Below are 112,337 nucleotides of genomic sequence, written 5' to 3'. Positions count from 1 at the left end.
ACGCTTCGGCTTGGGCAATGTCTGTGAGTTTGTTTTTTTGCACCGAGAGGAAGAAGTAGCTTTGCAGTAGATTCCTCAAGTAAACAGATTGAACCAACTCTGTATCGAACAGTACAGTTTTTTGTAATTAAGCAGATCATCTAAGTACTTTACTTGCTAACAATGTAATGTGACAGGCTCTTTGGGTGCGATATGTAAATCAATTATTCAGTATTGGTTTGCTCATAGATTTGGTTATGAGTACCACAAAATGCATTGCCTAACCTTTTTCAGTTTGTTACGTTCAGAAGTCTGTATTTAAGTCCACGGCTTTTTGTTTATTTAGGCATTTGAACAAACACCCAAGGCACCGCTCTTCTTGCAAAATTCCAAATCCTGAGTTTCTGATCTGCAGTGGTTCAAAGTTGCCTTATCAAAGGTGAATGGACTGTTATTAACATCGATTCTACTGTAGCTGTGGTTTTACGCAAGTAGGTGGGTTTTCTTTGATTTTTAAAAGCACATATATAGAAGCTATAGCCTGTGTTGTGAAGTTTGAGGGATAGTTTTTTTTTCTTTTCTTGTCTGTTTATGAGCATTTTTGTTTAATAATCTGCTTTAATTAACTTGACTTGTGACGTTGAAATGGTAGTTTTTCAGTCACAAAACAGTGCTGAATCATTGCGCACACAGACTAGTACTCGTATAAAAACGTACCGTTTTAAAGAAACCACATTGTTTTCGATAAGGATATATATAGGGTGTATTTTATGTATACATACTGCAGTTGAGATGAAGTGTCAACATTCTCCCGGACATGTATGCGCATATCATTTTGTTGGTATAACTTTGTACCAAGTTGCAATATGATGTATTTTCTTTTTGTTCTTTTGTTCTCTTTATATATATATATATCCTTTCAAATGAACTGAAGCTCATTGCTAGGCGTTGTCTTTGTGAATTCCAGAATAAGTCAAAAAAAATGTTGCTTCATAAAAACATGTTGTGCCTGTTCTTCCAGGAATGTTTCTATATCTTATTGGCTTGGTTGCACTTTTCGCCCTGTATCGCTGGTACAGGGAGACAAAAAGAGTTCCAAGCATATCTGACAAATACGTGTTCATCACTGGTTGCGATTCCGGCTTTGGAAACCTATTGGCCAAACGCTTAGATGAACTAGGCTACCACGTGATTGCTGCCTGCTTTACAGAGAAGGGTGAAGATGATCTGAAAAAAACCTCATCTAAAAAGCTCACGACAATTCATGTTGATGTGGCAAAGTCTGAAAGCATTCAGAAAGCTGCTGCGTTTATAAAGTCCAAAGTTGGAGAAGCAGGTAAGTTGTTTGTTTGTAATAAAAAAAAAGCCATTTACTGTATTTTTTTAAATTATATTTTTATGATGTTTGCAATTTCTTTTTTTTAATAGGTGAGTCCATCAGAGCTGAAATGTCATATTGTCACATGGTTTTGATGGAATGCACAGAAATTACACTTGATGTACTAACATGAAATAATACATTCAAGATGCTCAACTCCAGATCGATATGGTATCTTAAGTCCAATACCAATCTTAATCTTAAAAAATAATAAAAAAAAGTAATTCATCACACATCTAAAATTGTTTTGTTTTTTCAAAAAGGGCCATCATACAGGCCAACAATAAAGATCAACACTAATTGTTTTCTTTGACAAATGATTAGCTAAATTATTACAAAAAGGATATTTTTTGTACTGAATCACTTTCTTTCTCGCATTCTAACCCATAATGTTTTTACTCATTCAAGGGGGAGGGGTTAAGTTTTTCCAGACTGGCAGCTCATGCTAAACCTTGTATCTACCAATCTGTTCAGGTAGCTCTTGTGCTGTTTTGTTTTCTAGGTCTGTGGGGTCTTGTCAACAATGCTGGCGTATCTGTGCCTGCTGGTCCATGTGACTGGCTCACAATACAGGACTACAAACAGATGCTGGATGTGAATTTGATGGGAGTTATAGAGGTGACGCTGAGTGTTATCCCGCTGATTAAGAAATCCCAAGGAAGAATAGTAAATGTTGCTAGTGTCTTTGGAAGAATAAGCCCAGTTGGTGGAGCTTACTGTATTTCTAAATATGCTGTTGAGGCCTTTAATGACAGTCTGAGGTAGGCTTTTTTTTGGTTACATTTTTTATAACCTTGCAGTGCACTTAATTTGTGTGTGTCTTTGACTCTGTTCACACTACTGTGCTGGCCCAGGGCTGCCTCGAGCTATCTCAGGGCCGCTGCATATTTAGGTCTGCAACCCCATTCACATTTCGGTTTAAGGCACCTTTGCACATTCACATATGTGACTGAAAAGCAGGCCTAAAATGTGGTGAATTGCTTGTTTTTTTTTTTATGGAATGATAGCCTGCACTCAGAATGGAAGAGCTACTGGAATATACAGTAATCCTTGATTTGTAGCAGATGTTTCTTCTTATATATTTTTTCAATGCAGCACAGTAGCAATTTTATGGTATATAAATAAAAATAAACTATATATATATATATATATATATATATATATACAGTGCCTTGCAAAAGTATTCTCTCCATAATACTGAATTACAAATGGTACATTGAAATTTCGTTCTGTTTTGATATTTTATTTTAAAGCACTGAAACTCAAAATCAGTTATTGTAAGGTGACATTGGTTTTATGTTGGGAAATATTTTTAAGAAAAAAAAAAAAAAAAACTGAAATATCTTGCTTGCATAAGTATTCAACCCCTGTGCTGTGGAAGCTCCCAGTTTACACCGATGAAAAAAATTGCCCTAATGAGGACACAATTACCTTACCATTGGCCTCCACCTGTGAACCATTAAAGTTGCTGTCACATTTTCTGGATAAAAACCCCACTGTTGAAGGATCATTGGTCAGGCTGTGAATCTGAAGGAAAATGAAGACCAAAGAGCATTCTACAGAAGTTAGAGATAAAGTAATACAAATGCATAGATTAGGGAAAGGGTACAAAATAATATCCAAGTGTTTGGATATCCCAGTGAGCACAGTTGGATCAATAATCAGGAAGTGGAAGCTGCATCACACCACCCAGGCACTGCCAAGAAAAGGCCGTCCCTCAAAACTCAGCGCTCAAACAAGAAGAAGGAGACTTGTGAGAGAAGCCACAGAGAGGCCAACAATCACTTTGAAGGAGCTACAGAGTTCAGTGGCTGGGAGTGGAGTAATGGTGCACCAGACAACCATATCAAGAGCTCTGCATAACACTGGCCTGTATGGGAGGGTGGCCAGAAAGAAGCCGTTACTCAAAAAGTACCATCTGAAAGCACGTCTGGAGTTTGCCAGAAAGCATGAGAGTGACCCAGCTGCGATGTGGGAAAAGGTTTTGTGGTTAGATGAGACCAAGATAGAGCTTTTTGGCCAAATCTCAAAGTGCTATGTGTGGCGCAAACCTAACACTGCCCATGCCTCAAGACACACTATCCCTACAGTGAAGTATGGTGGTGGCAGCATCATGCTGTGGGGATGCTTCTCATCAGCAGGTACTGGGCATCTTGTTAAAATTGAAAGAAGAATGGATGGAGCAAAATACAGGGAAATACTGCAAGAGAACCTGCTTCAGTCCGCTAAAAAACTGAAGCTTGGGAGGAAATTCACCTTTCAGCAGGACAATGATCCCAAGCAGAAGGCCAAAGCAACATTGGAGTGGCTCAAGAACAAAAAGGTGAATGTCCTACAGTGGCCCAGTCAAAGTCCTGATCTCAATCCCATTGAGAATCTGTGGCACTATTTGAAAATTGCGGTCTACAAGCGTCGTCCAACCAACCTGAACAACCTGGAGCAAATCTGCCAAGAAGAATGGGCCAAAATCACTCTGACACTGTGTGCAAAGCCGGTACATACTTACCCCAAAAGACTTAAAGCTGTTATTGCAGCGAAAGGTGGCTCTACCAAATATTAATGTGTGGGGGTTGAATACTTATGCAAGCAAGATATTTCAGTTTTTTATTTTTCTTAAAAATATTTCCCAACATAAAACCAATGTCACCTTACAATAATTGATTTTGAGTTTGAGTGTTTTAAAATAAAATATCAAACAGAACGAAATTTCAATGTACCATTTGTAATTCAGTAATATGAGAGAATTGGTCAGGGGTCTGAATACTTTTGTAAGGCACTGTATGTAATATATATATATATAATGTGTGTGTGTGTGTGTGTGTATGTATGTGTATATATATATATATATATATATATATATATATATATATATATATATATATATATATATATATTATTGACTATTTTGACTTAATGTTATGGTGCATCAACGATCTTAATATTTGTGGATGAGAACAGTGTTTTATGTGTGTGTAAAAGCAAGCGGCTAAAAGAAATGATCGTCATTTTAATGTAAAGACACACACTTCTGTAGCTATGTATATCGTTGCGTGCAAAATAAACAATGGTGGCTGACTATGCCAAGTCGCTGCATTATTGATCATTACTGAAGTCCACAGTCCTGCAGTTTTTATATTTATTGTTTAGTTACTAAATAACAGGAAGGTAATTGTGACAAATTAAGCTTAATTATGAATGCACTGCAGCTTCTATATTATGTGAAAGAAACAACCTGAACGTTAACCCGCTAGATTTTTAAAAAATTAATATTTTTCTAATTAAAGTTGTATGATGTAGAAATAATTACCATCCAATACTGATCCACTGCCGTCTTGGCTAGCAGAGCATTCAGCTTTCTATTTATGTTATGTGCGCGTGGGAGTACTGAGCGATGTAACCAAAGTGGTCATTTGATATGAAAAGGCAGCCATAAGTCTGCTTTGCATTCATATATATCTTCTTTGGAGCGTTCACATATGAGAAAAGGCGGCCCTGGGCCACCTTAAATTGTAAGTGAATGGGGTCTTTTTGACCTGCTGTTTGTTATAAAGTCCTTTATATCCATGGTGTCTTTTTAGGTAAGATGGTACCAGTTTTGGTGATGAAGCACAAACAGTAAAACTATTGTATTTTGCACCATACAATAGCTGGACATTGCTAAACTAGCTAAATTAATGACACACCATTTAAAAGAGATGAACAGTAAATAATGAAGCACTTTTTTTTTTTTTTTTTTTTTGATTGATGAATTGTCTTTACACATTTGATTAAATAATTGTTGAATGTGAGTATTATTCCATATACTGTTTGTGAACACAACATCTGTGTAATCATATTTGTAAGTATACAGTACATAGTGAGAATCTGTCAATGTAATATTTTTCATTTCCTAATATGCATTTGGAGAACATTGCACATTTCAATTAATTGTTTTTGGCTAAGAGATGTTCTGGCCAAAGTGTTTTAAATGTTTCCATGACCTTTATTTGACAGGAGAAACCTGAGGGATTTTGGAATTAAGGTTCTGTGCATTGAACCTGGATTTTTCAAAACAACACTTACTAATACTGAGGTTATAGAAAAAAACGTTCACAATCTCTGGGATAAGTTGCCACAGGAGGTCAGAGATGATTACGGAAGTGATTATGTGGAAAAAGGTATATTTTTTTTTTGTGACTACACATTTGCATTACATATATGTGTATTTTGACATGTATTGTGCCTCTCTATCATTGATAAATCAAATAAATGTCTGTATAACAGACAAGTTGCTTCAGGAACATCTGCAGCACCTGGAGTATCTACAAACACACTGAACAATGGACCTTAAGCAACTTTCTACACATACACTGATCACACCATGTCAGCTCCAGTATCACAATAACTGTTTCCTCTGGATGTGCCTTGAATGTCTTCCATTTGAATTATTGTTAATATATCTTCCAGTTTCCCTTTTTCTAAAATATACTCAAATATATTTGCTGTGTTTGTCATTGCAGCGGTAAAATTAATGAAGACAACAATGGCCAAACTGCCTGACCCAGACCTGATGAAGGTGGTGAGCTGTATGGAGCACGCTCTCTCAGCTGTCTACCCACGAACACGATACTCTCCTGGATGGGATGCCAAACTCTTCTGGCTCCCTCTTTCTTACATGCCGACGCTAATCGCTGATTACGTGCTTGCCAGGGATAGTGTTAAACCTGCAAAAGCTGTTGTCTAATATCCAAGTCATGAATTGTAACCAGATATATACTGTGTTACAACTAAATGTTTTCTTATGCAGTTCTGGGAATGTGGGGATTTTAGGGACGAGTAACACAAATGCAGGGATTGAGGATGAGCGTACACTGTCATCCAAACCTGTCACTGTTTCATACTATAATACTGGGAAGATACAAATGCTAGGTGACGGTATATAACTATTCTTTAAATGATTTTATATGCCATAAATACTCAAGTGTGAAATATATTTTTAAAGGTGGGAATACCATTTGTAACTAGTTTGTACTATATAAAATTACTACTCAAAGAGTAAGTAATGGGGTTCCGAAAAATATAGCGTTACATGTCCCCACACGTTGCTAAAACTGTTTAAATAACGTACCTATATTTTTTTCTTTTCATTGTTTGACATCCTGACAACTTTTTACACTTAGAACTTTAGTCTGTTTCAAAGCTGTTTTTTCAAAATGTCTGCTCTAGTGCACTGATAGTGTAAGCATTATCGCCCACATTGTCAAACAGGTAACACAGCAATAACGATCTATGATGTGGTATGGAACAGAAAAGCCAGAGCACTACTTTTTTTTTTTTTTTTTTAAATGCTCTTCCTGCAGTGATTCAGAGAACAGATCCTAAACCCCAGTATGCTAAAATAGCCATTTTGAAAAGATCTTTGAAATAAACTTAAGTTATAAGTGTAAAAAGTTGTCAGGATATTAAAATGAAAATAAAAATGACAGGTATGTTATTTAAACAGTTGTAGTAACATGGGGACATGTAACCCCATTACTTACTCTTTGATATCAATTGTTTTATAATCATTTTCGCTTTAAGAATATGGAAAATACTGTATATTAAATGCACTACAGCAAAACATTATGCTGTATAGAATACACAGTGGGACAAATAAATGTGAAATTATATTAGTGAAGTCTGATTTCATGTATCATGCTTTGGATCTATTTCTTTAATTCCTTAATTCCTTGCAACTTAGATGTTTGAATATATATTTAGTACTTACATGAGTCCATTTAATGCTAACATACATTAACCATTGCCTTTGGGAAGCATAACTGGGTCAGGAAAATGAATGCCCTCATGAAACTCATTCACCATGTGCCTTAAAGCCTATGTGAAAGCATTTGGTACAGGTTTCAAATGTGTGTAATTACAACTCCAAAATAAAACATTTTCCAATATGATTGTATTTGTTTTCTGAAATTGCATTTTTGTTAACAACTTTAAGCAGTACCACAGAAAGCTTACACTTAATGCAAAATACAAACAAGGAAAACTGCTCGCTGTGAAAAAATGCCAAACAGCAACTGAGGGATGGGTACATGATTGATTTGAAGGCTTTTAGGACCAACCCAAATCAAAAATCCCAGCTGTGGAATATCTGCATCAGCCTGCAGCTGCCTTTTTGGTAAGATTATACATTTTGATACAAAGTTTAAAAAAAAAAAATGAGTGCAGCCTGAAAGCAAAAAACAAACTTAACTGAATGAAATACTGCTGTCCCGTGATATCTTAAACAACAGAGTGATTGTGCTGTGATATTGCAGAATATGATTCTTAGGTGAGTCAGCAGTAACAGACACCATTCCACATGGAATCATTTGTCAATTTCCTGAGAGGTTATTGCTCCAGTACTGTTTTTGTTGCTTAAAAAGGAAATAGGTTGGTTTTAAAGCATCGCAGTGAAACCTCAGGAAGTTATTTCCAACTTTTTATATATTTTTTTCTGTCTGTACAAACATTATTCCCTTTTCACTACAAGTTGCTTTTACAAGTACAGTACATTAAACGTCCAAGACCACAGTGTCCTGTGTATTTCTGAATTTATTACAAGTTTGCTCATACAATGGGTTAGCAGTGCTAAGCTTTTCAGTCTTGTGAAAAGTTTGCACCATGTTTGTCATGATAGAAACTTTTTAACCTCAATAGTGCCTCTGAGTTAGCTGCTAGAGAGCTAAAAGTGCAGAAATTATTTATTTTATTTTATTTTATTTATTTATTTATTTATTTGGCAGACACCTTTATTCAAGGTGACTAACAGGTGTTACAGGGCAGAAAATGGTTACAATGCAAGTTTAATATTTAAATACAGCGTAGTTAACAGTGTGTGCAAATAAATACATACAATATGAACTAGGATGCAACAAGTTAAGATTTGTCAAGAATTTTTCGCAATGTACTCTTTTTATTTATGTATATGCTCTGAGCACACTCTTAAACTCAGGGGAGACGTTCAGGAGCACATTAAACTCCTGTAGTGGATTGTTCGTGCACTGGGCTTGCAACGTATCCAGATGACTTTTTAATAATAAAGAAAATCACAAAGACTCATTTAATTTGAAGTTTTAACGAATCAGAGCAGTAGTAGTGCTCTTTTTGGTTTATTAAATGCTTATGTTAAAAATTGGATTGGTTGGTTGCGCAGACCACCATAAATCCCAAGTAAAAAGCAGTCTGGGCGATCCAGTGCTTTACTTGCTAGCACTTTACATGTTACATGCAGGCAGGCAGAGGTAAGTGAGAGAGACTTCTGTTTGATAAGGTGACTGCAAATGGAACAGATTAAGAATTGTACCAGGAAATGTTTTATTTAAAATATTTTCATGAATGAAGTGACTGTTTTTAAGAATCACAAACAAATATTTGGATTATAGATTGCATGAAAAATCAAAGACATATTATTAATTTGGTTTAAATGATTTAGGAAAATAAAGTATACATTACACTATTTAAAATGATTTCCATTACACGAGAGTAGATGTTAAAACTTCATGCTGATTTGAACTCGGCTCTCGTCAAGATAAGCATCAACTAAGACGTAGCTTTACAGTAAACTAATGTGATCCATATGTGTCTCCATCCATTTACATTTCCTTCCATATGATGATGTAGATATCCTTCTGTCTGGTGTTAATGGCTGAAGTGTAATGCTGGCTCCAGGGATCAGCTTATTTTGCCTCCCTAGCGCATAACATAACAATAGAGTATACATTAAATAAATGAAATTCTGTTAATAACAAGTTTTTAAAAATATATTGTTTTTGCAGTTTACTGGTAATTCTGTAATGGTTATAAGTAAAGCCTGACATGGTTTTATTTTATTAGATGAATTGAGAAAAAAAAAAACACAATTAAGGGCCAACTGAACGCCACCCCCTGGGAGCTCCCGTCCACGGTCGGCTGTGGAATAGCCTGGACTCGAACCAGCGACTATAGAGCGTATTATTATTATTATTATTATTATTATTTATTTCTTAGCAGACGCCCTTATCCAGGGCGACTTACAATCGTAAGCAAAAACATTTCAAGCGTTACAATACAAGTAATACAATAAGAGCAAGAAATACAATAACTTTTGTTCAAGTAAAGTACAAGTTTGACAAACCACAATTCAATAATACAGCAGGTAATAGTGATAGTTACATCAGGATATGATTAAATAGTGATAGTTACATCAGGATGTGATTAAATACAAAGTACTACAGGTTAAACACTTGGCAGATTACAGTATTCTGAAGTACAGGATTAAATGCAGTAAAATAGGGGCTGATAAGAGCAAAATAAAGCACATTTACATGAAGGGTGATAGTGTCCCAGGATACAAACAGAGGAGTTCTACAGGTGCTCTTTGAAGAGGTGAGTCTTAAGGAGGCGCCGGAATGTGGTCAGGGACTGGGCAGTCCTGACATCTATCCTCCACTCTAGCGAGTGCTTTTGCTGGATGCGGCACTCGGGAGTCCTATTAAAAGCATGTTTTGATGGGTTTTCTGAAGAACCGGCTAGTCCATTCAACAAGGCCCGAGGAGAACGAAATGGTGTGCTGCAGGTCTGATGAGGGAGAATCTTAGTTTTACTAAACAGAAAGAAAAAGGGGACCACATAAGATAAACTGAGATGCAACAGAAGACGGTGAGTACAATCTTGTGTGTATTTAGGGGGTGTGTCTTTTTCTCTGAAACGTCACTAATCTCTTCTCCAACTTTGGAATTCAGTTTCTGCTTCAGTTATGAAAAGCCACAGAATAATGCAGGTATTTTGCAAACTACTTATTTGACTTTGCCTTGACAGGTAATGTTTTTATCAGTATGAACCTAATGACCAGTCAGCCTCTCTAGTAATTTCTCATGCACTGAAGGTTGTAAACCAGACCTTTCAACTGCACTGGGGTTTGTTGCCTAACTGGCACAGCAATTATTTTAAAGAAAATATGTGTTTTGAATGGGGCAAAATGTCAGAAGAATTTCATAGTACCACAATTAATATGGTAGGTATCCAAATAATGCTATGTGTTTATTATTATTATTATTATTATTATTATTATTATTATTATTATTATTATTATTATTATTATAGTCTTATTTGTGTCATGGATACTTATATTTTTATTAATGTGTGTGTGGGGGGAGAAAATGTCACCACATGATAGTAACTCCTGAAAAAAACGACTTTGTGGGGATGTCCCCACTTTGTAAAACACATTTTTAAGAACTAAATATGCCTTTAAAAAAAAAAAGTGTCAAAATAATGTGCGTCTAAAATGTTGCGTCTGTCGCAATGGTTGCAAACCACAAACCAGTCGGAAGTGTAGCGTGAAATGTTCTACACACAACGCAACGCTGTTTAGCATGGCTATGTAATTCTGGGCGTTCCTGCAGAAATTCGCAGAAACAGGGTGGAGATGAGGGATCAAAAATATTGCATTGTATTGTAATGAGATGTACTAAAGCTGCGGGCAATTGCGACACTACAATTATCCATTTGTTAAGAACTTGTGAAAACATGTTTTAAACAGTCGCAATTGTTGCTGGCATTTCCCAGTTCGTTTTTTTTTCGTCTATTGCCAGTTGAGCTCAATGTATTTTTGTGACGCACACCGAAGTACCTATTTTTCACTAGTCAGGGTGTACTTAGAAGCCTTGAAAACTAATTTCTATGACATTTCCGGTTTTCCCAACGTGTTGGGAGCAATAGACTAGGAGGCTGTGAGGTCCAGTGGTTAAAGAAATCGGCTTGTAATTAGGAGGTTCCCGGTTCAAATCCCGCCTCAGCCACTGTCTCATTGTGTGACCCTGAGCAAGTCACTTAACCTCCTTGTGCTCTGTCTTTCGGGTGAGACGTAGTTGTAAGTGTCTCTGCTGCTGATGCATAGTTCACACACCCTCGTCTCTGTAAGTCGCCTTGGATAAAGGCGTCTGCTAAATAAACAAATAATTATAGACTGCAGACATGTGCCACTAACCGATCCCGCTTATTCTGAGCATCTGTATAGGACCATGATCTATTGTGTGTTAATTGTCTAGACACTAAGTAGTTAAAAATAATAGTAATTACAATAACATAAAAAACCCTAAAATCATTTAGTTTCAATTTAAAATAATCTTTTATTTGCATTGTACACCAAAAAAAAAAAGTGTGTGTACAATGCAGCAGCATGATTTAGGCTAAAGTACTAGAACTGAAGTCATTGTATTTGATCTTGCTCTTAACTCTATTAATACTTGTACTGTGATTCTTGAAATGTATTTTTTGTTTACGACTGTAAGTCTCCCTGGATAAGGGCGTCTGCTAAGAAATAAATAATAATAAATAAATAATAATAAATAAAAGTGCGCTAGGTGTTCTTTTGATTTTATTACTGTACACTGTATAGGCCTACTGTACAGATTTATATTTTTACATAATGTAATGTGTAGCCTACCCAAAACACATTAGTGTTATTTCAGTGCAATGATTTATATTTAAAATACATCGAGAACTGTAAATGTATGTGTGTGCAATTTTAATGTATTGTTTTTAAACCCGACATCTTCCTTGTCGGACAAACATGTCCGGTTTAGCGAGGGTCTACTGTATGATTGTGAAAAGCTTTTTGGAGGTGACGGTTGGGGCCCCCACTATAGAATCTGGTGGGATTAAATTGCCTTTCATGTTTTATATAACAGTACTAAAATAGGTGAAATGAAGACGGAACAGAATGCATTGTACAGGTGACGTTTACATTTAACAAAAACAACGTTATTTTGATTCTTGCACCCATGCATGTGTAATGTCTGGCATCTGTTTTGTATTAATTGTCCTGTCAAATTAACAGATTAAGTAAATTAACTACTTGTTGGTAGAGGAAATAAAGGCACGGGAAAATGGGAGAAAGGGACTGGTGTTGCAGAAACAAGAGCGTTGTGTTGAGCGCTCCGTGTAGAGAAAAGGAGCTGTGAGACCCGTGTTACTGTGCGCGGCATATTGGAAGTTTGGAGCGCCCAGAGGACCAAAAGCGAATTCTGATTCCATCGACCGTTCAATCACACCTCAAACTAGTCGCTGAATTGAGGTTGCGTGATTTTTTTCCCTCAGGCAGTCATCTGGACGCCTTTCAAATGAAGCCTCAGGGCCTCGTATTTTAAAGATGACCCAAATAATATTTCAATTAGTATATTGTGGCTCTTTTCATTAACATATTTTTCCTTAGTACATACGTTTGCGCTGCGACTGGCCCATCTTAGTACATCTACCCCTTAGTTTGTTGTTGACTTTCACCCAGTGTGGAGTTTTGTCTGACTGGAGTTAGAAGTAGTAAATAAAAATATAATGAGATTCAATGAGAAGTCTCCACAAATATAGGAATGCAAACGTGTTTGTGCGTGTGATGTGTTTGTTAAAACTATTTATGCTTTTAAACATAGTTTACATTAGTCTATATTTTTTTAAAATATTTAAAATTCCAAATATTTAAATGTGTTTGTTTTATTTGAGAAACCAAAGTTGGTATAATATTCTGGAGTAGTTCCAATTTGATATGTCCAATATAAATAGTATTAAATATAAAAAAGGGTGCTACATTGTATTTTACATTTATTTCGAGGTATTCAAATAATAATTGTAAATGTTACATCAGAATGTTGGTTTCAAGTTATGTCATGCATTATATAAGGCCAATAACAAAGAATATGGCAGTTTCAAGGTTTCACGGTTTTCCCAAGGTATATGTTCGCCATCTACTGGTTATATTTTAAAACACAGTTAATATGTTTTTCAGTGACTGCAGCTAAGTTTTGAGTTTTGCCTACAGCTAAAGAGCTATTTGCACAATTGTGCAACTTACCAATTACTTTCTTTAGCACTAATTAGTAAATGTGTCATAATCTGGGCCTACACACAGGTGTCTGTATGTTTTTTATGTATCTTGAGAAACTTGGTTTGGAAATTCTTAAGCATAGTCATTGTGAGTATCAGAACACGGGGGTATATGCAATCATCTGTCCACCTGTCTGTATGTCAAACCTATATTTGCATAAAGAGGACGTAGGTCATGGTGAGCAGCCTTCTCTTGTTAAGGAGAGCTGAGGTTTTTGTGACGGGGGCCGGATGCCCTGCTTGTATGTCCTTGTATAGCCAAAGAGTGCAAGGAAGTGTGAAGCAGCACTTTGTTAGCTATGGTAGTATCTTTCCACCATCAATATTTAAGGCTGGTCCATATTCTTACTAATTGACCTCACTGCCTAATAACCTGCCACTTCAAAGGGGACTATCGTGGAATATGTTGTTTTTTTTTTGTTTGTTTGTTTTTTACTGTGATCTTAATTCAAAGACTTTCCTGAAGTACAATTAATTAACAGTTTTATACCATCTTAAAAAACTAACATGTTGGCCTTGAAAACAGAACATGTACACCTCACCGTATGATGTGTAAAATTGTGTAAACCAACCAAATCAATTAACCATTAATTCTAGCATACCTCCAGTACAATGTACTCTTCATGCTACTAATCAATTATAATAGAAACTGGTGCCATTAAAGTAATATTATAACATGAATGTAACAGTAAAGAAAAACTAGTGGTTTCCTACTGCTGTAGTTCACATTGTAATAACAACAATAATGCCTATTGTGTCTTAGCCACTGATCTTGCTAACAGCAAACTGACAACTGTGTTCCTGTTCTGGTCCTGTTCCAGAAGACTAGTTTCTTTTGTTATGACATTTTAATTACTGTCTAACTTCACTCTCTATGAGCTTTGTAATGCTGTCACTTCTCCCTCTTCCCCTGAAAACCAGCACCCACAGCTGACAGCAAAATCTGGCCATCTGGTAAAACATAAAGGACGGGGGGCCTCTTGATGGACATTGGTGTGTTCAGAGGAGCTGTGAAGCATCCTGTGAAAGTGTTTCTGTTCTTTATTACTGAATCACTGAATGGTTTCCCAAATTCATTCACATATTGCAGTTAATTGCAAAGGAACCCAATTTTACCATTGTCTTTCACTGTGATGCTAACACAGACAATGGACAAATAAACCCAGTGGCTGCTATTCCTTCTCCACAGCTGCCCCTCTGTACTGCCCCTCTGCCATTACTGGACAGGGGAGTCACACAAGCACTCTGCTTAATTATTCCTGATGTGTCAACACTGTTGTTAGCTACATCCAGTTCAGTTTGTAAGCAGTACATCAGAAATGTTTATCACAGTTTCTTCATGATCATTTTGAGCAGTGCCCCACAATGACAGAGTAAATAAATAACTAACATATACTTTGTATTACTTTGGGTCTGATTACTCATGAGTACAGTTGTGCTCTGTGCAGAAGAGCTTGCATTCAACCAGGTTCCCATCTTATGACAACACCCCCAAATTCAGAGAAAAATGCTTGAAGAGACGTTGGGTGGATGGTGATGGCCTTTCTACAGGAAAGTATTTTTAAGCATCCAATACAGCTTTTCTCTGGGTTACCGTAGGTGAGGCCACCTTGGAAAGCTGCAAAACACACGTGGATTAGCTGTCACTAATCCTGACCCTTTGTATCATAGGGATTAGACTATTAACACAAGGATTTATTTGTTCTGTAGGCAAGTAAGATATTGGGAAGGATTGCTACAGTTTAACCAAAGGCAGTTTTCACTCAACATAGAACTCTAAACAAATTAGACATTCTTGGAAATCCTGTTTGAATTCGCAGGTTGGGCAAATAATGAAAGCATTGGAATATTTAACATATTCCTGAGCACAGGATTTTTAACAATTCAAACCTGCCAGCCTTATTACAGCAATGGATGGAGAAACGTATTCCAGTTATCATGTAAGTAATGTTAGATAGATTTTAAAAACACAGTACTGCTGTACTATTAGATAAACTGTTACATAATATGTATGTATGTGTTGTGTTACTCAGATGTTATCATGCCTGCTGTATTGTCCAAAAAATCCAAGTTTGTTCAGAATTCCAATTCTATTTTAAAACAAGACCAACAAAAATAAATGAAAAGTTCTGAACAAGTACCATATTTATCAAGCTGCTTGGCGTAACTAATATAAATTGATCAACAGTTTAGCTGGTGCAACATTTTAATTTCGTCTTTCTATCTTTTTGTTATAAATTATTACAGAAGTTGTAATTGTACATTAATCTTATTTTGTTTGCTATGTTTTTAGTTGACATCATTTAGAGTATAACGTTTCCCATTCCATAATTCACTATTTGGTTAATTCACAGCTATGCCATGTTGACAGTGACTTTGTATAAGGGCCCTTCATTTTTTGTTTGCTTTGATATTTGTAGAAACCTTGGTTCATAGAAATGTGTTTACTCAAATACCAACCATCAACTGGTTTTATACCTCTGTACAAAGTCTTTGAATCATGAGTATTATTCCCAGGAATACATTTAAATTCGCTAATATTACTGTACAGAGGACTAAAGATTATTTCTCTCCTTTTAATTTTTTTTTTTTTAGCCATTTGTATCACACCCAGTAGAGACAGTCATTTTGGGAACCATTTTTTCCTGCATTCTTTTGTGGTTCATTAGAGATGGTCTGAGAGTCGAAGGCATTGAGCAGAAGCATGTCTTTGTCACGGGATGTGATACCGGTTTTGGAAACCTGCTGGCAAGGCAGCTTGACCAGAGAGGGTTCAATGTCATAGCCTCGTGTCTGACAGACAAGGGAGGACAAGATCTACAAGCAGCGAGCTCCCCCAAACTGAAGACTGTCCTGCTCAATGTTACAGACAGTCAAAGCATTGAGAAAGCTGTGCAGTTTGTACAGACTGAAGTTGGAGATAAAGGTAGGAGGGCTTGCATTCTGATTCTTGTCACTGTTGGCGTGTTCTGTTTGTCAGCCAAGCATAAAGTAAAAAGTATGGAACTTTATATATATATATATATATAATCACCTTTTTTCAGGTATAAAGTCATTTTGTCTTTCTGATAAAACAGAAAAACATGACCATGTAGGAAAAAAAATGTGTGTCTTCTCTTACAGAAGTGTTACCTAATATAATATTTATATAGGATTAGAGAGAACCACACACTCAATATCGCTCCAAAAGTGTATATCTTTAATTGATAAAAACATATCACCAACACTTCGACACAGAACTGCCTTCACACCCTGACAAAGGCATTTCAGTGACGAAATGTTAGTGATATGTTTTTATCAATTAAAGATCTGCATTTTTGGAGTGCAAGTGAGTGCGCGGTTCTCTCTATTTCTATATTGATATATGGCTTCAGCCTTGTGAACTTGCACCTTGTCTACTTCGGTGTGCGGACCGTTTTTTCACCTGATATAATATTAACTTATAACAGGTATCAAAATGTTGTTCACAACTACATTTCGAGGTAATTACACAGTAGTCAGAGCAGGACTGACTTGGGAATGACCAGTTATTACAGTAATTACAATTCTATTAGTAAATGCATGGCTATTTATGCTCAGTAATTAAAAATGATGAAGATATTAGCCATTTAGATTTCCTGATTAAGTGTTATTTATTAAACTAATATTGATCTTTATACTGTTTTAGGTCTCTGGGGCCTGGTGAACAATGCTGGAAGAGCAACACCAATTGGACCAACAGAATGGATGCAAAAGGAAGATTTTAATAAAGTTCTTGACGTTAATCTCATAGGACTGATTGAGATCACCCTGAAGTTCCTTCCACTGATAAAGAAAGCCAGAGGCCGGGTTGTGAATGTTGCCAGTGTAATGGGCAGGTTGGCCTTTGCCGGTGGAGGATACTGTTTATCCAAGTGGGGAGTGGAGTCTTTCTCAGACAGCTTGAGGTAATGTGGATCATTAAATGTATCGTATTGTAGCTGTGTCAGTAACAGTGTCCTAAAATGTTCAAATTTAAATTGGCCATCTTTCTGCACCAGGTAAAGAGCGTAGTCCTGTCTGCACGTATGCCCAATACTTTTAAGTGAAATGTAAAAGTCTCAGGAAATAGAGAGTGCTGTTTTTAAACACCTACTTTGTTTTTTTTATTTCCCAGGAGGGACATGCAGTATTTTGGTATCAAAGTCAGTATAATAGAGCCTGGCTTCTTCAAGACTGGTGTTACAAGTTTAGCAGTAATAGAGAAGGACCTGCAAAGACTTTGGGACCGCCTCTCTCCTGAGGTCAGGGACTCCTATGGAGTACAATATTTTGACAAGTGTAAGTAAAAATTGTTTAATTTGTCTTCTAATAGAAATTTAACCTCCAGGAGGCAATTATGTGTAGTGTATTATACAAGCTGCTTAATATAGTTATAATGTTGTCTTGTTTATTATTACTAAATAACCAGTCATATACACACGTATTACAATTAAATAATATAAAGTAGTGCCATATTTTTTTCTCTATTCACTACACAATCGACAACTATTAATCTACTTGCAACTAAAAGTTGTACTGGCTAATGAGGCTGAATCCTCACAAACACACTGTGGTTTATTTGTCTTGCAGCACCAGCTGTTTTCCCACTATTTAGGTAATTTAACTTCTGGAGTTAACATAACCATTCTGGAATAGTTCCTGGCATGAGCTGGACCTTTCCAATCTTCTCTTCCAGATCTGAAAGCTCAGAGTCTCTCGATGAACACTTTTTGCAGCTCTGATATCTCGAAGGTCACAAACTGCATGGAGCACGCCTTGATAGCAAAGTACCCCAGGACTCGCTATGGAGCAGGATGGGATGCAAAGTTCTTCTGGCTGCCTCTCTCCTATGTGCCATCATTCATAGCAGATTTCATGTTACGTGCACTGCTGCCAACTCCTGACGCCAGCAGGCAACAGATAAAGTTGGCATTTAATAGCACTGATAATTTACAAAAAATACAAGTTAATCCCCATTAAAGAGTCTTTACTTCATAAGGGGTGTCAATGCCAATGGGTGGACACAACTGGGACAGCTCACTTACCCATATTGAGTCTGCAGCAACTAGATTTTGCTGGTGTGCAACTATGGACATTTATGATGCTGTAGCGTTTGCAGTGTTCTACAATCTACTGTTTATTTATTATTGTGATGTCTTCTATCAATTAAAGTTTGAAATACCGCATGAACATGGTTACAAAGTACATTAATGCTATATTGTATTTAAACTTTAACCCTTTGTTTAGTACTTTATAGTGTTTTATTTTTACAGTTTTAGCTTTTTAGAAAGAAAACCAGATTTGAATATGTTGCACCTCACTAACTTCCAAGGATATAGTCTCTTAAGCTTAATTTTATGTGGGTTGAAACTACATCACACTGTGTACATCGCTGTCATTTTCAGTACTGCAAAGCTTTTAACTATGTAAATTCAATATTGTTTTACATGGGACCTTTCACAAGAGAAGAGTTTTGTGTTGTGTAAAAAAAAGTATATACATATACATTGTTAAAGACAGTTAATCCTAAAAAACAATCTGTATTTATAATCTGTATTGTTACATACCATTTATTGTTGTAAACAATGTCTAAAAGAACACATTGTGTAATAAATATTATACTGTATTTAAATGTAGTGTGTCTGACTTGTTTAAACATTATGGGGTGGATGTACTAAAGTGTTGCATCTGTCACAATCATTGCAAACCACATGCAAACCAGTCGGAAGTCTAGCGTGAAATGTATTAAAGAAATTTAATTGCCTTAAATGAATATGTAATTCTGGGCGTTCATGCAGAAATTCACAAAAACAGGGTGGAGATGCAACCGAGTGCAAATGAGGGATCAAAAATATTGTAATGAGATGTACGAAAGCTGCGGCAATTGCGACATGATTTCCATTACATGAGAGTAGATGTTAAAACTTCATGCTGATTTGAACTCGGCTCTCGCCAAGATAAGCACCAACTAAGACGTAGCTTTACAGTAAACTAATGAGATCCATCTGCATGTCCATCCATTTGCGTTTCCTTCCATCTGAAGATGTAGCTATCCTTCTGCCTGGTGTTGATAGCTGAAGTGTACTGCTGTCTCCAGGGATCAGCTTATTTTGCCTCCCCAGCGCATCAGCACACACAAACGGCTGTGATGCTGGCTCCGGGGATCAAGCACAGTGCGGTCTCCCCAGCGCATCAGCATGACAACTGTCTGGATTGAGCTAAGTAGAGTACATCTCTGTGGTCTTCAAGTGGGCACCTTCCATCCTCTGAGTTTTGTCGACTAGCCCACAACATTTCGAGGGGAGAACATGTTGACCTGATGAGGAAACTGATCCTGCTCTGTTCCATTGTCCATAGGTCTTGCCAGCCGATCTTGCGATGCTCCACACTCTTCCATCTCATCCATTCTCCCTGCTTAGCCTGGGAAACTGCCTTTACGCACCTCATCCTCTCCTCTTGCTTTTGCACCTCATTGACTACCTGCTTCCTCTGTTGAGCTGGGGCTGCTTTGTGCCATATAGGAGGAGCTAAACTGAGACCAAGACCCCCTCTTTCATACTGAACTTGATATCACCAATTCGAAGGGCAGCCTTTGCATCTTCCTCGGCTTTCTTTGCCGCCCACTTTCTTTCAGTTTTCAGCACAGGTGCTGCCTCCCTTACGCATTTGTCGCGTGACTACCTTGGTGCACTTAAACTCCTCGGTTAGAGCGGAGACTGGTAGCTGCAATATTCCTTTACCATAAAGTCCCACTCTAATGAGGCAGCGTGGAACTCCCAGCCATTTCCTGATGTATGAACTGATTACAATTGACACTTCAAATTGCATCAATTTGTTAAGAACTTTTGAAAGCATGTTTTAAGCAGTCACAATTGTTGCTGGCATTTCCCAGTCCGCTTTTTCCCGTGTGTTGCCAGTTGTGCTCAATGTATTTGAGACAAACTAATTTTCACTAAAGTCAGGGTGTACTTACAAGCCTTCAAAACAAGTTTCTATGACATTTCTGGTTTTCCCAGCGTGTTGGGAGCAATAGACTGCACACATGTGCCACTAACCCCTCCAGCTCATTCTGAGCAACTGTATAGAACCATGATCTATTGTGTGTTAATTGTCTAGGCTACTAAGTAGAAGTTAAAAATAATAATTAAAATAAAAACAAAACCCTAAAATCATTTAGTTTCAATTTAAAATAATGTTTTATTGCATTGTACACCAATGTGTACAATGCAGCAGCATGATTTATTTTGTGTTACCAGTAAGCTAAAGTACAAAAAAAGTGCACTAGGTATTCATTTGATTTTACTACTGTACTGTGTACTGTATAGGCCTACTGTACAGATTTATATTTTTACATAATGTAATGTGTAGCCTACCCAAAACACATTAGTGTTATTTCAGCAGCAATGATTTATATTTAACATACATCGAGAACTGTAAATGTATGTGTGTGCGATTTTATCGTATTTTTTTTAAACCCGACACCTCTTTATGGTCGGACAAACATGTCCGGTTTAGTGAGGGGCTACTGTATGATTATGAAAAGCTTTTTGGGGGTGAAGTTTGGGGCCCCACTATAGAATCTGATGGGATTAAACTGCCTTTCATTTTTTATATATATAACAGTATTAAAATAGGTAAAATGAAGATGGAACAGAATGCATTGTACAGATGACGTTTACATTTAACAAAGACATTATCCTTTGGGGACGCTCTGCTGCAGCAAACCACAGCTCAACTGCCGCTATTTTATTTGAAAAAATGTTGCACAACTCTCACTAGAGATCTCGCTAAAATGACGCAAATAATATTTAAATTAGTATATTGCGGCTCTCTTCATTAACAAAATGTGCACTTTGCGAACTGTCATAATGAAAATGAAAATTGCGGTATGTTTGCGCTACGACTGGCGCATCTTAGTACATCTACCCCTATAACTTTAAAAAACATAAAAATAACACACACAAAAGGAACTATGATAAAATAACAGATTTATTAGATTATTTTTCAGCAGCATCAATTTGTTCCAGTTCTTGTTTTCTACTTAGAGTACATTGTAGGAATTTTAAATGTGTCCTGCATAATTATCACAAGTGTTCTACATATTTGTTTCGTATAAAGTTTTTTTTTTTTTTTTTTATTAAAGTAATAAAGTAAAAAAAAAAAAAAAATCATTATAACAGACTATAACTGTGCCAGTGTGTTTTAAAATGTTGGCAAGTGGCCTTAACGTTTAGGGTCACAACACATTATTGGCATAGGTAACTGAAAAGAGCTTAGTGTTTCAGTGTTCAGTTTAACTACACCAGACACCTTTCATATCCAAATAAAAAAAGGAAATTAAAACAAAAATAAGGTATAACATAATGGACTTGTTCAAGAATCCAGCATAGTTTGTTACTGCTTCTTCTACCTTTCAAAAAAAGAACAGGTTGACTTCACTGGACCACTCTTTCAAAGCGATAATACATTCAAATAAAATAATGACTGTTTAAAAACCAAAAGGTGAATCAAAGATTTCAGCAAATATCCATGAAAAATCACTAAGATTCATTTTTTGTTTTTCAGTGTTTACTATCAGCTTACCACTTCCGCCACTGAACATGTGGGCCTAAATTTCTGTTACTGAAAAATAACTTAGATTTATATGCAAATATACATTTTTAGTGAAGATTGAATATGGATGAGTATAATGTTCCACAGATATTCAAAGAATAGTCATTTCTGAAACATGTTTGTTTGGCATGCCACTAAAATGGATGTTTACTTTAATGTGAAGTAATCTAGGATACAATTTCCAAATAGCTACTGTATTCCTGCAAGAGAAAAAAAAATGAAATCCCAGTTTTTATGGTTTTCTGTTTCTCAAGCTAAAAATGAGGTATATAAACATGTACGAAGAAATGCATACAACTTCAGTAAGACTGCTGTGTCTTACAGAGCAGTGTGCACCAAAACCACACCTATTAGTTCCAATACCTCCCATCCAATTTGATCCTGCAGTTTATTCTTCATATTTGTAACTTTATACAGGTACCCCTATAGCAAAAAGAGTCTCTTTCCAGTAGCAACATCATTGACAGATAATCTTTAACAAATTTACAAATGTACAACATATTTATAATATTACTTTTAGCAGGTTCAGTGCAAAGATATACATTTAGTACATCAAAATTAAAAAAAAATGATTCATAAAAAATATGAGAATTGGCATAAGAAATATAACAAGGCATAGTTCAGCCAGACCTTCCAATCTGTATTCTATAAGGTTTTTCAACTATATAGGTATTCTATAAGGTTTTTTTTTGACAGTATTATTCTAGTTTTGCCCAGCCTGCATATAAAAATATATTATGTGCAAAGGAAAGTCTGTCTTTGATTCCCAAGTGCGAGACCTGGCTACATGTCACTGTCCTCTTTGACTAGGTTTGCTGTGTCTCTGAAAGTGTCCTCTGTTGGCGTGAATCCTGACGGCCGCTCTTTCTTTTGCGGCTTTGCCGGTGTTGAAAACGGAGAGGGTTCAGGAGCAGAGGCTTCTTCCTCAGGACCTCCCACGTTCTGATCATTATGCATCTAGCACAAAAGAGAGAAGAGGTAAGTTTAACCTCTAGGGACTGATGTCAACATATTTCATACCAGTCCCTAATGGGTTCTACTAGAAAAGTGAATTGTGATACAACTCTTTTATTATCTAAAATAATTAATATTAATTTCATCTGTGGCAGGGTAATGCATTCTCCCTTGTTCAGGGGTGAAGTGTGGCCAGGGGCGGAGCGATGCACGCAACTCCACCCTCTCCAAGGTGGCGTGGACCACTGTTTTTATTTTTATTTTGGCCCTTCCCTGTCAAGACGCCTTGTTTAAGTGGTCACAGACCAAGAATCAATAAACACTGCTTAAACCCGCATTTCTTCCCATCTGGACGTCCAGTTTGTGTACGTTGTCTTCGTCACCCACAGACGCTAACTCCCACACCATCCTTTGTTATATTTTAACTGACAGAATATAGTTAAAATATATGTATAATTGAGCTTTAACTATATACATATCATCTATATCTTCTCAAATTAAAATGTTTTTTTCTTCAAAGCATTGTATGCACATTAAAAATACTTACCTCGGCGTACAGTGGATTTTCAAAAGTTGTGCCTGGTTTCAGCTTTCTTTTAAAGAAACTCCACTTGGACTCCTAGAAAAAAGGTTTAAAACAGTAATGGCAAAACCTAATGCTTACTGCTAACGTATGCACTTGTATCTCTAATTAGACTAGAAGGTAAAACTAGCAGCATAATATACTATCAGCGTTTTAAAAAAAATACATCAGTGCTTGAAAGCAAGTGGCTTAACTGTAGGTACAGAACTGAAGTCCCATTTTCCAAAAAATCTTTAGACCTGGCTTTAATAGTAATGATCAGTAATGGTTTTGTGAGAATGTTTCCAATACCGCAATTCTGTAGCTTACCTGCGTTTCTATACTTGCCAGGGTTTTTTCCACTTCCACTGCAGGTTGCTTTGAAGAATAGGTGGGGTTCTCATAGTTTTCATTCTGCTCAGAATTCACATTTACTGTAACCTAATTTTTTTTAAATAGGTTAATTGAGACCCACTACAAAACATACAAAAGTACAACATAATTTTGTATCACTGTTCAAAGTATTACAAAGTAACATCCTCCAAAATCAGTCCTACCTGTGAAGCATAAATGACAGCTGGGTCACTGGCTGCATTTCCTGTGGTTGTGTACATGGGGTTCTCAAATGTGACTGGCTGTTTCCCTGCTTCCACAGCAAAGTCTTCATTCTATGATTGAAATTAGTAACAATGCATGAGGCATATAATAATAGGACCACGTATTTGGTATTTAACAAGATATTAGTACTCAAAACACAAGCACTGCATGGAATGCCCTTGAAACAGATAATTATGTGTCAGCATTCTGGTAGTGGTTCTCTTAAAGAAGTGGTTTTCAACCCTGGTCCTGGGAACCCCCTGTGTCTGCTGGTTTTCACTCCAACTGAGCTCTCAATTACTTAATTACACAGTTAAACTGCCGATTGTGTTTTTATATGAAAAAAGCAACATTATTGGGAACTAGAAAAATACAATAAACAGTAGACTCATATTTACCATCTGCATTGCTCTGTCTATAACAGAAACTCCACTAACTCCTGGTGGTCCCAGATCCATAGTAACATCATCTCCAGATCTGAATGTCACTCCATTACCATTTTCACTGGATTTTACCAAGATACCCAAACTGTAGACAAAAAGAAGCAATCTGTCAATACTTAAACTGTTTCAGATACAATTATTTAAAATAATCAGTACTAACTTATGTAATTAATTATCAAATACAGTAATGTTACTTAAAAAAAAGGATTTGCTTCAGCATGGTTGCTGTGGTTTGTGGCTCTCACTAATACAGTTTTGGTAACCAAATTGGTCAAGTTTTTAGTTTTTATGAGTGATGGAAAACCAAGAAAGCCTTTAGAAAATAAATATGTACTTTGTGTGTGATAATGGGAAATATATTCTACCTGGGCAGTTTAGGCAGGGTGGGAATAAGTGAACCAGTGCGTTTGTAATGCAGGAATCCTCCTACTGCCAGGGCCCCAATGATGAGGATGATAATCACTGCCAGCAACACAGCAAGAGCTAGAAAAAAACAAACAAGCAGATGACACATTGGGCTTTAATTTAGCGGTTTTAACTCAAATTGATTTATAATATATAGATGAGCCCTTTTATTGAGTCTTATACCATATAAAAAAAGTCAAATCCTTGATGTGTGAAATTCCCCCTTGTCCTCGAATGTGCCACAACAGCAATAGCATTGACAATATCTCAAGTGCTGGTGTAGTTTGCAGTGTAAATAAATAATATGTATTTTTTCTTTGTCCCACACTGGTCGTGGTTATAAACACCAAGCTGCTTCCTGCTTTGAAAAGTGTTAGGAACCATTGTCTGGTCAGTTTAAAAGGGTGACGTTTCCTTGCTGGCATGAGAGGATTTGTGTGTGCAGTTATAGTATGTGCTGTACCTGTTTCTTGAGGTGCGCTTCTTGATTTTCCAATTTCACAGAAACTTCCAGTATAGCTGTGAGGACACCTGTAAAACAGTGTACAATAATTCAGGGCCTGCAGTTTCACAGTCTGCAAGCAGCCGTTTTTTTTGTTGTTTTTTTTTCTTGTCATTTCAAAATTGTCTTCTTCAGACCTTCTTCAAAATCCCTTTAATAATCAAGTCCTTTCATCTTCTTAACATTATGAGATATTAATGTACTCTTAAAAAACATCTATACATGTGTATTTTACTAAGGCAAGGGCATCTAATCTAAAAACACCTGAACAGGTCATTACAATTACAGCTGCTGTAAAAACGCATTTTCAAAGTAGCCATGAATCCAGTACAAATCTGAAATGGAGATAAACACATGAAACTCTTCTTGCAGTGCCTTATGGACTTTGTTTTGCGCTATCATTGTTTTAACGATTCAGCACAAGTACAGTAAGATCGACCTTTGTCTGTTGACAGAGTAATTGTAATAATGTACTGTTAACAAGATTAAGTAATGGCAGCATCAGACGAGTTTACATGAACATGCTGTTTAAATAGTTATGAAAGGAAGCATCAGTTAAGCATCAACTGATAACATGTACTGTAACATGACAGCTGAACTTACTTGCACTTCGGCAGGCCCCCTTCATCTGTGTAGCACGTTCCGCCATGCATGCATCTGCATGCTGGCGGCATTGACAGTGGAGCTTCAATAGCTGCAGGAAATTAAAGCCATGCAAAAAATTAGGAAAATGTTATTAGCTGCAAATCATTTCATGCTTATATTAGTATGTTTGGTTGAGGAAGAACCAAAGCTACCGTAAAAAAGGCAATTCAGAACTTTACAGTTGAAATACAGGGAAATCGGAGATAAGTGGTTCACACGTACCTGCATCACATTCTGTGGTGCTTCCGCCCAATAACTGTGCACCCTGAGGGCAGGCACATGTATAGCCACCTGGTCTCAGCAAACAGAGATGACTGCAGACAGCCTTGCAGGGGTTAGGCACTGGAAAGCAGATGGAGTTAATTATATTCAAGTTTTTTTTATGCCACTATTTAATATAATATGTATTGGTTGGCTTGTCCAGTACATAAATACTGAAAGTCTGGGTCACAGGCATTTAGCATGCAGTGTTTGGGCCATGTCAGGTTAGGTTAAAATGAAGGGTACAATATATATCAAATGCTTCAGTGGTGGGACATTAATTCATTATGAACAGGCACTTGTATTGATGACCAAAACACTTCACTATGAAATAGTAGCTGTACGTGCTATAGCAGCACGATTACCACCAATTGCTAGAAATAACCATCAACACAGATAGTATTATAAAATATAAAGAAGCAGTAATGTCTAGCTTTTCTTAGTCTACTGTCTCACCTGAGTTGTTGTATCTATGTTCCTGGTAGATGCGAACTTGAGTCAGCCAAGGATTTATTGTTAGCACCTTCACCTTTTCTCCATTTCCAAATTTACTTGTTTTCCACACTTCACCCTTTTCCTTTGTTGTCCAATATATATGTCCTTCAAAAACATCCAGACTGTACGGATTTCCAATATCTAGGTTTATTAAAGAATGTGCAAAAAGAATAATTATGAAATGCTTGTAGTATAACATTCTATGTCGTTTTGAAAATAATTAGTTTATCATTAGAAAATAAATGTGCTCTTCTTGCATTATACATTTTACCACACAAATTATGTTTTGCATTGCATCTTCATGCTAAAGTCTCAAAAGTGTGATATCAGCATAATGCATGCAACATGTAAACCTTGTCAGACTTCACAGTAACAATTAAAGGCAGTTAATTATTTTCTTCGTGTTACCTCCAAAAATAACGATTTTCCTGTCAGTTCCATCGGTTTTCATAGATTCTATAATATTCTCTTTGGAGTCACTCCAGTAGATCCTGTCTCCATTTAGATAGTCAATAGTGAGGCCTGTAGGCCACCCAAGGCCATCCTTAACCAGGACCTGTCTGTTATTCCCATCCATCCAGGCAGACTCAATCTTGGGCTCTCTGCCCCAGTCAGTCCAGAAAATGGTTCTAAAGCAGACAAAAAAAAGTTTTATATATTGCACCAAAATGTAAATGAATAATATAAAAATCATCCAATGTGCTTACCCAAGTTTTGGATTGACAACAATAGCAGCAGGCTGGTCTAGCTCTGTGTGGATCAGCCACTTTCTGTACCGTCCATCCAGCTTGGCTACCTCAATTCTATTTGTCCCCGAGTCGGTCCAGTAAATGTGTCTGCAACACAACAATATGGCGTTAGGGTAAATGATGAAAAGAAAAGATTATGAAGCTGAACTGATAATAGTGTTTCACTCTCATACAAGGCATGGCGTAGCTCAGGGTAATAGTAGTGAATGAAGTAGTTCTAACTTGTATCATATAAGCTAGCATGTATAAGGTTTATTTTAGTCAACATACTAAAAAGATTTGGAATGCTGTGGATGACTGCTGAATTCTTCAAAACATTCCAGGATATTGGCATAGTATACACTTATGTACACTTATCCTCAATGTATAGAAAATAAAACATGAATCAATGATTTATACCTCGCAGAAAGTACTGCAGCCTACCTCCCAATCCAGTCGACTGCAATCCCATCAGGGTTTGCAATATACCGCAGATTCAAATCCACTTCCTTCACTGGGTTGTTACCACCATCATCAAAAGTGGTCATATAGGCCCGTTTGATAGCCCCAAACTGTGCGCCGCGTCCTAGTACAGTCCAGTACACCACACCTGAAAACAGGAGAAGCATTCAATCATGTAAATAAATTCTGTGGTGAGTCGTCAAGTGTTTTCTCTGAAATATCTATAAAATAGACTTCTGTTATCACTTGTGGCTTCAGCTTTTCATGGTAATAAATTCAAGTATTAATTCTTACTGAGGCCTATTCCTTCAGGATCCCAGTCATAGTCCAGGGCCTGGATGTGTTCCGCCTCGTCAACGTAGTCCGAGTACTGCTCCAAGGAGAGGTTGAACCTGCGGATGCGCACGTTGTCGGGCAACAGCAGCACTGGAGGGTTTCCTACAAGGGGTTAGAGAATGTGGTGAGAATCCATAGCCGTGTTACAAACCCGGTCACTGACGTATGTGTCAATATCAATGTGTAATTCTGTATCAAAATCTGTAACTCTTCATTTTTGTTTCTAATTATACTGTACTACTGGTATTAGGTTTTATTTATTTATTTATTTATTTCTTTATTTATTTAAACTGCTGATCATCAATCTCATTGTATTGTATCCTGATTACCAGACATGTAAATAATGTGCGTACATGGGTGCAATACACATGCACACTATAATAATTCCAAGGAAACTGTGATACTACATAGTTATATTTTAGTATTGTAGTAATCTCTTCAATGCAGTATTGCCAACCCCACTTCTGCAGAAATCATGAGACAGACTCTTAGAAATCAAGTGATTTGGCGTCTGATTAGCAAGATATTATTTTCCAAAACATAAACCAATATTTCAATGCTAAGAAACAACCAATATTTTGAATTAGTTTTTAAACCTCATTAACAACAGCTTATATTGTGTCTATAACACTTCAAATCTCTTACAAACCTCTATTAGTGCTTCTCAAAATGCATAACAAAATCAGACAATCCAGATCACCATTCAGCATTACAAACAACGTTATCTATTATCATACCTGTTACTGCTGCGCAGACAGCTGCTGCGAGGACACCTACTGGATTATTCACACTTACCAGGGGCTGCACATTCAATTCCATGCTGTTCACCAACAGATCTGAATCCCTCTGCACAGAAACACTCGTAATTGCCTTTGGAGTTTTGACAGTCCTGCGGGCATGTTCCATAGATAGCACACTCATCGATATCTGGCATTACAAAACAAATACACAATCTATGAATACAATGTCAACCTACCTGTATAAATTTGAGATACGGTTCACAGGGTACCCTCAATATCCGACTGATTTGCAGGATATATTACTTTTTAAAATGGGAGTCACTTAAAATGATTATCCGGAGGTCTGGGTTTAGATACCCAGTGAGGACATTGTGTATTCAAAAATACTCTTTTCACAGAAAAATAAAAACTGAATTTGAATATAATATTTCCTTAAAACATCCATTCCACATCTACATTGTCTTAATGTTAGATTCAGATCCCTACTCTGTACAAACTATTATTAATTCAAAACCCAAACCAAAGTGTAATGTTTGGGAGTCAGGTTTGCTATTAATTACCACCTTGACTTACCAGCGCAGGAGTTTCTGTCTGTTTCACTGGGTCCGTATCCAGGCCTGCAGGAGCAGATGAAGCCTCCCTCGGTGAGGTCGGTGCAGTTGTGCTCACAGATGTTCTCATTACATGTGCGATCTGCTCCACGGTCTGGGTGGAGAGGAAACATACAGAGCTTTGTTTGTTGTTTTATATGTTGCTATACTGTCTGTGAATTTTGTTAGACCAGAGTAAGAAGAGAAGACTGCCACAATCTGGTAATTATGCACATTATTGCTTGCTGATATTGAAGTTTAATAAAACATTAGTATTAAACTGACTAATTGTTGTATTGAGCTAATTACTCAGGTTAATCCACAAAATAAGACTCACACCAGTGAACCACTTAACAGACATGCAAGTACAGTTCTCACAGTTAATTGCAAATTGATTCCAGACATGTGGAAAAAACTAAGCTCCCTCAGGGACAGAAGATGTGTCACTATGCTGTATGCAATATATCTGGACTACTCACTGCAGCCTAGTTCATCAGAGTGGTCTCCACAGTCATCATAGTTGTCACAGGCATACTGCAGTGGAATGCAATGGCTGTTACTGCATTTGTACTCTTCTGGTGTGCAAGGTCCATGGGTTGGTGCTAAACCTGCAACAATAACAAAAAATAAAAATAAAAAAATATATATATATATATTAAATATGTACACACATTGGGATTTCAACTCTTAGAGGACAACGAGACTGGGGGAGCACAGGACTAAGTATACCTGTCACACAAGCTCTTAAAATGTCCCCCTATATACAACATACAAAACGCATCCATGACGGCACTGAGCACACTTTAATACTCCACTATCTAACGGCACTCACAGTGCTCTTGCTTCTCATCGCTGCCATCCCCACAGTCATCCACCGTGTTGCACAGCTCATGGCTGTAGATACAGCGGTTGTTGTTACAGCGGAAACGGAAAGGCGGGTCACAGGGAACATCCACTGAAATGGAAAAAACAACAAGGATAAATCAACTAATTAACGTACTTAACATTCCCCAAGTAAAAAAAAAAAACGAAACTTCATATCCTGAGTATTGTGACGGTAAAGTGAAAGATTCCCTACAGCAGAGATGCAGCTCCTCGTCTGAATTATCCCCGCAGTCGTCATCTCCATCACATTTCCAGTAGGGCTGGATGCACACGTGGTTCCTACATTCAAACATGAGTGGTGGGCAATAGGTGCCACCGGGATAACGTGTAGCTGTGGGAAACAAAGAACAAACCCTCCTGTAATATTAACCGTGCCCTCATATAGCTTGGGAATTATTTCAATGCATCTTTGTGTGGACAGAAATTAGTTAAAAAAAAGGATACATTTTATAATTTATTTCTTAGCAGATGCCCTTATCCAGGGCGACTTACAATTGTTACAAGATATCATTATTTTTACATACAATTACAATATTTTTTACATATTATTTTTACATACAATTACCCATTTATACAGTTGGGTTTTTACTGGAGCAATCTAGGTAAAGTAGCTTGCTCAAGGGTACAGCAGCAGTGTCCGCCACCTGGGATTGAACCCACCACCCTCCGGTCAAGAGTCCAGAGCCCTGACCACTACTCCACACTGCTGCCCTAATGCCTGAAGCATTATTGCACTAGTGAAGGTTGTGATTCTTAATGAATACTGCCAAGCAATTACCTTTCAAGGATTTGCTTCAGTGGTCTGCACCATATTTTTTGGGTGTATTTTATTTGTTGCAATGTAATACATGGAAAGTGTAGGTAAATTGTTGAACTAAGGTTTTCAGTCAGAAACCTGAATGGTTAAAGTCTCAATAATAATAATAATAATAATAATAATAATAATAATAATAATAATAATAATAAAGTGTAATCTCTTTTTAGATAATAGGTCAGACTTACGGCATGTTAACTCGTCTGAGTAATCAAGGCAGTCGGCACTCCCATCACATTTGAACCTCTCTGCAATGCAATGGCCACTGTTGCACTGAAAGTAACCAGGATGACAGGTCCGCAGGTCTGCAGAATGCACGTCATGATTTTATTTAACAATAATTATAATCTACATTATTAACTTATAACAAAATGTACTTTTATATATATAAATTGCTATCCATGCAAGCTTAAGTGTTGTCCAATATCAAACCCACCACAGTCTCTTTCGTCTGAATTGTCTTCACAGTCATTGTCGTGGTCACACACCCAGCGGTCAGGAATACAGTGCAGATTGTCACAGCGATATTCACTCTCTGTACAGGCGCGAGGACCTGAGATCAAACAAAACAGGGGGTTACACATGCATGTGCATATTATTATTATTATTATTTATTTCTTAGCAGACGCCCTTATCCAGGGCGACTTACAATTGTTACAAGATATCACATTATACAGATATCACATTATTTTACATACAATTACCCATTTCTACAGTTGGGTTTTTACTGGAGCAATCTAGGTAAAGTACCTTGCTCAAGGGTACAACAGCAGTGTCCCCCACTGGGGATTGAACCCACAACCCTCTGGTCAAGAGTCCAGAGTCCTAACCACTACTCCACACTGCTGCCCTTAACTGCTTTAACTGCTGCAAAGTTCTCCAACCAGACTACTTATGTCCCTAAAATGGAATTGTAACGAGTTCACCTTTCCAAAACAGACACATCTATGTTCTATCCTGTGAAAATACTTCATATAAATAAAATAAACTACAAGCTTACTTATTATTAGAAGTCACCAAACAACTTGTCTACAAAAAGAGGCATAAAACCAAAAGAGCAGCCCATTTTCAGACTTGAATCTAGTATCAATGTGTTCAGTCTCAGGTCTATGCAAGGTATTAGGAGTTAATAATATTATATTTACAAAGCTGCTTAAGAAGCTTTAAAAGCAGCATTGTTTCTGTGTGGAAGTTAATCCCTAACAATGCGTTGGCAGTGTTGCGTTGAGACTTACTACAGCCTCGCTCATCAGACCCGTCTCCACAGTCATTGTCTCCATCACACTTCCAGCGCAGGGGGACACACTGGTGATTGTCACAGCGGAAATCTCCCAACGGATCACAGGTTAGCTCCTCTGGAAATTAAACCACACAAAAACACTCATATTGATGAACACTTCTTAAAGAGTCCCAGCCAGATCACACCCACTACAGCAACTGGGTGTCACCAGTAGAGGCAACAGAGCTTTTCCTTTATAGAGAAAAATTGAACATACAGTAGTAGGACCTCTTGTTTACAGTGCCTTGCCACTGCTGTGTCTTTAAATCAAAGAGATGTGTCCAGTTTTTCTATTCAGCGGTACAAAGCGGTGCTAAGAAAGGGTGAGGAGGTGATAAGTAAGGGGAGTGCAGTCGTCAGCATAATGAATACAGTGTTGTGTTTCCCCCACACTCTACTAAATCAAAGTGTCCGAGTCAGATCCTTCTACAGGGGAGGGAGTGTTCCTGTGAATACCTCGCTCTCCTGAACTATCTGTGCATTGTCTTAAATAGAAAGAACTTCACTAAGTGCAGTACATCAACTATGATTGATAGAACTGCATAAGCGGGCTTAAAGTATCACTGCGCATCTTAGTCTCTGTGTTTTAAATTGAGGACATACCACAGCCTTGCTCATCGCTGTTGTCTCTGCAGTCATTATACCCATTGCAGACCGACCAAAGAGGAACGCAGCGATAGTTTGTTTTGCAGTCAAACTCAGTGTGATTGTCACAACGATAGGCAGGACCCACTAGAAAAACAAAAACAGTAAATATTTTGGTTCACAAAGACAATGGCAGTCAAAAATAAGTGCGTGCTATAATACTTTATAAAAAGTTAATCAATTTCCAGGTCCCATCTCATAATGTACATTCATTTCTCAGATATTAACAAAAAGCCTACAAGCAGCATTATAGATATATAATGCTATAGCTATAGCAACACTCCAAATTTCTGTACAGCTTCCACAACGAAAGGTGTCACTCTGAGGTGCGACAGATAAGAAATAGCATGATGTGAGTGCAGAAGTTCAGTTATTATTCCAAATAATCTTCAGTGCATGTGCTGTACTCACTGCATTCATCATGAGGCTCATCAGAGCTGTCTCCACAGTCATCGTCCACATCGCACTTCCAGGTCTGTGGAACACAGCGGCCGTTGTTACATTTGAACTGGCCTGGGGGGCAGGTCCTGGTGGAACAGTGAGTGGTGTCCTCGTCCGAGTTATCACCACAGTCATTGTCCCCGTCACACTGCCACGCCTCGGGGATGCACTTCCTGTTGCTGCACTGCCACTGGTGAATTTCACACTGGTGATTGGCTGAAAAGAGGGGAGTTGAGGGATTAGGATTGGAGGTGACTTTCAGGAAACATTTCTTAACCACTTTTTTAAACATTTAAATTGCATTCCCTGCCTCAAGATGGCTTCCCATGCACCGGCATGGACCTCTCAGAACTACATTTCCCATCATCCTCCTGCTCACATATGTAACTGAGATGGATTTACCAGTGAGGATGATATGAAATGTAGTTCTGAGCGGTCCATGCAGGTACATGGGAACATGTAACACAATAAAATAAAAAGGTCCTTATGTGTCCTTTAAGGTGATATTATCAAACTTGACTTGAACAAACTTCTTGGTTAAAATTGTTAAACTGAACTTCTGGTTTAATGAGTGAATGTCAGAATAACAGGACAAAAAACACAAAATCACTGAATATCATTTCTTTAACTATAGAATGAAATTTAGATTGAAATTTGATGGGCAATATTGCTTACTTGTAGGCTAGTTTAGAATAAAGCAACAGCAACATGCTGACCGCTGCACCCCTTTCCTTTCTAAATAGTTAGCACTGAACATACATGAGTGGGTTCCTCTTATATCTAACCTAGTTGTACAGATTTGATTCTGAAGTACGATACAATAAATGTGATTTCAAATGTAACCCATCATACCGCACAGAACAGGCTCCTCATCCGAGCCATCTCTGCACTCCTGCATAGTGTTACACAGGAAGTGAGGGCTGGTGCAGTTTCCATCGTTACACTGGAACTGGCCAACAGGGCAGTATCTGGGAGGGCATGTGGAAGGTTCATCAGATCCATCCCTACAGTCACGCTGTCCATCACATTTCCACCAGATAGGGACACACCTGCAAGACAGAGAAAATCAGTGGATGATACACAAACATTACTCCTGTGCAATTTAAAGAATGTTTAGTTAAAGCTTTGCCAATAGGTCTCAGCCACTAAACTCCTAAAATGTGTTTAATTTTAACTCAATTTACCTTTCATTGTCTGCACATCTGTACTGGGTGCTGGAGCACATAGGAAGACAGCGAGCAATTCCACCCAGCTGGACTGTCACAAAGTTATTTGGGCACTCACAGCTATAACCCTGCCCGCCGTTTTTTATCAGACATAAGTGAGAGCATCCTCCATTGTTTACACTGCATGGGTTAGTCACTAGAGGGAAAAAAAGAGGAGAGTTATCAATCATATTAGCTAACTACCTTTCTATGTGAGCGGTGCCCTTTTGTTTTACAATTCGATAAATTCACAAAGCTGTTACCTATTTAACTGCAATAAACAAATTAAACCTAATTTAATGAATTAGGATGTTTGATGACTGAAAGTAATTCAATGGAAATAGTGGCAATGACAACATTGCCATTTCATCACAGTTTAAATTGTAGTTTGGAAAATTTGCTTACATATCGGTTGTCTGTAGGGATGGTAAACATGAATATCGAATGGGCGGTGTGTAGTGTTCACCAAAGCTGTCCTGCCTGACCCGTCATACTTGTTTCCTTTCTCCACAGTTCTGGTATTCCAGTCAGTCCAGTAAAGGGTGTCTTCAAACACAGTGATAGAAAATGGGTGAGGCAATGTTCCGTCATAGACTGTATGGCGGTGGTGTCCATTTAAATCTGAATACCTGAATACAAAGCAGAAGTGTGATAGAGAAATTAAAGGGAGCGAAACTTAAACTGGCCACAGAAACACTGGTACATATGAAGGGTTACTTACTCAATGTAATTTAGATGTGCATCTGCCCAGTACAGCTTATCATTGGTGTAGTCAATCGTGAGACCATTAGGCCATTCAATCTTAGAGGTGATTACAGCTGTCTTGTTGGTTCCATCCATTCCCACTCGACCAATAAACGCCTTGTATCCCCAGTCAGACCAATAAACATAGCTGGAATAAAGGACAGATAATGTTTTCACTTTTTTGCTGCCTGTCCTTTGTATCTGCTGCTGCTGTCTGTCTGCCCTGGAACACGACTGTGAATAATATCTTTGGTCTCAATGATCTGGATCATGGATAAATAAATTGAACTTGAAATTAAAATTTCACGAAACATAAAAAAAAAACGGCACTCAACCAAACTATTGTACACTACATACAAACTACTGTACACTGCATACATAACTTGAATTGCCTTTGATCTCACTTGCCTTTCATCCCACTGGTTGGACAGTATAAGAACTCTGATTTATTACTACATCCTTGACCTTTTAAAGCCATTAAAAAGTCATAAAGAGAACGTACCCATATTTCGGATGAACTGCTACAGCCCTTGGATTTTCAAAGCAGTAGCTATTGTTGGAGTCCACACAGTGTTCAGCCAGCTTTTTAACAAAACGTCCATCTAGCTCAGCCACGTTTAGACAGTCAAGGAATGCGTCAACCCAGTATAGTTTTCTGCAAAGAAAATTATGAACAATTTATTGCAAGCTATTTTATTAATATACGGTTTATGCTAAGTTCATGCTGTACATTTCCTAAAGTACTAGTTTGATGACTTTTTAGGAAATATATAAAAGGAAGATTGCATTTGATGCACAGCAGTTCTTGTTCCATTATTATCAACAGCAATTAGAGAAATTGAACATATGTTATGCAGTTTGGCTGTCATTACATAGATCACATGTACTGTATTTGGTTACTTTACAGTGCATGGTATATTGATCAAGGTATATATTTTTGATCCAATAATTTCAACTTTAAATGTACCCTCTCATGCCTGAATTTACCTAGGCTTCTAAATAAAATACACGTAAAAACAAATTATGTATTTGTAGACATTCCTTTTAATTCCACATCGGAAGTAAATTGCAATACAATATCCCACTCCCTGAATCAGACTATATATACACACAGACACACACACATACACACTCACACACACACACACACACACGTGGTAGACTGGCTATCAGGGATTGATAAGCAAAGCTGTAATTTATACACTGCTTCAATGATTTGAATTCCACACGGTTCTGTAAAAACAACAAATCTAAAGACTGGGAGATATGAATAAAATGCTTGCTAAAGTATAAAACTAACAAGAAATGAGCAGTTATATCATACTACTCTGTAGTTTCTTGTAAAGGAAATAGGAGGCTGTGTGGTCCAGTGGTTAAAGAAAAGGGCTTGTAACCAGGAGGTCCCCGGTTCAAATCCCACCTCAGCCACTGACTCATTGTGTGACCCTGAGCAAGTCACTTAACCTCCTTGTGCTCTGTCTTTCGGGTGAGACGTAGTTGTAAGTGACTCTGCAGCTGATGCATAGTTCACACACCCTAGTCTCTGTAAGTCGCCATGGATAAAGGCGTCCGCTAAATAAACAAAATAATAGAAATTGAAAATGTGCAACAAAATAGGACCTTAATTATTGAACAGCTTGTATGTCTCATGAAGAAAGCTTCATTTTACCTGCCGACCCAGTCTACTGCAAGTCCTTCACCATGTTGCACTCCAGTGAGAACCGACTCTCTGTTTGTTCCGTTAAGAAACATTCGCTCAACAACTCTTCTTCCCACATCGATCCAGTAGAGCCTTCTATCTGCCCTGTCAAAGTCCATGGCCACTACGCTTGTCAAGCCTTGGAGGATGAGGGAGTAGGACTGACCGTCGGCAGACAGATTGCGGAGATAGTAGCGGTTACTGAAAATAAGGTAGGGCGCTATGTTGCTGTTCTGCCGGCAGGTTTTTCCGTCAGGTTCCCGAATATACCCAGGAGCACACTTACAAATGTAGGAGCCCACCGTGTTCTCACAGAGCTGACTGCACACGCTTGGTGTTTCGTTGCACTCATTGATGTCATCGCAAGTCCGATTGTCAGACATGAGCCGATATCCAGGGCGGCATGAGCAGAAGAAGCTTGTTATTGTGTTCGTGCAATCCTGATCACATCGGTGCATTGAGGGATCAGTGCATTCGTTGATGCCTAGAATAAGTGAAAGAAAACAGGAAATGAGCTTTGTTGGCACATTCTAAATAATGGAAATGAAAGGAAACACAGAGTCCAAATTTGGTCCCTTGGCCAATATTGCAGAGCAGTCTTTAATATTCTTAAATACAAAAGGTTAATATAGGAATATCAGTTAAATAATTCCAGCCTCACTATTGAAAAAGTTATTAAAGTGTTGGAAATTCAAAAAAATATCCCAATTCAGGAGGAGATTATGTCGCAGAGACCCAGTATGAGGGTTGTACAAACAATAACTGAATTTAATAACTTCCCAGATTCAGATTCATAGCTATATATTAAGAACTATGCTCACCGCATCCTTTCTCATCACTGTTGTCTGAGCAATCATCCGACCTGTCACAGACTTTGACATTTTCAATGCAATTTCCATTGTCACACTTAAACTGATCTGGGGCACAGGATGGTTGTGGGACGTGACAGAGATGATCTAGTTCATCAGATTCATCTCCACAGTCATTGTCACCATCACAGACGAAAGCCTTAGAAATGCAGCGCCCATTTTGGCAAGTGAACTGCTGCTGTTGACATTCTAGGTAGGTGCACTCCTGTTCATCGCTGCCGTCACCACAGTCATTCCGTCGGTCACACCTGATAGCAAAAATAGAGCAAACCATTACATAGATTTGCATATCAATAGTGGCTTAAATAAATAACCTTTTGAAAAGTCATTGGCACAGCTGTCATTTTATTAACAGCCCATTGAAGCAACACATTTTAAACTACAAACCTGTAGGAACCACTGACACATAGGCCATTGCTGCACGTGTATTCGTTCTCCGAGCAGGATTTCCTGGTGCAGTTTTGATGTTCATCGTATGCGTCAGAGCAGTCAGCATCTCCATCGCAAACCCAGGCTCGAGGGATGCACCTTCTCTGAGGAGGCTGGTTGTTAACACAGATGAACTCAGAAGCTGTGCAGTTGCGGTTTGCTGAAACGAAAGGAGAAATCAATGTGGGGGAAAACAGCTAAATGAGTTACACCTTTGATACCCAGTGCAGAAGACATCCTGTTAGGCTAATCAATACTGGGAACAAAGTCTTTAGTCTTTACTAAGCACACATTACATTCATAAGCTTATGAAAGATTGTAGGTAAAAAGTTGTTGCTTCTGCCAGTTTGTTTTGTTTGGCCTAAAGCTAGTGTTTTTTTCAGCGTGGTATATTACTTCACATAAAATAAACTGCAGAGCTCATAAAAGAAAAAAAACAAATGCAGCTAATTGTGACTTGATTTTACACTTATCTTAAGCAACTGTTTCAGAAGGAAATACTGTTTCAGCCAGGATTCACAAATAAATCAGCTGGGGATCTGGAATTCCTCAGTCTTAGACCCTTGTTTTAAACACTAAATCACTGCTGCCCCAGGGTGCAAACATCCTATTCTATTATACCAGAATGCCAGCCATTCTAATACAGTATAAATGGAAATCCCACCACAGTTGTGTCTTCCATCCTCATCACTCATGTCTCCGCAATCATTGTCCCCATCACAGATCCACGAATAGGGAATACACCTGGAGTCATCGCACCGGAACTGCTCACTGGAACACGTCCTCACTTGGGTGGCTAGCAGCAAAAACAGGTCATTTAAATTAGCATTCAGCCAGGGCCTCTTTCTTTTACAAGGAAGCATCCTAGTGCCAATTAAAAAATAATCTCCAATGTAGGACTTTATCTACTATGTAGGACTTTCTAACTCCTATGTAGGAGTTTTAAAAACATGAATAATACCTTACAACAGCGATCTTAAGAGTGAATAGCAGGCAGTGCTGCTGTGGAATGTGGCACACAATGACTAGCTGTAAAGGCATCTGCCGCTATGTTAGTCAGCCCTCCAGGGGGTTCCACCAGTTTCATAGTCCTTTTGTCAAAGTTCACCTCAAACTCACTTTAATAATGTCACATACATGGCAGATACTGGACACATATGATTTGCTGCTGTAATATAAATTATAAATTTCTTCAAAAAATACTAATGAAAAAAACTCTTCTGTATTTAATATAGTTCTCATTCCAACAGAACTCTTGTTCTCTGCTTAGTATTCTGTGCCTTCTTTGAAGTGACTTGAGTCTGGCGTGCAAAAAAGAAAGCCATTGCCAATATATCATTGCAATACATTTAGAGAAAGACTTTTACAATACAAACGGGAAATATATTTTGTTATGTTAAATCTGATATAATCTCCTACACTGACCAAACGACCTGCTTCATTGCACTGTAGAGATTTATGTATGAGTGTCTCTCTGTCTCCCTTTTCAAAGACAGCAATAATTGACCCACATGATCGAGCACAAAGTATTTGATTTAATAATGGGTGATCTGATCGCACAGGCCAGCCTGTGAGTTCTCTGTTTGACTGAGCAGGTATAAAAAAAAAAAAAAAATGATATAACAAATACTCTGCGACCACCCCAAGAGGGTCGCAACCCGCAGTTTGAGAATCTGCTCAAAGGATAGGAGCACATTGTTATGCCAGCTCATGTCAAGGGGAACTAGGTGAACCACCTCATACAGAATAATTTTACATAGTCACCACATGTGGCAGGTTCATCCGAGCCATCAGCACAGTCAATTCCTTCATCGCAATACCAGTGAGCCGGGATACAGCGCCCACTAGAACAGCGGAATTCATTGTCTGTACAAGTCACAGTAGCTGGAAAGGGAAAAAAAAGAGGGTGCCATAGTATAAACTGGATTATAATAGTAACTTGGAAGATTAACGGCCAAAATGTCTGTATTGGGATCTGTACAAATCAGTGAATGAATAACTTTGAAGGTATGTTTTATTCTACATGTTGTGGAGTTAGAGAAGATGTCCATTAATTGAAAGACGTTCTGTTATGCTACACAATTTGCAATAGGGAAATTTCATCAGATATATACAGCATTTTACTTGTATGGTACAGAATGACTGAAGTTCTAAAGAATGGTAAATTTGTCTGCAACATACTGCAGTGAGTCAGGCCCTCGTCACTCATATCTCCACAGTCGTTGTCTCCATCACACAGGTACGAGCGAGGAATGCAAATATTTGTAGTCTGACACTTTGTAAATCCAGGCTGGCACGTACGTTCAGCTAAAGAAAAAGACAAAACAAACAAATTGCAACCTTTAGGAAATCTACCCCTGTAGAGGCACTGGAGTTCATCTAAAAAAACAAAGGAGCTACAACAGTAAGACAGCTCAACAGTCCTATTTGTACATATGAAGAAGAATAAGAAAATGAAATGGAAATTGTACAATTGCACCAACAGTTTTAAAATGAATACAATTAGACTGATTCATACGAGATGCGCTCAGCTATAATCTTCTTATCTAAGGATGCAGTCTTTTTCGTGTCTGTGCCTGGGCACAGAGCCAAGAACCTCTCAATTATGGCAGTACTGGAGGTCATAACCTTATCACAAAAGTTATTCTTGGTAGCTTTATAGGAGGGAAGATATAGAGTCAAATATTCATCCTGCCTGCAAGACCGATATTTCTTTGTTGCCTCTTTGTTTAACCCTACAGTGCCCAATGTAAAACTATTTAACCTAAGCTATTTAACCAAATACAGTATAACGCCACGTAACTATACACAGAACCATATCATTAAATTAATAGTAGACAAAATAAAATCAAATGTCACCTTTTAACATTCCCCCCAAAAATATGGATAATCACCTCTGGTGTATGCATTACTAGGGGTATTAAAACTTCTAAACTCACGGCAGTTTCTCTCATCGGTAGTGCCATTGTCGTAGCAGTTGTTGATCCCGTTGCAAACGTATTCTAGGGAAATACACCTTCCGTTGCTGCAGGTGAACTCTGTGTTCTGGTCACAAGAACGGAACAAGCAGCCAGCCTCATCACTATTATCCCCGCAATCGTTATAATGGTCGCAGCGGTAATGATAAGGAACACAGCGTCCGTTTCCACAGGTGAATAACGTTGGGTCACACGTGTGGAATGCTGTAGTAAAGGTCAATAGAGATGTTAGTAATTAAGAGTGGCAACACCTTAAAGTACAATGTAGAAAGAAATTATAAAAAATGACGTATTTATTACCTGTCAAAGCAATAAATGCTGCCATATGATGGACTGCATGCAAAATACAATTATATAATTATGTTTATTTGCCTTTCAAAGTTAAAACACTGGATTGATTCAGGGTTGGTTAATACAAATGCAGAACTGAAAATAACTTACAGTATAAATCCAGTGTAAATACAAACAGTGTTACATCTTGGTATATACAAAAGCTTCTATATTGGTGCGCTACACAAACAAACCTGAATTATAGGCAGATCACAGCTATTGGTTACGTTAACATTTTCTTCCTGTCTTTGAACAAAAAAAGATCAAAGGTCTTACCACAAACTATTTCCAGTTCGTCACTCCCGTCTCCACAGTCATTATCGTTGTCACATTTCCACTGAGCACGAACACAACGTCCATTCATACAGGTGAACTGATCCGGTGGGCATCTTGTCCCATTGTCCTGAATGCAGTACTTGTTATCAGCCAAGTACCAACGGCCCCCAGATGGGCACTGACACTCCGCACCATTCGGACCTGCAAGGAAAAAATAAAACTGCTCATTGTGCCAGAAAAACTGCCCTACACAGTCACAACCACGTGTGAATATATCTCCACTTAAATTGTATTTCCACTTGCCACAGTCCATGTGTATGCTACTGTATGTAAAACAGATGACAGTAAAAGTGTGGCGCTGTAAGAAATGGATGTTTATACCTGGTGTACAAATGTGGCTGCAGCCTCCATTAAACTGATCACAAGGGTTACTGCACTGTTGCTGCTTGTTGCTGGATAAGACGTGAATGTCCATCGGCCGGTGAGGCAGGTTTTGGATCATAACGATCTGGTCTGATCCATCGTGCTTGTTGGCCCTGTAAATGCTCTTGGTGTTCCAGTCAGTCCAGTAGATGTGCTGGTCATAGACGGTCATGGCAAAGGGGTAAATAGCTGTACTGACAATCACTTCTCGGTTTGAGCCGGTCAGAGAACAGCGTTCAATCTTCTGTCTGAAAAAAATGACATTCACCAAATTTAAACATGACTAGCTGAAGATATTACAATGTTATTACTTACTTTAAATATCTGTAACAATCCAAGCTATAACCGTAAACCATAAACATTCACAAATATAGGGTTAAAAAGAAGGCGTGTACATTTCAGCCTGGAAATATTAGGGTTCCCCACTGTTTAAATTATTAAAATAGACTCCAACATCTTAAAACATGGGTAGATATTTTTCTGCTTTAAATAGTGAAGCTATAGGATGAAGGATGTAAGGTTATATAATCATGGTAAAACACTGGTTTCTGATCAAAAAGTACCTAGCATTGAAAGGTTATATAGAAAACTCTTACAAATTAGCATCAGCCCAGTAGAGTCTCTCCTCTTCATAGTCGAGAGTCAGTCCATTGGGCCACACAAGACTGGTGTTCACTATTTCAGTCCTGAAATTCCCACCCAGTGTGGCCCGCTCTATCTTGGCATTGGTACCCCAGTCAGTCCAGTACATGTATCTAATCAAATACAGGCAACATATATATTGGCACCACAGCAGCAAGTTTTGTACAACTTAATAACACAACACAGCTGTCTAAAGCTGATTACTTTAAATGGTGGTAACTAACATTAAATTAAAAGGTCATAAAGCAAATGATGAATTTAGTAAATCTGACATCGAATACATTGCTACTCACTATAATTGTCTCAAATTCTTGTTTATCCCACTCAATGAAAAAAATGGAATCTCCTTTTTTAAAAGGATCTTGCAAATAAAATAAGAAACAATGCTACTGTAAATACAGTGTTAGGTTAAATGTGCTCTATTATTGGTCAAAGTTACCCTCTGCATGGATCAAGCATGATGGCTCTAGGCCTTGGCACTCGGGCAATGGTTGTCCGCTGAGAACCATCAATGGCCATGGAATTGATAGTCTGGTTGATATAATCACTGTAATATATCCTTTTACTGATCCAGTCATAAGCGATACCATCAGGAGCACCCAAATCTTAGAAACAAAAAGATAAATGAAAGCATTACAACGTGCCCACTTTCAGCATTCCTATATTACATACAATTTGTCAGGATTTGTATACTGTAGCAAAACATGATTCCATACACAGTATACATTACAGCAGAACCTGTCATATCTTGATCCTGTAAGATATGATGCCCTGTATTAACCGATGGACCACTGGCATGTAGCAATTAAACATGTTGCTACTAACTAAACGACACAGATAGAAACTGATCACTGCACATTTTATTATGGGTCTAACACAGTACATTGAGCTCTCAGAATATTTTCAGTTGCAGGTAAAAAAATAATAATTCAGTTTCACTTTTTACTTGCTGTGACTTCACATAAAAATAAACTGCCCAGTTTATCCATGTTTAATAAAGGAAAACAAGCGTTTAATATCAGTATTGTACCGTAAAAAAGCTGATAAGTAAATAAGGTTTTTCACCAACCTCCAAAACAGTTTGTGTTTGTGTGTATGCTTTTGTTGTTGTTGTTATTGTTGTTTTTAAATGTCAAATTACTTTGGCATGGACAGAGAAAGCACGGTAAGAACTGATTTTGGAATTCTGTTTTGTAAATTGCCAAATACTGTATTGCAGTGCTTTTTTTTCAATCATTTTCACAGATTTTCTTTGTATAGTATACATGCAAGTACCGTACTGTGGTGTCAAATTGAAAATATATAAAATAATAATAATAATAATCTTGTGTAGGGTGTCTCTTATTGTATAAGAGAGAGCACTGCAAAGTGAAGCTGATTGCTTTTGGCTGCTTAAACTGGGAAAAAATATGTCTCTTCTAATAGAAGACACCCTAAATATGATGTTTTACCTTATTATAAATCATAAAAACAAAGATTGTACTTAGGAACTACGATTAAAAAAAAAAAATAACTTGCACAATATCACTGCATGAAATGACGTCGGTACACAAAAGATAATGTTGGCAAATCTCTAACAGTGTTTGGTCGATTTTTTTTTTATATGCAGTTCATTTACATAAATAAAAACTGCCTACCTGATGCTACAACTGTAGGAGCAGTAGTTGGAGAGGACAGGCTTATGTAGTTGATTCTACTGCGCCCTTCTCCTGAGCTCTGAGTGTAGTACAGCCTGTTGTCATCCCTGTCGTAATCCAGGGCCACGGTCGTGCGCAGTACATTGACTACAGGGAATGGCAGGATGTGGTCTTCTGGGTCCAGCCGGAGACTGCGGATGGAGTCCTCGGTTGTATAGATCAAATAATCATCTCGGGAAACTACACAGCTAGTGTCGTCTCTTGCCAGGTTTCCAAACGCACACCCACATTTCCGTGTCTGAGAGCCAGGGAGGGCATAACAAAAGTGAGAACAACCGCCATTGCTCACCAAGCAGGGGTTATTATTCACTTGCTGTGCTGACAGTGGCTGAGTGCGGCTGTCAAAAACAGTGACGTCTCTCAGCAAGTTTATATTGTCACGAACAACTGTGGGCTGCTCGGTGTTGCCAGGTTCTTTCCTGGCTTGGAAGACCTTTTTTAGGTTCCTGTCCACCCAAAGCATAGTGTTTTCAAAGATAGTTATTCCATATGGAGTTGGGTAACGGCTGCCAAACCTGACAATCTCTGTCTCTCCGCCTTCAGGTCGAATCCTGGCAATCATGTCCAAGGAGTCATCAACCCAATAAATATATCCATTTTGGTAGTCCACAGCCAAACCTCTAGGTGTGAGGATACCAGAAGACACAAGTACCGTCCTATTGGTGCCGTCTAGACAAGCACGTTCAATCTTGGGGTTTTGACCATAGTCTGCCCAGAAGAGGTATCTGTTCTTTGGATCCACCACTATGTGCCTCGGCATATCCACTGTGGTCTTTAGCAGGACCCGGCGATAAGTGGTGTTCAACCGCACAACTTCAATGTAGGTCTCAGTGATGAAAGCATTTGTGAAATAGAGATTACCTGTGACACAAAATATGAAATTAGTTTAAAAATCATGCAATGCTAACATTAAATATTTCTTAATAAGTAAGTTACTAAACCCTAGAGGCAAGCATGCAGCATGAGCACCTGACAGGACCCTGAGGCAAACTTGTTCCAGTCGACTAAAACGTAAAGCACGCTGTAGTGCCACTGGAGGCTTTGGTTTACTTAAAATCTTGCAGGTTAAAGCTCACAAATGCAAACTTTGAACATTAATACAAAAAAAGTACAGAGAATTAGGGTAGCTACACTGTAGTGTAATTTGTGGTAGACTTTTCCAAAGAGTACAAGGACTACATTGCTTACCTGCTACCCAATCAATGGCGATTCCTCGGATTCCGTTCTGCCCAATTCCTGATGTTACAATGTTCCTGAAGTAGGAGCCGTCTGGTTTGATTCTCCGAATGCCATTTTGTTCCGGCACATTGTTGCTGAAGTCACACCAGTAAATGAATCCAGATGGCATGTGAACATCTACGTGTAGTACATTGCGACCTTAATGATACAAAAAAAAAAAAAAAAAAAAATTATAAATTATAAAATTATAAATTCTTCAGTGAGTCATTTAAATACAATGTCAAAACAAAACCTTAAAAATCCAGTTGGAAACTTTATGTACTTTTGTTCATGTAATTTTACTACTATCATTAAGACTCATGCTGTGTGATGATAAATCTCAAAGTCCTATACTATATCTCAAATACATTCATAAATAAGCTGTGGCTTTGCACATACCTCTTCCAGCCACAGGTACCATGGCCTCCGAGTGGTCACCACCTTCGAGGCTGAATCCTTTTAGTGCCAATAGCATGGAGATGATAACGTAGGACTGATATGGTGAGCATGTCCTGCTGTCGGGGTTCAGTTTGAAACCAGTAGCACAGGCACACGAATACTGCCCTGCTGGTCTGGGAAGACAGAGCTGCTGACACACTCCCACATTGTTAGTGCAGCCATTTGAAGAGCCAGCAGAGGCTGAAATAAATGACATTAACATAAAAACACTACACTTACAAATGGGCTGTAGATTTGCAAAAGATAAGACAGGTAATCATTTTTTTGCTATTTGGTACTTTTTAAAATCTTCCATAAGGATAGTGGTGACATAAATAAAAATGAAGCTCAGGAAAAGTGTCTTTTTCAATGTTTACACACTTTGAAATGTTGAAATGTTTGTCAATGTATTTGTTAATTTAAATTGAATATGTACGGGTTCAAATACTTATACAGTACTCACTCTCTCTATGGTGAACTTTTAGCACTCTGAGTCCTGAAACGTTGTCTCTCAACACTTTTCTGTTAGCCCCAGTGGCCTTGTCTACGCGCTCAATGACTTCATAATCCCGGTCAGTGAAGTACAGGTACTGATCGTACACAGCAATCCCCCAAGGGTGTGAAAGGCCAGTTACCACGGTAATACGATTGGTTCCATCTGGATCTCCTCTCTCAATCTAGGGGAGTTTGATTAAGAAAAGATTACTGAAAAAGACTTAAACTTGTACTCATAGTCTAAAACGGAGTTCATTACACTCATCCCAATGCAAATATCCTTTAGATAGGATGAGTCTCAATGAGCAAATTAAAGAATATCCAATTCAGAATTGAAATGGCAGCGCGAATATTTTAATCCTTATTGCTTTATCTAGTAAATATCAATTTAGGGTAGAATGTATATTTAAAAGGTCTTACTACTCCGCTTGCAGTAACAGCCCAGTACAGCTTATTCTCCCTGATGTCGATGGTAATAAACTCTATGTGATCCAGGTTATTAGTGAAGAGGTTGACAGCATTAGAACCGTCCATGTCAGCTGCAGCAACCTTTGCAGGCACTCCACTCTCAGTGCCCTGGTCTGTCCAGTACATCCTCCTACAACACATTTCACATTATTAGCACTGAACTTCAGCCAATTAAAATAGGATCCTTAAGCAAGATGCAGAAATTTCATTATTCCAGTATTGCAAAAAGACTTTTAATTTGCCTTATATAGAATGGTTTGCCACTGATAGGGCCAAAGGTTAAAACAAGGATATGAGGAAATGACAGTACTGAGGTAAATGACGTCCTCCCGCAAGAAACATTGTGCTATAACAAAATAAAGGTTGTAAAACGGATACTATTAGACTACGGAGTGTCGTTTAAATCAGCTTTACCCGCGTGCCGGATCAACAGCGATGCCAATTGGGGTTCCAGCGCCGGTGGGGGTGCCATTGTTAGTAATCACAGTTTTCCTGTATTTCATTTCCCCATGGAGATTCATAACCTGTTGTACAGACAGAGGAACAAAATAAAAATTATAGAAATATGCGTATTACTATCGGTACTGTTATTATTATTATTATTAGTAGTAGTATATTGTAATATATGAATTCTAACAAATATAAAACAACTCTCAGATATTACCTCAATGGACTGAGTAGAAGGGTTAGTATAGTACAGATTCTGGGTCATCCAGTCCAGTGCTAATCCTACAGGGGAACCAAGAATAGCGGCTGGAGCAAACTCTGTCCTGTTAGTCCCATCTGATTTTACTCGGTGAATTTCACCCTGAAAAAAATAACCAATGTAATAAATTATTTTTGACACCATTATTACTGACTTGGGGGGTCAGTGGTTCTCCATCACCCATCCTTGGCTGGCCTCTGACTGCCACTGGCCGTCGCACCTCAACTGAGGACAGCTCCTGCTGGTCCAGAAGGCAAGGTCCTGAACCGAACAGTTTAATCATTCCACGCAACACTTTATACATCTAGCAATGCAATTAACTTACAGGATGTTCCACCCAGTAGATCATCTGCTCAGCATCATCAAAATCAACATCATATCCATTGTGTAACCCAGCAATAGAGACCATGGCATCGTTGCTTTTGTCTTCAGGATTCAAAGGGATGCCAAAAACAAGACTGTCTCTCACAACAATGAGGAAAGGATCTTCAACTAAAAAACAAACAAATGGGTTTTGCACTTCAGAGTCAAGTAAATGATTGATTTAATCGGGAATTCATCATGTGAAACGTGCAGCTTCTCTGGAGAAATGTAAAACATTTTCAGTGATTTAATCTTAATCCTGAAGTAACTCCAAATATTGTTCTTGCAGTTTTTAAACTAAAGATTATTATTGTACAGATTGTGGGTGATCCAGTCGAGTTCGAAAATGACACAGACATTGGTCATGTTTCTTTACTCTATATGTAATATGAGGTGGTGTACGTAACAAGATCAGTATTACGCTGAAATAGAAATGAAAAACTGAGGCTTCAATTCAATTATCCTGATGAAAGGTTATGTTTGCATGCCGATTAGCTATGTCATCGGAGATTAGAATCAGTGGATACCTCCAGGCAAACAGTGCATTTTCATTCTCAAGTAATCATTTGTCTTTCAGCGGAAAAATAAAGCTGCGATATTTTATGATGTTCCCAGAAGTTGCAATTTGAGCTGGGTTGGATTGACCTAAGAGGACCCGTTGAAGTTTGGATTAAAGATCCTTTGTCAATTCTTAATGAAATACTGGGCAAAAAAGGACAAGTTTTATGATTTGCAATATTTACTACCGAAAACTGAGGTTACAAACAGGCCTCCAAAAGGAAGGCTGTTGACAAGTCCCTTCCACCATCTATATTCACCTCCAAGTCACCATACAGAATAAAGATTTGTTTTAGTTGGTGGAAGGTTCTGGGTGAAGGGGTAGTTCAAATTCTTGCATTTCTTTAAAGCAGAATTTACCAATCTGCAATGTGAGATGCTTCTCAATTCAAAGGAGCTCACTTCAGACAGTGGGAATAATTTTTCTTTTTGTGTGTCGAATTTATTCGTGATTCACAGAATCTGTACAGGGGTTTAAAATACTTGAAAAAATAAGCCATTAGTCCAACTTGTAGGTAAAATAAGTCCAAGAGGATTGTTGTTGTGTTTATTTGGTTAATTTAATATTGTATAACAAGCCCTAGTTAGTACGTTGGTTTTCATACCTCGCACACAGGTCACAAGATCTGCAGCCAGGGTCCAGCCAGATGGACAAGCGCACGAGTAAAACCGTGGTGCCAGTGCAGATAGCAAACATATATGAGTACAAGGACTCATGGAGCAAAAATTTGAACCTGTATTAAAAAAAATAAGTACACCACAACAGGTTACATATCTGTACATGGTATATATTTTTTTTATGTATTTCATACAATGCATGTAATCTGTACAATGTATGTCTGATTTTCCTAAATGTTTTTTTCCTCCTTACCTGCAGGTTGTCTGGCAGGATGTACTGCAACTACCCCCATTGGCTGTGGCACATTATACATCATCACAGTCTGGTTTTCTCCATGCCATTTGTTGGCACGAATAACACGACTGATATATCGGTCTGTCCAGTACACATAATCCTCAAAAATCGTTAAAGCATGTGGATGCTGAAGCACCTAATTTAGGGAAGATATGATGAGTTTTAGATATATAGCAACCAAAGCATACAGGACATTGTAAGAGAATCAGAATGCTTTAATTCTATTTTCTTACCAGGTCGCTGGCTAAAACCTGCTTCCTGTTTTTTCCATTATAATCACAGTAATCAATGAAATCCAGATAGGCGTCTGCGAAGTAGAGCAGCTTATTGGGATAATCAATAGTCAAACCATTGGGCCAGTACAGTTTACTGCTTATAATAGCAGTCCTCATTTTACCATCCATGCTGGCCTTTTCAATTCGAGGGTTCCTGCCCCAGTCAGTCCAGAACATGACATGAGCACTGTGCAACAGAAACAGGAGTCAGTCCATTAGGGCTAATATAGTGAGGATGCAGTCACGACTCATTGTATGACATACACACCCCAGCAAACAAACAGTTCTGCTATTATGCTATTTTCTGGTGTATATTAGAGTAAAGAACAAAGACTGAAAAGGTAGATAAAACTCATTTTTTATGAATAAGTATTGAGTGAAGAATTTCAACCAGAACTTGTCACGTTCAAGACAGATTTTTATACATGTTGTAAGAAAACTAAAATGATGCATGTAAGTGATGTAAAACAGAAGAGAACGCTAGATTCTTTAAACTTCACAAACTTGCAGTCACTTTAAGTCACTGTCTTCCTGGCAGAGATACTGTAACGGCTATTCAGCCTTGTAAAGTACTGTTTAAAACATGCTTCTTACTCATTTCTTGGGTCCAGTACCAGCCCTCTGGGATTTGTTACATTCTCACTGACGAGCACAGTCCTGTGACTGCCATCTAATCGGGAGACCTCGACTGTTTCCAGAACATAGTCTGTCCAGTACAGGTTGCGTGCTACCCAGTCCACAGCTATGCTTTCTGTCACTGTTACACCACTGTCAAATATCTGTTGGGGGAAAAAAAGTCGTCTTCTTATCGAAAACTAACATGATTTATATTCATTATTATCTGTTACAACTGGAACATTGGAATTTTTTTGATCAGACTTTTTAGCAACTTAGGGGTTTACATGAGCATGGTTAAACAATGTGCACTAATATAACAGTACTTACGATTGTCCGGTCAGTTCCATTTTTGTAAGCACTCCATATTTTATCTTGAGTAGTATCTGACCAGTAAACACGGTCGGTTACTGAATCAAAATCAATTGCTACGATGTTCCTTCCATCTCGTACCAGTGACTGGATAACATTTGGCTGGGCCGCAATGTTGTCTGAAACTATCTGACTGCGGCTTGCAACCAGCAACAGGGCCTCCCTTGAACCTGCAAAAGAAAAAAAAAAAATCTGTTAAAAGCAGTAAAGCCTGAAATCTAAATGTATTTACTTTGTGAAATTCCTTCAAAAATAAAATAATTTAGAAACTTAAGAATGATTCATGTGGTTATTAAGGTACTCGTTTTGTAAAGCCAAGCCCATTTATGATAGGCATTCATGCGTTACGACTGTCGATCTGTTTAAAAAAGAAAAGTATTCTCTGTTCTGATATCTGGTCACACACGAGAAGCACAAAAACACTGTCCTTTGTTGTATATTATAGTTTAATGACAGCATATAAAAAATATCTGAGTGGCACATAGGTTAATTTGACTTATCTGCAGTAATCAGATCTTGACATACATGGGAAGTTGGAAACAATAATCTCTTTGCTGTTTGAGACGAGTATGACTCACTTTGGACAACTCTTTTCCTGCAATTACAGGGCAGTCCATTCTTTTGGTATTAACTAATTTATATTTACCAAGTGAGGTATAATATTTGCCAAGTTGGGTATCTTAATAGAGAAAGGTGTAAGGTACTGCATGCAGGCAATAAAAATGTGCATTATAAATATCATATGGGAGATACTGAAATTGAAGAAGGACTCTGAAAAAGACCTAGGAGTTTATGTTGACTCAGAAATGTCTTCATCTAGACAATGTGGGGAAGCTATAAAAAAGGTCAACAAGATGCTGGTATATATTGTCAAAAGTGTTGAATTTAAATAAAAGGAAGTAATGTTAAAACTTTACAATGCATTAGTAAGACCGCATCTAGAATATTGTGATCAGTTCTGGTCACCTCGCTACAAAAAGGATATTGCTGCTCTAAAATCTATTCAGTCTTGAACAAAAGAAGATTACGCGGCGATCTGATTCAAGCATTCAAAATTCTAAAAGGTACTGACAATGTCGACCCAGGGGACTTTTTCGACCTGAAAAAAGAAACAAGGACCAGGGGTCAAAAATGGAGATTAGATAAAGGGGCATTCAGAACAGAAAATATGAGGCACTTTTTTACACAGAGAATTGTGAGGGTCTGGAACCAACTCCCCAGTAATGTTGTTGAAGCTGACACCCTGGGATCCTTCAAGAAGCTGCCTGATGAGATTCTGGGATCAATAAGCTACAAACAAAAAAATGAGTAAGATGGACGGAATGGCCTCCTCTCATTTGTAAACTTTCTTATGTTCTTATGTTCTTATAAATAGGACACTGGCATATGTATGTGTTTTACCTGTGACTTTACATGTCCTCATATCGGCTTCTAGGTTATAGCCATCCTCACAGTGACACCTGAAAGATCCCCTCTCATTAAAGCAATGCTGGCTGCACAGACTTGGTGGGTCACACTCATCAATGTCTGCACAGGTCTTGGAGTCATTGGTTAGCTGGTATCCCATAGGGCATGTGCACTGTGCACCAAATGGTCCCTGGATACATCCATGGGTGCATCCTGCATTGTTGTCTGTACAGCTCTCCTGATCTACAGAGGGATATGTGAAAACAGAGATCAGCACCTATATATAAGTTTGGTGTGATAAACTGTTAAAAACATAGAAAAGCAGTTTAAGTAAAGCATGGCAAGGCACTGGTAACTAAAGTATGGTAAAAACCATGATCTGCCATGTAAATGCATAGTATAAGCACAGGAAAGACCTGGGAGATTGCAAAACTATAGTAGTGCACTACAACAGTCATCTTGAAGTTCATTTCTCAATTGAGTCTTAAGGGTGCAGATAACATGCAACATATGGTAATTTTTATATATATATATATATATATATATATATATATATATATATATATATATATATATATATATATATGCGCGTTACAAACATTATAATTCAATAGTACACTTGCACAATTGCTCACAAATGAGCCAAAAATATCATGCCCATCACATTCAGCATGAAGAGCATAAAGTTGTTGAACTAAATCCAAAAGATAGTGGATTATTAGTTCACTAGTTCTACAGATAACTAAGGATACTGGTAAAAAAAACTAATCTTTTCAAGCATGCATTTAAAAAAGAAAAATACTTCTTCTCATTCTCTTAAACTCAAAACATATTTGAAGGCAAAGTCATACCTGGTAATGGATCATCTGAGAGCACAGTGAAAAAGCAAGAAAGGAAGATGATAGATCAGTTTCAAAACATGCACAATTTGAATAGAGATATTTATTCAAACAAGAATTGATTTGCTGATTATATTGAGGATAGCAGATTCTGATTGTCACTTTTTTTCAAAATTAGAAATGATTTATGGTAAGTTTAAAGTTAAAAAAAATAAATAAATAAATAATAATAATAATAATAATAATAATTCCTGAGGGGGATTTTCATTTTTGTGATTTGCAATAAATGAATAAGTTGTGTCTCTTATTACACAGTAGGTCACAATTTGATTTCTCATACACAGTAGTGAGACACCACACACACACACACACACACACACACACACACATCATATCCATTTATAAAGGAGGGAGCACTGTATCAATAGTGCAACACAATATAATGATTATATTTGATCTGTTTTCATTTTAGAAAAGGATCTAGTCTGGCATGCAACTGTAGTCAACTGGATTTAGATGACTTACTACAGAGAGGTGACTCATCAGCTCCATTGGGACAGTCTGCGGTGTTGTCACACACTTTGCTCATGTTGATACAGATGCTATGTCCTGGGCACTGCCATTGCCAGCTCGGGCAGCGAAATGGTGCAGTAGGGCAGTCTTTCTCATCACTATTGTCCCTGCAGTCATTGTCACCATCACACACCCAGCCCTGGTAGACACAGTTCCCATTGTCACAGTGGAACGTGGAGGAAGGGCAGGTCCTGACTGGACAGCCGTGATGTTCATCTGATCCGTCTTCACAGTCCGGATGTCCGTCACATTCCCAGCTGGAAGGGATGCAGCTGCCATCTGACTGGCACTGGAACTCGCTGTCATGGTGGCACATTCCAGGTAGTCTAGTGGCTGAAGAATCCAGATACAGACAGATGCACTTTCATTTAAAATATGCCGTTTCTTATAAATAACTATAGAAGAAACAGATAAAATAAAAATCATTTAAAGTACATGTAAAAATCAGTTTTAGTGTCTATTGTTTTGCTTACTAGTCCTCTTACTGGTTGATCACCCCCAAGTATGAACCTAACTTCTCAGCTGGAACAAACGTATATTTTTAAAGGGAGACATTAATAAACGATTAATCATTTAGTCATGCCACACACTGAAACCCTACCCACAGTTCTTACCTCCAGGTGCAAATATTAAGACAAAGTTTATATACATTATTTTGGTGTAAAAAAACGATTGATACTTACGACAGCCAGCCTCGTCAGAATGATCATTGCAGTCAAAAACACCATCACAGAGGTAATAGGTGTTGATACATTGGTGTCCACTGGCGCACTTAAACTCATAGGCAGTGCAGTTGTACGCTAAAAAAAAATAATGGTTATATTCTTAACACATGAAAAACCTTCCTAGGGGATGTTGTCTTTCTGTTTTGCCTGCTATACTTACTGCAGCCTTGCTCATCAGATCCATCCACACAGTCCTGGTCCCCATCGCAGGCATAGCTGGAATCAATACAGCGATGGTCTGGGCACTGGAACTGTTCAGGGTGGCATGTGCTGGTAAGATCTTAATAAGAAAAAAAAAAATATTACATGGATTAGTCTTGAGATTGGCTCTCCAAAAATGGAGTAACCTATCAACCTCAATAATTTAAAATAACCACAAAGAAAGTGACAGAAAAAAGCAGTCTAGCATGTATATTTTCCAAATTCTATATTTTGCTTTGTAGCCAAGCATCAATGTATGTGAAAGTAATAAGATCTGCCTGTATTTATTTTCTTACTGCAGTTCATTTCATCGGACCCGTCCCCGCAGTCATTGTCTGTGTCACAGAGCCAGTTTGTTGGGACGCAGTGGCTATTGGCACAGGTGTACTGGTTGGATGGGCAGGTGGTGGGCCCATGGGTGGGACAGTTCTGTTCATCACTCCCATCGAAACAGTCGCTGTGCCCGTCACAATGCCAGCTACTGGGGATACACTGCCGACTAGTACAGGTAAAGGCAGCCGAGGAGCAGGTAGTGTCTGGAAAGGGGAGATAAACTAGCCTTTAGTTTCTGTAACAATACAAAGTGTAACTTTAGTCAACAGCTTTAAAATAGATTAAATAGTAAATTAAACTAAAAGCAATTTCATTCAATTTTTTTTAGCTAACAAGTTATTCAATTGTGACTCTTTCAGTCTATTCCATGATCTACAGTAGTTCCAATAAGGTTCAATTAAACAATAAAAGTTCTGGTTTAAACAAGATTAAATAATTCAACAATAATTTGAGGACATCATTAGAAAAGGTCCTGGACTGGAATGGAGTTATTTTATTAATTCGTTATTTTATTAAATTGTATTCTTTACTGGTGCTCTACAGCTTATACATAGTCAGTCTGCATCATGTCATTAAATTTGCAATCAATATATGACAAGGTTGAAACAGTATAAACTTTGTCAATACTGTAGGTCAACGTACTGTGAGTTCCGCAGTGGACCTCGTCACTGTTATCATGACAGTCATCAACTCCATCACATCTGAAGTATTGTGGCACACATTTCCCATTGGCACAGGAGAAGGAGTTGGAGCCACACTGCAGGGTTGGGGGTTCACTTGATGGATCCTCCACACAGATTTGCTGATTAGGGGCCAGTTTCATTCCATACGGGCAGCCGCAGACCCTCTGAAAATTAGGCACTGGGAAGCAAAAATGGCTGCAGTCTCCATTCGGATTCATGGGTCTGTTACAATAGTTTGATCCTATGTAAAACAAAATAAATAAGTTACTAATATATCGTGAATGTGAATTCATTTTTATTGGATTAACACATGACAGGTGCACCTTGCACAATGTTTTTGTGAATTATAATCTTTTTTTTTTTTTAAATGAACTTACCTGTCTGAGAATTCGCATTAAAAGATTTGACATGCATTATGTGACTAATGCCTCGTCTTATAACTGTCATTTCCCCTCCATCTGTTTTTCTCACACGAACTATCCCACCAAGCCTCCAATCAGTAAAATATGCATAAGCTGTAGGACGGAAATATATTTCAGCCATAGAAAATAAGTTATTCCAATTATATTTAACAGAAAAAAGTGGCGAGACTACAGTAAGTCAAATCTTACTCACCGCCAAAGATGGTAAGGCCAAACGGATGTGACATCTGTGTGACGCGATCAAGTGTCAGTCTGTTTAGACCATCAAACGTGCTGTGCTCAATTTTATCAAAGAAAGCATCCACCCAATACAAGCGTAGGGCACTAAAAGCAGGTAGGTTTTAGTTAGTATTAAATAATACAACACTATCATATGTTCTTAATAATCATGCCTAGTTGTAGTTTATAGAACAGTGCACATAAATAGAGAAAACTAAATACAGTAGTTCATAGTGTGATTTTCACCATATGTAAATCACAGATCTTGCCTCACCTCCAGTCAATTGCCAGGCCATTAGGCCAGCCAAGCGTCGTGTTGGCAATTGACAGTGCATGTGACCCATCACACCAAGCTCTCATTATTTTCGCAGGACGGTACCAATCTGTCCAGAATATATACCTATGAGAAAAAAAGTGACTTTAAAAATAGAATACTGTTTTTTTTTTCCTTTTTACAAGCTTTTAAATACTTGTTGCTCCTATGCAATGGTTCTGGTTGTAAGCAGAAAAAAAACTGGTCATTTTGCAATGTAGACCTAATTTACATGAAAGAAATGTAAAGCCGACTTTAATTGCAAAAGTTCACTACAAAAACAGCTTTCATCAAGCAGCACTAATCTAGCATCTGCAGCCCAGAAGCCATAAGGGAAACCATCTGAGGAAGGATGGGCAGCACTTACAGCTCAGTAGGTGTGAAAGGATGAGTGTCCAGTTTTCAAACACTATTTTATTTTATGAAGTACAAAGCAAGGGTCAGAATGGATCTATACTGAACTGCCATCAATGCAAGTTTATTATAGTTTTAAAAGTGGAGATCCACACCTGGGGTTGAATTAGAATACAAAATTTAACACCTTATCAAAGATGTATTATTTTGAAATTAACAGGAAAAAATGTACATTGCACAAATCTGGTCGACCTGGAAGGAGGCTAAATTGGTTCAATTAAGTGATCTGGGTCCAGGTGATACAAATACAAGGACAGTAATAGAGACAAACAATTAGGTATATTTTTAAATACAAATATCAAACATTATAGTTACCCCATAACAGGATGCACCACTATTGATCTGGGATTGTTCAAGTTCTGCACAATGGCTCTTCTTGATTTATCTGCTAGTTTCATTACTGTTATGCTTCTGTAACGAGGGTCAGTCCAGTACAGGTTCTTTGAAATCCAGTCAAACGCCAAATCTTCAACCCCATCAACCCTATTAGCTGCAAGAATTTCTCGACCTGGTTTTCCACAAAAATAAGATAAAAAGGTTTGATGTCAGCATTTCCGTAGTTTACTAAAGGCATGAGTGTAGAATTCAATTCATAACTATTTAACTGAAATCATACAGAGTAAATAAGCAATATGACAAACAAATATTATTATTATGAGGTCTTCAACAGTAGCAATCCTAAAATACTGGTTATCCACAATATCCTCCTGTGACCCACCACACACACAACAGTGTGCAACACAAAACGGATTCTATACACGCCTGGGGGAACAGAACTATTTGTTGAATTTGACAAAAAATTAATACAACCAAATGTTTTAATGATTTCATTTGAATTACCAGTTCCATCTACTTTCTGTCTGTAAATTATGTCTTTGACTGTGTCTGAAAAAAATATGGTTTCATCTTCTGCACTGAAATCCACTCCGATGAAGTATGAAGGGCTCCCAGTCACTGGCAGTATGATATCCTCCTGGGAGGACAGGTTGAAGGGGATTCCACGCACTGCCAGCTGAGAGGAAAAGAGCAGAAACTGCCTCAGAGCTGGGGGGGAAACGACAAGAAACAATTATTATCGCACCTATACTCCTTTACAAGGGGCTTTACATTAAAGTAGGTTCCACCTGTCAGATTTATGCATGGGTTAATTCACCCTACACTTACAACATTATCTAGGGCCACCACAATCACTTCTGTGACTCAGCTTACAGATCTGTCAACAGCCTGATTGCTTTTTCCACATGGATGTTTTCAACATGTGTGGCATTGCAAATTCCACTGGCATACCTGCATCCGATCTCTAAGCACTCTTGTTGAACTACATGGTTGAATTCCTATATAGATTAAAAAAAAATGTTGTTTTTTATAGGGCTTTCCCTGTTGATATGTTGGGTCACATGAAAACTGAAAACTGTCCAATACAAATGTTTCCTAAAATGTCAAATCCAACCAGATAAACTGAGAGTCACATCTAAAAGTTCTATAGGAAAGTCTATTGGAGGGTAGAATTCTTATAAGGGGCTTTGCTCTTTTTGATCTGTAACACATCACTGTGTTTACTCTCACTTACCCACGCAGCGTCTCCCATCCGGATTCAAGTCGAACCCCATTCTGCACTTGCAGCGATATCCAAGGCCATCATTGTCTGTTCTGTGGCTCAGTACACAGATCTGCTCACATCCGCCATTGTTATTTCCACACGGACTTCTCACTTTTCACAATAAAAAGAAAGATTAGACACTTAAAACAAGTCATAAATGTGCACAGTCATTTTGGTGCTTTAATTGCTGCTAGTCCAGTGCACCATACATGATCATATCTATGTGCTGTTAACCATGCTTTCACTATGCTTTAGTCCAATTGGCTATGATTTTTGTCATGGTTTACGACACCAAAACACATACATATCAAACAAACATTATTATCATGTCTTCAACAATAGCAATCCTAAAATATTGTTTATCCACAATATCCTCCTGCGACCCACCATACACAATAGTGTACAACATAAAATGGGTTGTAGATGTATCCAGGGGAACACCCACAGTAGAATCTTGCAACATTCGAAAAAGAATCTTGAATGTTGTTATAATTCGTCAAAAATCTCACCATAAGGTTGCCTGAGGGAATGATAAACTGTTACTCCATATGGTCTCAGTGAAGATGGGAAGACAACCTGGGGATTGTTGTCAGTGAACTTGTCTGCCCTCATCACTGCCATTTTGGTCCAATCAGTAAAATACACATAGTGCTCAAACAGGCTTACACCAAAGGGGTGAGGAATAAGGGAACCTCCGTGCACAACAGTTTTCCTTGTGAAAGAGAAAACAAACAGATATCAAATTAATTAATGAAAAACAGAAGCATAGGCCTACATTTTTATGTTTTAACCTTAAAGACATAACATATTAAATACCTACAATACATTGGTAACATACTTGTTCTAAACTATAAAGGTATTTAAATCAGTTTTTTCTTTCTTACAAAACAGTTTAGAACATGTTTATCCCATTATATTTGGCATCCTCGGTACCATAGTCTATGTTCATTTGTGTTTTTTTTTCTTATAAACAGTACCCTCCAATAACTATTTAAACACAAGAATTTGGAGGAGGAGTGGTTTCAGATATTCTAAAATATAATAAAATACAAATACTTTGTATTGTTTACCTATGCAGGCCATCATAAGTTATCGTCTCGACATAGTCATAACGACTGTCAACCCAGTACACTCTCTTGGAAATGATGTCCAGTGTTATTCCAGCAGGCCAGCCCAGCTTAGTCTTGACTATTTCATAACGGTTTGTTCCGTCCATGTAGGCTCTCTCGAGCCCCGGCTCCCCAGTAAGACTGTCCCAGTCCGAGAAAAACAAGTAGCTAAGTGGAGAAAGAAAACATGGTCAAGAAAAGCTAATTACATTGTGTACTGTAGGCTACACAATAAAGGCAATTATAAATATGATATGTATGCATACTTATAGCATCTATTTGCATGGATTCTGTCACACAAATATTTGTGGACCATAAAGGGGAAATGTCATGAGATGTGTGATAATATAAAATAGTATAAAATAGAAATAATAAAATAGTAAAATCACTCAATTAATAAACAGTATCTTGCGTATTTTAGCTTGCTAAAATATCATTTTTTTTATACACTGATCATGTCTGTTTGTCTGTTTGTCACACTGTACAAAGTGAATGTGATACCTGCTTTTTATCACCTTCAGATTTGTATCAGTGACTTCTAGCCTTCTATAAACCTTTCGGATTGTATTTGGCTATAGTCAGATAAACAAATATTTGCAATATGATTATGGGGGCCATCTGTATGTGGGCGCATGGGTTGGTCTTGGAAGACAATGACACACTGCTGGGTCTAGCAACAAAACTTACTTCACAGCCCCTTACCCCTTCTAACAATACAGCCACAAAAAAGGAGTTACAAGGAAACAGCAATATATTATATATATATATATATATATATATATATATATATATATATATATACATACACACACACACACACACACACACACACATATACACACAGTGATTTTCAATTAATAAACCAATTACATTCAACACAGGCAATGCACCAAGCAGCTAAAGGAAATACAAATATTTACAATGCTTACTCAGTTGGAGGGATGAGCTTGTTTCAATGAACAACAACTTTAATTTATCTTGCTTTATTATCATTGCACCTTTAAAACCAGAGACAGAGGCTTACCCCACTGTGGGATCGACTGCAATTCCTCTTGGGTTCCCAAGGTTTTCAGCAATCAGTGTCACACGGTTCTTTCCGTCTAAATCCACCATGTCTATTCTGTTCACACTTCCTTCCACAACATACAGCTTATTGTTTACCCAGTCCACAGCCAGGTTTTCAGGATAGTCAACTGATACATTTAAAACCACCTGAACATTGGAGCCGTCAATATCCACAGAGAACACCTGCAAATCAAATAAAGCATCCTTGTTTAAAGATTAGCGTTTGCTGTCTGATTAAAAGGGTAGGAAAAAATATATATCTTTATTGCATTCGAACTAGAATGTAAAATGTTGACTTTTCTATCATTGGCCCTATTCAGACACTTTCATACAAAGTATTATTATTATTATTCATTTCGTAGCCGACACCTTTATCCAGGGCGACTTACAATTGTTACAAGAGATCACATTATTTTTACATACCACTGTCCATTTATACAGTTGGGTTTTTACTGGAGAAATCTAGGTAAAGTACCTTGCTCAAGGGTACAGCAGCAGTGTCCCCCACCTGGGATTGAACCCACGACCCTCCCGTCAAGAGTCCAGAGCCCTAACCACTACATGTGAGCCAGTTTGAAATATTTATATTTACCTCCAGACTGACACATGTATGTGTACACCTCTAAGGGAGGAGCGTTAGTTTAGTTCTTGAGGTTCAATATAGCTTTTTTCTAGTGGGCATGATACTCGACCTGTGCAGTATAGTCCATTATACAACACATCACACAGCTGAGTTAACATGCCCTAACATTTTAGGGGTGTCTCCTTGGCAATGCTTTGGAAAGTCTACCACTCAGATGGCACCAGTCTGGAAGTCTTTATCACTTGGCACACAGTGGGAATGCATGCTGCACTTTGAAACAAGCCATTATGAAGTCAGATCCAGGAAACTGAAAAGCAGATTAAGTGGATTGCAGCTGAACTTTACTTGGTTTAAATTAATCATACTAATGCATTTTACAAGATAATGATTTATCTGCTTGTAGTCATCAAGTTAGCCATGTTGACATCCTGTAGTAAGGGGAGCTGATTCACAAAGGTAATCATTGTACTGCTGATATGTCCAAGCCTTTCACTTCTGTAGCTTGTGTTCAAACCATGCACAGCTAGACCTCAAAGAGAGTGCCCCACGAGTTAGCCAAAGAAAGCATATAACTGATGGCCACGAGTGAAAACAAATACGGCAGGTTACTTTATACACGGTAAGGTTACATAAAATTACTGACAAAAATGTGAACATTTTTATCGGAGCATCTGAAAGTTTTCTTGACTAAACATTTGGACTCAGTTCCATATTTTATTATTATTATTATTTGTTTATTTAGCAGACGCCTTTATCCAAGGCGACTTACAGAGACTAGGGTGTGTGAACTATGCATCAGCTGCAGAGTCACTTACAATTACGTCTCACCCGAAAGACGGAGCACAAGGAGGTTAAGTGACTTGCTCACGGTCACACAATGAGTCAGTGGCTGAGGTGGGATTTGAACCGGGGACCTCCTGGTTATTAACCCTTTTCTTTAACCACTGGACCACACATATACAGCCATATACACTTCTCCCCATTATAACACCGTTGCTGGGAGCCAAGCAGTGTGATCATTATTACAAGGTAAGAAGTAAAATAGGGACCCATCAAAGCACTGCATTTCCTTTATAGTAAGTCAGATTTCAGCACAATAAAGGCACCATCAGAAACAACAAGGAGGAGTGTCTCTTAAAAAGGTTTGGTTGGCATAAAACACTTTTTTTTATGTCCCACAGAATATGTCACTAAACATGGAAGCAATTAAACGTAATTGAAATCTAAATATGACAGTTATACTTACACATGTATATTCAATGGTTATATTTTCCAACTTCTATAAAATAAATGAAATCCTTTCCTATTTTCTCAAACAGACTGGCTTTACTTGGGAGCTCAGCCAAATGTGCCTTATAATCAAGATAGCGTTATACATAATAGAATGCTTTGTTAGAAAGAACAAATGTAATAGAATAGCCCAGCGGTTTTGCAGGATTAACAGAAAAATATCTGCAATACAGTATTTGCTGGGGAAAAAAAGGCAAAGATAAGGACTCCGTGTAGCAAATGCAATTCGAAGAGCCATCAACACAACTTCATCTTGCTGAGAATATTTAATTCCAGATCTTGTTTTGAAAATCAATCTATACATTACAGGAACCTCACTAGTAATCTGAAAGTGTGTTTGTCGTGGATGGAGAGGGGGAGGGTGCAGGTTTAAGTATCAATGGGTGTCATGCCTGGCCGAAGCTTTCAGCATTTTTGCAGCAATGGAAATAAAGCAGAGAAGGAATCTAGGGCTTGGATCGCGGCGCTATAGTTTTTACTGTTTACTGGATTGTTTTATGCAGCTCACTAGAGTTTCAGTTCAATAAAATATAAAAAAATAAACTTGAAACACTGAAATTAATGCAGCTGGAAACAAAATGGAAAAGGCTCAGAAATACGGTCGCTTGGTTACTTACCTTATTCTGAATGGTGTCTGTCCAAAAGACCCTGTGCAGGTAATAATGATAATCTAACCCAACAGCAATCCCACGGTTCTGGGACTGCATCAGCGTCCGAAGACTGTGCCCGTGGATATCACCGATCAGCAGATCCCGCCCATTGGAGAATATCAGTGACGGTGCCCCGGCTAAAAGAGAAGACATGAGGCTGCATTAAAAACCAGATTTAGTGGAAGGCAGTGTATATCTTAAAGACTTAGACTGTTGATGGGTTCCTTAACAACAACCTAGAAAATGTTTATTAATCAATCAAAATAGAATTTTAAAATTGTGAATACAAACGTTTTTAGATAACTCTTCACAGTTCTTTAATGCCCCTTGCCACAAAAAAAGCCCTCATAGGGTCGTAAGCAGAAAATGGTTGTCACATGGTCATTAGTGTATTTATTTTCTTTCTTGCATAGATAAAGTGACAAAAAAAAAAAAAAAACATTTCTCCAGGCAACAATGCAACAGAAAGCAGCATACAAGGTCAAAAACCCATTGGCATCAAAAATTGGCTGACATTTAAGGGTTAGCTGTTTTTGAAGTGTAGTTAGGCTGCATGCCCAGACTGAACTCATGGTTACTTACATGAAGTGTTAGCTCTGCAATGTCTGTGTTGTTCCAGGACATATCCATCCTGACAACTGCATCTGTGACTGCCAATTCTGTCTTCACACAAGTGGTCACAAACTCCCCACATCTTACAGTCATCAAAATCTTAATACAAAATCAAAAGTGTAACTATCATATACTCATTGATCACTCACACCAGGCTATAGTCACACTTTATTTTTACCAATTTGTAAATGTCTTGTTTATCATTTTAATGATCCCACTAAGCCACCTAATATTTTGCATTCCTCCTCCAGGTTAGGTGGGCAGAGACATAGATGTTCTCATTCTCTCGTGCAAGGCCATGCTATTATCTGCTAAACAATGTTTAAGCAGGGGGGGGTGATAATAAAGAAAATTAGAATGTGCTCCAACCTATGCAATGGCATGCAACTCTCTAAGAAAAGTGATTATGGAGCTGAGGTCGCTGCCAACAGTTTTGGAAACTGGCAGAGTTCCTAAGTTCCTATTGTTATCCCTAAAACAAGATCTTCTTTATTTGTCCTGATGTGACCAGGCTTGTAATCGCTCCTGTGATCCTTTAAACTATGAACTATCTGTATCAGAACTGACTTCATGAGTCGAATCAAGTGGGACATGTTTGTTAAGAAGTATGGTACACCGAAAATTCATGATTTGAATTAATATCTTTAAACTGTTTAAAATATACATACACATATATGTAATACTATTCATTATACACATAAGAACATAAGAAAGTTTACAAACGAGAGGAGGCCATTCGGCCCATCTTGCTCGTTTGGTTGTTAGTAGCTTATTGATCCCAGAATCTCATCAAGAAGCTTCTTGAAGGATCCCAGGGTGTCAGCTTCAACATCATTACTGGGGAGTTGGTTCCAGACCCTCACAATTCTCTGTGTAAAAAAGTGCCTCCTATTTTCTGTTCTGAATGCCCCTTTATCTAATTTCCATTTCTGACCCCTGGTTTCTTTTTTCAGGTCGAAAAAGTCCTTGCTTTAAATTAAATGATACATAAGGAACACTGTTTTATGCTGTCAAGGTATTTTGGAAAACAATTTGTGTTAAGAACAAAACTTGTTGTTATATTTCTTCTGTGTTTGAGCACATACCTGCACAAGAGCGGCTGTCGTTGTTGTTAACTACATAGCCCAAGGGACAATAGCACGTTCCACCAGATGGGGATGGGTGACAACGATGCTGGCAGCTTAGAGATGCACAGTTTACAATACCTGTAATTCAGAATACATGTCTTAATTCGGCCATTTGTATCTGAAATTTGACAACAACTTTTTATTCGTGCTGATATTGCTTGTTTATATAGTTTTTAAAGTTATAAGAAAACAAGTGGAGGAATCAAGTTTGTTTGGGGAGGAAAGAGGCTTGACAAATCATTTTCTCTGTCTCTTTGCACTACAGATTTTTAAGATCCACCAAACAAAATTTATTCAGATAATATGAATTAAAAAGAGCAAAAGGTATTTAGTTTTTTACATAGTACATGTTTAAACTAAATATATATGAGGCTGTGTGGTCCAGTGGTTAAAGAAAAGGGCTTGTAACCAGGAGGTTCCCGGTTCAAATCCCACCTCACCCACTGACTCATTGTGTGACCCTGAGCAAGTCACTTAACCTCCTTGTGCTCCGTCTTTCAGGTGAGACGTAATTGTAAGTGACTCTGCAGCTGATGCATAGTTCACACACCCTAGTCTCTGTAAGTTGCCTTGGGTAAAGGCGTCTGCTAAATAAACAAATAATAATAATAATAATCTCAAAAGAAGTTGAGGCAGTGTGGCAGAGTGAAAGCCCTGCCAGTGCACAGGCGTTGGGAGTACTGGACAGCAGGGAGAGGATTAAATCCCTCCCTGCAAAAACACGGGGGATGTGGCTGGAGCCATGAATTGAATACGTGATTAAATGATTAATTAGGCTCTAGCCACAGGTGTATACATGATCACAGGTGTTAGTTTAGAATTGTGATGGTGAAGGTGCTGTGCTGTGCTGTGTGGTTTTTGTTGTTTTGTGTATTGAGTGAAATGTAAATAAATGCATGTGAGTGCTTGAACTGTAGCGTTTCTAGTCTCTGAGTCTCCGTGCCGACGTGCTCCGTCACAGGAGTATTTATTTATTTATTTTTGTTAAAAAAATAAGTACGTTTTTACACTTAGGATCACAAATACCCTACATATTTATTTATTTATTTTTAATCAAGAGGAAATTCCAGTTGGCATAGAATACTTGTATACTGTTCAAACTAGATTTTAATATTTTTCAATATATTTTATATATAAAACTGATTTACTCATTCATAGTATAATCTTACAAAATGCATAGATTCATAAACCATTCATTTGTTATACTCACTGCAGTTTCTGCCTGCTGTAGTGTTGGATTCATCGTCACCTGAAGGACAGTCTGCAGTTCCATCACACAATTTTTCAACAGGGATACATAGCCCAGAGGAAGGACAAGCCCATTCTCCTGGATAGCACTCCCGATCTGATGATTCTAACATGAAAAGACATCGCCAAGCTTTTCCTTAGCATATGATATATCAGTTCCAAGCACACAGAAAAAGAACGCATAAATACACCACAACAGAACAGAACACCAGGAGGACTGCACTGTGAAACTGGCTTTTCATTCTGATTTCTATTTGTCATGATTGTATAAATAAAGAGACTTAAGTGAGTCATTAGGGTGCCTTACCATATAAACTTAAGCAACCAACAACAAATTTGTTAGATTTAATCGTAATCACCATGAAAGAGGGGCAAGTCAGAGAGAGTATGGAGTTATTCACTTTCCCACTCATGAGGCAAGTCTGTTATTTGGGAGGAGAATATTTGTACTTTGCTTTGTTAATGTCTTTCTGTCTATGATGTTCCAAAAGAAAAGCTGTCCTATCTTGATATTGCCCCTAATCTCCCGATTCTTAAGGGGGTGGATATGCCCCACTTTCCCCTATAGAGTGAGCAGCTTCCTGAAACAAAGGATCGTACCACATCCTCTCTCATCCGCATTGTCTTCACAGTCATCATCTCCATCACAAAGCCAGCTCTGGTGAATGCAGCGCCCACTTGGACAAGTGAAGAAATTCCCTCTGCATGTTGGATAGGCTAAATGAAAGAGAACATGAATAGAACATGAGTTAGGCATTCCATAATGAGCCTAGAAATAACAGTTTAGTCTTATTTTGCACTCTGCAGGCAGTCATAAAACCCAATAGCATATTTTCTGAAGGATTAAGTAGATCAAACAAACAACTGTAATTTTCTTTTCCTTTTTAAATATTCTTGAAAAAAAGGATTTAATAATTAGAAAAAGTACTATACCAAGTAATAACGATTATAAAGGTTACCATACATAGTATTATGGGCAATAGTATTTTTGGACACGCTGCCAGGTTAATACAAGTGACTGACACCTATCTTTTATATGTTTAGGCACATTCTTGTGGAACCGAAGGCTACGGTACATACCACAGTTCTGCTCGTCACTCTCATCTCCACAGTCATCGTCATGGTCGCAAGTATAGGCTTGTGGGATACATTCCCCATTGGCACACTGAAACTCATTACTGTTACATCTCTGAGCTGGAAAATGAACATGAAAAATAAACAGGTGCAAGGTATCAATTAAAAAGTAATGAGACCCAACAGCAGAAATTAAGTGAGTACCAATACAAGACACAATGGTAATCCTAACCAGTAAAAGAAAACAAAGCTAATTCATTACATCTGAAAATCTTACGCTGACTGCAGTATTATTCACTATGTTTTTTTTCAAACTATTTAGATCCACCATGGTTAAGAATAAGATTATTCATTATCATTTAGAGAGGAACTCAGAGTACACCTACTGCAATTGGTTTCATCTGATCTATCTCTGCAGTCGGCGAAAGCATCACAATGCTGGGTCCGGTTGTAACAGGCTCCATTTGCACATGTCAATTCTGCACACACAGGGTAGTCTGGAAAAGGGAATGTCAGATTTTATTTATTTGTTTATTTCTCACTTGCAACTTGCTCATTAAAACCCCTCTTTGTGGTGAAAAATCACAAACAAAAGCTGTTAAGCTCCAAAGCTCTCAGCTGTTTTACAGAAAAAAATGATTTTACAATACTGAAACAAGCGCAGTGACAGGAAGAAATTCACTAACATAATTCTACCGATGTTAATTTTAAAACAACACATTACTATTACAATCACTGTGTAATAATAACTGGTATGAGTGAGGCAGCTACACCAATACATTACTTTCTAACTACTGGTTTTGTTTAAAGAGTTAATGTACAGTATGACTACTGTGTGTAAGAAACAAAGTTGGAATACTGTATGAAATCACATTCTAAAAAAAGTGATATGATCAAGTAAAGTATCTACATTTTTCATCAATAAAACAATCATAAATTCTGCGGTAATGCTAGAAGAAAGTCATCGGACAAATAAAGTGTTTTTTTTTTATAAATTTAGTCGTTGCCAATTATTTTGTATTATTATTTTATTATTAGAATGGCCAAATATTTTTTAAGCTCAGCTCGTCGCTACCACCCCTGCGCTGACTCAGGAGGGTGAAGACAAACACACACTGTCCTCTGAAGCGTGTGCCGTCAGCCGATTGCTTTTTTTCACACTGCGGACTCACCATGCAGCCACACAAGAGCTAAGAGGACACCCTGGCCGACCTAACCCTCCCTCCCCCGGGTGACACTCGGCCAATTGTGCGCCGCCCCCTGGGAGCTCCCATCCACGGTCAGCTGTGGAATAGCCTGGACTCGAACTCGCGACGTCGTGACTATAGAGCGCATTCTGCACTCCACGCGGAGCGCCTTTACTGGATGCGCCACTCGCGAGCCCGGACAAATAAAGTCTTAATGATGTGCCTTTGTTGTTGTTGGCCATTTTTATATTTCTCATGTTTGCATGGTGCCTAGTGACTACTGAAAACAATGAAAACTATAAGAGACTAATGTCATCAAAACACTGGCAAAGACCTAGCTGCACTGTGTGTATGTTTAATTAAGTTTATTATTACTATAATTTACATTATAAGTGCAGTACGCTTTGTAAGTGCAGATTTTCAACATATGTGTTAAGATGTACTTTACTACACTGACAGTGCTACTCATTTAATAGCTCACTGACTCAACTTTGTACAGATTGTTATCTTAGCACTGGCACGGGCAGCTTTTATAAGACTCTAATCTCATTAACAATAAAGGGTCCGGAATGTTTGATCCATTGCATTACATGTTTAATTGTTGAGTTATTTAATACAGGTGGCACTTTGTACTTGACTGCTCTTTTAAGCCCCTTCGCCTCAAATGGGTTGATTCCTTATCTCTCCTGCAATATAAAGCTGTCTGTTGAAACATACAGGAGCTGAAGGACACTCAAAGTAGGCATTACAAATTTACAGCTGTCTGCTTTACAGGTTTTGAATGAGATAAAGAAACTAAACAAAAGATGCAGTGGCGATAAAATATAGTGGTACCAGGGAACCCAGAGAGAAGCAATGCAGAACAACTCAAATGTTCCAGTGGATTGAAATTGGGTTCAGGTAGCCCCTTAAAACAGTTTGTATAGTGAGTAACAACAGTAAGAGGATTAGGTGAGGAAAACATTTTCACATCAGCAAATGTGTTTGTTCTCAACATACTGAAATTGTATTATATTAACGTTAACATTACATTTGTTTCTGTAGGCATTAACATGCAGCAAATGCACAGATAACATGTTAATCAATTAATAAAAATGTTAATTCAAATAATACAAAATGTCGATAGGGCCTGCTGGGATAGCAATGTAAAAATCTAAATATATGAATACCTACAGTATTCATATATTTACATCATATCCTTTACCTGGAAACACAGGTTTAACAAACACAAACACATGGGAAGCCTGCAACCCAGTAAGCCACTACAATAACGGAATTGCAGCTAAACATCAGCTCACTAATCCATGAAAGAATCTGCAATTCTTTTCTGACAACAAGAAGCATATTGTGGCCACTTCTGTCAATCAGCAAGCCCCTTAATCTTACAAATTGATTAAAATGCCAAAGAAGCACGGGCCGAAAGGAAATCCAGAGTTAAGGACTGAAAGACTTACGGCAGCCCCTCTCATCCGCTCCATCCGAGCAGTCAGTGACTCGATCACACCGGTATTCCCCTGGGATGCAAGCTCCTTCTGGACAGGTAAAGTGCTGGCTAGAACATGTCCTACCAGCTGCACAGAAATCGAGACAGAGAAGAGACTTGTGTAGGTAACTTAGTCACTCCCATTATTATGTGTCTTATTAAGATACTCTTTAGATACTGTTATTTAATTGATCTAAACAACAGCTGATCTAACTACTGCTGTCATTAAAAGCATTTAGATGTTAACCTTCCTGAGTTTGGGATGTTTTGCCTTTTTGTCAAGTAAAATGTACAGAAAAGGTATAAGTTAAGGATAATGTTTTGAAGTCTACAAATTACAGCCGAATGCACTCGCCTCTGACTAATAATTACAAGCAGGGAATACATACGACAGTGCTGTGTCTCATCTGACCCATCTTCACAATCCTCCTCATCGTCACAGACCCAGTTTTGTGGGATGCATTCCCCATCGATCACACACTGAAACTGGCTGGTATCGCAGGTTAGCCGAGCTTAGAAAACACAAGAAAATGATGTTCAGGCACAGTTAGTATTGATGAATACTACTCTTCAAACACATGCAATATTCTCGTGTTTGGGTGATCAATAATGTTGTACTTACGACAGCCACTTTCGTCTGAATTATCTGAACAGTCAGCCGTTCCATCACATCTCCAATCAGCAGGAATACAGCGGCCATTTCCACAGCGGAACTCTCCAGTCCTGCACCCTGCAGCCAGGTAATATGTTGCTTTATTACACCAAAATATGATCAAGGTCAAGATGCAGCACCATTAACTCAAGAGAGACTGTCCTTCATTTTGATCTGCTTTCAGCAATAAAAATGTAACACAATGGGAATATAAATGTCCAATATTTTCTTATGATGTAGTGATTGGCAAACAATCTTAACAACCAAAATCCAATTTTTATGAAACTTGCCAGCTCTCAGCATAATAAACTCTATACATGTAACCCATGATATATAAAACTAGGATGTGACATCATGGGTTTCATAAAACATAAAAATTATTAATAAACAAATAGAGAATAAAGACACAGATAAATACAGTATTGCATGATTAAAACAGCATGAATTTATAAATATACAAATTTGCAGGCACTATTTGAGATGTTGGTTTCATAGCCTTGCTACTTAAAGAGCCATATATGAATGAATTAGTCATATGGATCCATAGATCAATTCAGTTATTTATTTATTTATTTATTTATTTATTTATTTATTTATTTATTTATAACTGTCCAAACACAAAATCACACCAAACGTTAGGTGTTAAATATTTTTTTTAAATATAATAAAAGCAACACCAAATAAAAGCAGCCAATAATATGTGGGCTAAATTAAATAACTGTAATAAGTAATGTTACTTGTTAAGAGTCAGTCTAGTGTATCTGAATTCATCTCACAACATAGAGAACTGAATGAGCAGCATAAGCCTGATAGGGTTATATTGATTTACCTTCCTGAATGTTTTAAAAGTCATTACAACTGGGAACAACTAATCAATATGAACAGGCTAGCAGATCTACGGATGGAATGCACCCCGTTGATTGTCTTGTGTGGTGACACCCTGATTTATTATGTATGCTGTCAGAAACCTAATTTGTATAAATGGTGGTACCAAGTGGTACTGGAGCACTTACACCCAAATTCTTTGTGCAATGAAATGCAAGTTGGTGGTTGGTGGTGCAGGTCTAGGGTTGGTGGTCTAGGTCTCTTATCAACTACCTTTAAACACACTGACTCCCTTGCAAAATATGCACAAGAAGAAATAGCTGCGTGATGTGAACAGCAACCACATGAAACAGCTCTACGAACATTCCTTCATTGATCTGAACGTTACATAGTAGGATCACCAGTTGAGTGCATTCAAAGAACATTTCCAGGCATTCATTTATTTTGAATGCATTCAACTGTGCAGCTATTTTAGATACCTAGCAAATAAAGAGGAATGCAAATAGAACTTGTGCATATCCCCTTCAGTCACTATGTGCACAATTGTACCATGTTAAGTTTCCTATCTATGTATCTATTTTATAATGCAGGGCAACTTCTCGAACTCCACAGAGTTCACACAAACTGTTCTAAAATTAAAAAATTGTGACCGAAGGGGATATAAAATTCATACCATTACTTTACCATAAACTTCAAGAAAAAGAATACATTAACTATAAGAATGCATTTTATAATATATCCAAGTGCATCCAAGTCCACATATTTTGGATAGTAACTCATCATGCAAGTCATTCAGGCTTTCATTCCAATTGATAGCTGTGGCATGACTTTTCAGCATGCCTATTAGGTTTCCTTTAAATGAGACACTAATCTTTGTAAATTTAAACCCCTAAACATTATTTTAGCCTCCAAAGCCTTATGAACTTTTGAGCAAAAAAGAACATACATGAAATAGTAAAAGAGGCATTGTAGACTAGTGATCCAGAGGGATAATGACTTCAAATAAAAAAGGGGGAATAATTCTCAAACACATTGGTTAAGACAATGAATTGTACAACTAACATGAGAAGACTTGCATTATCTGTTAGAACAGTAAATAGTTAATACTTATAGACATGTTTTATACTGTATATAACACATTCCTTGTCTAATGCTAAGTGGCCAAATGTATTGAAAAATAAACTTCATGGGCAACTCATTTTAAATTAAAGATGTAATTAATTGACTTGAATGCATTGCTAAAACAATTTCAATTTCAGAAGCCAGTAAACAAAGTAAAACTAAACTTCTTAGTCAAACTCCTGCATTGAATAACAATTAGCTCTATTCAGTACTTCAAACTGACCTTTGGAGAATTGCTCTGATTTCCAAACTAATCTACACACCTGTAGTGTATCGTCAAAACAACCTGAAAACAGGTTAAAAAAAGAGAGTACCAAACGGGTGCCACACCAAACATACTTTAAGCCTGTGTGAAAAAAAAGATCAGCAACCTCCACTGTTTAACATCTGTGTTTAACTGTGAATTGCAGTACACTGCAGGAGGATGCATTATGGCATTTTGCTGTATTACTGCAAAGTAGTGTGAACATTCCTTTTTGCACAACAATACCGTACCAGCTGCAATGCTAACAGATTTATATTACAATCCTTAAAGAGTGAGTGGTGGGGTTCTGAAAAAAATAGCGTTACACATGTTGCTACAGCTGTTTAAATAATGTACATTTTTCTTTTCATTGTTAACATCCGGACTACTTTTTACACTTACAACTTTAAATTCTCTTTCAAAGCTATTTTTAAAATTGCAGCTTTAGTGCACTCATAGTGTAAGGATTATTGCCCGCATTGTCAAACAGGTAGTAACACAGCAATAGATCTATGATGTGGTATGGAAAAGAAAAGCCAGAGCACTTGTTATGTTTATTTTTTCTATTTTTTCCAATCGTTCCTGCAGTGATTTAGAGGACAGAGCTCAAACCCCAGTGTATTAGAGAAGCCATTGTGCACTAGAGAAGCCATTTGAAACAGACTTTAAAGTTATAAGTGCAAAAAGTTGTCAGGATGTTAACAATGACAAGAAAAATTACAGGTTATGCAAACAGTTGTAGCAACATGTGGGGAAGTATAACGCTATATTTCAGGAACCCCGCTACTTAAAGAAGCTTTAAATTAATGGGTTTTCTCTCAAATTCATTAACTGACACATTTCTTCATAAGTATTTAACGATTTAACTGCTGTTCACTTATTGTACTCCCTTAACTAATGATTAAATTGCCATCAGTCATCTGAATGTTGTGAACCCGAAGGCTGCAGTAGCAGATGTAATACAGCGGCAAGACAAAAGAGCTACACAGTACTCAAGAAACAGAACAGACGAGGTATGTAACAAGATCACAGCAATCACTTAGATCATCACAGCTTACCATTTAGTGAAAAAAAAGCATATCGGGGACTAGATTTCAGTGAATGAAGATTCAGAAGTATCAAGACACAACTTACACAGTACTGTAGTTCATTTATGGTTCTCTGTTGTCATCTGCGAGTTTTTTTTAAGTTTCTACTGTTTTCTTTTTTGGCTCTGTCATCAACTGTAGTTAAATTTGGATAAATTAACCATATTAAATTGGTTTGATATGGCAATAAACAATGAGAAATTAAGGGTCTGTTTTTGTTCCTCCACTTGAGAGCTAACTTTGCCCTTAATGCCTATTCTTGACTGATGCTGGGAAGCTGACTCATGCTTTTGTCTCATCTAGCATAGTTTATTGTAATGCTCTGTTAACTGGCATTCCTGTAAAAGTTTTCTTTCAAGTTGTGTAAAATGCTGCTGTTGGGATTTTAACAGAGACAAAGGAACATCCCTTTAGTCCTGGCCTCTCCACAGTGGCTCTCAGTACCATTTGAAACAGATTTTCAGGTTTTGCTTTTAACTCGTAAGACTATGAATTGTTTTGCCCCCCACATATTTAGCATTTGGAAGATGCAGGATTGCTGAGGCTCCCCATGATTAAAATGCACACTAAGGGTGTAAGGGTGAAAGGGCATTTTGTTATTATGCCCAAGTCTCTGGAATTCCCTGCTGCAATCTGTCAGATTCTCTGGGTCTGTCTCAGTTTCAATCCAGCCCGAAGGCATATCGTTTAAATGGGATTTCTAAAATTCATTTTTGTATTTGCTAAATTGGCAATTGAATTATTGTGTCAACTGATTGTTAAAGACTTTTGACAATTGACAACATCATGTAGTAAATTACGAGTGAAACGACTCAGGGTTATGTATTATCTCATCTCACAATATAACATCTTTGGTAATTTCCTTCATAAATAGCTGCTATTTGTTTTTCAATACAATACATGAGTTTGAATTGTATAGCACAGTGTATAGGACCTGTGGACTGTGCTTTAAAATCACTTAATGTAAGTATGTACACTTGTTTTTTGTATCTTATTTGTAAAGGCATTTTTTTATATAATAATAAATTTGCATATCCAATAAAAAAAACATTGTTACAGTGCAAGAGATTAGAAATATCTTAAAGCATCATTGGACTGCAGTTCAAAGGAAGGACACCCTAAAGGCCTCCTAGCAACATTGGAGATATTCATAATCCCCATTCCCTATACATTAAGTTAACAGTTTTAATCAAGTTCTGCAAAAATGCCATCAATCTTCTAACACTGCAGGCAGAAATTAAGGTTTCAAAGCCTAATTTTCTCATTTCCTAATTTAACAACTGTGAGGTGCAAGGAAGGTGCAATTTGCAAAGGAATGTATCCCTAATGTTTTTTTACTGCATGGGCTAGTGCTTATGCTGTCCTAAGTTCCATATATGTGGTTGTCACTGTGTATTTCACAGCGTTAAAGTTTTTGATTGTATAAGATTGTTTTACTCAGGTGCTCAAAATGGGGTTCTTTTCATAATCCTAGGAAAAGGACTCCTTTATCATTAGGTCACGGAAGTCCCGCTGTTTCATTTAGTGCCATTCATGGTTACAGTAAGGGGCATTGCCTACTATGAAAGGGTCGCTTTAGACAGGATTATTGCTATTTAACTGTAAATCACATTTCTGTACTAAATGTCAGCGACACATGAAAACACAGGCTTGATATCTAAGAAAGCAAACACAACTTTTTATTTTTCAGTTTCCTCTCTGAAGTCGGTTTTAATTAGCAAAATTAAATCTAAAGTAAGCAAGCTGGCTAAATCTGTTGAAAAAAAAAAAGTAGATTCCTGTGAAACAAAGGGAAGCACCCTAGGAATTTTCATAAGAAAGAAGCCTCCTAATAAGCCAGGGGCTGCTGTGAAATTGCAATGGGATAATGGGAGACCCAGCATGAAAAGTGGCTAATAACTGGATGTGTCAACATGCTAAGTAAGCATAAGCGATGGATGACAAACAGTCTATAGTACAGTGAACTTTCCCTGAACGCATGGTCTCTGATGCACTTGTCTTCCTCTGCATCTCTTTCTAGTAATCTCAGTACTGAAAGGGTTTTTTTTTTCTTCTTTCATCAATGCCAGTACTATGTTGTTTTAGTGTATTCTGTCTCTAACCCTGAATGTTCATATGCTTCTTGTTTCATATGTAAATGAAAGTAACAGAATGCAGTCAATTGCTAGACAAGATAATGTGGCTCTCGGAGTGGCACAAACAGGAAGTGTGAAGTCAACATCATTTTTTAAGAGAAACAGTTCTGGGTGAGATATTAACCAACCACAAAACAGGATTTCAAAAAGTTCTTCTCAAGATGAATGAGAAACAGAGACTTCTGCAAAACATTATTTCGTTTAGCCCTGATACAGTATATTAAGAAATGGATTCATACATGAAACATTTATTTATGATATGATTTTAATTACGTTATTTATAAGAGTTCTATATAATTCTTTCAAAGCTTCTTTAAAAGCACCCATTTTATGGGGGCTACAGTTAATCTTCTTTTCAGGATCTATAACATAACATTTAAAGCTGTATTGGAATTCACAGAATTGAACAATTCTACTTTGAAACTCAAGAATACATTCAACTTAAACCATTGTCTCTTGCAAACGCACTTACATGTTGATGATCATTTTACAGTACTGTATCTGTATTTTTTTCTAGTATTTACCATATTTGGAATATGTGTCTGTGTTGCATGTCATCAGGTATTTGCGGTTCATTTATAATTAAGGGTTTCTTTTTTTAAATATATACTCTTTTTCTTGTTACAAAAAAACAAACGTACACTAATAAATGTTCAAAGAAGACCTTTCTAAAACCCTGGAATGCAAATAAGTGATATGGTACTGCCAAATGTCTTGATAATGAAGGATTACTTTTTTGTAATAACAGTTTATCAGACTGTAACTAACAATTAAGGTTTTACTTAAAAAGAATGTAAAAGGTGTTTTTTCTAGCAGTATAAATATGAACTTATATTTACCTTTAAAAAATCATAGATGATAGATCAATTTATTATTATTATTTGTTTATTTAGCAGACGCCTTTATCCAAGGCAACTCACAGAGACTAGGGTGTGTGAACTATGCATGAGCTGCAGAGTCACTTACAATTATGTCTCACCTGAAAGACGGAGCACAAGGAGGTTAAGTGACTTGCTTAGGGTCACACAGTGAGTCAATGGCTGAGGTGGGATTTGAATCGGGGACCTCCTGGTTACAAGCCCTTTTCTTTAACCACTGGACCACACAGCCTCCTAATCATTTATAAAAGCTGCTATAGTATAAACTGGAACTAACAGTGCGATTTTAAAAATGCATTCTACTGGCTGATATAAATTAGTATTAATTATGTTTCCTGGATAATAAATAATGACTTCTATCATGGATTAATTAATACACAACTACTGTAGTTGTCAGTCTTTCTCAGAAACTGCCTGGTAGGCTGCTAAAAGGTTTTTATTTTGAAGGATTTGTGTTGCTGAGGTACAATTACAATCCCCGATAACTTCAAAGAAACAGCGCAACACTTTAAGTGTGAAAAGACTTCTATAAACCGATTATTTTACGTTCATTTTGGAACAGGTGTTAGTGATCCTTTGTTATATTTTGCTCTTTACATGGAAATGGAAATGTCTACTTACCACATAGCTAAGAGTGAGTGCTTTACTAAAGCTCTTGTTTACAGCGAAAGGATCATGACTTTAGTTTGTGCCAACTGTGCTAACTTCTGGTCAGGTTTTTAAACTACAGCAGTGGCCGTATTGCTCACGAATTGACATTGAACTGTAATCTATGTTTAAAGTTACATTGACAAAAACAACAAATTCCAGATTCTGTCTCACAAGAGCTGTCTGTTCTTGTCTTCTAAGTATCATAAGCAAAAGTGTACATTTAAATTTACATATTTGTCACCATTGTTTTGTTAAACATATATATATATATATATATATATATATATATATATATATATATATATATATATATATGAAAATGTTTGGGTTTCTTTTGCCATACAGCATATGCCATTTATTACTGCAATGTAATACCCACCCCCCCCAGCTGTAAATACAACATTAAAGCCATCAGTATCATGAAATAATACATTACCCTGATGTACAATCACGTACATAATGACAGACAGACAAGTTCCTCCATATAGCTCTAGATTATGATACTCTCAATAATTTGTGCTAAAGTCAGAATAAGAGGGACACGGTTACTTGGCAACTTGGATGGGCAAATGAACTTGCTCAAAATTCGATTGAATGCTGTATGCCATTAGCGTTAAACAGCAGCCTCGTCGATGCGAAGGAAGCTCACTAATACATTGTAAATGGTTTGGATTGGGTGTTCGAGTTTCAAGGCTACTGTTGATTAACTTTTGAAATGTGAAAATTAAAAATGAAATGGTAGCCGTATCAGTCCAGAGATGATAGACAAAGAGAAAGAGATGTGCTACCTTTTTATTGGACTAATTAAACAATAATTAATCACAAGCTCAAATGTCTCTTCTTCAGGTGAAAGTAGGAAAGAGAGATTTATGTTTTTGGAGTATTTGGAGCTAAATGCATAACACAAAATTATTTCAGAATTCCACTGAGACCTACAGCAGGGAAATGGCTTCCACTGGCAAACGTCATGATTCAAATCCGACTCCTAAGACTCTCTAAGACTTTAAAGTGCAGCAGCAATCTGTTGACAGTGTGGTAGTGATTTACAACATGAGTGTGTTTATTAGGTCTGGCTTATGCTCTGTTGAACCTGGGTGTTTTAGCTTTGTAGAGTAACACAGAGAGCCATCCCCTGTCATACTGTACACGAATGGGATTTTTTTTTTTTTTTTGTACTTTCATTTGTAATCTGTAATTTGCAGTACCATTAATACTGAGACCAGCTGTATAAAATGTATAAGCAATGAAACAGCATGTGCCTTGAGTTTAAAACAATAGTAAAAAAAAGTTTTCTGTGCATGTAATGTAATACTTCTTGATTCACAAACATTCTTAAAAAGAGTTGAAATAAACTATATTAAATTATATAAAGAAAAGGAGCATTTTGTTCCCTTAGATAACAAGGTTAATGAAAACCATCACTTGGGTCATTGGTCAACCTGGGTTATCTAATTATCAACTAATTAACCATGGTAACATCACTTTCAACGAAAACATGTGAAAATCATTAACGAGTTTACTGTCAGTGTCAGCACATCTTTTGCCAAAATGTACCTTTTTACACTTTCTTTCACACAAGTATGTCTGACATGCTGTTTCTACAATTTACAGTAAATTGTAAAGTGAAGAAAGAGTCCCACAGGGAATAGGAATTAGTTGATTATATTATGAAACTGTAACCTGTCTGCCCACTCATGAATCGTTTGCTGATTTCCTCTGAAACACATGCAGTATAAATCTGGATTAAAACAGGATTTCATTGCTCACATTTCTGGAGATCAACATGTAAAAGGCATTTGAGCTTGATTTACAAGAAACTACAGAGTGCAACATACTGTACACTACTTCAACGTCAAGATAAATCTTCTAAACCAGTCGCAGACTGGACTTTGTCTTTTAATAATTTGAAGACTAACAGCCAACATGGAAATAACTCCTTACCAGATGTTCTGTAAGGTTTAACTTTAAAATTATTGCAGATAATTAACATTGTATATACCTGACACAGTTCACTAGACATCAAAAAAACAAGTCAATTATTATAAATTACTGATGAGCAAAACAACATACCATAAGTAAGCTATGCACACCCGCCTGTTAAAACATTACTAATCTCCTTTATCTGACACAAGAGCATCAGTTGATGGTGCATGTTTAAAACAGTAGTACCACTGTCCCTGTCTATCAGAACGGATGGAGCTCTGGCAGTATGTTTATATGAGGTTCGCTGTCATGTTTTTATAAATGTTCCTAATTAAAATGTTTTTTTAAATTGAATTCTTTAGTATAGGCACTAGTGAAAAAATAGGTACTGCGCTGGTAAATACTTTATTTGTACCTTATTAATGTCCTAGCAAAGTCACTAATTTTGCATTTGAAAGAGATACAGCTAGGCCTAAAGTTTTGCATCACCTAGAATTTAAGATTGATGTAATTTAAAGTTGATGTAATTCAGTATGTTAATGTAACATTATTCAGCAGGTTTCAATTGACTTTATAAAGCAAAATTCTATGGGGCAAAACTTTTGGCCATAGCTGTAGACTTGATAAATGGGGAAACAGTTATTTAGCATACAGTATACTTTTTGGAGTGATTAGAAGGGTGTGCATTGTACATGTCAATGTGTTCTCCATGAAGTACCTAACATAATGCTATTACATACTGTAGGAACTACTTCTTACAGTCCAGAATAATATATGGCAGTGTAATGTAACTTGCTTCTGAAACAGAAATGATTCCTGCTAGCAGTAGCTGCAGTATAATTAGTTACTTGATTCACACTAAGGAGCTTATTCCAAGGGTTGAGCAAAAGAAAGCAGATTATAATTTGAGCGGGTCTGCACAACTCTGCACTAGCAAATCCAAGAACATGCAGCTCAGTAAATGAATGTATCTTATCCCTCAAGGCAACAATGGGACTTACATGGTCACTGTATAAAACTGGCTCTGTAAAGTTAAGACATCTTTAAAATACCTGTACTGTACAAAGAGCAGAGGAGTTTCTTCAAGTCAGATTTGTACCAGTTGTTCACCACAGAGTGTCTGCTGGTCACATGCTCTGTTACCTAGCAACGGCAAAGCTCATGCAAAAGTTCTCCCAGAGAACTTCAAATCTGTCTGAGGGAGGCTTTGTGCGCAAGATTAAAGTAACGTTTCTGAATTGCAGATATCAAATAAACTAATAGAAAAAACACAACCACGTGATACAATGGCATTAACTTTTTTCAATATGTTCAAATATACACACCCAATAGACATATTAAATGTATGTTATGGAATGATAAAGGTCATTTTATACCCAAGATAGAGGATTGGGGGAAAAAAAAAAAAAAAAAAAAAAACACTTTCATTTTTCTCAAATGAGTAATCATTTGCACGTAAAAATGTCAAATCGTATGTAGAGCGACATCACTTTAAATGAGCTGTAACCGTACGTGTAACATTTAATGACTTAATTAAATGATTCCACATACTAACAGAACATTCCAAAAAATTATTCTTTATTACTGGCAATCTATTAACGAACTAGTGACTTCATCCACCTAAACTTAACTACAAACATTCATATCCAATCACACCTCATATAAGTAATGAAGTGAAATGCAGTAATACAAAAAAAAATGTAAGTCCTAGCTAGTGGAATGCATTGTATGCTCCACTGTACCATGGTCATTTTACAGCTCTGAAACACTGTGTTTAACTTACCTTGGGAATGGCAATGGAGAGCAAACAGAGTTAACAGCAGAAGTTTGGAAATGATTCCTTTGTACATTCTGATGCAGGGTCCCAGTTGGTTTGTCCAGCTCCAATGGAAGCTGGGCTGATGGAGGTGCTTTTGGGACTGGGATGGTGATGCTGCTCGCCTCTCTCTTTCTTGTCCCGCTAGCTGATGAAAAAGGGCGTGTTCTAGAGCTGAGACATTGCGCTTTCAATACACTCCCCCTTACTCCGGCCCACTGGATAAAACCCCTTTTCTAGTCAGGGACCCAGGAATCAGCATAATGTAATCATACACAAAACCGAGCGGTCTCCCCTGTGTGACAATGCACTGTCTGCAATTTCAACGCAATGAGAATATTACTTTGGAATGTTCTCTACATTTACTTCATCAATCCACATGTCAGTGATTCTATACAGAGATGACCTGTAGTTAATAAAAGCAGTGCTAGTGGTGACCAATGTTCTGGAAGATGTTACAAAATCAATCCTCAGAAAAATCGAAATTTTGCATAATATATTAAAATCCAGCAGTATACGGGACTTACTAAAACTCTACTGTTGTTTAATTTGCTACTGCCTATTTTTTTTTTTTTTTTTAGAATAATCCATTTTGAAGCCAGTATTTGTTGTCTATGCGTTAAAAAAGTTAAGGGCTGTAACTTAAAGTACTTATAACCAACAGCCAGTTAGTAATCTTAACATAATAAAGGTCCATTGGGAAAGGGGGTATCTAAAATTATTCAGGTTCGGGGCCAACTTTGTTGTATTGGTACAGGACAGCACGGGGGGGGGGGGGAGATCAGCATGAGCTTCTCGACACGTCCGTACCACAATGCACACATTCTTTGAAAAAAAATGCATTCCGTTAAGACTACGGGACCTATTCACAAAACTTTCTTTTTTCTTTTCTTTTTTTATAGTGCATGACTTATTTTAGAATGTTTTCACTTTTGATTGATTAGGCCTCAATAAAGTGTAAGGTTAATTAAATTGTTCCACATATGTTGTTGGTTTGTTCCATCTAATCCATCAAAACAGATTAAAAAAAACTCGTTATAGCTTTGCGAATATTAAGATTCAAACACGTCTTACTATGAGGGAAAGATTGTTTCGAAATTCACTGGGTTTATAAATCATTCCCCTGCTTTGCCAACTTGTTTGAAGTCTTTTCGTGGTTTCACAGCAAGTGTCAGGCTGACCAAATGTAACCAGCTGAGTTTCATTATGGGATCGACTCCCGATGAGCTAGCTTAATCCAACTGCAGTTTCGGGAGGAGATAATATTACACGACAGAAATGCCTCAGAACTGCTTGTGTTTGTGAACGAAAGTAAATGGAAAACAAGAGATGACAAAAACAATCCCGTTTTTAAGTAAAACATTGTGGTAGAGGGGTCATTGTGAATGTTAAATCTACCTGACACTTGTATGCAGGGGCAGCAGTGTGGAGTAGTGGTTAGGGCTCTGGACTCTTGACCGGAGGGTCGTGGGTTCAGTCTCAGGTGGGGGACACTGCTGCTGTACCCTTGAGCAAGGTACTTTACCTAGATTGCTCTAGTAAAAACCCAACTGTATAAATGGGTAAATGTATGTAAAAATAATGTGATAACTTGTAACAATTGTAAGTCGCCCTGGGTAAGGGCGTCTGCTAAGAAATAAATAATAATAATAATAATGCAAACACGTGTATTTAAACATGCAAAATTCAACCCCTGGTTGAACGTGAAAAAAGGTGCATTAGTAAAATGTTTTTTTAAAATAAAAAAAAATAAAAAAAATAAAAATTTATACATTACCGAATTATTCCGCATACCTCGTGTTAATAGAGCTGTTGGATAAGCAATTACACGGCATAAATTGGGATGTAAAAGGTTACATTTTAAAACTCCGAAACCAGAGTCCAAAAACAACAATGTCAATCACTAGACGAGCACATCAATTATTAACTTAACAAAACAAGATTCTTAGATTTTCACAACAGCCAGCAAATTTATACCAAAAATAGACAAGCAGGTCAAAATTTATATTAAAGTTTTTACATTTTCAGATATTATTTCCATCACGCCAAGGGTCACAGACAGACACAAAAAGAACACTCAATTTTATTTGAACACTTGCAACACAAGGGTTAGTGGTTTTAATTACAATGAAATCAAATACATTCAAATTATTTAAGCATATTTAATGAATGAAACTTACACAATTCACAAGTACACAATAACCACCTCAGCTCATTCATTTAACAACCTATACACTTGAGACTGTTACCAGGCAGATCTGTGTTTCATACCTGGTTAATTATAGGAACAATACACATTAATGCAGACCTGTCAACTCTCTGTTATTTGCCGGGACTCTCGTGTTTTGGACACTTCTCCCAGACAACAGGAGCCTGTGTGGTCCAGTGGTTAAAGAAAAGCTCTTGTAACCAGGAGGTCCCCGGTTCAAATCCCACCTTAACCACTGACTCATTGTGTGACCCTGAGCAAGTCGCTTAACCTCCTTGTGCTCCGTCTTTCGGGTGAGATGTAATTGTAAGTGACTGCAGCTGATGCATAGTTCACACACCCTAGTCTCTGTAAGTCGCCTTGGATAAAGGCGTCTGCTAAATAAACTAATAATAATAATAATAATAACACCTAGACTGAGTTTCTCCCGTAGTTTGTTCAGAACTGTACTGTTAACTGCTTTATATCAGCAAAGCTGTCAATTTCTGCAAAAGACATGTAGCCTACTGTCTGTGGTTACAATCCCCGTCTGTACCAGGATTTTTTATTTATTTTTTTTACCCAGGGGGGCCGTGGCAGGCATGCATTCAGTGGCATAGTAAGTTGACACTCTACAATGGCTGCGCGTGCGACAAGCCCTCCTCTCCGGTATATATATATATGTGTGTGTGTGTATATATATATATATATATATATATATATATATATATATATATATATATATATATATATATATATATATATATAATGTTGATGCAAAATGAGAGATCAGAAAAACACCAAAAAGCCAATGACGCTCAGAAAACCAGCGCTTCAATAACATCTTTCAGGAAAATTACATATTCAGAGACCTTTACATGTTGTTACTAGTTGAGCAAATCTGTATTAGAGATGTTCCCTGACGCACAGAATTGAAAAGTATTCTGCAGGAAAGTCTAAAAGTCACACAAGTAGTGAAAGACTACAATTTCAGCATCACCATTGCTTTAGAAATTCAGATTGATTGATAATATGTGCTCATATACATTACACAACAATAGGGTGTTCATTTTAAAATATGATAGTTGACAATGAAACGTTACTGACAGTTACTGTTTTCCCATCAATAGTAACTCTACTTGTAGACAATCCATTAGGTATTAACTAAAGTGTAAAGCTTCCCCATGTTTTGTCTGGAAAGGAAAAATACAGAACTAAAAAGAGAAAAATAGGTCTTAAACAATCTGATTATTGACATTTTTGCAACCTTAATTGTTTTCTTTTTGTTTTAGAAAAATAACTTCCATTTGAGAGAATTATTTGTAAATCTAATATCAACTGTATTTGTAGCCTAATGAACTCAAGTCTCATCTGAAAAAAAAAATCATATCAACAAAATATCAACAAAACTTCATTGTTTATTTTTACAGCCAAGCATGCAGAAAAAAAAGGAAAACATTTTAAAAAATACATTACGTATCTAATGGGTGAGCTTGCATGGATGAACACAAATGCTTCAATTTGGGACATGATAAGAAATTTACAAAAACAATCATTGCAGGGGTAAGTAGATTTTATTTTATAAAACACAATTATTTATCTCTGTTAAGAATAGTGCGCATATGTATCAAACTGTGTGACTGATATTTGTGTTAAGACTCCAAGATTGAGACATCAAGGCTGTGGGATCAGTAATATCTTACTATATTATCTCCTGTGTGTTCTGAACTTACATATAAGCGTAAAAATAAGGCTGTACTGGGTCTGCATGCCACAGGTGCAGATTGCTTAGCTTTAAAAGTTGCCTGTTTGTCCTGTGTTGGTAATTTTGTTATCCTATGATTTCTGGCGCCGCTGGTGAAAAGGTTTGAATGCCCACTAGATTGTAACAACCAACGACCATTAAAATCTAATTAAAATATACAAAGACTCAAATTAATTTTGGTACTAAAAGTCTCAACTACTGTTGCACAAAGCAGAAATTCTCTAAGAAGTCAAATATGGGAGTTCTATTTTACTGTATTATTCTCTGCAGATGTGTTTTCTTCATTAACGAGTTCGTAAAAGTGATACATTCATACATAGAATAAGAAACTAATTAATTAACAACAATTGACAATTAGAGACGGACCGATCATTTATTCTCGAGAATATACATTGCGACGAATGAGTTTCTAAAACAACATTTGTCTGTTCCTTTTTTATAAAGTCACTGGAACTATGTCAAATTTTCACCAAACGTTGCACTTTCACATACAACACAGCATGGTGTTCCCATACTGCACAGAAAAGGAATGCGTTGCCCGTCCCTGTTTTCTTCACAACGTAAAAATAAGTTATAGCCCCACCTTGTGGTGCAGAGCATATACATGTTGACGGCAACAGTTACAACTGTCCAATGTTTTTGTTGAACAAGGCCATAATGATATGACCAAATGGGCTAGAAAACTACAAGCATATTAACTTTAAAATGTAACAAAAATGTTTTGTTTGCAAAAACTGAAAAGCGTACTTTTACTGTAACAAATACACTGAAACATGGATTACATATTGATTAAACAATTTTAATACACAAGATCAAATTAGTTACATTTTGACTGTACCTTCTTATGTTTAGTAGTATAATTTGCACTTAGTGTAAAATATAATGTATTTAAATATGGCTTTGTATTGTAAGCTTGTATTGCCCTAATGTGTAAGTCGAATTGGATAAAGCCGTCTGCCAAATAAATAAATAAATAAATAAATAAATCCAAAATGTACCGTGGGCACGTCTGTGAACAGAAACAAGCAGGTGCGATAAAGGGGATACTAGTGTAATGGCTATACAACTTACCTGCTGCAAAGTTATGTCTGCAAAATATATTTATGCAAAGCTCTAGTAAGACTAACATATCGCAGCAAATTGAATTGAATTATTTACATCAAAAGTTTTGATACTCGATCTATAAATATTCATACAAACAATTCTAATTCGAAAAAAATAACTTGGTTTCTGAGAATCAAAGTGTTGTCATACAGAGCTGCCGTACAGTACTTGCTCTTCACAAATAATGAAACAGTAACACGTTTTGAAAACCACGAGTATGTCCTAATAGAGCCGCCGTCTTGGCGTTGTTACTAGCAACAGAAAAAAAACCTTGGTGGTTGCAGTGCAAATGGAACACGACAACCAGTTTTAACAGAACAAAGAAAGAACAAAATAGTGTTTCCAGGCATCCATGTCTGAATATGAGAAAGAAAATTCTGCCAATATGGCACCCTCTCAACGAAGTCCAAAGGATCTTAAAATGATGATCATAGACAGCAAACAGGTTAGCAAATATTATTTATTTAATTTTTTAGCATTATTGAAATCAGAAATTCAAATTAAGGGATGGCAAACGATTTGAGTCGAAACGTTTGACATCGAATTGAATCCGTTTCTGTGGGTGGATAACATTATTGAAAGGCGGTTATTAAAATGGTTTACTGTAAAATGCTGTTTTACTGATGTCTACACGTTAATTATACTAGTATGATGAACCAGAATTTACTACAAGACATGTTGGTGCCAATCTGAATTGACTTCCATGTTCGAAACCTAGATCCCTGCGCCGTTTTCTTTAGCGCTCTGAGCAGAGTTCTCCAGGCAGAATCGCCAGGCGTCTTCTTCACCCACCCTATTTATACTATAGTAAGCACGCAAGGTCTTGCACCTGGATTGTTTTTTTAAAGGTACACTTGATCAATGTGTAATGCACTTTAAAGACATACTGAGTTTAAACAAAAAATATGCCCGTGACAATGAGGCTGGGTTTGATTTGTGTTTTGTTCTAAGGAAATAGATGAAGTTCAGCATGCTTTGGATAAGCTACGTGCACTTTCCCAGGATGACCAGACAGAAAATACACTTCTGCGATCCAGAATAGACGAGCAGTCTCAGCTGATCTGCATTTTGAAGCAGAGGGCCGACGAGATGGTTCTGCGATGCCAGGCACTTGATAGAATTAACGCAGAGCTGGAGAACATGAGAGATGATGTGCTATGCGAACTGAAGATCGAAAGACATCGATCCACACAGCTTGAGGACAGGTTCATGGATTTGGCAGCCAACCACCAACAGATAATCAAATTCAAAGATGAGTACAAAACGCAGAATGCAGAACTGAAAGAGGAGAATGAAAGGCTCAGGAATGAGAACGAGAGCCTTTTCTGTGAAGTACTTCAGCAGAAGGAGCAGAGAATTGTTGAGCTCACAGGAGAAGTGAAGAGAATGACAGAGCAATATAAGGACTTAGAGTTGGAATATAAGTGAGCATAAGCCAATATTTGAACACATTTAATTGAAATAAAGCTTGTTCAATCTTTTCAAATAGATTTACAGCTATACTCTGAAAGCTCATATTAATGCACATTTACATGTGTATACATTTTTTATTTATGGTATTATTGGTTCTGTACAAAAATACACCTCTCAGAACTACTTGTAGTTTTTAACTAAATTATATTAATAATTTCTTGTAATATATATACAGCATAATGGATGTTTTGCAATGTATGCTAACTCTTGACATGAACATCTACAGTATGTTATAATTTGTCCTTATACTGTTTTACAGACAAAAGTCAAACGAATTCAAGGCCAAAGTGGAGGAAGTTAATGAAAATCACCAAATTAAGGAATCAGCTTTTCTGAGTAAATTAGAAATTCTTCAGCAAAAGTTAAAGGATTCTACAGAAAAGTGTACTGGTAAGCATGCAGTAATTGTTAGGCTAAATCTCAATAAATACAATTGACGAACAACAAAACCTTATTTAAATGAAGTACAGTACTACAGGTATGTCATTTTGATTAACCGATATACCCTGTATTTTATTACAGAGTTTTACAATAGTGGTGTTTTGTCTTGGGTTGCAGGTATTCCAAGAGGTATTCCAAGGATAACCACAGGTGGTGGTTAATACAATCCAGGGTGATTCACAAGTGTTGTAAAATGCATCAATATAATTCAGCTCTCAGCTTGGCAGGGTATATAGGTTGATCAAAATTAAGCAAATGATAACCCATTTATTTCCAAACGTTGAGAAATGATCAGATTGTTGTTTGTATGTAGTTTTGTAATGGGAACAGAAATGCGTAAATGTTTGTTTAAAATCATAAATCAATGATCTGGTGGATTTTTATGGAAGGTGAACAAAATGTATTTGCATTTTTAACATCAGTGGGAATAAAAGAGGGTAATAACTAGGCATTTTTAAAAATTAATGTGAGGTGCTAATGTATTATTTGCAACTGGCTTTCGGGAATGTTTTTTTTTTGTATTTGTTTGTTTTTATTTTTACCTGCTGCTATTGATGACGTATTTTAAGCAATAGTGAATTTGGGAGTTCTTATAATACATATACTTTTAATTTTCAGTTTTGTAGTTTAAACAGCACAATTAAAAGCCAGGTTACATCTAATGGTTAGAAGTGAAACAGTGTCATGCTTACATGTCTTCAATCTGTTTCTCTGTTTATTGAAGAATTAGATTTAATGCTCAAACAAGCAACTGAAAAGGACACGTTAGAGGAATCACAACTCCAACTTAAGTTACAGGCTTTAATCAGAGAGAAAGATGAACTTTTGGAGCTTTCCATGCAAAGAGGGAAACTTATACAGGTATTGTAATTCAAAATGGGTACATAAACACTACAGTGCCTCTGTAATTGAAACAAAAAAAAATGTTACAACTTAATTTTTTATCATTAAAAATAATTTTGTATTGTCTATAAGACGGTATGACTTAGATCTCAGTACTTCTAGGACTAAGGTTATACTGGTTAATTTATTATGAGTGTCAGTTTTCACCATATATATATATATATATATATATATATATATATATATATATGTATACACAGACGTGCTCAAATTTGTTGGTACCCCTCCACAAAAAACGAATACTGAGGTGATTGCTACCACTGAAGAAAGACACATGACATCAAGAACAAACCAGTCAATAAGAAAGTAAAGTACAAGGATTGATTAAATATAGTCAATGTGTATTGCTTACAGAGATGCTAGAGTTGAAATATGATTTGAATCACAGCTCCTATAATGGGATGGCATACCATGGAACTTCAAAAGTTGCTTATTTTTCCTTTTGCATTCTGCTTGATGTAAAATGATGACAGCACTGTGACAAAAGTAAACATTTTCTCAGATTGATTGAGTTTTTTTTTTTTCATTTTCGTTGGTTTAATATAGGATAAGCAAAAGGAGATTCAGCAGCTAGAGGAAAAAAGCGAAATCGCAGAAAAGGCTAGAACAGCAGCAGAAAAACGGTGAGAACTGTTTAAGAACAAAAATAGTTATCAGTAAAATACAAAAACATCAAAGCGTGTGAAATGCCTGGATGTAGATGATTCCTCCACATTATCAAAAGTCGGCCCACTGAATGTCACTGACAGCTATTTTTTTTTTTTTTTATCATTTAGGTTTGAACAAGAAGAATCTGCAGTAAATTTAAATTTAAGAGTGAAAGAACTTCAACACTGCCTTGATGAATCAAAACAGATGTACAATGAACTCAAGAAGGTATGTGGTACAGTTCTTGCTGTATACATATTTTCCTGTCCTTAAAACTGCTTCATCAGAGTAAGTTTTTACATTTGTGCAATTAATAGGTTTCATATTACTTATTAGTTATTGCATTTGCCAGTGTACCCATGCACACAGCCCTTTGCAGGGCTATTCCTGGCAAACAGTGATAAAATAGAATACACTGGACGATATTCACCCAAAGGCCAATATAATGATGTACAGTCATGTTTTTTCCTTCATACATATCTTAAAATCTACACATTCTTTTAAAAGAATCCCAGAATGTCTTGTTACAGCAAGCAATGTTAGCTTCACTTTGTTGGGCATTTTATATAGAATATCTTGCTAAAGGTAATTAATACACAATTAATTTTATATATCATGTGTACTGTCAAAATAGGAAAATATGGTAGTATATTCACTAAACATCTTTACCAACAAAACACTAAATAACTACATTATAAAAAATAAGTTAAAAATTTGCTTTGGTATACAAATGTTTCGAACCTATTTTAAAAGTAGGATACATTGGTTGTAAAATAAATGCATCCTTTCAAATAAGGGTTTTAACTATATTCAAATTCTGATCTTGGTAAGAGGACATTAGGTTCATATTTAAAACAGGGGAACTTTTTTTTTTTTTTAGGAATTTGAAGTCTACAAGAAACATAGCTGTGATCTTCTTGCAAAAGAAAAGGAGTTGAATGCCAAACTACGCCATGTTATTGGTTGATGCTACATTACCTCATCTGTAAATGTACGCAAATGTGTCAAATTCATATTGTGCACGATAACACCTTTTAATTAAACTACAGACACTCTAGTAATTTATACCGTATTCACACTACCTATACAATGCATCGCCACACTGATTGTAAATTAAGGGAGTAACAATCACATGGTTTCAACGTGTGTTTAACATTTAGATAGTGTGGAGAGTATCTGACAAATGTTCTTTTGATGGAAACATCTCAATTGGTACGCGTTAAAAAAAAAAAAAATTAGTACAAATGTATTTTATTAGTGTGAAGTTGTGGGTGCATAATTAAACTGTTAACAAAACAAATACAATAACGTCCCATAAACATAATGACTGTTAGATTAACAATATTTGTGAATTAGGGTGCCAACTGCAGTTCAAAGTCTTGCTATTAAAAGTAATTTGCATTTAAGAGCAGCGTGATCTTTTCAGGGATCCAAAGATTCAGGCAAAATTTCTATAGCTCCGAATCAGCAGGGGTGTTTCAATACTTTATATATATATATTATAAAAAATAATATGGCATTAAAATAACTTGTGTAACCTTTTACAAGCTTTGTTACTTGCCCATCTTCAACAAAGTTTCCATGCAAAGTTCAAGATGCAGATTTTATCACAGCAATAGCAAATTAAATAGTCACCATAACCTACATTCTGCTACAGCACTATCAGTAATTAAGGGACATCTGCTACAAAATACAGGGCTGCAATATGGCAGACTTTAGATCATGCCAATGTTACTGTCTGGAAAGGTACTGAAAAAGACAATTGCTTTAGTGGCTTGATTTATAGCCATTCTTAATTTACCCAAAGAGTTTTAGTAGGGAAAAAAAAATAAAAATCCACAACCTAAAAACATTTATCACAAGACAGATTTTATTTTCATATACCCAATTTAAATGGGAACATTAAAATAAAACATTTTTTCATGATGACATCCGAGACGGTTTGGAATATTATACCATGTTACAAGCCAAGTGCTTTCTGAAAGGGAAAGCCAGGGGTTGGGGATTTAAAGTCAAAATCATTTATGAGTGTTCTTCAGCCAGTCTCTCAGCCTTCTGGATTACCTCTTCAATAGGACCTACCATATAGAAGGCCTGCTCTGGCAGACTGTCATGTTCACCTAGAAGAAAGCCAAACAGTTTTTTCAAAACATTAGCAGACGCATGTGTAAACCACTTTTATTTATTTATTTATTTTTTTTTTAAATTTAGTCGTTGCCAATTAGTTTTTATTATTTTCTCCCCAATTTGAAATGCCCAATTATTTTTTAGGCTCAGCTCACCGCTACCACCCCTGCACTGACTCGGGAGGAGTGAAGATGAACACACGCTGTCCTCCAAAGCGTGTTCCGTCAGCCGCCCGCTTCTTTACACACTGTGAACTCACCGTGCAGCCGCCTCAGCTAACAGCGTCGGAGGACAACGCAGCTCTGGGCAGCTTACAGGCAAGCCCGCAGGCGCCCGGCCAGACTACAGGGGTCGCTGGTGCGCGGTGAGCCGAGGACGCCGACCTAACCCTCCCTCCCCCCCCGGGCGACACTCTGCCAATTGAGCGCCGCCCCCTGGAAGCTCCTGTCCACGGTCGGCTGTGGAATAGCCTGGACTCAAACTCGCGACGTCCAGGCTATAGAGCGCATCCTGCACTCTAGCGAGTGCTTTTACTGGATGCGCCACTCGGGAGCCCCCCTAAACCACTTTTATTAAGAAAATGAGTTATCCATTCCCTTAGATTTCTGAAAAAAGCACAGTTCTTCAGAAACGCCTTACATTCTTAGCTCAAGTGTTACGATAGTTTTGATACTTGTAAAAATTAGGGGTGTAAATGGTTTACAGTTGGGTCCGACATTGCAATTATTCCTCTCGGGTCCTTTGTCGGACTGGGTCCGACATCTGTTTTTTGCGTTGCTATAATGGTTTCTAGTCGTTTTTTTACCCGGAAAAAGCAGAGAAAACCATTCAATTGCCGAGTGGGAGCGACAGGAGCCGAGACAAGTCGGGGAAAAAAAAAGGCGTATCTCATGAATAGTCATACATGGCCCTGGTATCAGATAACGGGGCGGTCGTAAGTAAACCAGCTGGCTGCCTGTGAATCAGCGCACAGAGAACACGGACATTTGCAGAGCTTTTTTGAGATGTTATAGTAATAAAATAATGACTTGGATCGCATTGAGGAGTTTGGTGATAAAACGAGTGATCAGGAGATGATCGATCGGTATGTACGACTTATTTTTATTATTATTTATTTCTTGCATAGGTGAAAGCTATAGCGAACGAAAGGGTGGGGCGGGGCTGGAGAGGCCTAGTGAGTGCTTTGTTGATATGCAGGGCCATTTAAACCCGTTTGACTGGAAAAAAAATAATTTTAAACAGCGCGTCTAAAATTAACTGCGTGTGTGAATTAATTAGACCTGACGTGCAATTAATAAATGGACTGCAAAGGGTTAATTGTTTAAAAATGTATCAAACATGCAGGTCAAATACTAAACGGGTGTCTGCAAATAATTGCTAATATTTTTATTACTTTCTACCTTTGTCACATGGCATCATTGCCATTGGATATTCACCTCCCACTGTCCAGCATGCTTTTGGTAATGTGACTAATCTGCTTCTACTGAAGCTGGATCTAACGTGGAGGTGAGGCCCAGACAGGCAAGCGAAATGTTAGGCAATGTGATCTTTCAGGCTGAATTCATAACACGCTTGATTATGGAGATGATCGCAACCAATTTCAAATTGTGAAGGATACCGGATTAAACTTGAATGTCTTTTGCTGAGCCAGATTACAGAAGGCTGTTTTTTTTTTGTTTTGCTATTCTGGGACTGAGACTCAAGTGACAGTTTTTTTTTTTATTTATTTATTTAAAAAAATAGAAAATTGCTTCCATTTTAGGAATATTCTTTTGGTCTTTTTTCCTACTGCTGCCAGTCACAGAAGTACAAACTATTGCTATTAGTAAATAATTTCTTTATTTTTTTAAACTGGAGATTCTTTGAATTAACATGATACTGTACTTTGAATAGTCAGGTTGGTGTGAACATAACTAGTTTGTCATATACAGCAAGTAGGATAAAATTAGCAATTTGGATTTTAGCATTGTTTGAATAATTAGACTGCATAACATTTCTGTAATAATGCAATTAACGCTCGCCCTCTAATCAAAAACAGAGGATTATCATACTGCCGATATTTCATATTGCTTCACTGTTTACACATTTAATTACACATAGGGCTTAATTTAGTAATTTATTTCATTTAGATCTCTCAAACTTAATGGGCTTTTAAATAGGCCAAGCCTTCATTTCACATACAAACAAGATAGCAACATGTTAATAAGCGACTAATCTTTAACGCTGTAATGAAAAATAAATGTTTTGCTGGACACACTATTACAATTGTTATGACTAATGAACTATTTAAACGAATAAACAGGAGTCGCGTCTGCATTTAAATGAAGACTTACGATTTAAGCCCATTTAGTAGTTTCACAGAAAAAAAAATTAAACCAATTTTACTATTAATGTGTTTCTCAGTTGTGTTTGAGATACAAAACGGATCAACAGGTATCAGTTGCACTTAAGGTTAGAAAAGCCGATGTAAAAAAGACCCATGTAGACATGTGCATTAATTTATAGAAAGCTGTTTATTTTAAAATACTCAGAGCCCTTGCAGCTACACACTCCTCCCACCCCCCCGAATCTAGCACCCCTAGTACAAACCAGTTAATCTTATACAACTGTATACACTTACCAGCAAGAATGCTCTTAAATCCACTAATGGTCTCTTTAAGAGGAACCAGTTTTCCAGCATGACCTGTAAAAACTTCAGCAACCTGGAAGGGCTGGGACAGGAAACGCTGAATCTTACGAGCACGAGAAACAATAAGCTTATCCTCTTCAGACAACTCATCCATACCCAGGATAGCAATGATATCCTGAAGGGATTTGTAGTCCTAAAATACAGAATTTATGTTTACTTCTATGCTAACTACAAGGTTAACTTAATTTATGAATTTTATTCCAATTGATAGATGACTGCAGAACAATTACCTGAAGGATCTTCTGCACACCACGGGCTACATCATAGTGCTCATTTCCAACAATGTTGGGGTCCATAATACGAGACGTAGAGTCCAGAGGGTCGACAGCTGGGTAGATGCCCAACTCGGCAATAGCACGGGACAACACAGTGGTGGCATCCAAGTGAGCAAAAGTAGTGGCTGGAGCAGGATCAGTCAAGTCATCAGCAGGCACATAGATAGCCTAAATAAGATACATGAATAAGGGTTTTAGAAATAGTTGGCTTGATAGGTTTTTCACTACAAGGTGCATCGTGCAAGAGTTTACATACCTGCACCGATGTAATGGAACCTTTCTTTGTGGTGGTAATTCTCTCCTGCATGGTACCCATGTCAGTAGCCAGGGTTGGCTGGTACCCCACAGCAGAGGGGATACGACCCAGCAGGGCAGACACCTGGAGAATAGGGGAAAAATTAACAATTAGTACACAATTCAAGTCTCAGGTAGTCACACTAAAGGAGATACAGTCGAAGAACAACTCCACATCACTTGGTCATTGTGGAATATTATTTCTGTTTCTGCCAATAAAATTTTTAGATCCCACAGCTTTTACATATCTGAATAGGTGGCATATCACTGAGGCACATAATGTAACAGTTAGCAGTGTTGGGGTGTTTTTTGTTTTTGTTTTTAAAAAGCTGAAAACTGACCTCCGATCCAGCCTGGGTGAACCTGAAGATGTTGTCTATGAAAAGCAGCACATCCTGTCCTTCCTGATCACGGAAATATTCAGCAACAGTCAGACCAGTCAAAGCAACTCTGGCACGGGCACCAGGGGGCTCATTCATCTGACCATACACCAGCGCTACCTGCAACAGATTACCATTATACCCTGCCAGAAACATTGGACAAGTACACTGTAAATGCAAAGTCATACTACTGCAGAGTTGTCCAAGATGCGTGTTACCCACTTGCAGGTAGTGAGATGTATGAAAGCTAAAATTATTTGATACCCAAAATAAGTGAAAATCAAGACACGGTTTTTGGATATTACACTGGTAATTTAACAAGCGGAAGTATACATCTTGCCAAAATATCCTGTACCTTAGAAGTGGTGTCTTTCAGGTTGATGACACCAGACTCAATCATTTCATGGTACAAGTCATTGCCCTCACGGGTACGTTCTCCCACCCCGGCAAACACAGAGTAACCACCATGGGCCTTGGCCACGTTGTTGATCAGTTCCATAATAAGTACAGTTTTACCGACACCTGCACCTCCAAAAAGACCTAACAAAAGAAATAAACTGCATTTAAAATTTAAGTATAAATAATCAAGTCATGTACTGTCACTAGTGTAAAATACAAAAAAAATTTAAAAAAAACACACATTTGCACCTGCCAGCAAGTTTTACACAAACACCCCTGTTTCATACTTGTTAAAAACGCCAATACGGTACTTGGAAGCCTGACTGAAATTACCAAAATCACCTTGCATCTTAAATCCTGTTTGACACTCCACTGATATCCATCTACAATACAAGGAATTAGGGTTAATCAATACTCACCAATCTTGCCACCCTTGGCATAAGGGGCCAGCAGATCTACCACCTTGATACCAGTTACTAGGATTTCTTGCTCAACACTCATTTCTACAAACTCGGGAGCTTCAGCATGGATTGCAGCAGTGCTTGGAAATAAAGGATAAAACTAGTGAATGTACAAATTATTATTATTATTATTATTATTATTATTATTATTATTATTACTACTACTACTACTTTAGCAGAGGCCCTTATCCAGGGCAACTTACAATTGTTACAAGATATCACATTATTTTTTACATACTACCCATTTATACAGTTGGGTTTTTACTGGAGCAATCTAGGTAAAGTACCTTGCTCAAGGGTACAGCAGCAACAACCTGGGATTGAACCCACGACCCTCCGGTCAAGAGTCCAGAGCCCTAACCACTACTCCACACTGCTGCCCATGCATGTCATGGTTTAAATTAACCAACCCTCAAGTACTGTGGCTCACTTCAAGAGGTTTATATAAATAGATAGGTATAAATTCTGTCAGACATTAAACTGGTTGAACACAAACAAAAAGTGCCTGTCCAAGTTCATCATAGATACTTACTGCTTGGTGCTGATTGGTCCTCTCTCATCAATTGGCTCACCAATGACATTCATAATCCTGCCCAGGGTTTCAGGACCGACTGGAATTCTGATGGGAGCCCCTGTGTCAAGGACTTTCTGTCCACGGACCAAACCTTCTGTACCATCCATAGCAATAGTACGCACAGTACTCTCACCTAAAGAGAACTTGTGAATTAGCTTCTACGGTAAATTTACTATCTGTACCTATTGATATGTTAAATCAAAATTCAGTACACTACAGGAGTCTCAAGTCTCACCAAGATGCTGTGCCACCTCCAAGACCAGTCTTGTGTCACGACCGCTTACTTCCAGTGCATTGAGAATTGGAGGCAGGCCCTCATCAAACTTGACGTCCACAACAGCCCCAATAACTGCCACAATGTGGCCTCTGGCAGGGCCAGGCTTTGCAGATGGAGCTGCCTGTGCAGCATAGTTTCTGTCTGTGAAGAGAATAAATGTTTGTTTATATTTAACTGAAATTAATGCTTAAAAATAATGTTTAAAAAAAAAAATCAAGGACACCAAATGCTGCAGTATCACACATTTTTCAAAAGGACTGCACTAGTATCACGTACACATAAGATGCAGCACTCGGTTTAAAAAAAAAAAAAAAAAAAATTCATAATCTTAAGGCCCTCCCTCCCTTTCCAAAATTAAAGGTTCAATTGAAAGTGTGCTTATACAGTTTAACCAAAATATGCCAGCGAACTGCAATGTATGAAGAACACAAACGGACGTCCCTTCTTGTTGGTCAAGGTGAACTAGCTGCAGTACATGCTCTACACTCGGAACAAGCTTAAAGGCAACACGGGTTGTCAGTTTTTATCGTACATCTAAGAAATGAAAAAACATTTGTGACGGACATTACGTTGCCTATGAACGGGCATGCGATAAGTCTAGCAATGGGCAAGGTAATGGTGCAAGGCAGGACGCAGACATAACAGCAATTTCAAAGTTAACTGCGACTGAACTACTGAATACCTCGAATTTACCGACAAAAGGTATATGGATGCTCTTAACTGTTCTGTTTTTTTTGCACAATTAGATATTCTATTAATTATTACCTCACACATACTACATTTAACTAAAAAAAGAACGCCTGCCGAGGTACGAGACAAGTTAAAAAAAACAAAAAAAAAACAACCTTTTTTTACTATTAATATAGTATAACCATTAAAATGTAAAACTCTTAACCGAAACGCTACTGCAGAAACACACAGTGTGGATAACCTGCATTGGGCCTTGCTCTCTGCAGAGGCTAAACTCGCTCTCATGACAAATAAAGGTCATCCACATTTTCACTGCGCATTTTAAATACAGGTACCTAGCTGAGCTACATATTTCTTAAAACATGGCACACGGTTTACAGTAAGTCTTTGTCACGTTACTTAAATTCTTAAAATGTTCAATTTTGTTAATTTAGAAAATAATCAGGCCTAGACCACGTAAACTTTAAGTCATCATGCATCCATTATGACATTCTAACTAATTTTAAAAATCCAACATGATACTCTACCGCGGTATTTAATCATAATTCTGATTAACTTACGCGAGTATAAAGCTGCAGGAGCCCCCTTGATGACTTTCAGGGGGCTAACCCCAGGCTTAAGCGCCTGCAAAGCCCCGGTGCAGCAGCGTCCTACAGCTCCCAACATGTCTAAAATGGCAGAAGGTGGTAAAGGACAGAGCCGGTTATCTTATATATGACAATTATACACCAAACTGAGCATGCGCGGCTTTGACAGCCGGTTGTAAAAAAGGAACATTGGGCATGCGCGAGATTGAAGACGCAGTTAAAAGGGCATGACAACTTTACAAGAGAGGGTGATTTGATAACCTACAACAACCTTATTTAGAAACTTCCTGCCGCAACGTACTACTACTACTACTACTACTACTAATAATAATATATTTTATTACACATTATTTGAACTAGAAATATTATCATTGATCTCCTTTTATTCTGTTAAATATATTTGGGTTAGTTGCCTGTATATTTCAGTTTGGTATATGCATACAATACAATGTCCATTTGATTTAAGCAATGGTCCCAAAATATTATAAGCACAAAAAGGCAGCCTAGAAGTTCTAATAGCATGCAGTGCATTTATACATTATATAGTTTATGTATCAAAAGTAATACAGGTTTAGACGTTTACAAAAAAAAATCAAGCTGCAGAGGTGCAACTACATTGTCAGGATACAAATATTGTATTGTAATAAAAACTGACGCAGCTGTTATAGATTCCCATTTGACTATCCATTACATCAAAATATTAAATGATCAGGAACCTACAGTACATGTGATTTTCATTACACATTCTCTTCAATTGTATGCAGACAACCCATCCGTCAGGTTACTGACCTTTCCCATCTTCTGTCTTACTTTGAAGGTCTCTGAAGTCCTACCACTAGATGTCAGTGCAAACTTTCATAGTATCCAGTCAAGGCAACTGAGAAGGTCATTTAGCATGTCAATGACCATCACATACTGTAAGGAGGTTACTTTGGCAGCTGCTCAGTGTGTCCTTTGTAATAAATGGGAATAAGGCATTACTGTTATCCTACAGTAACTGAACGCATCTGAACACTTAAGTTCCCCGGCACACCTTTCTTTAGAATGCATATAGAACCTAAGAGATCCAGTCGTGTAAATTATTTTTTTCATTATACTGGGAAAAGAGCACAAGGAAAGCGCTCTCTCTCTCTCTCTCTCTCTCTCTCTCTCTCTCTCTCTCTCTCTCTCTCTCTCTCTGAGGTAAAAGTAATTGTGAGAGTACTTGCAAATAAGGCTTTTATGCAGAGATTTCTGTTCTCACAATGGGCCATTTCGTTCTCTAGATATGTGCAAAACTGTAAAATGCACGTATGGCCACCTCCTCATACATGTCGCCAGGAATATGCATCATCAGCAGTGATAAAAAGAAAGAGTTGCTGTGTGCCTGCATAATTCTCTTTTACCAGCAGAGGTCTCTACATGAGTTCCACTTCGGAAATGTAACGCTTGTCTGTTGATTTTCCCCCAGCAGGTGGAGCTAGAGTGCAACAATACAACAGACAGTTCCAAAAAATTGGTATGTCACCTACAAATAATAATAAAAAATACTCCTGATATACAATTACCATGGTTATCATTTTAGCATTAGTTTGCAATGCTCTGCTCTTTTTAGGATTGCATTGCTTAGAGGGGTGTAGCAGTATGTGGTAAACGTGGGGTGAAGGCATATTGGTGCTGGAATAGAAAATTAAAAACAAGTATCCATTAGCTGGTAGTTTGTTTTTTGAAGTATAACTCATACCCGGATTCCAGAATAGGCACAGTGAGGTGTTTTAAAGAGGATTCCCAAGGGTAAAGGCAAATCATTACAGCACACATACAGAATAAATGAAAACAAAAAATAACAGCTAAAGAAGCAATGCATATTTATTCAAAAATCAAACTGATTGTTTTTCTTCAATGACAGACACAAAAGGGTCTATTCAATTGATCTAAACAGTGCCAGGTCTAAAAACCACCACTGTTGAAATATTAAAATAGGACCAAAACTGTCCAAAACACAGTACTTAGATGTCAGTACTGAGATATGTCACTTCTTAGATCCGTGGATTATACCCCAGAGTCATTTTCAGAAGTCATTTTCCTGAATCTTTGTGTTATTTGTTATTTAACATATTACAAGTCAGGAAGGGGATTAGCTATTGCAGGCATGTTCTATCAAGTGCAACAGCAAAGAAATTGATGAAATCCACAGTGGGCTTTTTTTTTTTTTTTTTTTTTTTTTAAATAAACTGGCATGATTATAGTATGTTTATTAAAGTTCATATAATTACAGTGGGAAGTACCTCAAGAGGGAGTAAGAAACAGCATTTAGTTTGGTTCAATTATCTAAATAATAGAATGCGCATTCATAGAAGGTGGCATACAAAGATTGCTTGGTAAGTCAGAGCAGAGATGGACTTCATTCATCAGATTAAAACAAGAACATGTGTTTCGTGCTGTCTTGGATTACTATTGGTGTTGGTCTGGTTTTGGTCCAGCCATGAAGACCTACCAATATAGAGCTGATTTAAGGCTTTTGCTGGCAAGAATCCAATAAAGCAAATTGAAAAATACCTCAGCTGATGTTCTTGCAGATCTAATAAATAGTTAGACCATTATACATAATACAAACAGTGGAAGGACTTCTCATTTAATGCACAGTAGTCTGCTGCAGCAACAGGCTTGAACAAGCTCTCATTCTGACTGTTAAACCCCCTTATAGCTCCCAGCACTTTTCCTAATGAAAGGATGGATTAGGTTAAGGATTTACATGTTTCTTCATTTGTACATGTGCTTAAAAGATGAAAATGGCACTCTATATATGACCAGTAATGCAGTTTTAGAGAAAGTTTTGCTCTCTGCCATTGTCATTTAAAAAATTCCTTTCCACATTGTTCAGAATTCTGATCATTCCTATCATAACTTTAGAAAATAATGATTGTAATAATCTCCTTTTGTTTTCACAAGGGCTTCTTTTATATGGTTTAATGACTTGTAGCTACTTATCCCACATTGCACTGTAAACAAAGTGTTTTTAGGCTTTATTTTCTTTTCTTTTGTAAAACAATATTGTTTAAGTCGGTTAGAATTAAAAGGAGGAAACTTTGGGTTCAAATCCTAGCTCAGCCCTTTTGCATGCAACTTTTACAGTTGTGGTCCATCCGATTTTGAAGTTAGTGATGTAAATTATCACAGAGCTCTTGTAGGAAATAAAGACATTCATGATTAATGAAATACTTCCCCTTATTAAATCACAGAAAGCAGTAAAGCAGTAGTTTTTATAATGATCAAAATAGCTTCAGATCCTGATTGTGCCCCCTATACCTCCACTGCGTTCTTTTAGCATGTTTAATAACAAAGGGATAAAAAAAACTTATGTTGGATTATATATTATAGTCACCACTACTGTATAGATACATTAAATTATTTAATAACATCTAAAGGCTGCTTATGGTTACACTGAGACAAAACAGATGCCCTAAGGTTGTACTATAATATCAAAAGCATTTTTCAGGAGACAAACGAGACACTACCCTGGGCTATACCTTGTTTACTGCGTAGATTTTTTTTTTACATGAGCACAAATGAACCTTTGGAAAGAACATGCCAGTAATATGGGACAGCATTTGTCACTACTAACTACATTAATGCAGGACGTATATATTTCAAATACAGTAGTATAGTGTACACTTACAATTACTGTAGGTCATAATGGTCTGATTGCATCTAAACCAACACCTGAAATACCAAGAATTTACAGTATGTAGCAGTAACCTTATCTAAACCAGTCTTATTAAAATAACCGCACATACCTAATTTAAGTGTAAAATATAAGCAACGCACAGAGGTGGTGGTGGTGGTTGTGGGGGTTCGGGGGGTAGTGCGGGGTTGGTGGGTGCAGGGGCTGAAGGAAAGGGTGGCTGTGATAATATTGCAAAATAATTGGTTAGCACTTCTTTACAGTAAATGATCTCTGTAAGGTATGGCCTTCTAGTCCAGGCATCTGTGGCAATCGTATCCCCAAATTAGTTTATTACAGTTCATTATAAAACAAAATCTATGGAAACTGAAGTAGGGCTGATCCTACTGATCCCTACTTCTCTGTTGGCTCATATTGCTTCATTTTGTTCAGCTCATGAAAACTTGTGGTAAAACAAAAATGTAAAACAGTTAATCTATTAGGAATTTCAGACCTGTATCTGTCCAGGTATTTTCAACTACCCTCTTCAAAATCCATACACTGGTCCTAGTTAAATCTTCTTGAGGGTATTAGAGAGACAGGTCTTTAAATTCCAGTGGTAAGAATGATAATCGCCTCTGAAGAGATGTTCTAAATTCAAAGTGGCTTGTAATGTTTAGACATTCCTTGGAGTTGACCGCAAAGACTTGTTCTTAAAATTCAACTGACAAAATAACCATGGCTCATGATGTTTAGCCATTTTAAGAATTTAGGGGCTATGGGAAAAGGGTCCTAAAATCCCCTTAAATACTGCACGTGAACCAGAAGAAGTGGAATTTTTTGTATTTTCCTATATATGGGCCTTTAATTGCATTACTTTTTTTTTCACATATGGACTTGTATTACTTACCTTGTTCATAAACATGCAACTGTTCCACTTTTTTGAAGGTAGTGAGGTAAATGATCACCTGGCTCTTGTAGGAATAAATACATTTGTGATTAATTAAAGTTTTCCCCTTATTAAATCACAAAAGAAAAGTTATAATGCAGTTTTTTATAATGATCTAAATAGCATCAGATCCTAATCCTGCCCCTATACCTGCTCTATCGCAGACCTCCACTGCATTTCTATTTATTTTTGCATTATTGATAATAAAAGGGTCAAAAGATCACCTTGGAGGATTAACACTGGCAGGTTTAATACCCAGTTACAGGACGGTGGCACAAAGATCATTATAATAGTTAGACCTTATAAACATTCTTAGCCTCCTTAGCCTTATGCAGTAAACTTCTTTAAGGATCACATCTGGTGCACAAGGTTTGCTTTATAGTATCAAATCAACTGTTTGTCAGTAATGTCTAGACAGCAGACATGAGCTGTTTCTTAAATATGTCCTGTTACATTAAAATAGTACCTGACATATTGATCTATTGTGTTTTGAATGGACCCTTTAAAGTTATTATAGGGTTCTGGATTCTCCAACTGGCTACAGTGAAAATTGGGAATATGGGAAATAAAGTAATTGTATAGAAGCAACCTCTTTCCATCCTGCAGTTCATAGGAGAAGAAAATATTCGACTGCAATGCACACCTGGAGATGAACAGGGGGCTGTTTTACATGTCTGGTATGGGCAAGTAATGGTTATTTTGAGCTACGTATACAACTCATCACTTCACACATTCCATATACCTTTCCATCATAATAACTTTGAGACCATGAAGTTAAAACTATGCTTGGATTAAATGATCAAAAAAATAGCAGAGGTAACTGATTGGCTTGGTAATTATTGGGTTACTAATAATATAATAATATAATGCAGTAAATCCTGATGTAGGGCAATGAAAACACAAATAAAAATTGCAATGAAAGTTTACTGGAAAATTGAATTTGTATTTTCCTTTTCTTAAAAAAAATGTCTGCTAGGCTTTAACTCTTCTTAATGGATCAACTGATGATCCATTTTCTATTTGGATCCATTTTCTGTTTGTTTTGTTTTTGCTCTGGTTGTACACCGCGTGTGTTTTGTTTTTAGTTTTATCTTGCTGGTGTGGTCTCAGGCAGGTTACTAAAAGTCGTTTTCAGCCCACTGGAATGTCAGTTGTTGACATAAAATGTAATTAAACATAATTACATTGCATTTAAGGTCAAACATTAAACCATCATTGTAATGTAACAATGCAGAAAAAAAAAACAATGCAGCTCACAGTTTATAAATTGGTTAAGTGTATTCACACTGGTTGCCTTCCAGATATTTGTCCAGTCATGCTACAATCAAACTACCTTAGACCCAATTGTCAAGAGTGGCTATAGGCTGATTTCTTTCTTGCCATTTTTAGTCAAGGTCATTGAACATTGGGTTGACCTCTGAAATGTTTCATTCTGGTTCCTGACCTCTACCACAGCAGACTCTGATCAGAATAGTAAATCAGTTCATGGCTTCAGGATCACTATCCATTCTGATTCTGTTTGACCTGCAGTTTGTCGAGGTATGCTGTTTGTCACTTGTCGAGGTATGCTGATATATCTTGTGGTTCTGCTCTTATGTGCAATTTGTATCCATTTGTTATTCTTCATGAGTCATTGGCATTGTGTTCTGTTTGTAAACTGCCTCTGAGTATTATTGTAAAATAAGCTGACATGGTGGGATTTTAACACTGCTTTCCAAAATCAAAACAAGCACATCATGGAAGTTCATAACTTCACTTGCTTTTGGTTTGATATAAGGTAGACTGCAGCAAACTGCAATTGATCTTAAAGACTGTGAAAAGTCTGTTAGAGTTTTCGAGACCGTTACATTTCGTGATTAAATAACAAACCCACTGTACTGGGGGTGTTGCCAGCATATCACTTATTAGATTATGTCTCTGGCAGAGTATTATCTAACGTGTAGTAGGTCGTTCTGTTGCATTTTTAGGATTGTAGAATCACTTGTGTACACTTGCTCCTTGGAAGCATTGCCAACACAAAGTATACCTCTAGCTATCTGGATGATATATTGTTTCAAGCTGACTGTCTAAATGCCAGAAATGCAGTTCTGTCTTTAAGTTCACCAGGACTGTCTCAAAACTGTAATTCTTGAAGACAGGAGTATAGACAGGAGTGGTCAGTATAGAAGTACTGTACTACGGGAAATACTTCCTTGACTAATCATTACTATTATAAAGGACTTTAAAATAAGAGTTGGAAATATAACAATGGCCACTATTCATACATCTTTAACCACTATTCACAGATCTTTAAGATGTTAGGAATGTGGATTAATAAACAAAAAAAAGAAGATTATTTAATAATACACTTTGTAAGGATTTTGAAACTCTTCCTTATGTATTGTCCTGGCCTTCTAGGTAGTAACTGGCTTTTCATAACTCAGCAAGTGAAGTTGTGACCTTGGAGGGATGATAAAACCTTTGTTTCTGCTTAGAAAACTGTTTTGAGCCTATGTATAAACCACAATCAAACTATATATATATATATATATATATATATATATATATATATATATATATATATATATATATATATATATATATAATGTAAAATGGTTTACATGAATATGGCTGTTGTATACTGAATAACAATAAAATCAAACATCATAATCTAAATACCTTCATTTCCCTACCTTTCTTGCATTGTTTGACCTTTGCTCTTCTTTGTACTTTGTAGGTTTATGCCCAAGGGTGATATTCCAAATACTTCTGGCACTATATCACCAGTAGGAATGAAAATAGAAAATGAAATTCCTTTCAGATTAAATTATTCTGAGTGTTTATTTATAACAATTGGAATACGTCTGTCATATAAGCACAGTGATTTTAGAATAATACAGCTTGACACTTTTCATCTTTTCATATTACATCATCAGTTGGGGAGTCTTACAACAAGGATTTCAGTTTTCGTTTTTCTCTTGGGCATTTTATTTAAATTTTTCGGTGTTGGATGGCAGAATGTAGCATTTGATTACATCATTAAAGCCTTGCTCCCCATCATTGGTCATCATGGTAGCGACCCCGCCTCTCCATCTCCCTTCTAGTGACAATGTAATACTTCAATGTCACCATAGTGTTTACCTCCTTTGTATGATATTTGTATCAGCTAATAATAAATCAGGGTGTTTGTGGTTCAGTAGCTCAACAATGGCCCAGCATGATGGGCTGTTTTCTACATTCTACTGGTTTAAGTTTCATTACGGTTTTCAAGGTTAATGCCTTTAAACACTGTTTTAGTAACAGTTAGGAAGGAAGCTTAACATAGTTATTAGTAAATTAAGATATATGCATATAAATTTGCTTTTGACTTATTATATCAGAAAAACAAATATTTAAATCATTTTAGGTGATAACATGGAGGTCATTATGACACTGAAACATGTAACCTACAGCAGGGCTTGACTACCTGACTGCTAAAAAAGAATCTGCTCAATTCATAAATATGTTCCATGCGTAACAAGTCAAGACAGTAGTAACTTCTGTCTTAATGTTTCAACAAAATATCTTCATGTACATCTAAAACATCCAAGATGGAATGTTGGCACCCAAAGGTTCAAACAAGAGCCCAAGATCAAGCAAAATGCTTTGAATAGTTTAAGGCTGTAGAGTTTTCCATGAAAGCAATACTTTTAGGGAAATACTAATGTTTCAACTAATTAGAAGATCATATAAAAATTAAATGAGAATATTGGCATTTGTTTTTTGTTGTGGAATGTATTAATGTATATGGAATAAACAACAGCCTTACAAGCCAAAAACGAAACCTTTGTCAAACTAGCATATTCTTCCTAATAGGGATGTGCTGTATACGCAATGATATGCAGATATGCAGTTCACAAATCACAATACATACAGCTGTGCCTGTCATATATATATATATCATGATACATGTGGTGGTCCTGATGGACTACAGCGACATTATGTGTAACATGATGGTCTAAGATATAATGGAACATATCCGGTATTCATACCTATATATCAAATATGTTTGTAGTTTTTTGTTTATTAAAGAGTTACCACAACCCAACGTGTTGTCATTTCCAAATAAAATGGAAAACTATGAGTCAAGATCAACATATCCTTCGTCTCACCAGCTCATAAAGTAGTTTGTCACAATTTGCTACATACCTTCCTTTAAGTTTATGCCTCTAGTCTACAGTTCCTACAAGACTTGGATCATGTGCAGATGAAAGTCTTTTGACTAGCCCTCTCTCCAGGTGTGGACAACATTCTTTCATCGAAATTGTCAGAGTCGAAACAAAGACCTTTGATGTATTTCTTAAAAGCAGGGGTCTGATGGGTGTGTGGGAAAATCAGACGGTGCTAGCATTTTCAACCCACACTCCTGCATTCTATTGGGCTCCTTGATTACCTCTTCTTAAAGCTTACTGATCAGTGCACCGTGGTTAGAGAGTGAGGAAAGCGCCTTCCATGGAGGCAGTGACAGAATAAGAATAGATATCACTTAGAATGTCACAGTAACACCTACTCTGTAGCACAATCCAGTGTGAAAATACTACTTTGATTATTTGTGTAATAACTATTGTCTACCCTCCAACAAATCATTGACTTGCCCCCAGGTTGCACCGCAATGGTCTGTCCATGTAAATAAATCTATTCCTCATGCTGTTGTTCTGAGCATTTAACTCAATCCTCTACTGGGTGGCCTTCATGTTTCACATCAAATGTACACTGTGCTAGTGCTACAATCATCTGACTTGAGTGAAACAGTATGCTTTACTGAAATGCTTCAACGTGAAGCTTAAACATATTTGATTTCCTTGGTTCCAGCCTGAATTTATCAGATTGGGACCTGTACTTCAATTCTTTACTCTAACATTTGAGAAAGCTTATTAACTATACAATGAGTTTGTTGGTGATCTGTGTTTTTTTTCCTTCTTACAGGCTTGTAAACTAGATCAGCAATTTTACTGGAGTAGAAAAAAAAGAAAGAAAATCAATATCACATTCAATCACCCTGAATTACTGTAATCAACATATATTTAGTTGTAATGCAGACAGGTAGGCAAAGTAAATAAGATACATATAATCAATATGTTTCTTTTTCTAATCTGATAATCTAAAAAAAAAAAACTTTTTTGATTATTTGCAAACATAATAAAAAAAAATACAAGGTACAGTAAAATTAAATGCTTAGTGAATTGAATTTTGATATATAATTCCTGCATTTAATTCATATCAGATAGGCTGAAATGAATTTCAACATATCTAAATGTATTGATAAATGCATGGTTTTACTTGCTCTTATCTGCCCCCTATTTTACTGCATTTAATCCTGTACTTCAGAGTACTATAATCTGCCAAGTGTTTAATCTGTAACATTTTGTATTTAATTATATCCTGATGTAACTATCACTGACACTGTTATCTGCTGTATTATTGAATTGTATTTTGTCACACTTGTACTTACTTGAACCAAAGTCATTGTATTCATCATTGTATTTATCTTGCTCTTAATTGTATTATTACTTGCACTGTGATTCTTGAAATGTATTTGTTTACGACTGTAAGTCACCCTGGATAAGGGCGTCTGCTAAGAAATAAATAATAATAATAATAATAATGGTTTTGCATATTGATGTGAAAAAAAAACGTTCTGCTACCTGATACATCATTGTTGCTATACCATCCTGTTAATTCCAGAGTTTACAGTATGCAGCCCCACCTGATTCACTAGACTGCACAGCAAACACATCTCAACTCATTGAAGGAGAGATCATGGCTAGCTTTTCACCTTTTTTCACCTAATGAACACACCATGGTATCTTGTAGAGTTATATCTTTATTGGCATGGGTCTCATCTCTCTGCCGTGCAAGTCAAAACTCTTTTCTTCTGTTCATGCTGATATTTGTGTAAAGTTCATCATATCAAAATATCATTACTGTTTTCTTGTTTAAAATTGAGGGATTGGGATGTAAAAAAAATTGAAAAAAAACGATGGTTGCAGTTTAACAGAAACTTTAAATTGGATTGATTTTGCAGACATATGTTAGTGTACCTATTTTTACAAAAAAAACAAGAGACTAGTAAATAAAGAAATGCTCATTGAAAAACACAAGTTAACACAAGTATAAAACCTGGTGTGTCTTCCCTGTCATATGTATCCTGCATGTGTTTTTTACCAGTGTAAAATCACATACAATGATCAGTAACTTAAACGCTCTCAAAAAATGTGCCCAGCAAAGCAAAATCCTACAAGTTCCTTGCACTTGGCTTGATCATTGAGAATGAAAGTTTGCATGTATTGTAAACAGCAGGTAAGCCATTCAGAAACAGGCACCTGTTACAACCTCTCTGTGACCACTAGCCCCTATCTTGTCTCCTAAATTCTAAAGGGTAAGAAACAGTATATATATATATTGTAACGGCCCGGCACTCACTCGGGTTCGTTGCCCCTTTAAAAGTACGACCCAGGACACAAGAAATGGAGTTTTAAGCGCGGTTGCGCTAATATTTTAATAAACACAAAATTAAAACAAATCCAAAACAAACACCTAACTCCGTTTGGAGTGCTTACTAAACAGGTATTTCCCTTACTACCTTGCAGGACGGCTAAGCCGTTTACCTGCTAACACAAACGCAAATACACTGCACACAGCATTTACTCTTCGGACTGCTCGGAAACAGAGCACGTCTTCTGTCTCCTTCTACTCAGCAGCCTCGTACAGACAGACTGCACGTCTTAAATACCCCGCGCCTGGCTTTAATTTACAATATAGCTCAGTTGCGGGTGATAATTAACCAATAAACAATTAAACAAAATAATAAAACAATTAAACAAAATGTGCATTCCGCACATGATTCTCTCGCAGGGAGGTTTTAACCCCCTCCCTGCTGTTTCTCATAACCCGCTACTTCACAATATATACACACATAAAGTATATATATATATATATATATATATATATATATATATATATATATATATATATATATATATATATATATATATACACACACACACACACACACACACACATATATATATATATATATATATATATACCAGGAATATCACGAATGTTGAATAGTTTTATCTAAATTCACTTATTAAATTAAAATTGCAGTTAAATATAAGACCAACCAGGCCGGCAGGTTCATGCCAAAATAATGAACTGTTAGGCAGAAATCTGATATTTAATGCATGGTTTATGTCTTTTGTAACCTTGAAGAAATATGAGTGCTTCTGAATTTATTAGCAAGGCTGGAAGTAGAAGTAAGGTTAATTTGAGATTATCTCATCTGATTTATACTAGCATTCCAGAGTGGCATTATTAAATACAGTAAAGCTGGTGCACTTTGATCTGCACAGATGTTAGATAAAAATGGAAAGAGGTGAAATTTCAATTGCATGTGTATAGAGGGGATATATGTATATGAGGACTCTGTGTACTATACAGGATATTGCCCAAACTTGTATCTATGGTTGTTTCACCTGTGCTATATTGACCAGTCAACCCTCCAGGTCTCATTATCTTGGCAACATCCACTGCTTAGGTTTGCCATGTGAAAAGAGGTGAATAAAGCACTGTCATTGTATCATGGCAAAATACAGTTGAGTTTTGTTCGCATTGTGGTTAGTAACTTTCTCAAGTAGCTGTACATTTTACTACATGTTTGCCTATTTTTTGTGCTTCCCACATTCCAGCACCACTCTATTTTAATTTATATTAACAATAAAGTGCAATGGAGGGTGTTCATTTACTAAAGTGTATTAGATTTGAATGTTCCTGTTTAACATTAAAAAAACACATGTTATAAAACATAAATACGTAAGATTATTTATCTGTTTATTACTATGTGTATTTCACATTACAAAAATCTGTAAAGAGACAAGACTTTTGTTGCTGAGGTATCCCTGAGGCACCAGAGTTATGAGCCAAAAGAGCAACTCAACCAACTGAGAGAAATATATTGGCTGTAGAAAACTGTAGAAAGCTGAGTAAAACAAATGTAAATGAAAGAAGGGCGGACTTGAAGCTGAGATGTTCACGGTGCCACCTTTCAGCACAGCATTCCTCACTGACAGCCCCATCACTCTGATTGCTTTCTGCCTCCAGGTTTCAAATAAAATCATCCAGAGCACAGTTGGCTCAGGTATTGCAGACAGAATATTACATTTCCCTAATCAGTCACCACAGAACGTTCCTATATTCTCTGTTATAGGATAAGATTTAACATGACAAGACATCCTACGTTTTGAATAATACACTGCACAGTAGTTTCCATTATCCTTGTAGCATAGCACGGCATAGGATAACACAGCACTGGAATAAATTTTTGGATTTAAATGTCTTTTAACATAGCATAGTACACTGACAATTGAATGTAAACTCAACATTTAGTATTTGCATGCAATGGATATACCTGGAGGACTAGAGTTAGAGATGGTCTCGCTAAAACCATCTATAACAGGCTGCCAGGTATTTTCATATCTTTCCGAAAGGTGAAGGGAAAAGGGAAGGGAAAAATGTGTAAAATACTGGCTCTGGATAAGCTTCAGTTGGACCATTACAGTATGACTTGAATGAACCCAGCTACATAGATACAGCAACCTCTTTGTGCCTCCTGGGTGCA

At 37.2% G+C, this 112,337-nt stretch overlaps 5 protein-coding genes across 12 annotated transcripts in view; 3 read left to right on the top strand and 2 right to left on the bottom strand.

Moving 5' to 3' along the window:
- The window catches only part of LOC117426398 (retinol dehydrogenase 7-like), a 7,553-nt gene extending 269 nt beyond the window's left edge, over positions 1-7,284 (top strand). The window contains exons 1-6 of one of the 4 annotated variants that reach the window (XM_034043926.3): positions 1-23; positions 326-474; positions 1,001-1,315; positions 1,860-2,118; positions 5,351-5,514; positions 5,857-7,284. The exon at positions 1-23 is cut by the window's left edge and continues 268 nt beyond it. In XM_034043926.3, the coding sequence (XP_033899817.3) occupies positions 1,003-1,315; positions 1,860-2,118; positions 5,351-5,514; positions 5,857-6,080 (960 nt within the window). In that variant the 5' untranslated portion in view covers positions 1-23; positions 326-474; positions 1,001-1,002 and the 3' untranslated portion in view covers positions 6,081-7,284. The remainder of the gene's footprint in view (positions 24-325; positions 475-1,000; positions 1,316-1,859; positions 2,119-5,350; positions 5,515-5,856) is intronic. The other 3 variants (XM_034925235.2, XM_034043925.3, XM_034043924.3) reach the window with 3 other exon arrangements.
- A 7,624-nt stretch (positions 7,285-14,908) lies between these two features.
- On the top strand, positions 14,909-18,857 carry LOC117427189 (retinol dehydrogenase 7-like). 3 transcript variants are annotated; one of them, XM_059033709.1, is made up of 5 exons: positions 14,909-15,171; positions 15,827-16,157; positions 16,899-17,157; positions 17,367-17,530; positions 17,822-17,959. In XM_059033709.1, exons 1-5 carry the CDS (start codon positions 15,142-15,144, stop codon positions 17,848-17,850), a joined length of 813 nt encoding a protein of 270 aa, XP_058889692.1. In that variant the 5' UTR covers positions 14,909-15,141; the 3' UTR covers positions 17,851-17,959. The 3 variants fall into 3 exon arrangements, with proteins under 3 accessions (XP_058889692.1, XP_058889691.1, XP_033901533.1); XM_059033708.1 differs by having other exon boundaries at positions 14,911-15,171; positions 15,901-16,157; positions 17,928-18,857; XM_034045642.3 differs by having other exon boundaries at positions 14,912-15,171; positions 17,928-18,857.
- Positions 18,858-21,202: 2,345 nt separating this feature from the next.
- LOC117426690 (low-density lipoprotein receptor-related protein 2-like) lies at positions 21,203-81,958 on the bottom strand. 3 transcript variants are annotated; one of them, XM_059033705.1, is made up of 81 exons: positions 81,800-81,958; positions 71,121-71,228; positions 70,888-71,010; positions 70,470-70,586; positions 68,215-68,325; positions 67,835-67,948; positions 67,355-67,471; positions 66,717-66,860; positions 65,465-65,584; positions 64,350-64,478; positions 63,735-63,904; positions 61,204-61,427; positions 60,141-60,347; positions 59,580-59,782; positions 59,041-59,181; positions 58,311-58,514; positions 57,786-57,978; positions 57,018-57,143; positions 56,718-56,848; positions 56,480-56,617; positions 56,062-56,343; positions 55,383-55,622; positions 55,046-55,165; positions 54,844-54,960; positions 54,113-54,493; positions 53,600-53,614; positions 52,743-52,991; positions 51,300-51,511; positions 50,949-51,133; positions 50,313-50,541; positions 50,038-50,215; positions 49,772-49,900; positions 48,571-48,737; positions 48,204-48,347; positions 47,954-48,063; positions 47,492-47,669; positions 47,040-47,253; positions 46,538-46,777; positions 46,109-46,297; positions 44,861-45,781; positions 43,663-43,828; positions 43,178-43,336; positions 42,540-42,829; positions 42,159-42,359; positions 41,853-41,885; positions 41,514-41,756; positions 40,756-40,881; positions 40,339-40,458; positions 39,239-39,370; positions 38,533-38,734; positions 38,098-38,393; positions 37,247-37,760; positions 36,080-36,232; positions 35,555-35,725; positions 35,239-35,462; positions 34,813-34,990; positions 34,481-34,677; positions 33,599-33,844; positions 33,146-33,274; positions 32,499-32,618; positions 31,700-31,816; positions 31,452-31,568; positions 30,643-30,780; positions 30,397-30,519; positions 30,044-30,172; positions 29,548-29,679; positions 29,030-29,161; positions 28,193-28,336; positions 27,881-28,046; positions 27,416-27,544; positions 27,117-27,337; positions 26,670-26,849; positions 26,175-26,294; positions 25,911-26,001; positions 25,269-25,336; positions 24,766-24,883; positions 24,356-24,485; positions 23,918-24,028; positions 23,691-23,801; positions 23,346-23,417; positions 21,203-22,801 (listed from the first exon to the last, which is right to left on the bottom strand). In XM_059033705.1, exons 1-81 carry the CDS (start codon positions 81,864-81,866, stop codon positions 22,628-22,630), a joined length of 14,010 nt encoding a protein of 4,669 aa, XP_058889688.1. In that variant the 5' UTR covers positions 81,867-81,958; the 3' UTR covers positions 21,203-22,627. The 3 variants fall into 3 exon arrangements, with proteins under 3 accessions (XP_058889688.1, XP_058889689.1, XP_058889690.1); XM_059033706.1 differs by lacking the exon at positions 41,853-41,885; XM_059033707.1 differs by lacking the exons at positions 41,853-41,885; positions 53,600-53,614.
- A 5,182-nt stretch (positions 81,959-87,140) lies between these two features.
- LOC117426872 (coiled-coil domain-containing protein 89-like) lies at positions 87,141-92,189 on the top strand. Its single transcript, XM_034045025.3, has 7 exons — positions 87,141-87,334; positions 87,841-88,313; positions 88,622-88,752; positions 89,528-89,664; positions 90,253-90,329; positions 90,483-90,582; positions 91,235-92,189. Exons 1-7 carry the CDS (start codon positions 87,242-87,244, stop codon positions 91,319-91,321), a joined length of 1,098 nt encoding a protein of 365 aa, XP_033900916.2. The 5' UTR covers positions 87,141-87,241; the 3' UTR covers positions 91,322-92,189.
- A 13-nt stretch (positions 92,190-92,202) lies between these two features.
- Positions 92,203-99,238, bottom strand: LOC117426871 (ATP synthase subunit beta, mitochondrial). Its single transcript, XM_034045024.3, has 10 exons — positions 99,081-99,238; positions 97,789-97,971; positions 97,512-97,686; positions 96,938-97,059; positions 96,475-96,659; positions 96,081-96,239; positions 95,702-95,824; positions 95,401-95,613; positions 95,102-95,303; positions 92,203-92,474 (listed from the first exon to the last, which is right to left on the bottom strand). Exons 1-10 carry the CDS (start codon positions 99,184-99,186, stop codon positions 92,377-92,379), a joined length of 1,566 nt encoding a protein of 521 aa, XP_033900915.1. The 5' UTR covers positions 99,187-99,238; the 3' UTR covers positions 92,203-92,376.
- Positions 99,239-112,337: the final 13,099 nt, after the last annotated feature.

This window comes from Acipenser ruthenus, chromosome 11, assembly GCF_902713425.1.
Source record: "Acipenser ruthenus chromosome 11, fAciRut3.2 maternal haplotype, whole genome shotgun sequence".
In the NCBI taxonomy this organism is placed as follows: domain Eukaryota; kingdom Metazoa; phylum Chordata; class Actinopteri; order Acipenseriformes; family Acipenseridae; genus Acipenser; species Acipenser ruthenus.
Note: the sequence above shows the minus strand (reverse complement) of the source record. Positions and strands in the feature narration are given on the sequence as shown.

What these genes read in the sequence shown, in the direction of transcription:
- LOC117427189 (XM_034045642.3), top strand. Translation starts at nt 15,142, where the DNA reads ATGGATGGAGAAACGTATTCCAGTTATCAT. An exon ending in TCTTTCTCAGACAGCTTGAG is followed by an intron (nt 17,158 to 17,366) that starts GTAATGTGGATC and finishes TTTATTTCCCAG; the next exon opens with GAGGGACATGCAGTATTTTG. An exon ending in AGTACAATATTTTGACAAGT is followed by an intron (nt 17,531 to 17,927) that starts GTAAGTAAAAAT and finishes CTTCTCTTCCAG; the next exon opens with ATCTGAAAGCTCAGAGTCTC.
- LOC117426690 (XM_059033705.1), bottom strand. Translation starts at nt 81,866, where the DNA reads ATGTACAAAGGAATCATTTCCAAACTTCTGCTGTTAACTCTGTTTGCT. An exon ending in TCCTGCCAGACAACCTGCAG is followed by an intron (nt 49,901 to 50,037) that starts GTAAGGAGGAAA and finishes TTTTTAATACAG; the next exon opens with GTTCAAATTTTTGCTCCATG. An exon ending in TGTGTCAGTGGTTCCTACAG is followed by an intron (nt 38,394 to 38,532) that starts GTTTGTAGTTTA and finishes TTTTGCTATCAG; the next exon opens with GTGTGACCGACGGAATGACT.
- LOC117426872 (XM_034045025.3), top strand. Translation starts at nt 87,242, where the DNA reads ATGTCTGAATATGAGAAAGAAAATTCTGCCAATATGGCACCCTCTCAA. An exon ending in GACTTAGAGTTGGAATATAA is followed by an intron (nt 88,314 to 88,621) that starts GTGAGCATAAGC and finishes ACTGTTTTACAG; the next exon opens with ACAAAAGTCAAACGAATTCA. An exon ending in AAAGAGGGAAACTTATACAG is followed by an intron (nt 89,665 to 90,252) that starts GTATTGTAATTC and finishes GGTTTAATATAG; the next exon opens with GATAAGCAAAAGGAGATTCA.
- LOC117426871 (XM_034045024.3), bottom strand. Translation starts at nt 99,186, where the DNA reads ATGTTGGGAGCTGTAGGACGCTGCTGCACCGGGGCTTTGCAGGCGCTT. An exon ending in TCCTGCAGCTTTATACTCGC is followed by an intron (nt 97,972 to 99,080) that starts GTAAGTTAATCA and finishes TTCTCTTCACAG; the next exon opens with ACAGAAACTATGCTGCACAG. An exon ending in TGCCAAGGGTGGCAAGATTG is followed by an intron (nt 96,660 to 96,937) that starts GTGAGTATTGAT and finishes TTCTTTTGTTAG; the next exon opens with GTCTTTTTGGAGGTGCAGGT.